Source organism: Pleurodeles waltl, chromosome 6 (genome assembly GCF_031143425.1).
Source record: "Pleurodeles waltl isolate 20211129_DDA chromosome 6, aPleWal1.hap1.20221129, whole genome shotgun sequence".
Lineage (NCBI taxonomy): Eukaryota > Metazoa > Chordata > Amphibia > Caudata > Salamandridae > Pleurodeles > Pleurodeles waltl.
The window spans coordinates 89425132-89569310 of record NC_090445.1 but is presented as its reverse complement, the minus strand read 5'-3'; the positions used below and the strand labels follow the sequence as shown (position 1 = coordinate 89569310).

At 46.9% G+C, this 144179-nt stretch overlaps 1 protein-coding gene and 1 long non-coding RNA gene across 3 annotated transcripts; one reads left to right on the top strand and one right to left on the bottom strand.

Moving 5' to 3' along the window:
* Positions 1–45835: 45835 nt before the first annotated feature.
* Positions 45836–124398, bottom strand: RNF225 (ring finger protein 225). 2 transcript variants are annotated; one of them, XM_069237406.1, is made up of 2 exons: positions 124075–124398; positions 45836–50437 (listed from the first exon to the last, which is right to left on the bottom strand). In XM_069237406.1, exon 2 carries the CDS (start codon positions 50416–50418, stop codon positions 49423–49425), a length of 996 nt encoding a protein of 331 aa, XP_069093507.1. In that variant the 5' UTR covers positions 50419–50437; positions 124075–124398; the 3' UTR covers positions 45836–49422. The 2 variants fall into 2 exon arrangements, with proteins under 2 accessions (XP_069093507.1, XP_069093508.1); XM_069237407.1 differs by lacking the exon at positions 124075–124398 and adding an exon at positions 123337–123682.
* On the top strand, positions 64823–103461 carry LOC138301864 (uncharacterized). Its single transcript, XR_011205129.1, has 3 exons — positions 64823–64907; positions 86724–86872; positions 103060–103461. It is a non-coding gene; the product is annotated as an uncharacterized lncRNA (long non-coding RNA).
* Positions 124399–144179: the final 19781 nt, after the last annotated feature.

Below are 144179 nucleotides of genomic sequence, written 5' to 3'. Positions count from 1 at the left end.
GTTGGGGGTGCAAATTTATTTTAGGCCATTTCTGCCCCCCCCTGGGGGCAGATCGGCCTAGTATTAGGCCGATCTGCCCCCAGGGGGGGCAGAAACCTCTAGGCGCCAGGGCACATTTTTTTTGTGTTTTTTTTTGTTTGTTTGTTTTTTTAGAGATGTGGAGCGACCCATTAGGCAAGGGTCGCTCCCCTGGGGAGCAAATTGTATTTAGACCATTTCTACCCCAGATTTTAGATCAATCTGCCCCCAAGGGGGCAGAAACCACTAGGCACCAGGGATTTTTTGGGGGGCGCCAATGTCACGCAGGGGGAGCCACCCCGTAGGCATGGGTCGCTCCCCCTGCGTGACATTGGTGCCCAAAAAAAAACCACTAGGCACCGGGGATTTGTTTTTTGGTGCCAATGTCACGCAGGGGGAGCGACCCCGTAGGCAAAGGTCGCTCCCGGGGGGGGGGGCAAGTTTATTTTAGGGCATTTCTGCCCCCCAGGGGCAGAAACCTCTAGGCACCTGGGATTTGTTTTTTGGCGCCAATGTTACGCAGGGGGAGCGACCCCGTAGGCAAGGGTCGCTCCCCGGGGGGGGGGGATTTATTTTAGGCCCTTCCTCCCCCCCCAGTGGCAGATCGGCCCCCGGGGGGGCAGAAACCTCTAGGCGCCAGGGCAAATTTTTTTTGTGTGTTTTTTTTTGTTTGTTTGTTTTTTTAGAGATGGGGAGCGACCCATTAGGCAAGGGTCACTCCCCTGGGGGGCAAATTGTATTTAGACCATTTCTGCCCCCTTTGGGGGCAGATTGGCCGATTTTAGGTCAATCTGCCCCCAAGGGGGCAAAAACCACTAGGCACCGGGCGGGGGGGTTTGGGGTGGTGTGGGGTCAAATTTATTTTAGGCCATTTCTGCTCCCCCCGGGGCCGGCTGAACTAGAGGCCAAAATCCACAGGTAGGCACTTTGCAAAAAACACCTCTGTTTTCTGTCAAAAAATGTGTTGTGTCCACGTTGTGTTTTGGGCCATTTCCTTTCGTGGGCGCTAGGCCTACCCACAGAAGTGAGGTACCATTTTTATCGAGAGACTTAGGGGAACGCTGGGTGGAAGGAAATTTGTGGCTCCTCTCAGATTCCAGAACTTTCTGTCACTGAAATGAGAGGAAAAAGTGTTTTTTTGGCCAAATTTTGATGTTTGCAAAGGATTCTGGGTAACAGAACCTGGTCAGAGCCCCGCAAGTCACCCCATCTTGGATTCCCCTAGGTCTCTAGTTTTCAAAAATGTGCTGGTTTGCTAGGTTTCCCTAGGTGCCGGCTGAGCTACAGGCCAAAATCCACAGGTAGGCACTGTTTTCTATGAAAAAATGTGATGTGTCCACGTTGTGTTTTGGGCCATTTCCTTTCGTGGGCGCTAGTCCTACCCACACAAGTGAGGTATCATTTTTATCAGGAGACTTGGGGGGAATGCTGGGTGGAAGGAAATTTGTGGCTCCTCTCTGATTCCAGAACTTTCTGTCACCAAAATGTGAGGAAAATGTGTTTTTTTTAGCCACATTTTGAGGTTTGCAAAGGATTCTGGGTAACAGAACCTGGTCAGGGCCCCACAAGTCACCCCATCTTGGATTCCCCCTAGGTCTCTAGTTTTCAGAAATGCACAGGTTTGGTAGGTTTCCCTAGGTGCTGGCTGATCTAGAGGCCAAAATCTACAGGTAGGCAGTTTGCAAAAAACACCTCTGTTTTCTTTCAAGAAATGTGATTTGTGCATGTTGCGTTTTGGGGCATTTCCTGGCGCGGGCGCTAGGCCTACCCACTCAAGTGAGGTATCATTTTTATCGGGAGACTTGGGGGAACGCTGGGTGGAAGGCAATTTGTGGCTCCTCTCTGATTCCAGAACTTTCTGTCACCAAAATGTGAGGAAAAGGTGTTTTTTAGCCAGATTTTGAGGTTTGCAAAGGATTCTGGGTAAGAAAACCTGGTCAGAGCCCCACAAATCACCCCATCCTGGATTCCCCTAGGTCTCTAGTTTTAAAAAATACATAGGTTTAGTAGGTTTTCCTAGGTGCCGGCTGAGCTAGAGGCCAAAATCTACAGGTAGGCACTTTGCAAAACACACCTCTGTTTTCTTTAAAAAAATGTGATGTGTCCACGTTGCGTTTTGGGCCATTTCCTTTCGTGGGCGCTAGGCCTACCCACACAAGTGAGGTATCATTTTTATTGGGAGACTTGGGGGAACGCTGTGTGGAAGGAAATTTGTGGCTCCTCTCTGATTCCAGAACTTTCTGTCACCAAAATGTGAGGAAAATGTGTTTTTTTAACCAAATTTTGAGGTTTGGAAAGGATTCTGGGTAACAGAACCTGGTCAGAGCCCCGCAAGCCACCCCATCTTGGATTCCCCTAGGTCTCTAGTTTTCAAAAATGCGCTGGTTTGCTAGGTTTCCCTAGGTGCCGGCTGAGTTACAGGCCAAAATCCACAGGTAGGCACTGTTTTCTATGAAAAAATGTGATGTGTCCACGTTGTGTTTTGGGCCATTTCCTTTCGTGGGCGCTAGTCCTACCCACACAAGTGAGGTATCATTTTTATCAGGAGACTTGGGGGGAATGCTGGGTGGAAGGAAATTTGTGGCTCCTCTCTGATTCCAGAACTTTCTGTCACCAAAATGTGAGGAAAATGTGTTTTTTTAGCCAAATTTTGAGGTTTGCAAAGGATTCTGGGTAACAGAACCTGGTGAGAGCCCCACAAGTCACCCCATCCTGGATTCCCCTAGGTCTCTAGTTTTCAAAAATGCATAGGTTTGGTAGGTTTCCCTAGGTGCTGGCTGAGCTAGAGGCCAAAATCTACAGGTAGGCACTTTGCAAAAAACACCTCTGTTTTCTTTCAAAAAATGTGATGTGTCCACGTTGTGTTTTGGGCCATTTCCTTTCGTGGGCGCTTGTCCTACCCACACAAGTGAGGTATCATTTTTATCAGGAGACTTGGGGGGAATGCTGGGTGGAAGGAAATTTGTGGCTCCTCTCTGATTCCAGAACTTTCTGTCACCAAAATGTGAGGAAAATGTGTTTTTTTAGCCAAATTTTGAGGTTTGCAAAGGATTCTGGGTAACAGAACCTGGTGAGAGCCCCACAAGTCACCCCATCCTGGATTCCCCTAGGTCTCTAGTTTTCAAAAATGCATAGGTTTTGTAGGTTTCCCTAGGTGCTGGCTGAGCTAGAGGCCAAAATCTACAGGTAGGCACTTTGCAAAAAACACCTCTGTTTTCTTTCAAAAAATGTGATGTGTCCACGTTGCGTTTTGGGGCATTTCCTGTCGCGGGTGCTAGGCCTACCCACACAAGTGAGGTATCATTTTTATCAGGAGACTTGGGGGAACGCTGGGTGGAAGGAAATTTGTGGCTCCTCTCTGATTCCAGAACTTTCTGTCACCAAAATGTGAGGAAAATTTGTTTTTTTAGCCACATTTTGAGGTTTGCAAAGGATTCTGGGTAACAGAACCTGGTCAGAGCCCCACAAGTCACCCCATTCTGGATTCCCCTAGGTCTCTAGTTTTCAAAAATGCGCTGGTTTGCTAGGTTTCCCTAGGTGCCGGCTGAGTTACAGGCCAAAATCCACAGGTAGGCACTGTTTTCTATGAAAAAATGTGATGTGTCCACGTTGTGTTTTGGGCCATTTCCTTTCGTGGGCGCTAGTCCTACCCACACAAGTGAGGTATCATTTTTATCAGGAGACTTGGGGGGAATGCTGGGTGGAAGGAAATTTGTGGCTCCTCTCTGATTCCAGAACTTTCTGTCACCAAAATGTGAGGAAAATGTGTTTTTTTAGCCAAATTTTGAGGTTTGCAAAGGATTCTGGGTAACAGAACCTGGTGAGAGCCCCACAAGTCACCCCATCCTGGATTCCCCTAGGTCTCTAGTTTTCAAAAAAGCATAGGTTTGGTAGGTTTCCCTAGGTGCTGGCTGAGCTAGAGGCCAAAATCTACAGGTAGGCACTTTGCAAAAAACACCTCTGTTTTCTTTCAAAAAATGTGATGTGTCCACGTTGTGTTTTGGGCCATTTCCTTTCGTGGGCGCTTGTCCTACCCACACAAGTGAGGTATCATTTTTATCAGGAGACTTGGGGGGAATGCTGGGTGGAAGGAAATTTGTGGCTCCTCTCTGATTCCAGAACTTTCTGTCACCAAAATGTGAGGAAAATGTGTTTTTTTAGCCAAATTTTGAGGTTTGCAAAGGATTCTGGGTAACAGAACCTGGTGAGAGCCCCACAAGTCACCCCATCCTGGATTCCCCTAGGTCTCTAGTTTTCAAAAATGCATAGGTTTTGTAGGTTTCCCTAGGTGCTGGCTGAGCTAGAGGCCAAAATCTACAGGTAGGCACTTTGCAAAAAACACCTCTGTTTTCTTTCAAAAAATGTGATGTGTCCACGTTGCGTTTTGGGGCATTTCCTGTCGCGGGTGCTAGGCCTACCCACACAAGTAAGGTATCATTTTTATCAGGAGACTTGGGGGAACGCTGGGTGGAAGGAAATTTGTGGCTCCTCTCTGATTCCAGAACTTTCTGTCACCAAAATGTGAGGAAAATTTGTTTTTTTAGCCACATTTTGAGGTTTGCAAAGGATTCTGGGTAACAGAACCTGGTCAGAGCCCCACAAGTCACCCCATTCTGGATTCCCCTAGGTCTCTAGTTTAAAAAAATGCACAGGTTTGGTAGGTTTCCCTAGGTGCCGGCTGAGCTAGAGGCCAAAATCTACAGGTAGGCACTTTGCAAAAAACACCTCTGTTTTCTTTAAAAAAATGTGATGTGTCCACGTTGCGTTTTGGGGCGTTTCCTGTCGCGGGCGCTAGGCCTACCCACACAAGTGAGGTATCATTTTTATCGGGAGACTTGGGGGAACGCTGGGTGGAAGGAAATTTGTGGCTCCTCTCTGATTCCAGAACTTTCTGTCACCAAAATGTGAGGAAAATGTGTTTTTTTTAGCCACATTTTGAGGTTTGCAAAGGATTCTGGGTAACAGAACCTGGTCAGAGCCCCACAAGTCACCCCATTCTGGATTCCCCTAGGTCTCTAGTTTTAAAAAATGCACAGGTTTGGTAGGTTTCCCTAGGTGCCGGCTGAGCTAGAGGCCAAAATCTACAGGTAGGCACTTTGCAAAAAACACCTCTGTTTTCTTTAAAAAAATGTGATGTGTCCACGTTGCGTTTTGGGGCGTTTCCTGTCGCGGGCGCTAGGCCTACCCACACAAGTGAGGTATCATTTTTATCGGGAGACTTGTGGGAACATAGATTAGCAAAACAAGTGTTATTGCCTCTTGTCTTTCTCTACATTTTTTCCTTCCAAATATAAGAGAGTGTGTAAAAAAGACATCTATTTGAGAAATGCCCTGCAATTCACATGCTAGTATGGTCACCCCGGAATTCAGAGATGTGCAAATAACCACTGCTCCTCCACACCTTATCTTGTGCCCATTTTGGAAATACAAAGGTTTTCTTGATAGCTATTTATGACTTTATATTTCAGCAAATTAATTGCTGTATACCCGTTATAGAATGAAAACGCACTAGAGGGTGCAGCTCATTTAATGGCTGTGGGTACCTTGGGTTCTTGATGAACCTACAAGCCCTATATATCCCCGCAACCAGAGGAGTCCAGCAGACGTAACGGTATATTGCTTTCGAAAATCTGACATTGCAGGAAAAAGTTACAGAGTAAAACATTGAGAAAAATTGCTGTTTTTTTCACCTCAATTTCAATATTTTTCTTTTTCAGTTGTTATTTTCTGTAGGAAACCCTTGTAGGATCTACACAAATGAACCCTTGCTGAATTCAGAAATTTGTCTACTTTTCAGAAATGTTTAGGTTTCTGGGATCCAGCATTGTTTTTACGCCCATTTCTGTCACTGACTGGAAGGAGGCTGAAAGCACAAAAAATTGTAAAAATTGAGTATGTCCCAGTAAAATGCCAAATTTGTGTTGAAAAATTGGGTTTTCCGATTCAAGTCTGCCTGTTCTTGAAAGCTGGGAAGCTGGTGATTTTAGCACTGCAAACCCTATGTTGATGCCATTTTCAGGGAAAAAACCACAAGCTTTCTTCTGCAGCCACTTTTTCCCATTTTTTTTAACAAAACGTAATTTTCACTGTATTTTGGCAAATTTCTTGGCCTCCTTCAGGGAAACCCACAAAGTCTGGATACTTCTAGAATCCCTAGGATGTTGAAATAAATTGACGCAAATTTGGTTTGGCTAGCTTATGTGGACAAAAAGTTATGAGGGCCTAAGCGCAAACTGCCCCAAATAGCCAAAAAAAGGCCTGGCACAGGAGGGGGAAAAGGCCTGGCAGCGAAGGGGTTAAACTGTCATTGACTTTGCTGATGTTTCTAAAAATATAAAACACCTCTGCAAGTAACATTTTATACAAAGGGTCTGCTTTGTTGTGTCCTGAGGGGGGAGTCAGGAAATGCAAAGTACCAACCCTTGATAAAAAGTAATGTTAAATCTCTTTCTAAGAATCCATCTGGCCATGTGTTCAAGTCACTGGTAATGCAATGTTCCCAAAATGGTCTATCCAACAGTAGGCTCAGCATTCTGGGGCTTTGACTAACAAAGAGGCTGGAACACGCTCTTCCCTTGGACTTGTCAGTGGTGAGGTAACTTCTACGAATAAAAAAGGTCACATCCTAAATTAAAGATAGATCAGTTGTATGGCACAATTACAATGACAGATGATGACAAAAAATATTCTAAATTATTTGACCCTCCATTGGTTTTCCATCCTAATTCAGTCGAATGGGACCCCACATACCATATGGGCCAATATGTTATGGCAAAAATAAGGAACTCTTTAGACAAATTGACACACTCTCAATTGTGTTTAGTATATCCTCGCCTTTGTGTCTCAAATAATGTACCAGGAATCCCTTATATTGACCCTAATGTGTTGTTTTTTAGGTACATTTGGAAAAGACCCTGAAAAAGGGGTTGACAGAACCTGGTCAGTTTTCCATGACAAAATACTGAATACTATTGGGCCCTTTACCAGAATTTTGGATATTGCTGAGCAGGCAAGGTTAGGACATTAATCCATTGCTCCAGATGAATTATCCAACTGGGCTCAAAGGCCAATTTGTCTCTTGGGTAACACCAATGCAGCAATTTCTCTTGAGAGATGTAACGTTCCTCTACTCAAGATTGACCCCTAATTATGGGCCATGGCACTTTTTGGGGCAGGCTGTCAAGCCCAATGATTGTTTGATGATGTTTTAAAAGTTCTCAGCAACTATGTCGCCACATTTGTATCTTTTGACAAGGAACAAGCTTTGTTACAAACTCTTTGGGCAACATGCTTTTGCCAGAGGCAGTAGAGGTAAACATTGCAATGCCTGCCAGTAAATTCAACTACTTCGGACATTCCTGCTTCGCATCACAAGAGTATCATCCTCAGTTCTATCCCCAGAGAGGAATATTGGTCAGGAACAGAGTTTATAGAGATCTAAGAACATCTTTCATTGCCACTAAGTGCACATTCTAGCCCTCTCTCCCCAGGAGGGCATCTAGCAAAATTCCTGGCAGCTCGGGAAGCTAACAACCCAGGATCATTGGACTCTTTCCATGGTTCAAGGTTATGGAATAGAGTTGGGGACTAATTATTAGTAACCTTTTTCCCCCACAGCCTCTTGTTTTTGATTAAGAACTAAGACCCATAGTTATGGACTTTGTGGCACAGCCAACGCAGCAAATCACCTTGTTGGGCTGCCCTGTTTCACAGGGAAATGGCAGGAATGCGCTGTATTTATCAAACACAGTGGTATAACAAAGGCCCCCGCAGCTCCTGTGGAGTGGGGGACCCAAGCTCCAGGGAGCCCCCCTCAGCACAGTAACTGGCCTGAGACCTCCAGAGTGATTCTGTAGAGGGGGGGCCCTCAATGTACTGTGCAGGTTTCGTTATGTCACTGATCTTGTATAACACATTCCTCTCCTCTCCCCCTGCACTGGTGCCATTTTGGCAGCCTAGCACCAACACAGGTACCCTTGCACCATGGTACAAGGGTGCTGGTTGTTGCATGTAGGCTTGTTTTTGTGCAGGGAGGGACATCTTTCTGCAAAACAACAATCCTTAGTGGCGCTTTCTTCTGTCTATGTGCGCTGCAAAATGCAGCATACATAGAAAGAGAAAAAAACCAAGGAGAAATAAACATATTTCTCCTTGTTAAGCCTTACTTGGGGAGGCATATCTTTTTGGGACATTTTTTAGTTTACAAGTTTTTTAAAATCTGGGAATGTGTCAATATCCTTGGAAACACCACCCTGGCACAGAGTAATGTAATGCATTGATTTGTACTGCGCTACATTACTAAAGATTTCATAAATCTCACTTGAGGTTTACGTTACTCTTGCACCACAATGCATTGTGCAAAAGTGATGCCAACCAGGCCATAAATATGGCCCTAAATCTTTTGATATCTCATGAAATTCAGTCATTACTCCAGAAAGGAGCTATTCATCCAACTTTTCTAAATCCTTCACTGCTCTTAAGCAACATATTTTAGGTCAAATGAAGAGCAAAGAAATGTTCCCTGTAATAACTGTCAAACAGTTCAAACAATTAGTAGTTTACAAACATTTCAAGATGGAAATAATTTGACATTTGAGAGCTGCCCTTCTCAAAGAAGATTGGACAGTCGGCCTAGACCTACAAGATTCCTCTTTAACAATCCCCACTTATGAGAGCCACAGAACGTGTTTCTAATTCCAGTGGAGCTATCAAACCTATCAGTTCACCTGCCATCCCTTGGTGCTTCACAAAGAGTCTAAAACCAGTGGTTTCTTTCATTAGGGCTCAGAGTATCAAACTCATAATCCATCAAGATTACATTTTATTCATGGCAGTGGCGGTTCCTCTTCAGGAGCGTTTGAACATTGCCCCGCCGCCAGAGACTTGCAACAAAACCTAAGTATCCACATTATTTACCCCATATTTACTTTAGCTGAGGAGTGTGGCCCTCTCCCTTGTGCTGCTTAAGAGAGTGGGGCTGCTGCAAGAAAGTGCACATGTCAGGCTGGGCAAGTATTTGGGCACTGCCAATTAGACATGCGCACGTAGAAGTCTCTGAACAGGCTCTCTATTATAGAGCCAGGTGGACAGTGACAACAGCTCCCATTCTCCGATGGAGCAGAGGTCCCCTGCCCAGCCAATCCCGATCCCCATTCATTGCTGAAAGAACCTCATGCTCTTTATTTTGAAGAGCAGGATCAGGATTGGCTGAGTAGGTGGAAAGCAGAAGTTGCAGACCCTCTGAAGAACAATAAAAACCATTGCAGGTTTGTTTGGCTCATGAACAGTGAATGCGTGGACATAAACACAAAGGGCCTGATTACGACCTTGGCAGATTGGATACTCTGTCACAAAAGTGCCGGATATTCCGCCTGCCGTATTACAAGTTCTATTATATCCTGCGGAACTTGTAAAACTGTAGGCAAGACATCCGTCGCATTTGTGACAGAGTATCCCATCCACTAAGACTGTAATTAGGCCCAAAGTTTAGAAACCCAGCTCTAGGGCCACCGCAGTAAACATATTTTCTCTTAAAAGGCAGGTGAGAGAAAAGTATTTAATTTTCAGTATGATAACATAGTGTTACACCGACTTTGTAACTGGGAAACCAAGCTCAAGTCCCGCCGTCGACTGAACATCCTGTGATTCTGGACAAATCACTTAGGGCCTCATTATGAATTTGGTGGGCGGCAGAGGTCGCCCACCAAACTCTTCCCACCATCAGGCCACCTGAGCGGCCTGAACCCCGCCGGCCCTATTAGGAGTTCACCACAGGGCCGGCAGGCGGAAACAGAGTTTCTGCCCGCTGGCCCTGCTGTGAACAGGGCTTTAACATTGCAGCCGGCTCCTAATGGAGCCGGCTGCAATGTGGCGGTGTGGCGGGTGCAGCAGCACCCGTCGCGCATTTCACTGCCCATAATTCGGGCAGTGGAATGTGCGACAGGGCTATGCATGGGGGCCCCTGCACCGCCCATGCCAAATGCATGGTCAGTGCAGGGATCCCCAGGGCCCCCCCGAGTCCCCTATGACGCCAGCCTTTCCATGGCGGAGTAAGCCGCCATGAACAGGCTGGTGGATGGGTACTCATAATCCCCAAAGCAGCGCTGCTTGCAGGGCTTCCCTGGCGGATTACAGCCACCGGGACCACCAGGCTGCAGGCTGGCCACAGTCGCTTTGGTGGCGGTCCGATCGCGACCTTGATCCTGGCAGTCTGGTGACCGACAGGGTCATAATGAGGCCCTAAATCTTCTCATGCCTAAAAAGAAGGAATCGGACCTTGTGTAATTTAACTGGGGCTCCTGGTCACCACTGGCTGAAACAAAACCAAAATTCATCATCACCTTTCAGTACCGATTGGTCTCCTTTAAGCTTAAGGTTTTATTATCAATTGTTAAAAAATCATCCCTAATTTTACCTTTGACAACAGATTTGTTGGAGCTTTTGGTGAATTAATTTAAATCAATTTTACAGCTCTCTTAATCAGGTGGTAACTATCCAGAAAGAGATTTGTTTGGTTCTACACCTGTTCACGATTTCTCTCAGAATGTTAGCCTGGATAGTAGGTCTGTTTTGATTTTTTAATTCAAGTAGAGTTTTGAGGCCCCTTTGGATATCGAGCTTTACAAAGATTAAGAATTTACCTTTAAAAAGGCCTGTCTTTCACAGACACAATTTCTTTAGATCGGGAGTCTGTCTAAGAACTCCAATGGTTCCTATGGAATCCTGGAACAGGAAAGCTATCTTCCTTTCCACCCCTGATTTTGTATTAGATTCAGATGCAAGTTTGACAGCATGGGATACAAGATGTGATAGAGTGTGGGGCATGGCCTGGCCACGCAGAAGATGGCAGTTTCATTTGTGTGTGCCGCGTACCGGCGGGCCCCGGACGGAGGCAGTGGCGACACCCAATGTGGTGGGTGCCGTTAACTATGCCTGAACCTTCACGACGTACGGGGGCTGTGGCCTGACTGAGTGTGCAGGCCCCTCTTGCTGCCAGCTGCCCCGCCTGCGGTGACTGTAGGGGGAGGGGCCTAGCAGGGCCTGGGATGCCATGGTCTCGGGTTGGAACAGCTGGACCCCCCTGCACCTGGGGCTGGGTTAGCGAGCTGCAGGCCTCCACCGCTGCCCTCCGGCCTGAAGCCTGCTGATAGCGTGAGTCAGCAGAGGCTCCTGCGCGCCATCCTCACCCACCCCCCTTCAGAGACACAGTACCCAAGGGCCCAGAATGCACAACATGGGCGTGGGGGTCAACTGTCACTCGATCCCCAGAGGCTGCCTACATTGAAGAGGCCTAGGGGGGACCCCACAATAAATTAAGTTAGGTTGCGCAAATGCTCAGGGGTGGCGCCTCTAACCCCCATCCTCCTCCTAAACATTACTCTGTGACTTTCTTCACTGCGGCTTCTACACAAGCCAGGAACAACGCTCAGCGACAACTCTCCATGGAGGTGGAGGATCTCCTTGACCTCCCCCTCCCTCAGCTCTACAGCAGAACCGAGGAAACCTCCAAGGCGTGACCACAACCTATTCTACCAGACCCAGCCTAGTGCATCCTGACCCCAAGGACTTCCTTCGCCTGTGGCACTTGTGCGTTCTGGATGGTTCACCTGGCGGTCGGAGGCCCACACAGTGCCTATCCTGAGCACAGAAATGCCCCCCCCCCACAGCAAACTGACTCCTTGAGGTGAGAACGGTCCCCAACACTAACAGTTTCTCTTTTCCTCCCCCCTCACCACAAGAGGACTCACACCAGCTGCCATACTCTCCTACTGCTTCTTTCCAGGCTGCATCCCGGCTCTAGCTGTTGAGTACCCCTAAGGGCTGCAAGGTTCAGCACTCCACCCTGGTCCTCCGTGCAACCCCCCTCCCCAGATCCACCTTCCTCCTGGTGGATACAGACTGTAGGGATCCCTGCACCCACTCCTTGCACCACGTGAAGACTCTCTGCCCGTGGGACACAAACTCGGCCCTTGGAACCCAGACTAGAGACGCCCTCAGGCAAACTCAGTGGAAAGACATACTAAACCTGAGCGTCATCTCCTCTTCTCGGAAGCTGTACAACACCCCCGCCCCACATCCATCATAAAGGAACATAACCTACAGACCAGACCCCTGAGTCAATGGACCGGGCACAGGGCATCACTATGAAGCGTATCCTGCAGGAAGTCACAGCCGTGAGCCATAGGCTGGAAGGGATGGACTAATATTTCTGCGCTGGCGACTGAGACTAAATCCACATGGACATTGCAGGTTTTCAGAACCAAGTGTCTTGTCTGGAACACCGGGTCATGGAGGTAGAGGACCACCTTAAAGGAATGCCAGAGCGTGACCAAGAACTTTTTTTATGCAGTAAGGTAATCGACCTGGACAATGTCCGCTTTTTCGGCTTTCTGGAAAATTCAGAGGGATCGGATGCCAAGTGTTTCCTCAGAAACACTATCCCTGTGATCACCAGCCTCACCTTTGATCCCCCGTTGAAATTCTAAAGGGCACACAGCTTGGATCCGAAGCAGCAGGACGGCTCCCTGCAGCCCCGCCCCATCATCGTCTGCTCTCTGCACCATGAACAGGTTTGAAAGCTCCTCACTGCGTCCCGTTCCCATGGGCCCTACGAGCATGAAGGGCACGATGTCCACATCTCTGCGGACCTCAAAAGAGACCACCGCAAACTGTTCCTATCCCTCTGACCCCACCTCTGCCAACTGGACATAAAGTATGGCCTATTTGAACTGGGTGGATGTGGATCACCAAAGACAGTAAATCAAAATAATTTTTGGACCCTGAAGACTTGCGCTCATTTCTTGATGGCCTCTTGGCTCAAGCTATGGACATCATCCCTGTGCCTCCCTTTCTATCATCCTCCAATGTTCCACCACGGCCTTTGTCCCGGCTGGTCCCCCCAAATGGGAGTGTGCTTGCAGAGGATGGGGTGCCTCAAAGAGGCAGAGATCTTAATAGGGGGCGCGACCCCAGGGCGGCAAAGAACACATGTTCCAGGTAGTGGCACATCACACTCAATATCAGGACAGGGACTGTAGGAAAGCACCCTCTTTTTGGCATGGTTACTTCCACTTTTTGCCTGTTGTCAGTATGCTTTGGCTGTTTTCACTGGGATCCTACTAACCAGGACCCCAGTGATTGTGCTCTCCCTCGTTGCCTAGGACTCTGCACACCCCACAACTGGTGCCCCTGTGTAAGTACCTAGTATATGGTACTCAGGTACCCAGGGCATTAGGGCACCGGGGGTACCCCATGGTCTTCTGCATGTATTGTGCCACCCATGGGAGCCCATGCAAAATGGGTCCTCAGGCCTGCCACTGCAGCCTGTGTGAAAAGGCGCATGCACCCTTTCACTACAGGTCACTCCACCAGGTCACTGTAAGTCACCCCTATGGTAGGCCCTCCTAGCCCAGAGGGCATGATGCAGGTACCTGTGTGTGAGGGCATCCACGCATGAGCAGAGGGGCCTCTACAAAATCCAGCTCTATTGTACTGGACTTCGTAAGTGCGGGAAGACATTTTATCCTGTGTCCAGCTACATAATGGTGACCCCAAACCAGGGCATGCTTAGTATCAAACATGTCGGAGCCATACCCCAATACTATTGCTAGTATTGGTTGTATGATTCCATGCACTCTGGGAGTTCCTTAGAGGACCCCCAGCATTGCTCCTACCAGTCTTTTGGGGTTTTCCAGGCAGCCTGTGCTGCCGCCACCTCTCAGACAGGTTTCTGCCCTCCTGCTGCTTGAACAGCTCAAGCCCCGAAAGGCAGGACAAAGGATTTCCTTTGGGAGAGAGGAGTAACACACTCTCCCTTTGGAAATAGGTGTTGCATGGCTTGGGAGTGGTAGCCTCCTCCTTCTGGTTTTGTTCGGGCACCATGGAAAGATTGCTACTTTTCAGCCCAACGGGTCTCAAACCTTTATACAGCAGATGGCCCCCTCAGACCAATTCGGCCAATCCGCTCCTCCAGGCCAGGCACAAAGCCTGGTTCCGTGCACACCACCTTTTTGGTGTACATTCCTGCCTCCATGCATGAACCCCAATATGGGGCAACAACAGCATAAGAATAGCCTGAGAGGTACTCAACTGGCTGCAATGGCATGCAGCAGGCATCCACAGCCTGGATCAAGTCATGGCTGATGGCGCTCTCAAGTTCTTTGAAGAACTGCGAAGAGAATTCGGCCTTCAGCTGCAGCAGGCGTGGCGGTACCTGCAAATGAAGCACTGCTTGCAATGTTGCCTGGGAGCCCTCTCCTAGACCCTTCAGTCCTCACCTATAGTCTCCTACCTTAGCACCTGGGGCCACTTCAAGGGTGTGATGTTGGGCCTCTACAATGCCTCTTACTTGTCACCTCTTCTCACAACCCCTCCTAGATACTCTCCGTACAAAATGGCAAACCCGCCTTTACACGGAGTTTGGGGAGGACGACTGGACCAAGATCATGAAAGCCCTCAACAGTGGTGCCCGAGAGGCTCCCTTGAAGTTCTGCCTCTTCAAAACACTTCACAAGTGGCACTGGACGCCGACTAAACTAGATAGGACAGGACTCCTGCCTCCTGTGAATTGACTTGTATCCTCTGCGAATGCCCCTCGATAAGACCCTTCTGGAGTGAGGTAGGTTCCAACCTAGGGGGCCTCTATGATGCCTATATCATGCCACAGACACCCCTTTCACCTTTTGTAATCCTCCTACGTGACACAGGAGAGCCCCCAGAGCTGTCCCACCCACAGTACCACCTCCTGCAGATGGCTCTGGTGAAGGCCAAAAACTGCATTCTATGCCACTGGATATTCCCCATCCCTCCCACAGCAGAGAAATGGACTGTGGCGATGATACAGACAGCAGTCAGGAACGCGTCATCTATCACTTGCAAGACTAATTGGCTTTGTTTCTTCAGACCTGGGCACCCTTTCTACGGGACAACTTCCAACTTGGTCGACTGTGCCTCTGTTGTAGAGATGGCGCACAATGTAGATATCCTGGCACCTCCCCTACCCCTTCCTCACCACTCCCCTCCTCCCTCCCCTGCCATTTCTTTCTCCTTATCCCCCCCTTCTCCTTGTCCCCACCCCCCACCTCATTCCTTTCCCCCTCTCTCACATTGGCCTCACCTGGGGACTACCTACCTATCCTGTGCAGCATCTGTCCCATCTTTGCGCTTCCACCCACCCCTCACCCACACTCCAAAGATGACCCCCTCTCTTTGGGCTGGCCGCCCCTGAACTATGACATAATTACGTCTCCCTTCAATGGTTTGCCATTCCCTCTATCCTGCCAATTCTCTCTGCTCCTATTCTGGACCATCAAAGATCTGCCCCTCTAACGTGATCCCCAGAATCAGGGTTACCCCACCTCATACAAGGGCCCTACATATTTTCTCTTCCTATTATGTACCCTTACTTGGGATGCCCTTTGACAATTTATGTGGTGTGTGCCCTAATACCTTTCCCCTTGCACCCCCCTTCCCTCGCCACCCTTTCCCTTTCTCCCTCGCCCCCATTTTTGGGTCCTATTGCTCAGTCGTTACTCTATACTATTTGTTGGGTTCTGTATAACGCAACTGTGTACTACAATATGCAGTATTATGTCTTGAGATGTGAAGCATCCAAAAAGATTTGTGACTTTCCTGTTCTGTTCCTGCAATAAATAATTACAACACAAGATGTGATAGAGTATCGACTGGAGGCACAAGGTCAGATCGGGACTCATCTCTGCACATAGACTGTTTAGAAATGCTTTCAGGTTCTTTTACAATCCATATTTTTGCAAAGAAAAACATAAATTGCACTGACCTCTTAAGAATGGTCAATCTGACAGCTTTCAGATATATTGGTGATTTAAGGGGAACCAAGTCCAAACTTCTCACAGAACTGGCATTCCGAGGCCCCTGGTACTTTCAAAGCTTACCAATGTGCATGGTCAGTATGGATTAGCTGGTGTCTGGCAATGAAAAATCTTGGCCTCAGCCAGCATGTTACTGATCCCACCCCACTCCACCGGAAACCTCTTGGTCATAATTTTCTCCTCTTTTAGCAACATCACAGTCAACAAGCCAGCAACTATAATCTGGGCAAATCATGCCCTTGTCAGTTTCAGCATACTAGTCCCGCACCATCACAGACCTACCACCACCAGAACCACTCACCACAGCTGGAATGCCATCTCTGAGCACTGGCCAGAGCACACCCGCGACTTGCTGAAAGCCATCAATCTCAACAGCTGGATCACCACATGCACAGACACCCTGGCTCCCCTCAAGAACAACCCAACCGCGAGAGCCCAATCACAGGCCAGGTGGTACACAGAGGCACGCAGGCTGAAAAAACTCAATTGCCAGCAATTAGAGTGCAAATAGAGGACAAGCCAAGACAGCGCATATATAAAGACATCTTCAAATCAGCTCTAGGATGCTAGCACAAGCAGATACAGAAAAACAAGCGAACAGCTCTTGCAGATTGCATTGACTCTAGCACTAACAGCAGTAGGTAAATCTTCGCCATCATCAAAGATTTCACTGTGCCTCCTGCTGCCTCCAGCAACATCACTCCCTCACAAAACCTTTGCAGCAAGCTTTTGGAACTCTTCTGTAACAAAATCTTATACAGTAACTTTGTTGTCAACCGGACCCCATCACTGTCACAACTCAACTTCTCATTACTGCGGATGAACAAACCTTGACCTCATGGCCTGCTATCACCACTGTTGAAATTGCTGCTACTATGAAGACCATTCATTTGTGTACCCTATCTGATCCTTGCTACCACCACACCTTCACCAAAGGACTCCTAAAAATAATCGGAGCACTAAAAACCATCTTCAACATCTCCATCAACTCACTTAGAAATATACGACTGTCATCCCCCTGCTCAAGAAACCATCCGCTGACCCAGCCACCTTTTCCAGCTACAGACCAACCTTCCTCCTACCATGTGTGGTCATCCCAGATTTTTCACCTTTTATTGGACCCTATATTTTTGCTGGTTTTAGAACTCTTTGCACTTTACCCTGCTAACCAGTGGTAAAGTGCCTGTATTCTCCCTTTCAACATGGTTGAATTGGCATATTGCTAATTGGTATATTTACCTTATCTCTAAGTCCCTAGTATGTGGTACAAGATTTGTCCAAGGTCTGGAAGATAAATGTCACTAGTGGACTGCAGTACCTATTGTGCTCATCGTCTACAGTGGCTCTGCAAACATGGCTTTAGGCCTACCAGTTTAGCATGACCACAGCAGTGTAAAAACTGGAATTTGAACCGTCAAAATAAACCCTTTTAGCAGGTGAAAACCTCCCTTTTAAATATTAACAAGTAATCCCTCTGTAGGCCTTGTTGCCCACAAGTTAGAGTGCATGATTTTTAAAAATAGGACATGTACACATTTAATGTGAGCTATTGTGGCAGGCATGGCCATCCTCTGTAGAAAACCAGATTATAGTTTAAAATCCTAAAACTGTATCCTAGAATAGGACTAGCTAGAAAAATAATAAAATGGCTATCTTTTATAATTCTAAAAAAATCCAATTAAATCAGGAACTCAGATTGTTATTAAATATCCAGGAAAAGTAACTTTTGGAAAGTTACTTTTTCCCTGCCTGAAGGTATGAAATGACTCCCAGAAAACAATAGGCAGATTTATATGGGCAGAGATGACTCCTCTGATCCCTTTTGACATTACAGTATGAAATCCTGCTTGAATATCAAACCCTGCTTAACAGGTGTGCTGAGTTTGCATGTAACACTTTGGAAAGCAGTTGAAAGGAAGGGAAACAAAATGACAAAACAATACTTGGGTATGTATTGTGTGGTTTCTGGAAAACTCTACTTTTGTTCTACCAGACTTCTGTCTCTGGGCTTTACATATGAAACCGGGGATATGCTTAAAATGAAGAGGAACAGAATGACGTCTCTATCCTCTGTGTGGTTGCTGGAAACCACTATGTTCAAGGCATGTGTGGCTGTACATACACGTTCTTAGCATAGTCCCTTCATTGGGACTAGTGTTAGGCTCGGATGTGTGCAAGTTGTTTTTCTTCTAAGACGTCTTTCGAGTACCAATCTCTTGTTGGTAATGTGCATGGTCATCAGCTCCATTGTTAGTCCATTTTCTTCCGCCGTTGGGCTCGGATGTATGCTCTGCACCCCAATATTGTTGTTTCCGAGCCGGTAGGCCTAACTTCGGTATTATTTCAATCAGAGTCACTAATAAATCCTTTTTTGGCCGTTAGTCACCTTTGGTTTCATCAGGGTGACTCGGCTCGACCGCAGTCCTGATGGGTCTTCACACTTTGGGGAGATTCTTTTACTTCAGCACCCTTCTGTGCTATGTCCGTCTTGTGATGGAATGGATGCCTTTCCATTTCTGCCCTCGATGCCATGCCAAGTTTCCATGCACTGACCTACACCATGTGTGCAACTTATGGCTCTCTCTGCACCATCAGGAAGCCACCTGTGAGACTTTCATGTCCTCTCAGTCCAAGAAGAAGTTGCGTGATCAACAAGCTAAATGACTCAAGATGTCCTGTTGTAGCGCCGAAGACACACCGGACCTTTTTGGATCCAAGGACCCTCAGGGAGAGAACCACGCCAAGATGTTGGCAGCAGGCAAGGGCACCTTTTCACCTGAACACAGCTCAGGCTCTGAGCTGGGGATACAGGACCTCACACTAGGACAAGCTGTAAGTACAATGCCTCCTCCATCCCGGCCCCAACACCCGCAACCCATCCCAAAGAGTCTGGATCGCCCAGTCCCAGCTCGGTGCTGAAAATAAAGCATAAGACCCATGGTCTTGAACCGACTATCACGCCATCGAAGTAGCCGCACATCCGAATCAAGAGGGACGGTGCGGAAACGTCACTCCACCTTGGTGCCGAAACAAACAACATTGGACACAAGACCCTCTGCATCAAAACCCTTTGGCATTGAAAGCTGTGTCGTAGCCGAAGTCTTACTCCTTCACAAAACACACGGCTGGATCCGAGACTGTGGAAACTGTGCTCAAATGGATGCAGAATGAAATAGACTCAAGACAAAAGCACCTGGTCATACACCTGGACAATGGGCATATCCTGGCAAGACCTCCCTGTACTGGTGCACAACCAACCAAGAGACGGCCAACATTTGAGGAGGTTTTGGACATACTTATACCACCAAAGCACAGGAAGAAGGCTGACAAGGCTACTAGTCCAGTGACACCAGCCTACAACCATCACCAGTCACCCCAGCTTCACTTCCTGCACCAGCACCATATTCCCCAGAGGGTTCTATTTATTCTTTTGAGGGGATGGGGATGACAGAGACCAGTACTCTATTACACCACAAGATGACCAGTGGGACACCTAGGAAATAGACCCACATATTGACACAGACCCCAGCCTCAACCTGGCAAAGCCTTCTCCCCCAGATGACATCACTACCTACCATGACACTATATAGGCAGGGCAGGTGCGTATCATAAGGTTCAACTCCACACAGAGTCCCTAGAAGACAACACTCATCTCAGTAATCGCCCATGCTTAAAGGTATGCATAGACACACACCTGACATCTTCAAAGACCCAGTTAAAGCCTGTGTCATTACTCCAAGGGTCGATAAATATAGACACTCTCCAACTGAACCTACATACATTAAAGGTTAACTCCCTTCTGACTTTCTCATGGTCACCACAGAGAGAAAAAAGGCAAATTTGCAAAAATCTGATGAGGTGCCCCTACCAGATAAAGAAAGTAAGGAGATAGATGCAGTAGGGAAAAAGGTGGCTACCCAGTCTGCCAACCACTGGAGACTTGCCAACTCCTTTGACCTCCTGTCCAGCTATGACAGGGTTCACTGGGACGAAATGGAGAGGCTCTTCCAGCATCTCCCAGGTGAATATAAAAAAGGCATATGAGATCACCTCTGAGGGACAACTAATAGCAAGCACCTCCATTTGCTGCACCCTCAATGCAGCCGACACAGCAGCAAGAGGCATCAACTCCAGTATGCTCTGTAGACTTGACGCCTGGCTTAGAGTCTCAGACTTCAAATCTGAAGTGCAACAAAACTTACTCGAACTTCCTTTTGATGGGAAACAACTCTTTGGCCCTCAAGTGGACACTCCACCTGAGAAAATCAAGAAAGAACATGAGACAGCCAAAGCTATGGGAGCTTTGCAAACACATCACAATGCGGCTCCTTTCCCTACTCTCTCTATCGTGGCGGAACAAAATCCACCTCCATAGATTCCTCCACATCCTACCAATGTCCGTAAGTACATAACACTTCACCCAGGGCAGACTACAAAGGCTCCTAGAGGGGCAACAATTCTAAGGGCAGAGGCAAGGCAGGTTTCCCAAAATCCTCTGCCACCGCAACAAAACCTTGACTTACCAACTATTCCCCCGACCAGACAACACATGTCAGGGGACATCTACAAGTGTTTTTCCCCACTTGGCAGAATATAATTTCCATCCAGTGGGTGTTGGATATTATCCAACATGGTTATTGCCTGGAGCTCATTTCCACACCTCCAAACATGCCACCTCGCAGATAGAAACTCTCACTACTACACCTACAATTACTTAAAGAAGAGCTGCAAGTACTTCTCTCAAAAGGTGCCATAGAACCAGTGCCATTACACCAGCACTGCACAGGAGTCTATTCTTTCTACTTCCATTATCCAAAAAAGGATGGGTCTCTAAGATCAGTCTTGGCTCTCAGACCCCTAAACAGATACATTCTTTCAGAGCACTTTCATAAGGTGACTCTACGAGATGTCTTCCCATTGTTAGAACAAGGAGTCTTCATGGCAGCACTGGATCTCAAAGACACTTACTTTCACATTCCCATTCATCCAGTGCATTGGTGATTTCTTAGGTTCCTCATAAACGGACAGCATTTTCAATTCAAAGTGATTCCCTTTGGGGTAACAACTGCCCCAAAGGTCTTTACCAAATGTCTTGAAGTGGTAGCAGCCTAACTACATAGACAAAACATATACATTTGGACCGTTGACTCATCAAAAGCTCAACCCGTCAAAAGTGTTTCAAGTACACACAAGCCACTATAGACCTATTCTATCACGTGGGTTCCACCATAAATGCAGTCAAATCCCACTTCCAGCCCCTCCAAATACAACTGTTCTTGAGAACCATCTTCAACTCACAATTAGAGATAGCTTATCCCAGTTCTGCCTGAATCCAATCTTTTCAGGCACTCATTCCCTAGTTCCAGCCTCACCAGTATCTACCCATAAGGACAGCCATGCGCCTCCTAAGGATAATGGGCTCATACATAGCCATAGTGTTCCATGCCTGACTCAATATGCACCCATTGCAGGAGAGCCTGGCACGCGAATGGTCTCAAGCGGAGCATCAATGGAAAGATCTAGTGTTGGTCGGCTGCTAAGCTTGCCATTCTCTGCAGTGGTGGAATTCCAATAATCTTCTAAAAGGACGGCCTTTCCAGGACTCAGTGCCACAGAGAACCATAACAACAGACACCTCCCTGATGGGTTGGGGAGCGTACTGGCAAGATCTAACTATCCAGGGACCATGGTCACCCAGAGAGAGACATCTCCAAGTCAGTCACCTGGAGTTGCTGGCTGTTAATCTAATGCTCAAAGCCTTTGTCCCACATTAATTGGCAAGGTAGTCCTGATAAAAACAGACATGATTGCCATGTACTACCTTCAGAAGCAGGAGGCACCAGATTCCCGCAGCTCTCTCACTTAGCTCAAACAATTTGGAAATGGGCTCTTCGATACAGCATTCAGCTGTTAGCAGAATATCTCCCATGAGTGGATAACGACTTTACATATCTCCTCAGCAGGAGTTGTCAGCAAGTTCACGAGTGAGAACTCCATGCAGAGGTTCTCCACATCTATTTCCAGCACTGGGGTCAACCACATATAGACCTGTTTGCTACAGTAGAAAATGCAAAATGCCCAAACTTTGCCCACAGGTTCCCAAGGGCAACACGCTATGCATGAGCTGGTCTGGGATATTTGTTTACGCTTTTCAGCCTCTCATACTGCTTCTGTTTGTGGTTAGCGAACTTCGGCAGACATCCCTCACGCTTATCCTAGTAGCTGTCCTTTTCTAGAACTCTCAGTAGCTTCTCACAAGATACTACTGAACAAGCAGGACCTTCTCACACATAATCATGGAGAAATCAGACACCCAGATTCCAGGGCTCTCAACCTTGCCATCTGGCTCCTGAAGTCCTGGAGCTTGGTTATTTAAATCTCCCTTAGCCATGTATGGACATTCTTAAAGAAGCATGCAGGCCCACTACTCGTGCCTGTTATGCTGCTAAATGGAAAAGATTTCTTCACTATTGCAACTACAAAAACATTGATCCTTTAGTCACAAAGCCTCAAGATATTGTATGTTATTTATTTCATTTATATACATTAGGACTAGCCTTTGGGGGTCATTACAACATTGGCGGTAAAAGCTGCTTACCGCCGTGCAGAAGACCGCCAATACACCACCGCGGCCGCGGAATTCCGCCACAGCTATTATGACCCACATCTCGGAATCCGCCTAAATTCAGACACCCACACAAGTCCGCCACACCAAAGGTCAGTGATAAACTGGCGAAAACAAATCCTCCACTGTCACGCCAACAGAAACACGCCCATGCTATTACGACCCACAAATCCATGCGGCGGTCTTTCAACCGCGGTATTCCATTGGCAGTGCACACCGCCGCGCTCAAAATACACACACATCTCCAAAACACCGTCACATTGGACAATTCCAAATACACACACCTGATACACATACAAACACCACTCCCACACACCCAACACAATATAAAACACACACCCACATCACCCATAAACCTCTACGACCAAAAATCAGAGACGAAGGCGACAGAGAGAGCACAGCAATAGACAACCTCACCACACAGAGGCACACAACACCATCACCCACACAACATCCACGCACAAAACACCACACACCACTACACATCACCACACTTATCACCACATACACCACCCCACACATCACCTACACCACCCCATGGCACGCCAAAGACACCCCAGGTTTTCGGAGGAGGAGCTCAGGGTTATGGTGGAGGAAATCGTACGGGTAGAGCCACAGCTATTTGGATCACAGGTGCAGCACACCTCTATAGCTAGGAAGATGGAGCTATGGCGAAGAATCGTCGACAGGGTTAACGCAGTGGGACAACACCCAAGAAATCGGGAGGACATCAGGAAGAGGTGGAACTATCTACGGGGGAAGGTGCGTTCCGTGGTCTCCAGGCACAACATAGCGATTCAGCGGACTGGCGGCGGACCCCCACCTCCTCCCTCACAACTAACAACATGGGAGGAGCAGGTCTTGACCATTATGCATCCAGAGGGCCTCGGAGGAGTCGGTGGAGGAATGGACACTGGTAAGTCAAATCTTAACTATCAGATCCCCCACCCTACCTGCATGCTATCACACACCCCCACCCTCATCCCCTCCCCTATCACTCCAACTGCTCACTAATGTACTAATAACACAAACCACCCATCCCGACACCAAGCCCTGCATGACACAACAAAGCATGGACACCCATCACTAAAGCATGCCCACTGCATATACCCATAACACTCCCTAACCATCATCACACAAGCCCCCACACAGGAATGCTAGCACTGGGGTAGACGGTCACCCACCCATTGCACACCATGAGACACACACATGCAATAAGCATGCTTTTATACCCCTGCAGGACCACTACCTAACATCACCAGACAGGAGGGTCCAGACATCTCTACCCCACCCACAGAAGAGGCCCACAGTGATGACAGCAGCTCTGGCCAACTGGATCCAGATGACCAGCCCGGACCATTGTGGGCCTCAGGACAGTCGGTTCCCCTCACACAGGCACAGCCCAATACTGACCTTCCACCCTCTGGAAACACCAGCAAAGCACCCACCCAGCGGGCCCATACCTCCGTACCCAGGACACGTCAATCAGCTGTGTGTCCACCACTACAGGGAACCCAGGATAACCCACCACCCCAACAACAACAGGGACCTGGGGGCAGTGGTAGTGGGCACACGGTCCAGGGGACGGAGGCACAGGAACACAGGGGAACTGGGAGGGCTGCTGTGCGACAGGGGGTGGACAGGCCTAGGGAACCCACTCTCCACGAGGCCCTCTCCTCCATCATGGGAGCATACCACCACTCCCAGGAGACAATGGTGACGGTCCTGGCCAAGTTTCAGGAGACCCAGCGCATGCAGGACGAACTGTATTTGGGGTTCAGGGAGGAGCTCAGAACCATCAGCTCCGCCCTGGGCACCATCGTAGGGGTGCTGAAGGACATACAGAAGACCATGAGGGACACCGTGGCACTCCAAGGGGCCCCTGACACTAGCCTGGACGATGAACTGCCCACCACCTCCACCGGCGCTAGTGGACAGGACGCCCCACCACAGGACCACCACACCAGCACCCCACCCCCTGCAGATGGAGAACCACCCCGCAAGCGGTCCCTGAGATCCAGGAACAGGACAGAGCAAGATGGCAAGACCCCCACCAGGAAATGAGACCACCCTGATTGTCATCCCACTGTCCCACTTTGTTACCCTGTCCAGATTGGAACTGTTCCAGCTCCACTTCCTATGCCCATATGGGCAGTGCACCTGTGAGACTAATAGACTGGACTCTGCCATGGACAATCCTCCACCATCACCCATCACCATTTTGCCGCCACCCCCTCCAATAATTAGCACTTCAATAAACACCCTTGAACCACATAACAATCTGGAGTCAGTCTGTGATTATGAAAATGTGTATTATCTATGACAATGACAACATCCGTTCGAAAATGTAATGTCAACATACCTATGTCACACATCACAAGCCCATGTAGGATGCAAGCAGATGACACACGTTGGTAACCACACCTGTGAAACCGTAATGGAAATGTACCACTCAGTTAGCAAATACTGCTTAAAATTGACAGACAGGATAGAGGTAGAATTGTGAAAGTAAATGTAATAGTAAAAAAATTGTTCTCACCTGTGTGTCACTGGAAATATTGCTGTATGACAGAGTCCCTGTTATCAATGTCTTCTTCCTCTGCTTCCTCCTCATCACTGTCCACAGGCTCCACAGCTGGCACAACACTGTCATCTGGACCATCCTCCTGCAGAAAAGGCACCTGGCGACGCAAAGCAAGATTGTGAAGCATAGAGCAGGCGATGATGATCTGGCACACCTTCCTTGGTGAGTAGAATAGGGAACCACCTGTCATATGGAGGCACCTGAACCTGGCCTTCAGGAGGGCGAAGGTGCGTTAGATCACCCTCCTAGTCCGCCCATGGGCCTCATTGTAGCGTACCTCTGCCCTGGTCCTGGGATTCCTCACTGGGGTCAATAGCCATGACAGGTTGGGGTAACCAGAGTCCCCTAATAGCCCCACATGGTGCCTCTGGAGTTGACCCATCACATAAGGGATTCAGCAGGATGTAGGCGTCATGCACTGAGCCAGGAAACATAGCATTTACCTGCGAGATGTACTGGTCTGCCAAACACACCATCTGTACATTCATCGAATGATAACTCTTCCAGTTCCTGTACACCTGTTCACTCCTGTGGGGGGGGAACCAAAGCCACATGGGTCCCATCAGTGGCACCGATGATGTTAGGGATATGTCCCAGAGCATAGAAGTCACCTTTAACTGTAGCCAAATCCTCCACCTGAGGGAAAACGATGTAGCTCCTCACATGTGTTTCAGCAGGGCAGACAACACTCTGGACAACACAATGGAAAACATAGGCTGGGACATCCCTGATGCCATGGCCACTGTTGTTTGAAATGACCCACTTGCAAGGAAATGGAGTACTGACAGCACCTGCACTTGAGGGGGGATTCCTGTGGGATTGTGGATTGGTGATATCAGATCTGGCTCCAACTGGGTACACAGTTCCTGGATTGTGGCACGGTCAAACCTGTAGGTGATGATTAAATGTCGCTCCTCCGGGAGGCGTGGCTTTGGGCGTCAAGATGGCGGTCGCACTCTGAGAGTGCTCTGGACCCCTCCGTCATCCGCCCTCAGAAGCCGCCATCGAGAGGTCTGCCATGCTGCCCTGGCCGCCCCCGTGAGCTCCCGGGCCTCGGGGAGGCCTCCGGCGCTGGCGCTGGCTCAGTCCGAGCCGTGAGAGCTGTGAAGGCTGGATGCGACCGGGTCGGTGGGTCTCCTAAGATGGCGACCGGGCTGACGGCGCCGGGATGTGCCTCGGCGTTGGAACCCGCCCGCTGACGGGGCCTCCTCCGGCGCGGGCGCCGTGTGCGGGGCTGGAACGCCTGGGGTGAGCTGAAACCTGGTGCACCCCGGGGAGGGGAGAGCGACGAAGCCGGCGTTCTCCGTTGGTCCTGGGAGGGCCGGACTATGAGGTGCTGGACCCGAGGGCCCGGGGAGAGGCCCGGAGAGAGTGAGCACCGGGAGAGGGGCTCCCCTGCCTGACTCGAGTGGACGTGGTCGGGCCCCTGGACAGGGGCTTGCCCGCTAAGAAGACCGCGCGGAGTGTCCTACGGAGGGCGTCTGGACCGGATTCTGCAGTCCGGAGCCCACAGGCCGGCTTGAGATACCCTGCCTATGCGAGGGGAGAGTAGCGAGGACGACGTGGAGGAGGTGAGCTGTGCGGCTAAGGGGACGTGACTGTGCGGCACGGCCGCTGATCCTGGGCGACCGGGGTGAAGTGGACGCCCACGGCCCCCCTGGTCCGCCCGCGCGGGAGCGCAGTTGCCCCTCACGCCAGAGAGGAGAGGAGGAGGGGAGAAGAGAGATCGGGGCCTCCCTCCCCATAAGTAAGCAGCGTAATGGGAACTCAGTAGGGCGCAGCGGGCCTGAACATTAAGGCTGTGCCCTGCGATTCACAATCCTTAATTTTAAAGAGACTCCCCAAAGGCTTGCCCCTATTCCACAGCCGCAATTTTGATAAAGCACGCCAATAGCCTCGGAGGTGGGAATTTAATTGCGACGCGCTGGGGCTCGCGGATGGTCATCGGGCCCCACGACTTCCCGTCTTTCCAAAACTGTCTGATAGGAGAAGAAACCGGCCACGGGGCAATCCAGCTACACATGATTGAGTGGAAGCCAACAAACTCAAAGGTCCTTGACATACTTTGCTGGCTCACCCTGTTGGGGCCCGACTGCTGTGTCTTCCTTGTAGATGCGCTTAGGGTGCTGAATTTGGACGGAAGAGCTGCATAATTCGATCTGGGTTCTCCATCCCCTCCCTCCGAGATAACATGGGGAAAGACAGAGCAAGTAAACACCCTCCACCCTCTCAACCAAAGATTGATCAATTTGCAACGCCAACAGGTCCGAGAGGGGGCGGAGAGACAACCGCGGGGGACCCAACACCAGACGGAGTGAATGCCATCCTCCTGGCAATCCAGTCTTCGCAATCAGCTGTAGAGACTAAAATCGGAGAGGTGCGTGAGGAGATGGGCCTTATCAGGCAGGACCTCAGAAATGCGGCAAATCGGATCACTAGCGTGGAGGGCAGAGTCTCTTGCAACGAAGACGAACTAGCTGACCTTAGAACCAAGGTGGCCCAGTTACAAACTCGAACAGCAGAATTACATAGCCGGGCAGAAGATGCGGAAAATCGATCGAGACGAAACAACCTACGTTTTGTAGGATTCCCGGAAGGCGCGGAAGAGGATAAAGCCACAGAATTTTTAGAGCAATGGATCAAAAGCTGGATGCCAGACCAATCTCTTTCACCTTGGTTTGCAGTGGAACGTGCGCACAGGGCCCTTGGTCCTCGCCCCCCTCCGGGCGGCCCAAAACGGCCGATGATTGCCCGAATCCTCAACTTTAGAGATCGTGACAATATCCTCAAAGAGGCTCTGAAAATCTTCAGTGGGACAACTACAAAATCTTAGTATTTCCAGACTATACCCGGGAGGTCCAGGTCCGCCGCCGCTCATATGAGCAAGTGAAACAAAAACTTAGGGCGATGCAGCTTTCGTACATGCTCCTTTTTCCTGCGAGACTCAAAGTTAATATGGCAGACAAGGCGTACTTCTTCGATTCCCCGGAAGATGCATGGGACTGGCTGACTGAGGAGGGCGTCGGGGCTCGGAGGGGCCCGGCGGCGCGGAGAGGGGAGCCCTTCCGGGTGGGTCCCCCCCCCGCTGGTGGGCCCTGGAGGGGTCGTAAACGTACTAGGTCTCGAAGAGGAAGACGAGGACACTTGGACACTTCTGTGAACGGAGAGGCGGTGGGAGAGGCTGGCCCACAGATGGGAGGGTTGCCCGTTGAGTCTCCGAAGGGACAGATTCAGGCGCAGGCCGAGGAGGAGGGCCGTCTGAGTCAATCCCCAGCGCTTGGCTGACGTGTTCCATGGGGCCCCGAATGGAGCGCATGGGGAGGTTTGGAGAGTCTGGTCCACCTTGAAGAAACCCGTGATGGGCTACGGCGGGGATACAGGCTCCCCTCAAGTACTGTAAAATATGGCTTGACTTCTAGTGAATAATTGTAAATGATCCGTCTTAATGGAGGGGTCCATCACTCCACTCCTATGGCAGTCCTTATGGCTGTCTTGTTTTGGTTGACGGTTAGGGCGACAGATGCTTCCTGGGTGGGAGTATGGGGTGGGGGCGGTTTTTGGGGGAGGAAGGTTAAGTTAGGGTTAGATAGATGTATTTTGAGTATTGCGTTATTAAGTTTTAATTGGTCATTCCTTTGCCCACTGACTGGCATCCAAAGCTGTAAGACTCCTACGCAACCCACGTCTGGTCCACATTGACACAAATCATTTCTTGGAATGTGAACGGGCTGCTAGATAAGATCAAGAGATCTGCAGTAATTAACACTCTCCGTAGATATTCCCCATTGGTAGCCCTATTGCAGGAAACACACCTCATGGGAACTAAATGCCCTATGTTGGCCCGAGGGGGATTTGATAGGGTCTATCACGCAGGCTTCTCTAGGGGATCAAGAGGGGTAGGTATCCTGCTTCATCGCTCACTGCCCATGGTGGTAACATCTACGAGATCCGATCCGCAAGGCAGATTCATAGTAGTCTCAGGACTACTTCGTGGCGTGGCATTGAATCTTGTATGCGTATATGCCCCCCCAGTGGGATTTGACACCTTCTTATGTTCACTTCGATAGGTGGTGGCGGGACTCCCCCAAGGAATCACAATAGTAGGAGGAGACTTTAATGCGGTTCTAGACCCTAGATTAGATGTGTCAGGAGATGTCACAGCGGGCAGGTCTGCCCGAGCCACAGGCCTTAAGAGTTGGGCAGACAGCCTAGGCCTATGTGAAGTGTGGAGAACTTGGCACCCTATGGAGCGTCAATATACGCACACGTCTGCTGCCCATCAGACACACTCTAGAATTGATCTAATATTTATGCCGGCCATGGACTTCTCCGGTGTCACGGGAGCAGAGATACTGCCCCGTGGGGTGTCGGATCACGCACCGGTGCGAGTCCGACTGGGCGGAGTAGACCTCACCAGGCGCCCGGTATGGCGCCTAAGTGCTTGGCTCTTGCAAGATGAAGATTGTGTCCTCGAGATTAGAGATCGTCTCACGCAGTACTTTGAACTGAATGTGGGAACAGTCCAGTCGTCAGGCACGCTATGGGCTGCCTACAAGGCTACCTTGAGAGGGCAGGCTAGGTGCCTCTTGCGAGCACGTGAGCGCATTCGTGAGTCACGGGAGTCCGAGTTAGAAGCGGTAGCGTTAAAACTGGAACGCCAGCAAGCAGTCTTATCCGAAATCTCCACATTGAGGCAGCTCACCAGGGTCCGAGAGGAAATTAAACACCTAACACTTGAGTCAGCGAAGCATATGTGGAGGGCATCGTCCGCCCGAATTTATGGCTGGGGGGACAAAAATGGGAAGCTCTTACACTGGTTGGCCACTCGACCCTTAGCTAACAGAATCATTCCCGAAATTAGAGATAACACAGGTACCCTTCACAAGACACCCATCGAGATTGCACAGAGTTTTGCTTCCTATTATGCATGCCTATACGCAGAACACCCCCGGCCTACGGTTGAAAAAGCTTCCCCCCTCTTGAAAGACATAACACTCGCCAGAGTGTCTCAGGCGACTAGGGACAGGCTGGACGAAGCACTTGACCTAGCGGAAGTAACGGGTGCGATTGCCAGTCTGGCTTCAAGCAAGACACCAGGTCCAGATAGGTTTCCTGCGGAACTGTACAAGAAATGTAGTGACATTCTGGCCCCACACTTACTTGAGATGTATAGAGAAGCAGAGCAGAAAGGTCACTTCCCCTCAGGGATTGACCTTGCCACAATAGTAGTAATCCCGAAGACCCAGCCCCCTTCGCCAAATTGCTCGGCTTATCGGCCTATTTCCCTCCTCAACACTGAGATCAAGGTGCTAGCCTTGATCCTCGCCAATAGATTAAAAGAGGCAATGCCCGTCTTGGTACACCCTGACCAATGCGGCTTCATGCCTACGCGGAGCACCAGGCACTGTATTAGGCGTCTACATTTAGCCTTAGCACACCGTAAAATCCTGCCACACACCCCTCTAGCGCTGCTCCTACTTGATTTCGAGAAGGCCTTTGATACAGTGGATTGGTCCTATCTTGAACAAGTACTTATAAAAAACGGGCTTGGACCCAAGTTCCGAGGTCTTGTGGGACTGCTCTATTCTAATCCGACGGCTCAGGTCCAAGTAAACGGAGTGGTCTCAGGGGTGTTCCCGATCGGGCGTGGTACCCGACAAGGATGTCCATTATCCCCCTTACTCTTTGCATTAATAATAGAACCCCTGGCGAAGTTATTTCGAGAGGATCCTCTGATGGAAGGCTGGTCTTGGCCAGTGTGTCCAGAAGACCGTGTGGCACTTTATGCGGACGATGTCCTATTATACATAGCTAATCCGGCCAGGAGCGGTCCCCGTATCATGCAAATTCTGGATGTCTTCTCGGAGGCATCGGGTCTCGCCCTAAACCCCCAAAAATCCCTGTTGGTTCCGCTCCATCAATTTAGAGATTGTATAGACTGGCAACAAAGTATTCCAGTGCGAAGAAATAGCTTTAAATACCTGGGGGTGCATGTCGCAATGCTCCCTGAATTAGCATGGGAGCTCAATGTCACACCTTTAACCAGAAGAATCAAAGACGATCTTCAACGTTGGAAGGACCTTCCTCTTAATTTGCTGGGAAGAATCGCACTCTATAAGATGATGGCCCTTCCCAGACTTCTCTACCTCCTTCAAAACTATCCTAACCCTATCCCCATGAAATGGTTTAGAGACATGGACTCGCTAGCACGCCAATTTCTATGGAGTGGTACCCGTCCCTCGGCTAGCGCTTAAAACCTGTCAGAGAGATGTTAATGAAGGGGGCTTGGGAATGTCTAATGTCCATTACTACCACCTGGCGACGCAACTACTAGTGATCAACGACTGGTTTGGGGGGGGTTGGACAGATCCGGCGTACCGTCTGGAACTCCAGACATTGACCTACCCCAAGATCTTTGACGCCTTATATGGTGGTAAGATCACTCGTGAGACCCCTGGGGTGACAGGGGTGGTGCTGCAGGGATGGCGGACGGCTCAAAAGATCTCGGGATGGTGGGGACGCCTTACTCAGCAGACCCCACTGTGGCAGGGGACCTGCTTGGGCGAAGTTGTGGGTCTTGAGGGATTCCAGAAATGGGATATTATAGGCATCTCTACTCTGGGTGATGTATGGGAGGGCACGAGCATGCGCTCCTTTGAGGATCTCCAAGAAATCTTTGCACTAAATAAGACACAGTTCCACAAGTATCTCCAAGTACGACATGCCCTTCTGACGCAGGTCCAGCCAGGGAATAGCATACCCGTAAGCAGTCCTATGGAGAGGAGGGCTCTGATGAGGAATCTGGGCAGGGGAGGCGTCTCCCAGGTGTATCGCACATTAATCTCTACTACGGCCTGCTCCCTGGAGGAACTTCGTCGGAAATGGGAGGGATGGGTGGGCCCTCTTGAAGAGGAGGACTGGACTGAAGCTTTGGCAGCTCCCCACTCCCTGACTATGACGACACGTCTCCGACTAGTACAGACATATTATCTTCATACTGCTTACCTTGCACCCTCCAGATTGCACAGAGCAGGACTCCGGCCTACGGCTGATTGTCCCCGTTGTATGAGCCCTAAAGCTGATTTTTTCCATATGGTGTGGTCATGCTCGGTTATCAGTACATATTGGAAGATGATCTCGCGTGAGGTCTCATTGATTCTGCAAGTAGACGTGGCGCTGACACCATTGACATCCCTATTAGGGGTTATGGGAGAATCGGGACTACGTAGAGTAGAACGTACCTGGCTGGGGGTGGCATGCCTAGTGGCCAAAAGAGACATTGTGGCGGACTGGAAAGCCACTATGGCTCCGGCCCTGACCAAATGGAGGAGGGGAATGGACTGGTGTGCCCAATGTGAAAAGCTCGTATATGAGGTTAGAGGGTGTCCGAGTAAGTATAACAAGATCTGGGGGAAGTGGGACGGAATGACATTTTAACCCCCTGGGATGCGGACCAACACAGTGGAAAGAAGAACCCTCACACACTCCTCCAACTCCTTTGGAGGGAAATGAGACACATAAGTGGCACGTTGGTATTGACATGTACCGTCTATCTACTCAAGGTGCTGTCTGGGGCTTTGGAGCTGACCACTGTTTGGTGCCCATTGGCGCCTTGTTACTTTATTTTTAGTATATAATTGTACTGTTTGTTTTGTATTACTTTATGTTATTCCAAATCAATAAAAATTCGTTATAAAAAAAAAAAAATGTCGCTCCTCCATTGTCAACAGGTCCACCAGCGGTCGGTACACCGGAGGATTCCGCCATCTCCTCACATGTCCCAGCTGACGGTGCCTAGGAAGGCCAACAGCGACCACAGAGTCAAGCAACTCAGAGGTATGTACCCACAGCTACACAGTACACAAAACATAATCCAAAAAGTTGTCTGTAAGTGTGTTGAGTCCAGGCCTGGGTATGTGTGACGCAGTTGTAAATGAAGCCATGTGGGCCCCTGAAATGGCGGCTGCCTGACCTCTAAAGTGGGAAAATGGGATGTGAGGTAACTGCGCTAGCGTTGTACACCGTCGGAGTAGGCGGTCGAAGACCGCAGCGCAATGCTGCATTGTTTAACATTGGACCCTATGGGTCCCAGGAGCCAATGACGAAGTGCGCCGGCGATGATGATACGCACCGCCGCCGACGTGACCGCCATTTTCTATCTGTTCAATCACTCGATACCTGATCTTCGACAGGAGAGGACCTACACTGCAAGTGCTGCTGTGACCTTTGTCTGGAAGAGAATGGCACGTGCGTCAGGGGAAAGGGCCCCTGCCTTCACTGCACAGGAGTTGGAGAAGATCGTGGACGGCGTCCTCCCCCAGGACACGCTACTCTACGGTCCTCCAGACCAACAGGTGAGTACATAGGGTGCAAGTTGTATGGGCTATGCCTGGGTGGAGAGGGCTGGATGTAAGTAGGAAGGGGGCAGAGTTATGCGAGCATGAAGGAGTGTGAATGCATGCGCCACATGGCAAGGGCAGGGATGTGGGCCACTCACTACGACGGTGCAGTTGGTAATGGCTTCTCTTCTTCCCCTGTACATGTCATGTAGGTCAGCGCCCACCAGAAGAAGGATATTTGACGTGCCATCGCCAAGGACGTCCGGACCCTGGGGGTCAACCAGAGACGGAGCACCCACTGCCGTAAAAGAGGGGAGGACATTCGCCGCTGGAGTAAGAAGACGGCGGAGGTTCAGCTGGGGATGGCCTCCCAACGTGGGAGGGGTGCCCGTCGCACCATGACCCCCTGATGTTCCGGATCAAGGCGGTGGCCTACCCTGAGTTGGATGGGCGCATGAGGGCATCACAGCAGACACAAAGGGGTGAGTACACTCACATTCTCATGACTGTGCGCGCAGTGGATGGGTCTGGGTGGGGGAGGAGGGCTGTGGGTTTCCCTAGGCCAGGGCGAGTTCCGTAGGATAGGCCCCTCCGTAATGCAGGCCATGTGCCACTCCACCCCACCTCTGTAGAGTGACAAGTACAGGTATACATGCCCCGCCCCTGTGTCATCTATGTGGGCAGATGACACTCATAGCCATGTAGGCCATATCCCAGGAACTGCATCTGTAGAGGCCAAGAGCACGGCGTAGTGCAGGGGGCTGCTGTGTCTGTATTGTCCGCCAACGGTAGCGGTAAGCCATGCACTCAACCTGTCTTTCTTCTGTTTCCCCACCCCTTTTTGTGCTCTCCCTGTTCATTTGTGCATCAGCATCATCAGGCGGAGGTACAGGGGCACCGGAGCACGAGGGGGCTGCGTCCCACATGGCCATGGAGGGCCACACCACGGACTCGGAATACACCAGCGGGACGGAGGGCGAGGGGAGCTTCACGGCGGTCAGCGGATCAGCAAACAGCGACACGGACTCGTCCTCCAATGGGAGCTCCCTTGTGGTGGCGGCACCATCTGTGCCCCCCACTTCCACAGGTACAGCCGCCACCCCCCCTACCAGCACCGCCCTCCCAGCAGCCCCTCAGCCTTCGCCCCGTGCCCGCTCATCCAGGAGGGTGGGCATCACCTTCGCCCCAGGCACCTCAGCGCCTGCCCCTGTCAACCCTGCTGCCATCAGTGAGGAGGCCATTGACCTCCTCAGATCACTCACTGTTGGGCAGTCTACCATTGTGAATGCCATCGAGGGTGTAGAGAGGGAGTTGCAACACACTAATGCATTCCTGGAGGGCATTCATTCTGGTCAGGCTGCCCATCATCGAACCCTGCAATCTCTGGCCTCAGCACTGATGGCAGCCATTGTCCCTGTGTCTAGCCTCCCCCCTCCAACTTCCTCCACCCAGGCACAATCCCCTGTACCTCTGCCTGTCCCAAGCACACCATCAGACCAGCCTGCACACACGTCAACACACAAGGGCAGCTCAGGCAAACATAGGCACAACACATCCCACAGGCACTCACACAAGCATCACCCACATACAGACACAGCAACATTCACTGCCTCCACTGTGTCCCCCTCCTCGTCGTCTCCCTCCTCCCTCCCAGTGTTGTCTACACTCTCACCTGCATGCACTGCCACTACAGCCACTAGGACTCGCACCAGAACACCCAGCACCACACCCCGCTCACCTGCACTCACCACCCCCACTACCATTTACACGTCCCCTGTGTCCTCTCCCAGTGTGTCTATGACGCCCCCTCCCAAAGTACACAAATGCGGGCACACACACACCAAACATCCATCCACCTCACGACAACCTCCAGAACATGCACCTGCACCCAAAGCATCAAAAGTTACACCTCCTACAACCACCTCCTCTTCCTCCACTCCCAGACCCCCTCCAGCTACCCGTCCCAGTGTTCATCAGAAACTTTTCCTGAGCAATCTTGACTTCTGTCCCATCACCCTCCCCCTCCAATTCATAGGTCCCGTAGTAGCACCTCAGCCAAAAAGATTCCGGTACCAGTGGTGCCTGTTAGAGTTATGTGGAGTGCACTGGGCACCAGGGCAGCCAGTGTGACACGGAGCCAAAGCACTGCCAGTCCACCCCCTGTGAAGCACCAGAAGTTGGACAGTGCCGGACGGGAGAGGGGGAAGACACCTGCCGGCAAAGCCGCCCACAAGGGTCCCAGGGTGAGTGTCGAGTCAGCTGTGACTCCTCCCAAGGTGGTGAAGGGGCAGAAGAAGTCTCCAAAGTCTGGGAAGAGCAGCACGGCGGAGAAGGCCGCCATCCTCCCCGCTGCCCAAGACGCCACCGCCAGCCCCATCGTCACTGGTCAGGACACCACCGCCGGAGTCAGTGCCCAGGAGGGCAGCACTATCGTCACTGGTCAGGAGACCACCGCCGGAGTCAGTGCCCAGGAGGGCAGCACTATCGTCACTGGTCAGGAGACCACCGCCAGAGTCAGTGCCCAGGAGGGCCCCGGCAGCCACAGCCCCGCTGGGCAATGAGGGACCGCCATGGCACACACCGCTGCACAGGTCAGAGACAGCAAAGTCAAGCAGCGCTGAACAGGGCAAGCACCGCTGAACAGGGCATAGACCACCATGGACAGCACCGCTGAACAGGGCAAGCACCGCTGAACAGGGCAAAGACCGCCATGGAAAGCACCGCTGAACAGGGCAAGCACCGCTGAACAGGGCAAGCACCGCCAACTCAAGCATCGTTTGCCCATGAGCGGCAGGGGCAGTGACGGAACTGGGACCGTCACAGGGGAGCGTGATGCACTCTGGGCACCAGTCCCCCTCCAGAACCAGTGGAGACTGTTATCCACTTGAGAGACTGTGGCTTTGCACTCCCCAGGATGGTACAGTGGGCAAACCACTCACTGCAAAGACTTGTGAGACTGTGGCTTTGCACTCCCAGGATGGTACAGTGGGCAAACCACCCACTGCAAAGACTTGTGAGACTGTGGCTTTGCACTCCCCAGGATGGTACAGTGGGCAAACCACCCACTGCAAAGACTTGTGAGACTGGGGCTTTGCACTCCCCAGGATGGTACAGTGGGCAAACCACACACTTCAAAGACTTGTGAGACTGTGGCTTTGCACTCACCAGGATGGAACAGTGGGCAAACCACCCACTGCAAAGACTTGTGAGACTGTGGCTTTGCACTCCCCAGGATACATCAATGGGCATGGAGCCCCGTCGTGGATCTGGCGTGGTGCTGTCATCCGGCTGAGGTGACCCCCCCTTCCCTTCCCCCTGAGGTGCCTGTTGTATTTCTATCTGATGCCCCTGCAGTGTTCTCTCCGTTTCAGGACAGGTATCGTGTGTGGGCCTCGCCCATGCATTTTGGGCCCAGTGGTCCACGGACATTGAAATGTGCATACCTGCACTACTAATCGTGATGTATATATTTGGAATGTGTATATATTTATGTATATATGAGCTTACTGTATTTTGATACATCACAATGGTTGTACTCATTTTGTTTTGTCTTTGCATTCTTCCGGGGGGGTTGGGGATTGTTACTGTGATGTTTGGAAATGCATTGGTGTGTGTGTTGTAGTGGGTGAGGGTCGGGTTGGGGGTGGGGGTGTTGCATGTGTGTGTTCGTGACTTTTGCCTCCCCTCTCCCCTATGTCGTAGGTGCAGGACTCACCGTTGTCTTCGGCGCCGCCGTTGCTGATGTTCGTAGAGGAGCAGGAAGACAAGCGCATGGGGTATTTGGAGTTCCGGCTCCATGGTGCCCTCCTTCCTCGTGGAGTGTGTTAAGGTGAGCGTTTTCCCATTTCAAAAGCTGTTTCCGCTGTGTTTTGTATCCACGGAGTATCCGCCCCGGAAAAGGTGGCGGATTGGCCTGTTGTAATACTTTGGGCGGTACTTTGTCTTCCGCCTGTCTGTTGGCGGTGACCGCCGTGCTGCTTGTCTGTACCGCTGCGGCGGTCGGAGTGTTAAAGTGGCTGTCTATGTTGGCGGTTTCCGCCACGGTCATAATTCCCTTTTTTTTTTTTGCCGGCCTGTTTGCGGTATTACTGCCGCTTTAACACCGTCCGCCAGGGTTGTAATGACCCCCCTGATGTCTATAAGGCTGCACCTAGTAGCAATTGCTGCATATCTCCAAAACAGACAACAGGCTTCTGTTTTCAGAATTCTAGTCATCAAAGCCTTCCTAGAAGGACTATAAAGAGTCATTCCACCCAGGGTGCTGCCCGCTCCCATTGTAGTAACAAGACTAATGGGCCCTCTTTTTGAGCCCTTACACTCCTGCCCACTCCGGTTATTATCCTGGGAGGTTTATTTTCTCATGGCTATTACTTTACTAAGACGTGTCACTGAATTTCAAGCATTATACTTGGATGAAGCTTTCTTCCGATTACATAGAGATAAGGTGGTACTATGGACCAATCCTAAGTATCTACCAAAGGTGGTCTCTCAATTCCAGATTAATCTATTGAGTTTCCCATTTTTTCCCCAACCTGATTCAGTTGCGGAAAGGGCTCTAAATACCTTAGATGTTAAATGAGCCCTTATGTGTTACATTGACATTGGCATTTAGGATTGACATTTAGGAAGACACAACAACTCTTTGCCACTTTCTCAAAACCAAATAAAGGCAGAGCTATATCTAAAGCTGGTATTGCACGTCGGATTGCTAAATGTATACAAACTTGCTATGCTAAAGCAAAGAGATCTCTACTGATTCCTACTAGAGCTCATTCCACTTATAAAAAAGGAGCATCATTGGTTTTTCTAAGCAATATACCTATTGCTGACATACTTAAAGCAGCTATATGGTCTACACCACATATATTTACAAAGCATTATTGTGTAGATGTGCTGGCTCGTCAACAAGCCAGTGTGGGTCAAGCAGTTGTGTGTGCGGTATTTCAAACACCTGAAACACCCATAGGTTAGCCACTGCTTACAGGGGAGGACTGCTTTATAGTCTATGCTAAGCATGTGTATCTACAGCCACCTATGCCTTGAATCCAAAATGTTACTAACCCGGTAAGCATCATGTAGTGCTGTAAATTCACATGTGCCCACCCTCCTTCCTGGCGACCTGTACTTGTTACAGATATTCTTTTATATCATCACAGCTTTTTAGCATGGACATCTTACTATGCTACACTCCACTCCACATTTCATCATCACTCGACTTGCAGGAAAACAATCTAACAATGGAGCTGTTGACCATGCACATTACCAACACAAGGAGGCGTCACCATACCTCATGATTCAAAATGCTTCTTCAAAGATAAACAACTTGCACAGATCCGAGCCCAACACTAGATGGTGGGATTATGCTAATGAAAAGATGCTTACTGGGTAAGTAACATTTTCTTTGGGTTATACTAGACTCCTCTCTCTGGGTTCATTGTGGGTACCGTGGCTGCCCCGAATTGGATGTTTGAGTGTTAGACATGGGTGCAACTTATGATTGCAATAGTACACTCCCCCACACACACACCCAGCCTTCAGAGCTCAGGTTTAGTGTGACCAAAGACTTTTGCCATCTTGAAGATGTCCACAGTGAGTAGAGTTGGTCCTTGGAATGTTAGTCCCATTGGATAGGGCATGACCAGGGGTCCTTCACACCCACTGGCTTATGCCAGGCATAAATGTGGCACCTCCAAACACCAATTGCAGAGCACTCCTGGACCTGAGGAAGAATGGAAGAGGACTGGGCCTGCTCTCTTTGACCTGAGAAGAGCCCAGAAGGACAGGACCTGCTCTCTCTTGCCCCATTGACAAAGAAGTGGACTCCAAAGGTCAGTTGACCTGAAGTTCTGTGTGCCTGCAGTGAAACAACAAGCTATAAGAGGCCTTTACTGCACCTGCTCAGCTGATCAGTGGCAGAAAGGACCTAGACTGGACCTTAAAGTTGGCCTCTGCTTGACCTCTGTCAGTTTCTAAGTGTGTTCCATGTGGTCTCGGGGGGGGGAGTAGGGGGCCTTTAGCTGTGTATGCCTGTGGTCGATTAGGACTTAAAAGACTAAAGTCAGAAGATGAAATCTTTGACTAGGATAAACCTGATTGGTGTATCCGACCTGCGCTCCCTCACCGCTAGCGTCAATTTGCACCTGGGTCCCGATCTATGGCAACCATTGACTATCCTTGGTACGCTATGCTTCTTGGCGCTATTCCTACTTAAAACTTTAAAAATTCATATCTGCAGGTCCCCTAATGGATTTATTTCATTTGGTGTCATTATATTTATTAAATTGTACTCTATTTTTCTAATTCAGTTTGTGATTTTTATTGTTTTACATTTCCTCTTTTGTACTGCTTTGGTGCTGCATAAATACTTTACATTGCCCTAATTTAAGCCTGTCTGCTCTGTGCAATAGCTACCAGGGGGTTGAGCTCAGGTTAATGTAGTGACGTTGAGCTATGCCAAGGGTTGTGATTATCCCTTGTGGTGGTTAATCACTCCCCATCCCCAAATAAAAATATAGTTTCCTACACCCATCCTTTCTTGTTCCATACTCAGGTTTTAATGTACACCTCTAAAGTATATTAAAATAAATAATATATAAATTATATAAATAAATATAACAAAATAAGAAACTACAGTTTATATTAGTAGGGTATATTTGCCCTTAATGGACAATACTTTTCATTGCAGACTTGCAAAAGCTCGATTTTAATTGAATTTCAATAAGAAGCTGTCAGCAAACACAATCAACAAGTTCCCCATTTGGAGCATCAAACCTTGAAACAATTCTACAAGAACAAAACATGCTTGCTGCCCGCATCTGTTGTACCAAGCTCCCACTACAAACATGAGAGCGTTAAGAGACCAACAGTGGTTACAATAGCAAAAAAAGAAAAAGACAGAAGACTCTGCATTGAATTTCTTCAACATTTGTTCAGAAATGCCTTATTGTCCAACAGGAAATAGCATGCAACTTATATTTATGAACCAGAAACATGCCTGTATGTTATTTCACACTCATGTGAAAGCTGACACAAGATGTGTCAGCTTTCACAGCCTGGGAATGGTGACTTAAGCTAACTATCTGATTTTACTTGAGTAGAGCCCGTAAGCAGTGTGCTCAGTTTTGTTCCATTGTTGTCTGATTTAGTGATCCGCGAAGATGCAGGTGGTTCTCAAGTTGAGTGTGGCATGTAACGCATCATTTGAGTTGGGGCAACCTTCTACTCCAAAAGATAGGGGATACTCCACTCCCTTTTCAGGACGGGAAGAGAAACAGACCTCCAGGTTTGGTGGTACTGTAGGGGAAGAGCTTTCTCCATTACCAAAATGTATTTCCCCTGCGGATTAAAGAAAGAAAACAACGTAGTGCCGACGGTAGAGGAGATGCCGTTAGGGTACCCGTTTCCATGACATCATTCACCTTTATCCTAAGGGCTGTGGGTGTGAAAGTTTACCCGATTATCACATCTGGTGCTAGTGTATGCTTGTCTCAGAAGAAGCTGGAATCGATTCATTTTCCATGATGTGTGAATGCGTGATACCTCAAATCTGTTGGGTCCCAGTGTGATATAGGCATTCCTTGGCAGGGCAGTCCAATAAGGATTAATGGCAGGTTGGTATTTGATTTGCTAACAAGCACTGGCAATGTGTTTTAGCAATGTTGTACAACAGCATGGCTGCTCTTAGGCATGGCTGAAAGCTAGTGGCGTAGAGGAGAGTGGTTTGGAGTGTCATAGAGTGGAATGGCGAAGAGTGGAGTAGAGTATTGTATAGTGTTAGTGTGGAGTCACGTGGAGTGGCATGCACTGGAGTGGCATAGAGTAGAGTGGACTGGTGTAGAGTGCATTGGTGTTGAGTGTTGTATAGTGTATGGGATGCATGCAAACATGCTGCCATGGACGAATATTACAGTGCGATGAGAAACTTGAATATACACTGCCTTGGACGATGCAGTTGAATTCCATGGGGGACATGAAAATTCATTGACACTTGCGAATAATACACTTCAATGAGGAACTTGTCTGTGTGCGTCAGGGTGGCTAGAGGTTGAATAGAGCAATGCTTATGTGTATGATGTGTGTGAGCGCAAGGGAGAGGAACGAATAAAGATTGTGTAAGGAAGATCCCTTATATTTGTGGCCTCACCTTCCTTCACTCAGTGACAATAGCCCTGTCTCATTCCTCCCTGTTACTGATGCGATGTGTACACCAGCAGCTGTACTTGTGTGACTGCTGTTTCCATGGTAGCCAGGCAGGCAGTGATGCTACAGGAAGGGCCGAGCAGCAAGTGACTCATTTCCCCGAGCAGCTCTCAGTGCAGCCGTCACCCTTTCACCACCGAGGGGCGCCTTCTCTGCGTGTTGTGGGAGGATTGCCTGGAGGCAGTTGGACTGGCATTCTGCCCAACATGCCAATGTCTTTGAAAGGGCGTTGAGGCACTGCACTGGCTGAGTTATAGACCCTGATTTATACTTTTATTGCAACGCATTATCGTCATTTATTATTAATATACAGTTGTATTTTGTAAGTTTGTGCCGCTTTTCCATCAAGCAATGACGGTAATGCGGCGCAACAAAAGTATGGATCAGGGCCATAGGGCTCACACCTTAGCCTCCAGCATAAGTGCTAAATTCACACCTTACGAATCTACAATGTAACAAAACCTAATAGTATTTATAGTGCCAAGACGCCGGTTAGTCCATTTCCTTTTTTTTTAATTTTTTTTTTTAGTTTTATATAACACAGACTTGACCCAAAGGTAATGGAGTGGTTTACATGAGCACCGGTTGCATTACACAAGGACACATTCATTGTTTGTAGGCACAGGGAGGTGAAGTGATTTGCCCACAATCACAGGATGTTAAGGCGACACGGAGACTCATACCTGTTACCTCATTTCCAAAGTGGGCAGCTCTGGCTGTTACTCCTCATCTTCTTGTTTTGATTTTCACCAGTCTTGACAGGCTCTGGCCATTAGTGGAGAGGTAGAGGACCCGTGTGTCAGTGACATCACGGCAGGCAGTAGCAGCGATGCCATGATCGATGCTCCGGTCTGTCCGACATTATTGGGTGGTGTTCCCTTATTCCACCAATTCCCAGTAGGGCCACTGTGTGTGCCACAGCCTGAGGAGAAGGAGCACAGCTTTAAAAGTACCTGTTTAAACTATCAAAATGATATGATGGAATCGTGTGTCTACTAAACTCACAAACAAAGCAACTCAAGGATTTCCTCAATTCAATTGTCCGTATTCTAAACTAACAAAAAGACCTGAAGGTAGTGAAATCCCTGTCTTAGGCCTTTCTCCACATCTGTAGTGTGAGAATGTATTGCACTGTATTATAATTGCATTTATGTCGCACATTCCTTTTTGCATTGTCTGGATGGATCACTCGAGGGGTATACCTTGGACTTGATATAAAATGTGGACATCCATGCTGATGTAAATTCTGTACAAGGAGGATGCTGAACAGAATCTACTTCTTTTTGTGAATTTATGTAATACATGAACTCAGATAACAGCAACTAAATCTACAAAGACATTGATGTGAAGGAGTGAATTCATTTGCAACAAAAGCAATGTCTTTCAATAGAGACTGGTTCCGCTATTTTGTCTAACAGATGTTTTGCAATTTACCCTTTTGAGATGAATGATTGATGTACTGGCATTAATTGCACATTGATTGGCCACAGTTACAAAAGAGAGGTTGTTGTGGCTCTGAAACTCCTACCAGTCTAACTATTTGTGGTGAATAATAGCAGCTTTCTCTCCTTTCCTGGTTCCTTCATTTTTATAGATGATCTTGTGGGGCTAGGTAAAAGTTAGAACTAGGGGGCAGATCTGAGAGCCCATAGCGCCTCCTTTCACCACATTGCCATCATTTCTTTTTTACGCTAATGTGGCCCAACGAGGCCAAAATCGCAGCGCCAAATTTACAAAGTGGTGAAATGCACGCATTACGCCACCTTGTAACTCTTTGGGCTATATTATGCCTGCGCCACGCATAATGTATGCAAAGTGGGCGTTCTCCCATTAGAGGGGGCTGGTAAAATGGCTATTTGTTTGCATAATTCTTTTCGGTACTTTTAATGCCTGCTCAGAGCAGACGTTAAAAGGAGGCACACTATTGTTTACAATGGGCCTCAAGGGGCTAATCCTGCAAAGCTCTGAAATCTTTTGATGCTAGTTCCCTAACTACCGCCATGGTGTGCCGCATCTTAGATACGGCACACACATGGGCGCATTAGGGGGTGCGCTAAGGGGCACAAGAAAATACTTATCTTAATTTCTGGCTTTAGGTTTCAGTTACACAAAGGAGGGTGAAGATATCCCATTTCAGAAGGTTTGACATTACAAGGATTGTTTGACAGCTGATAGAGAATGGATTCTACTTATTTCATGGAAAGGTAGTTGTATTATGTATGACAGATGTGCGATTGAAGGATGTAGGTGTGTGTGTAACTGTGGATGGTACAATGTAATCGCCCAACTTACAAGAAGATGTCTTTGGAAGAAGGAATTTAGGGTAAATCCGTTACGGCATTCCCTTTTACAACAGGTTCATATTATTGATAGATAGCACTGTAGTTGACAGAGCATTTCCTAAGAAGGAGATTATACTCAAGAACTGTAGTAGCTTGCAATGACTCAATGCCACTATGTAACAGTAGCGAATTATGTCTCAATACCATTATGTAAAAATGCTTACACATTAACTCTGAGGAATTCGATTTTGAATTCATTCATGATCAGTTTCTATGGAAATTATTCGTATTGGCAGTCATCTTCTGTTAGTTGGCTTGCTGTTTTCATTGCTTAGACATGTAGGGACTTAAGAAGGATTTAGGGGACATGTAAATTGATCCAGTAAATAGAGTGTGACAATGTTGGAACCAGAATTACTGGAAAGGCAGGAACAGTACTTAGATATTCAGCAATAGTTCGTCCAGTTAAAGTTTGAATATAAATTTACCTTAACTTGGAAGTGAAACTCAGAAGACTAGCAGCTCTCAGAGTACAGGTGCCACTTTGGGTGGTTGAGTCTTTTCAATATAGATAAAAGACAGGGGAGATACGGCGTCTGCCTTCTGGTTTTAAAAAAAGGAGGGTGAGGGTCTAGTGTTTGTTTCCAATGAAGAGAGACAAATTGTGGTGAACGTGTTGATCATCATGCATTTCACTGCCATACTGCCCCTTACACTTGCTGTAAGGCAGTCGACTTGCATCCCTGCAAGCAGGTGGCACTAAAGAGACACTAAGCAGACACTGAAATTCAAAGTGGGGCCCTCTTACGGGGGCCCCTGCAGTGGCCATGCCATTGGCATGGGCAGTGCAGGGGCCCCCAGGGGCCCCACGACACCCCTCACCGCCATCCTGTTCCTGGCGGTTGGAACCGCCAGGAACAGGATGGCGGTGAGGGGGTCGGAATCCCCCATGGCGGCGCAGCAAGCTGCGCCGCCATGGGGGATTCCTCAGGGCAGCGGAAAACCGGCGGGACACCGCCGGTTTTCCTGTTCTGACCGCGGCCATACCGCCGCGGTCAGAATGCCCTGCGGAGCACCGCCAGCCTGTTGGCGGTGCTCCCGCCGACCCCGGCCCCGGCGGTCCTTGACCGCCGGGGTCGGAATGACCCCCTTAGTCTGTTTTGAGGATCCACACTGGTTTACCTTAGAGCTTCCAAAACGGGACCTGGATCACCTAGTGTTGTATCTTATGTCTGTTGACTGGTCCCTTCTTTCTTCTGTTGTTTGGCCTTGAGCTGGTTCTGTGTGTGATGTCATGTGATTAATCTGGATTCTGTGTGTGTCTGCGGAACCAGAAGACAATACTCCAGGCCAGAAGTGATAACATCTCACTCCTGATGGCCATTGACCTGCATACCTGACTACCTAATCTCTGTACTTGTCTGTTTGATACTAAACCTTCCAATACCTGTACCTACCTGCATTTATTGAGTTGTACTTGTGTGTACTTTATCTTAAAATAAAGGGCCTGATTTATGAAAAGTTAGCGTCACCATTGGCCATTTTTTGACGCAAATCAGCGCAACCTTAAAAAATATAATTATATTTTTCAGAAATCAGGTCCATAATGTCTATATTTTAGACATCTGCTCTAGACCACCTGGCAGTTTTGGACAAAGTACATTTTGGAGAAGTTGTTCTCGGTTCCTTTGAAGACTCCCACCGGACGACCATGGAGACTCCAAACTTGGTCCCTTTGGGGGATCCACAGTGACTCCCTTGGAGGTTTCAGACTAGCTCTCTCTGCATATTCAGGACGAGGTCCCTTTCTAAGGTCTAGACTGGATCACCTTGGAGATTATGGACTTGAATCATCTTTGTTCACTGGTGGTTCTGTAATGGACCCCCTCCCCCACCGAGAGAAACCATGAGGTTCCTTGTAGAAATAATCAGACAGGATGGAGATTGAAATACACTTTATTCACAATAGTTATGCTTTTTCTTAATTTCAAATAGATGTGAACCATTAAATCCTCCCTCCACCCCCAGAAACCCCTCCATAGCTACTCTTATCCATCAACAGATGCACAAGTGCAGAGTACCAGGAGAGGAGTGGGGAGGCATAACAAAGGATAGTTAGAGGGCAACACTGTAAAGAAAGGACAAGCATGTGCAAAATGTACTGTAAATCAAGAAATATCATCTACACCTGAATTAATAATCACCATTCACAGAAGGTGAAGCCTTTACCCTTCAAAACATCCCAAGGAGATAATTATGTTAATCATAGATGATTATTCGTTTACCGCTGGACCACCCCTAAGGACATGGGTCTTGTATTCATAGTAGATGAATCCTTTACTCCTGGAATTCAACCCTTGTGCCTTATACCCCCCCAATAACAAAGTAAGATACAATGGGGCATATGTACGTGCCCCTTGCGCCGCCTTACTGCTGCCTTAGCGTCATTTTTTCACGATACGGCAGCGTTAAGGAGGCCTCCACCATGTGCCTAATTTACAAAGTAACCCCTCGCGACACATTTTACGTGCATCAGGTATAATGTATGCAAGGGGGGCATTCCCCCGCAGAGAGGCCCAAAAAAATGGAGCAGTGAAATTTATAAGATTTCATTGCACCATTTTTTTCCCGTCATTTTTAACACCGGCTCAGGGCAGGCTTTAAAGTGATGCTGCCATTATATCTTATGGGCCTCCCTGACCTTTGCTAGACTAGTGTCAATATTTTTGACGCTAGTCCAGCAAAGCATCACCGTAGCGTCAAAAATGTTGGTGCTATTGTCCTAATGTGTGCCATGATGCGCTGTAAATACAGCGTTACCATAGTGCCGTTAGGGGCGCAGGGCGACGCAAGAAAACTGGCGCATCAGAGCTGATGTGCCACATTCTTGTAAATATGCCCCAATGTTTGTTAGTGGGCTTGCCATGTACTCAAAATACTCATTTTTCAACTGGTAGATATGTCTTCAAACCTAGCAGATGGATAACCTGTATTACCAGGAGATACATATGCTTGAATATAGTGCAGTGGCTAATGTTCTGTCGCTGCCCTGTTTGGAAGGGCACAAATAACCCAATTTACAACTTGTATAGTGCACAGTGTGAACATCTCCAAGCGCTGTGAATTACTGTCTGTAATAGGTGAAAGAGTGAGTGTGCTGGAGGCAGTCACCCATGACAGTACAAGATCCTTACTTCTTCTTGTGTGTCCTGAGTTCCTCTTGCAGGGAGGCATTTGATGGGTAAAGAACAGGTGTCCTATTAGAAGCAAACCCAGATCTGATAAAGTCTGTAACCCAGTGTTTGTACCTGAATGGTGTGCCTTTCCGAAGTTGGCATACCGAGGGGAAATACCTTTACTTCCCCTTGTTACTTCCTCTTTGCATATGGCATGTATGCTGTATTATGCAGCACACGTGTAGAAAGGAATACACCTCTAAGGATAGTTTTTGTGCAGGGGGATACTCCGGCCTGCACAAAAACTATCCTGATGAGAGCGAAGGCAGCCTTGCGCTATGAAACCAGGGTGCCTGCGCTATCGCTAGGCATCCACCAGTGCATTAGTGCTAGGAGAGAGCAGAAGTGTGATTTACCCTAGTTAACATTGCACATTTCTGCCCTCTCCCTTTCAAGCAATGCAATGTAGCAAGTTCCCTTACTGTGTTGCGTTACATGAAAGTTTCTATATCCAGGCCTTTCTGCATATGTGCTCAATCTCTTTACACTGCCTATCTGTTTCAAGTGCCTCATGATGCCAATCCATGCATCCTATGATGCTCAGACTGTCAGTCCTCTATGCAATCTGTCTATCTAGTCCAATTCTCTACACTGTCTGTATTCCCAAGCTCCTTACACTGCCTATTTTTGTGTCAAGCCCTTCACAATGGCTGTGCATGTTCCCTGAGCCTATTGAATCTTGTAGCCATGAAGATCTAGCAACTGTTTCCCAATGACAATGGATAGAGGAGCACCGCCCACTCTGATCCAACATTGGGCATCACTTGGGGCTTGTCCCGTACCCCTGGCAATGTTTTGCTACAGTGGTCTCTGAGTTCATAAGGCTTGTGCGAGGAACAGGAAGTAAACATGATTCTGAAAGCCAGTATTCTGACATTCTGTATTTTCACTCCATGTCTTAGGCCCTCAGCGGCAAACAGGAGGCTACTGGGGGTCGTAGGTCATTGGCGGTGTCAACGGATACATGATGTCTCTTGTGCAGCCCCAGACATTTTAATATAATTAGCATTGTGCTACCCATATTCCCATCCAAAACCATAATTTATACATTGATAAACACTTTGATCCTGAAGGGCTGATTTAGAGTTTGGTGGAGAGAGCACTCTGTTGATGGCCCACTCCATCTCCATTGATGACATACTTCCCCCTGCCTGTACCTAGACTGTCCTAAACCAGACGAGATGCTCTTGATTCAATTATATAACACTTGTAGATATCGGAAGATGTGGCCTATACACCAGGATAGAAATGTTTACATTTCAGAAGATAGGTCCTTCACACCAAAGTATATATTGGTACGCAGTAGAACATGAGTCTTGGCATCTTCATAGAAGTCTTTTCATCTCGAAAAATGAGTCCATTGCACAGTTATATACACAGTCCTTCCTATAATTGAGCAATTTGCACAATTATATTAAACCTTCACATTTCAGAAAATAATCCTTGTCTCCATATACAAGTTGTGCATATGATAAAATACGTTTTTGGCACAGAACTGGACATTGTTCACATATTCTAAAATACGCCCCTGATACTAAAATAGAAATATTTTTCTCTTTGGCTGAATATTATTTGACAAAATACTCGTTGGAGTAAATCATTAATTTTTGTAGAGACCATCATGGTAAGAACTTTTACCAACGTGTCCCTTAGACCTCTTTATATATTAACCCTCAGAATATGAGACCTTTTACCCGAGGCAAAGAAAGCCTCACCACTGAAGTGATGCAAAAAACCCTATAAGACATGTAATGCACTTTTAGGAAGATAAATAATTTGCTTTGAGATGCATCCTTCACAACTCCTAAGAATAGTCTACTGTCCCACCCAGTGAATGATTCACATATCAGCCACCAAATCATTTAGTACCGGATACACATCTTCCTTCCTGAGGTGAATAATCCTTTGTTTTTGAAGATGAATCCCATGACATTTGGAAGATTAAATTTGCTGGTTCTGAGGGGAATTTGTTTTATCTTAAACTATGATTTGTTTATTCTGTAGATGTAGCTCTGACCTATTGGAAGATGACAAACCATTCCTCCTATGGAAGACAAATCTGTCATATGCTGAGGTTAAACTTGTACCGCTGCACGAGTCCTTCATGACTCATAAGGTGAGTCTGTTGTCTCTGGACATTGATGCCATGGCCATAGCTGGACATTGATTCAATGTGCCCTACCGAGCCCAAGCGATGTTGTGAAGTCACACATTTTATGTTTGAGCAGTATCCTGTATTCTCAGCAGTGTCCTTCCTTCCTTTCTGCTCTGGGATGCCCTATGCCTTCCCTTCACCAGGGTCCAGTACCGTTGTTTGGATCTGCCGGTTGTGCAAGGATGCTGTTGTTTGGTGGGGCTGAGATGGGGTTGCTGTTTAGAGGCCAACTGCCAGAGGATGAGGAGTTGGAAGCTGCACTGGAGCTGGTAGGGACGATGAAGAAGATGTAGATGCCCACCATCACCACGGCGATGGTTAGCAGTATGGCAATGGCCACAGTGACGTAGAAAAGCCAGCTTCCACGTCCAAAGTTGGGTGGAACCCGGATTCTGGGTGGTGGACGGCCAACATCCAGGCTGAGGCTGACTGTGCTGAGCTGCAAGGGCTTAGGCAGCGGGCTCTGTGGTGAGGGTGCATTCTTCACATAGAGTATCCCCTTCTTGCGGCTGAAGCGCACTGAACGTGTGGGCCGCAGCTCCTGAGGCAGCTGTTCCAGGATGTCTTGGTTGTTGTCTAGAGCAGGCAGGCCTCGGCGGGCTGGCAGTCGTGTAATGTTGCGACATATAGGGCAGTTGAGTGATGTGACAACTTCAGAGGAGACATTTATACGAGCCAGGCACTCCAGGCAGAATGTGTGTCCGCAACGCAGCAGCTTAGGTAGCTTAAAAATGCCGTCATATGCCGTGAAGCAGATAATGCACTCTTCGCTAGCGCCTGTGCTGTCTGTGTCATCAGCGTGCTGCTGAGGCTGCTCCCCTGACTGTTCACCATTGGCCAATTGATGGTGTTGCTGCCCTGTCTTTTGGTCATCGGGCTGCTGAGAGGGAGGCCTTGTTGTTTGTTCATAAGCAGTCGGCTGCTGATGATGCTGCTCTGCCTGTTGAATTTCGGCCTGCTGATGTTGAAGCTGCTCTGCCTGTTCGTCGTCCGCCTGCTGATGATGGTGCTGGCCTGCCTGCTGCTGATGTGGCTCCTCAGAATGCGACTGATCCCCCTCCTCCGCCTGCTGATGCTGCTCTTCCTCTGCTGTCATGCTGCCTGTTTCTGGACTGGGACATGGAGGCACCATCACTCTTAATCTCCTAACGCTGTGGAAGGAAAGAGATAGAGACAGTCAGGGAGGAATATGGCTCGGACAAACCTACTTTAACATGGACAGCCACACATTTCATAAGTATGTAACATGGGAGCTTGACAGGAGTGGACTTCAGTGGCCTTCTCAGTCCTTGTAATAGAAGGTCTCAAACCCTGGCAGCCCAGGTTTGTAAAAAGGCTTCAGAGTGATCAAGGCAGGGGATGCTTCTCGATCTGGTGTGCTTAATTAAGTGAACCACGAAAGTCAGCATCCTCTTCAACCTTTTCATATAGTTCAGAAACGTTTGAGAGGAACTTTGGGGGGAGTGAAAATCACCTACCATTGATTTTAAGGAGAATATTGATAAATAGTCATAATACACATTAAAGAGATTGTAAGGTAATTCAAATGTTGCTTTCAAATTCCGGGGCCTTCAATTTGCACTGCAGAGTAGGGGTAGGGAATTAATCGGTTCATTGCAGTTTTTAATTGATTGCTTTTTTCAATTTACACGATTATATTCTTATGGCAAACTATGTAACTGCTTCATATTACTTTTGTAATTTGAAAACATAAGAAATGTAATTCCTACTAAATTTACTCCTCAAGATAATTTCCGATTGGGTTCCTTTAATGCTGAGAATCCATGGAACCTTATATTTTCACATTAAAGAAGAATTCATGCATTTGTTCAAGTTAACGCCCCCCTTTGGTGGGAAGTGTATTTATGTGACACTTTGAAAGCATATACAAGGGTTTACTAGCTTCATGATATACTCATGATGTTTTGCAGCCTGTGAAGGGGCCCTGCATGTAGTCTCAGCACAATACACACAAATAATATGAATGTGTAACTGGAGCACTTGCCTCAGCACACATGTGCAAGTGTTGAGAGTCTATGGCAGGTGACGGTAGGGTCCAGTCACCAAAACTAGGGCTTGCCTAATCTTGTGGTGCTGTGTTTTTTGTCTTCGAATAGTGTCAGGTTACGTATCACAGTGTCAGGTCCATGCATCCTCCAGGCATTGGCGAAACATGTGTCAGGCTGTCAGTGCATGGCAGAGATGGGGACATATAACTAACTACAGAGTGGGTCAGTATTCTGTTGTAGCGATCTTACTCTGTGTGATGCAGAGCATTGCTGCATGTCATGCTATTTCCATGTATTAGCACAGGTAGGTGGAGCTTCTAGACAATGTATGAAAAATAAACCAGAATAAAACATAATCTTGCACATCATAAGCAAGGAAATAACAGATAACAAGGAGACTTGCATACTACAAAGCCAGGGGGGCATTTACTAGGGTTTTGCGTGGTGCTCACGTACTGCAAATTGACGCAAAGCAATGCTTCAATTTACTTACCATTGTAGGAACATGCAAGCGCAGAGTAAAATTGTGGGGCGTCAAGCAAGCGCACACAACCCTCCGTAAATAGTCTCCCAACATTTTAGTTTGTTTCCTAATAGACATTTGTTTCCTGCACGAAGGTAAGAGAGTCTGGAGTTCCACAGTCTGGCTGCTGCAATTGAGAATAGTCTGTCCCCATAAGTAGCAGCTCTGGATCTAGCAGTGGTTGGCAAGTTGTGGGTGGAGGAAAGAAGCAAGTGAGAAGGAAGGTGAAAATAAAATTTGTTAGCTAACGTGTTTGGGCAACTGCCTTGTGGGTAGTTACTAGTACCTTAAACCTGGTTTTTGAATGACTAGGTAAACAAACTTAAGCAACTACCTGAGCTGCAGTAATCTGAATCAGTTGAAGGATAACAAATATGCTGGTCGGCTGAGACCAAATACATAGAAGTAGCGTAATCCAACCTAGATTGGATAAGGTCTCTTATTAGAGCAACACCCAGGGTCAACTTGCAGTCAATCATGACATCAAGGTTCTGGACTAACTCGGATGGAGCTCGAGTAGGACCCATGGTACGTCCTCAGCCACCCACCGAGGTGATATGAAAAGAATCACAGCCTCTGATGGATTTTCTTTGGATGGTTTGTGAAAACTGGAGGTATCCACCAGCACATGTTGGAAAGACACTTCAGCATCCCTTAGGAATGCTGGAAGATGGCATTACTTGGAAAAGACCAGGTCAATCAATCAATCAGGAATTTGTAAAGCGCACTACCCATCCGTGAGGGTATCAATGCGCAGGGGAGGGGGGAGGGGGGAGAAAGGAGTGGGTGGATGGTCCTGCTACTGATCGAACAGCCAGGTAAATACAAAGGTCAACTGAGTGTCATTAGCATGCATGTAACCAAGGACTCCAATCTGATCAAGAAGCATTGCCATGCCTCATGTAAAAGTTGAATAAGGGTGATGATAAAACAGAGCCTGGAAGGACATCGCAGCTCAGTTTCTGATCCTCAGACAGGAAAGATGGAATGGTCCCAGCATGAGTCCTGTCATATAGGAAAAGAGATCCATTTAGGGACAGTACCCAAGAAGCAAAGAGTGGTAAGTATCCGATAGTATCAATATCATTGAAGGCTGCCAATAGGTCTCATAAAATTAGGGCACCAAAGCTGCTACCATTGACAAGTCTTCTTATGTCATCAAGGGCAGAAAGTACCACTAATTCTGTACTGACGCCCACAAGAAAACCAGCCTGGTACATGCCCAAGAGATTATTTTCATTTGCATTTTGTTGCAGCTGGCTAAAAGACAATTTCTTCAATAGTTTGCTCAAGAAGGGTAGTAAGAAAACTGGGTGAACATTGTTTGGGTCTTGAGGGCAAGATGCAGGGAACAAAGTGGAGACAGAAATCTGCACACTGTGTGTGGGGTGGGGGGATTAGTGTGTGTGTGTGTGTGTGTGTGTTTTCATGTAGCCCTCCTTCATAGTACAGCTCTTATTCTCTACTACTAATCAGTAGTCAAGTTACCAATCCCAGAAGAATGAAAGTCTGAGTTGGCCTTGCCAGGGTCTGGACTAATGACCCCAGAGTCAAAGAAGGTGTTACCTTCACTGAGCCATATTCATTAACCACATAAATGAAAATAACTCTGACTGTATAAAGCTTACTGTGAGTCAGTGCTGCTCCATGTCACAAACAAAATCAAGGAGGTATTGTGCATTACTGTTCTACTTGAGGCATACCCTTGGGGGCAATTCCCTTTACACACCTGCCCAAGTAAAAGTGCATTCAGTTTACGTTTTTAGGCTATTACATGTTTTATGTATGACCTTCACTGGGTTTCCTCACATCTTTCCAATCAACATTAGTTTGTTCACATGGGAATCTCAAGGTCACACAAGATCCCTATCACCTATGGGGTAACCTAATGTTTTATACTGTCCCCTGTCATGTGCAACCTCTACATGGAGTCCCTAGGTGATCTACTCACAGATAACAATATCAATATGCATCAATATGTTGATGATACACAATTCCACTTCTTCTGCTTCCGATATCCAACACCTCAAAAACTGCCTGCACATCATCCACACTTTGCTATCCACCACCTACCTGATGCTCAACCCAACCAAGACAGAATTGTTATTTGACAAAAACAACAAACAGTAGAAATCAGGCTCAATAATATGAACCTTGATGGTCTTGAAAAACCATCTTTCACTGAATGCCAAGTGACTTGTATTCAGTTTAGATGCCAACCTCATATATTAAAAAAAAAAAAAAGACAGTCTGCTCTCTGTTCTAAAGAAAGTGAAACAGTTTTTCCAGAAAACGACTTGAGAACTGCTTTTCAAGCCCTTATACTCTCACATGTGGATGGTGGTAACACCCTACTCTATGGCCTCCCAGACTGCACACTGGAATTCTCTTAGTGGCATCCTACATACTTCAGCACATCTTACCCAGGCCCTGAAGGTCACACCAGACATCATTTCCATCCTAATGGAACTCCATTGGCTCCCCTTGCCAGCCCGTGCCATCTTCAAAGCCAGCCGCATCACAACAAGCACCCCCGCTTATCTTGCAGACAAACTCACAATCTCTGGTGGTTCCCGGCACACCCGCAGGCAAGACATTATCAGACTGCAGACTAAAAAAAAAACATCGCAGCTCCTCTTTTCCATCTATGCACCCAGGATCTGAAATAACATCCTTGTATCTATAAGGTCTGCCACAGTGCTGCTCCAGTGCAGGAAACAGTTGAAGACTCACATCGTTAAAGAACACTACATCAATCACAGCGCATTAATAGACCACAGCCCAGCGTCCTCCCCAGTCACTCTTTGACTTTATGCTTGTCTTTGACCCGGCCCAGTGCTCTACTGCCTTCTGGGTAGGTCTGCGCTCTTAGAAATACCATATAAATACATACACACACACATACATAGATACATACATACATACATAGGAAATCCACAACAAGGTCTCTAAGAGGTAACAGAAATCTAGATTTCAAGAAGGTTGAGGACTGAATCCAAAGCGAATGTTTTAAGAACTTCCAGCAAGAGGCCTGTGTCCTAGGGTGGGTGCAGTACTGGATAATACATTTAATACGTATCATCTTATGTTAAACCCTCTTCACGTCCAAAAACGAGGGGTTACACAAAAACAATAAATGTTTGAATAAATGCTAAACTAACCAGGGAGTGAAAATATGTTTAAGGCGGCTATTATTTTAATACGCGAGCATGAAGTCCTTTGTAATGGGTACGGAAGCAGCCCAGTTGTGCGGCAAGCATTAATGCAAGCATGAAAAATTAGCTAAATTAAAAAAAAAAAAAGGTACACCAGCAGTGCAATGGCCCCTCAGCTCCTGGTATCCGGTGTCACTACACCTCCTGACTGATGATGGCTACTTCTCTGAACCCACTGGGTTTCCTTGTCTCTATCGCTGTTCACTTCTCCGGATCTCAGGGGCGGCTGCAATTCGCTACTTCGTCTTTAGGGAGCAGCAGAGAACTATGTTAACATTTCCAGACTGTGCTGTTCGAAGTTCAGAATTGTTAAAACAAACAATGAAGTTACATTCTCAGGAGACTAGTGCTCGAACAAGAAAGGAGGAGAACGACGGCACCCACCTAGAGAGACCAACAGAGAAACAGGGGCCGCTGAGGCACTAGAGACAGAGTAAGTAGCACCCCAGCGAATAAAACATCTGCAATCCCAGCACCACAACCACACTCTCTGTCAACTTGCAGCAACGTGAACCGCAACACCCACCTGCGAGGACACTACGGGCAAGCAGTTCCACTGCCCCCAAAACACCAGGAATGCAAAGGAACGGGCAATGTGTAGAGAAGGAAACATAAATAAACCCGAATCACTTCAAAGCTGACTACACCCAGCGATGGGCTTGAGAACAAAAAACAACCCCTGCTGTCCTACACCCAGAACATCGATACCTGGCACATGGCCACCGGTTCGACGCACATGCAGTTCAACCAGAGAGGCATTCATGCAGGCAGGCAACGACATACTGACGATGGAAGACAAAACACAGCTAGTGCTCACAGCAATCATCTACTCGACAGGAGCAACACTAAGCCAGAGCAGCCAAGGCAGCCAGTAGTTTGGAACAAAAGGCCGCATAGAAAATGGGAGAATTCAGAGCCCAGAAGGAAGTGTAAGATGATGATGCGAGTTAATAACACCTGTTCAGAGAGGACAGAAGAGGAGGCGCAAGCACACAAGAGAATAAACCACACCTTTACCACAGCTCTCAAGACACAACTGGATCTAGCAACCGCCGCAAGACTTCAAGGAAACCACAACAACACTGTACAAAACCTAGGAAGAAGCATCGCTGGGAATATGTTCAACCACAAAGCAGAAACCAAGAAATTGAAAGTACGACTGAATGCCTGAACCAAGAGATTACAACACTACAATCAGAGCTAAGGCGAGTAAAAGAAGAACCGTTAAGGAAGGTGCTAGCTAACAAAGCATAAACATTAAGCACCAGCATGCCAGAGAAAAAGCAGAGGTTAGAAAAGATAGGGTAAAATCTTCGAGGTATTCAGAGATACACCAAAAATAGCAACGGTTGTCCCCAAAAATACCTGACACAAAGCAACAGTGACCGAATACTGAAAGTATCGAACTGAAGAAAACTAACTCCAATGTCACAGAAGCAGACAAGGGCCTCAGAGACAGCCTCCCTACAGAAAGCAGGTAACACATGACATTGGATCGAACAAATAAAACCCACCTCAGAACAATGACCAGCTAATAACAACGGAGCATGAACAGGCAAAACTGCAAACTTACTAAGAAAAGACCACCAATGCCACAAAGAACTGCGTCAAAGAAAGCAATACATACAACTGAAACAAGTGGCACAAATCATATTCCTAATAGATGAAGAAAACACACCCACAGAAAAAAAACGCACTGGCTACAATATATATCACAACATTTAAATTGTAAGATTCAGAAACCTAAACGAGTACCATCAAGGAGCAAATGACACAGACAGATAAGGAAGCAACATAAAGACTACTTTAAACACTGTATATGGACTGAAGAACATATGCTGTCGATATCCAACCACACAATTAATCCTCTCCACTCCTCCGTCACCAGGCTATTAAACAAGAAGTAATTGATAATATCAACTGCAGCACCCAGCTCACATCAATGCAGGGCTGATAATGTTTGCTGAACAGAAAAAAGAAAGGTCAATAAACCTTAAATGGACTCATACAGATGCCAGAGAGCAGCAAATGAAAGGAAGCATAGAAAAACATAGACCCTCAACAAACAATCAACTAGAAAGTATGCATAACATGTGACCCACCACTGTACCCTTTCATAAACCAGTCCGTTCCACAAAAAAATGACCAAGTGTATCCTTACATAGAACCAGCAACCTAAAATAAAAGCAAGAGCAATGTAATCAAAACAGAGAAACAACTGACCACAGACGCAGGAAACAGATAGACCAGAACCTCCACCAAATTGTCCACAACAGTGTGAGACCATGTAAATTAAATTTCATGCTCACAAATACAATGAACGTCAGCAAGAGGTTGGTGAAAGAAACAAATATAGTCTTAAAAAAACAATACAAAAAAAAAAAATCAAAAACCCAAACAGGATGGGAAAAAAGCAAGATCCATGACAATCCAGGGGACCAGGCACAAAGACAGCTAGGAGAACATACATCCAGAGCAGATAGGGAACATCATCATTACAGCCAGCACCACAAACAGATCCAAACCAACACAGACAAGAAACTTATCAGGGACGAAATACAAAATACCCAAAAGAACTAACAAACACGGAAGCAAATGCTGTACTCCTGAAGCAGCAAAGTTATGAAACTACTGCAATCTACAGCTAGAGGAGTTGTTCATATATTCTAACTGGAAGCAAATGATTCCTGAAAAGAAGAATCAACGTTTCACAGCAGCTACAGATCTGGAGAATTATATTTGAATGACCCCCTTTACTGTTAATAACCATCCCACATAAGAGCCAAGCCACCTCTTTTGAGGTCAAAATCATTACGGCATACTTTGCCTGAAAACAATCACAATACTGTTACTCTCTATGGGACATGGCATACAGTTGAGGGCTGTATATCCCGGTTGAAAAGTATTTGCAGCTCTCGCCATGGAAAATCCAGAAGTAAAAACGAGGAAAACAATCTGGAGGCATAAAATTCTGCAACAAAATAAAATAGTCGATTTGTTAAAACCAATAAAAAAGGGCCAAGCTCTAAATAGATTGACATTTTCAGAACATTATACCACCAGGCTGATATGTACCTTTGTGAAATGTCACTATCACCCGCTGAATCTGCCTGCTGCAAATACCAGACCTCCGCATCATAAAGTTAAAATGCCACAAGGGATATCAGTCTGATATGTCAAGACCGAAACATGAGACCAGTGGTAGAAACAAACTACATACAAATGGATAAACCCATACTAGGGAATAACACTTTCAACCATACCAACACAATCATGGGAGGAAACTACCATGTCTATACAAAGTATTATGATTGTGGATTTTTCATGGCAAAATAAGTGATAGTTGATATGAAGCTCCAAATAAGGGAAAAAGTGATAGAATATGAGACTACCAACATTCCAACAAACAGCAGGACATTCATTGTAAGTTCATAGAGAACTAAAACCAAATGACTACAATGACTACAAATGGGCAGGGCAAAGATAAACTGCCTGTCTCATACAGATGATCCTACTCCTTTTGTGCAAAACAAGCCAAGAACTACAAGAGAGTTCACAAAATCAAAATCACTCTCAGCGGGGATCCTTAGGCCCTAAGATTTACTGTGTGGTAAAATCGACTGGGATAGATGTGTTGCTTTACTTTGCGGTTTTCCAAATTAATGAGTATCTGAGGTCAGGATGAGGAATCATATGTGGATGTGGTTTTACCATGCATGAAATCACCATATATATATGTGTTGTGATACATAGTGGAGTGCAGCGATTTCACATTTTTCATCATTTGGATTTTGAGCGAGAGTTCTAATTGGCTGCGCCACGGAGGATAAGAGTCTAAAAACTAGGGGCCATATTTATGACCCGGGTCGCATTGCTCTAGCACAACGCAATGTGGTACAAGAGTGCCGCAATCCGTAAGTGAGATTTATGGAGCCACGCAAGGCCACCTTGCCTGGCCTTCCGTGGCTTCCTAAATCTCGAGTAATGTAACACAGCACAAATCACCTGCATTACATTAATCTGTGCCAGGGAGGCGTTTCCCTGGATGCTGCCGGGGTGTTCCCACACAAAGTCCATGGATTTTGAAGCATTCCTAGATTTACAAGAACTTGTAACCTCCAAATGCACCAAGAAGATAAGCCTCCCCACGAGAGCGTAACAAGGAATCTTTCTTTCTCCTTGTTTTTCCTCTTTCTATGTGTGCTGCATTCTGCAACACACTCAGGAGCACACATAGAAAGAGGAAAATGCTTTTTAGGATGGATTGTTTTTGTGGAGGAAGGTGCCCCTTCCTGCACAAAAACAATCCTGCATACAACACAGGCACCCTTGCTCCATGGTGCAAGGGTGCCCGCGTTGGCACTCAGCAGCCAAAAGGGCACCAGGACAGGAGTGTGGAGTATTCATTTAAATAGCCCACATTCCTGCCCTTACCCTGTGACCCAGATTAGCGCACCAAGATGACTTACTGCCCTGTGACACGCAGCCAATAAATATGGGCCTTGATCTTCCATACAAATCGAGAACCAACAACTATTGGTTTAAGATAAACTGACAAAATATCAGATTGAACTAAATGCGTATCAAGTTTAGAAATTTCGTTACCATTGGCTCTAAACTCACCCTCGCAAAGAAATGCGTCCTAGAAAACACCACGTTTGTTTTATGCCACGAATGCTAATGTACAGTTTGCGGAACAAACATACATACATAATTTTTTTAATACAACTTTCCAAACATTGCATACGTTCAAGACTTGTGGGGTCTTAGCCCAACAGAAAACATTCACTTACAAATCTGTAAACAAGATATGGAGCATCAGAGGAAGGCAGGTCAAGTAGAACTGGAAAGATAACCACACTGCTCAGCTCAGTAAAATGGGCTACAAAATTCTAGATACACCTAAACAAAATCAATAATAAATTGATCCCATTCAAAGTTCTTCAAACTTTACAGAATGAAACAGCAAAACTTGTGTATGAGAGGCAGTCCACTTACAGAAACAAGAGGGCACAAAAACCACATCAGCAGAATGATTGACAAACAAAGCTGAGGAACAATGTACAGCCTTTGGGAATAACAGATGCAAAAGTACAATGAAATCCTACAAAATAATAACTTCATGTACACTGGTTGGCCTGGTGGTATGTCTAGAGAAATATGAGGAAAAAACACATTGGTCTATTGCATTTTTCCTCATATTCTTACCATGTCTAAGTGGCGCTAGAAAGACGGTGAAATGAACCCTTAAAATGTGGAGACTGTGAGGAGAAAGTGTGGTTCCTTACATAGCTGTTTCCCCAAATGTTTTTCATTTTCCCGCCTATTCATAGAAAGTCATGGGGCATATTTCCAAGAAAGTGGTGCATCAGCTCACGTCACCATGGTAGCACCGTATTTACAATATGGCGCACCATATGCTATTGTGGTGCATTGGTCGACTAGTACCAAAAATTATGGCAACAGTCCAGCCATACGTGGGGAGGCCTATTGGAAAGAATGGGAGCGTCACTTTAACACATTGGCAGACATTAAAATTGATGGGAAAAATGGCGCAGTGAAATCTCGTAAATTTCACTGCGCCATTTTTCTGGGCCTCTTAACGGGGGAATGACCCCTGGCATACATTATGCCTGGCACATGCATAATGTGGTGCACGACGGGGTTGCAAAGTGGTACAATGCTTGCATTGCGCCACTTTGTAAATCTGGCACGGGGCAAAGGCCTCCTTGACTCCGCCCTAGTGTAAAAATAAATGATGCTAGTATGGTGCAAGTAGCCTCAAGGGGTTTGTAAATATGCCACCAAGGGGCATATTTATACTCTGTTTGCGCCGAATGTGCGTCAAACATTTTGACGCACATTCAGTGCAAACCGTGCACCATATTTAAACTTTGATGCCTGAGCCCACGGACGTCAAAATTGCCCCGTGTGCGTAATGTTTTGGATGCGGGAAACTGCATTGCGTTAATGACATGCAAGGTATGCGTTCCCATCCAAAAAATTACTTTAAGGCCTGTGCGCCTTATTTACACTCCCGCGTCATTTTGACGCACAGGAGGGGGCGGGCCTTAAAAAACAGCGCACAGCCTGATGTGCGCCGTTTTTTAACGCCTGGGTGAGCGCAGGCGTTAAGGGACCTGTGGGCTCACTTCCATGGTCTCTGACCATGGAAGGAGTCCAGAGGTGCCCTTCCCTGTCCCCAGGGACACCCTCTGCCAGCCTCGCCCACCCCTGGAGGACACCCATGGATGGGAGGGACCCATCCAGGTAAGTACAGGTAAGTTGAGGTAAGTATTATTATTTTTTTAAGTGGCATAGGGGGGCTAATTTGGGCCCCCCTACATGCGACTGTGCCCAATGACCATGCCCAGGGGACAGTAGTCCCCTGGGCATGTCCATTGGGAAAGGGGCTTGACTCCTGTCTTTGCTAAGACAGGAGTCATTTCAATATGAGTTGTGCGTGAAAAAATGGCGCAAGTCTGGTTTGAGGCATGATTTTTGCCTCAAACCCGACTTGCACCATTTTTTGACGCACAACCCCCATTTTCCCCTATGCCGGCGCTGCCTGGTTTGAGTCATTTTTTTTTACTCTGACCAGTCCGCAGCGCCGGCTAACGCCATTGCTTAAATAAGGCACCTGCATGGCGTGTAGGAATGGCGTTAGCCGGTGGTAACATTTTTGACGCAAACCAGCGCCGGCACTGGTTTGCATCAAAAAGTATAAATATGGGCCCAAGTGTCTTCCATATAGCTCTACTTTTAGTTGGAGGTTTATAATGGAAACATTGTGTTGATCAGTCATCAAGGTGAACTACAGCAGCCTTTGAATCAAACATTTGACGGATGAATAAAACTTTCTGTGAGCACAATCCGTTCAAGTGATCTATCTGTGCTCAGTAGCTAAAAGCTCCAACATAGAACATGTTAACACTGCTGAGATTTTATCAAATTGCCAACAATAACATGAACACAAATGTTGCAAACCCTTCACAACCAAAGAGCGGCAACTGTAACCCCCCTACAAGCTTTCTGTATTGTTTTTAAAAAGAGCTTACAATTTGGGATCTCAGAATGGACTGGGTATCGAACACACATTTATCTTCTAATCAGTGTTTTAAATGGAAATGTATACGTGCTGGTACTCACTATTTAAAGTGCCTGTTTGCTTCTCATAAGTGCCAGTACTCTTAGATTGAATGTATTGCAGCACTGTTGAGAAGTGCAGGTACTCTCCCATTAAATGTATTGTAGCAGTGCTGAGAATTGCCTGTACTCTCATTACATGTGTTACAGCAGTTCTGAGGAGTGCAGGGACCCTCCCATTAAATTGTATTGTAGCAGTATTGAGAAGTGTCTGTACTCCCATTAAATATATTGCAGCAGTGCTGAGAAGTGCCTGTACTCCAATTAAATGTGTTGCAGCAGTGCTGAGAACTGCCTGTACACTCCCAATAAATGTATTGCAGCAGTGCTGACAAGTGCTGGTATTCTTCCAGTAAATGTATTGAAGTAGTTCTGAAGAGTACATGTACTCTCCCATCAAATAGATTGCATCTATGCTGAGAAGTGCAAGTATTCTTCCATTAAATGTATTGCAGCAGTGCTGAGAAGTGCCTGTAGTATCCCATTAAATGTATTGCAGCAGTGCTGAGAACTGCCGGTATTCTTCCCTTAAATTAATTGCAGCAGTGCGGAGAAGTCCTGTTACTCTCTCATTAAATGTGTTGCAGTAGGGCTGAGGTGTGGCGGTAGTCTCCCAAGAAATGTATTGCTACAGTACTAAGAAGTGCTATACTCTCCCATTAAATGTATTGCCACAGTGCTGAGAAGTGGCTGTACTCCCCTTAAATGTACTGCAGCAGTGCTGACAAATGCTGGTTCTCTCCCACTAAATGTGTTGCAGCAGTGCTGAGAAGTGCTGGTACTCTCCCATTAAATGTTTTGCAGCAGTACTGAGAAGTGCCGGTACTCTCCCAATAAAATGTATTGCTACAGTACTAAGAAGTGCTATACTCTCCCATTAAATGTATTGCCACAGTGCTGAGAAATGCTGGTACTCTCCCATTAAATGTGTTGCAGAAGTGCTGAGAAGTGCTGGTACTCTCCCATTAAATGTTTTGCAGCAGTACTGAGAAGTGCCAGTACTCTCCCACTAAATGTATTGCAGCAGTGCTCAGAAGTGCCAGTTCTCTCCCATTAAATGTATTGCAGCAGTGCTCGAAAGTGCCAGTATCCTCCCATCAAATGTTTTGCTGCAGTGCTCAGAAGTGCCAGTACTTTTCCATTAAATGTACTGCAGCAGTGCTGAGAAATGCTGGTTCTCTCCCACTAAATGTGTTGCAGCAGTGCTGAGAAGTGTTAGTACTCTCCCATTAAATATATTGCAGCAGTGCTGAGAAGTGCTGGTACTCTCCTACTAAATGTATTGCAGCAGTGCTGAGAAGATTGGTACTCTCCCATTAAATGTATTGCAGCAGTGCTCAGAAGTGCAGGTACTCTCCTATTAAATGTATTGCAGCAGTGCTCAGAAGTGCCAGTTCTCTCCCATTAAATGTATTGCAGCAGTGCTCGAAAGTGCCAGTATCCTCCCATCAAATGTTTTGCTACAGTGCTCAGAAGTGCCAGTACTCTTCCATTAAATGTACTGCAGCAGTGCTGTGAAGTGCAATTCCTAGTACTCTTCCATTAAATGTATCGCAGCAGTGCTCAAAAGTGCTGGTACTCTCGCATTAAATGTGTCGCAGCAGTGCTCAGAAGTGCCTGTACACTCCCATTAAATGTATTGCTGCATTGCTGAGAAGTGCAGGTACTTGTCCATTAAATATATTGCTGCAATGTTGAAAAGTGCAGACAATCTCCTATTAAATGTTTTGTAGCAATGCTGAGAAGTGCTGATACTCTCCCGTTAGATGTATTGCAGCAGTGATGAGAAGTGCAGGTACTCTATCATTAAATATATTGCTGCAGTGCTGAGGAGTTCTAGCACTCTTCCATTAAATGTTTTGTAGCAGTGTTGAGAAGTGTTGTTACTCTCCTATTAGATGTATTGACACAGTGTTGAGAAGCACTGATACTCTCCCATTAAATGTTTTGCAGCAGTGCTCAGAAGCGCAGGTACTCTCCCATTAAATATTTTGCAGCAGTGCTCAGAAGTGCAGGTACTCTCCCATTAAATGTACTGCAGCAGTGATCAGAAGTGCCGGTACTCTTCCATTAAATTACAGCAGTGCTGAGAAGTGCCTGTACCATCCAATTAAACTTATTGCCGCAGTGCTCAAAAGTGCCAGTACTCTCCCATTATATGTACTGCAGCAGTGCTGAGAAGGGCAGGTACTTTTCCATTAAAAGTATTGCAGCAGTGTTGAGGAGTACAGGTACTCTCCCATTAAATGTGTTGCAGCAGTGCTGAGAAGTGTTGGTAGTCTCCCATTAAATGTGTTGCAGCAGTGCTCAAAGGTGCTGGTACTCTCCCGTTAAATTTAGCACAGCTCAGGAGTGCAGGCCCTCTCCCTTTCAAATTAAAGACTTGCAGGTACTCACTACACAGACAGTCCATGCCCACTTAAATTGCTGGCTTTGATAACAATGTGCGTACATACCGAGCTATTTCTCTACTTGGCAGTATGATTATAACAGTAATAATTAAACTTGTAAGGCCGAGTGCCACTTCAAATATGCGTACAATGTATTAAGTAAATAATGTTTCGTGCGCCCCTCAGGGAAGAAAGAAGCGAAGGTGCACTTCCTCATTCTGCGCGCGCGGGTCACAGCACGAGCATGCGCAGACACAGGCCTGTGCTTTCTGCACCGTGGGTGACTGGAGGACCGTGCGGCTGCTGCAGCTGGCAGAAACTCGCATCTACTGAAAAAGGTTAGGTTTTCTATAAATAATGCGCAACTACATTATCCGCTCACGATGAAAGGGAAATGCCGCATGAGTGGGAAATTGCGAAGAACAAGTGGATCAGCAGAGCGTGTATAAATGAAGGCCTAAATAGTAGTTATACTAGCACAATATTTAACCAGAGTGAGGAATACCAAACACAAGCAGACGTGGAAAGCAGGCGCAGACTGGATATGTCAACAGTGCAACCTGGTGAAGAACGTGCTTCCCTCCTCATATCAGTTTACAACGCCAGGAGAGGCTCATTACCTATAAAGGGCTTGCTGCAGGAGCTGTGGTACGCAATAAAGCGCATTGTATTGTGAATTGCAGGCGATATAAAGGGGTGGGTTCGGTTTTGCTGGTGACAAGCGAAAGGTGAATGGCATCGAATGACTGTCACTGGATTCTGCTGATACAAGGAGGCAGAGAGATGGAGAGAACGAGATGGACTGCTAGAAGGAGTTAGGCCTCGATTTCCTAACGTTGCGCAACGAAGCAGTCACATTTTCAGCGCTGCGTTGTGCAAGAGGAAATATACAGAGCAGAGGCGTACCTAGTAAGGTTCACCTGCTGCACTTAGCCCCTGTGCTGGAGCTCACAGAAGAGTGACATGCATATGGGCGTCAGCAGAATTTTTTAGTGGGGTTTGGGGCGGTGACGTCCCTGACTGTTTTTCGCAGGGGCTGCGGCCGTACTAGTGCAGGCAGCATAACACTACGGTGGTCATAGTGTTACGCTGCACACCCGGCTGTACCCAAATTCAGGGAGGGGCAAGCACCGCCCCTTACGCCCACCTTCCCCTTGGACACCCATGGATGTGCATCACTCATGGCCTTGTATCGTGGTGCAGAGGTGAGTGTGCACTGTCTCGCATATGATTTTTACTGGAAGCATACCTTTCCAGTCAGTGCCGGCTTTAGCGCTGATGGCACCCTGTGTGGCGGTCTTTTTTGGCGCCCCCCACCCCATGACCACCTCCTCGTAATCACTCACTATCACCTGGCAAATGTGCCCCTCATCTCTCCATAGCTCCCCTTTCACATACATTCATTTGTTTTAAAATGCCTGCAAAGGCTGGCTTTACTAATCCACTCAGCTATCCACTGGACACACAAGAAACGTTTCAGCAGGTGCTTTTAAATTGCAAGTTTCGTAAGTCATTGCTAAACATAGCACTCCCCGTAGGTCAGCACCCTCCTTTCCAGGTCAGCACCCGGTGCGGCCGCACCCCTCGCACCGCCCTAAAGCCGGCCCTGTTTACAGTACAAACTGCAAAAAGTCCCACACATGGAATGGGTGTTATACACTGCAGTTCACAAAAAATGCCTTGGTTTTTTGAGAAGCTAACACATTTCCTCTTGTTAACACTTATACAAGTAGGCAATAGTTAAGACTCAAAGCCCAGTCCGGCTTTCTTAGCAGATTAGCTTTTTTGTCAAAACGTATGGATGTTTGCACTGATCCACTCCCTCTTGATGCAATGCTCGCTGCTTGCACGAGCAAAGAATATCATAAGAAATATAAAAATATTCACTGAAAAACACTTTAAAGAGGAAATTGTGGCTCTTTATTTGATGGAGAAAAATACAGTTTTCTTTAAAAAACAATTCAAATTCCCCTGGGATAATGTCATTTTAAGAGTTTGATGGTTGTGATGGAAACCTGAAATTCGCCTCTTATTACGAGCTACACAGTCATAACTTCCCACCTATGTACTGCTCATGACCTCACATGATGTCATACATGACATCACAAATATTTTCATTAACCACAAATCAAGGTAATATAGTGGAAATGGACTCCTCCCACGGCGGGGCGAAAACCCAGACCCTGTACGCAGAATGTGTTGGGCTTAGGCAGAGAACGAGTATACAGAACAGTGGGGAAGGGAAATATAGTACAGGGATTCAGTGCATGTCATGCATCCAGAGTTCACTAGGTACTGTTGAAGGTGGACAGACTATTCAAAGGGGCGGTTCAAAGGCCATGTACTGCACCTAGAGCTCACTGGACACTATTGAAGGTAAAAAGAGGGGTCTTAATTCAAGGGCCAGTCTAAAGGTCAGGACCTGCACCCAGAACTCCGTAGGCCCGTTGGACGCAGAAGGAGAGTCCTACCTGAAAAGTAGGTCTAGAGGCGAAGCACTGTACCCAGAGTTCGCTAGATACTACCAAAAGTAGAAGGAGGGTCCTAAACCAAAGACCAGGCCCAGCTCTCAAAGACCAGGCCCAGCTCTCAAAATGCGCCGGGTATGGTTGAAAGCAGAATGACTGGTCCAACTTGAAAAGTCAGTCCAAAGGCCAGGCCTAGCAGCCAGAAACCATTGGGCATGGTCAAATGCAGCAGGAAGGGACCTTCTAGAAGGACTGGGCCAAAGGCCAGCTCCTACATCCTGAAACCACCAGACACTGTTGACGTCCACGTGCAGCTAGTGTTAGGACTCATGTGAGACTTGTACCCACAACACACATGCTTAGTGGTCTCTGTGGCTAAGGTTGCTGAGGAGTCCCTCTGCAGCCCTTAGAAAATGAGACAACAAACCTCATGAGGGAGATGCAGGCTTCCCATAGAGAACAAGAAAAGCATTCCATCAGTAATGTGAAATCTGGGTTCAGTACATTTTCACAGATAACTTAAAATTCACACGAGGTCAGTCCCTGCTACTGAAGTAGAAGATGAATGGTGATGTGACCTGTGAGCCACCTTACTCTCGTGACATTGATGATATTACCTGCGTTGTCTTGTTCAACATCATGTATGATGTCAATAACAATGTATTGGAGGGGGTATTATGGCTGCTTTGCTCTGTATCTTTTTATGCTCCTACTCATGATCATAAGGCCTTCAACTGAAGTTTATAAAGTATATTCCCCTGAGTGTGTTTTTACAGCAAAGGCTATTTATTCTTCTGGCTAAAGACCTATAATGAAACATTTTCAGTTAATATAGGAACATATTTCCTGAAGGCAGCAGGAGGTGGCATGGTCCCACATCCTACATGTAGCAGACACTTGCCAGCTGTCATATAGTAGAGTGGGCTATATTGGGGCACGGGGCATTCAGGACATGAAGCAATCATAACTACCAAATTTCACTGATTTGGGGGTTTTGGATTGTAACTGTGATGTCACTTCAGTTGGTGTATCTTCATGATACTGCATCCAGGTCGGTGGCAGCATTCCCTCTCTTTGGTAAACATTCTAAGTGTGTGTTCTAAAAGTTTGTTTAGTGAGTTAAAATGTTTATGCCACGTTTGGGTATGTGGGAGGGGGCAAGAGCTAAAGAGAGGAAGTCACATTAACTGATAGTGCCCACACACATGACATCACAAATGGCTTCAGTGTGACATCATCAATCAAATCACGAGGCAGCAGATCTGAGAGGCAAAAATATAGAGCATGACTGCGGGCTGTGCCTCATGTGTGCTTTGCACAGGGTTGGCAACTGTCAATGTATCGTGTGTGTTAAGCACACAGCACAGCTACAACAAAAAACACAGAAATTGTTAAAGGGCAATACATTTTAAATGATAATAAATAGAGACGTGAAAAGGAAAAAAGAACTTTAGTTGGAATTAGATTCAATTAATTACAATTTCACGTACACAAAAAAGTCTACTTTATGCTCACAATTGAATACATTTTAGTAGAAGGGCTGCTGGTGTAAAACCCAAAAGCCAAGAGCATTAGCAGTCGTTGGCAAAGCTCCGACACCTTTGGCACATACACAGACACATCGCTCTTCCTTGAAACTTTATGAAACAGAATCAAATAAAATGTCCACAGACCATTTTAGAAAATTAGATTTCCAGAACTAAAAGAATCCAAAAGAACTTCAGGGACATACAAATGGTAGAAATGTGCTCTACAAAAGCCACATGACACAGCATAGGTCCACAGAGCAGCTAAGAATAGCCCGGCATATCTCCCTCCAGCAGGAGCCAGGTCAGCCCTGCATAGTAATGCACTCTGTTTTTCCCATAACCTGAAGTTACACCCTGGTGTTGACTACAACTAGAAGATGACTCAAATCTGAAGGCCTGAGTTTGACTCATTAAGGAAGTTTCCAAATACTTACCTAGAAATGCAGTGGCCTGAGCCCAGAGTCGAACGCCTGCGTAAATGAGAGTATGGAATGCAGCACGGCAACTTTGAAAACAGGCTGTGTGAGTGGAGGAATATTGCCAACAGCACTTTAAAATGTCATTTGTAAGTATTCTCTACATGGAGATTTAGAGTAACACGCAAAGACTTACAAATGACAGAAGTCTGTAAAGAGGCAATCATAAAATTACACACTTACCATATACATTACGGCAGAGGTGGTATTTTCAACTGAACCACAATTTTAGACGTCTGGTTTCCAGGAGCAGGGGTCAATATATTGTGTTTCGTTGACAACTGCAGGAATGGGTCCATCAGTATCCACCAAGATCACCTCCATGAGATCCAGCGGAGATCACCTCTATGAGATCCAGCAGAGCTTTCCTCTCTGAGAGCAAGAAAAGATCGCTTCTGTGAGAACCACCCAACCTCGCCTTTGTGTGATATCCATTAGAGATCACCGCTCTGTGAGAACTAGCAAAAGCTGCTCCGTGAGATCAAGGAGAGACTGCTGCTCTCTGAGATCCTTGAGAGATCATCCGTCTGTGAGAACTAGCAAAGACTGCCTTTGTGAGCAGGGATCTCCTTTGTGAGTACAAGCAGAGATCCCCTTTCTTTGATATCCACCAGAGAGCACCTCTGTGCAATCCAGCAGAAATCACCTTTGTGAGAACAAGCAGAGATCACTTCAGTGAGATCCAGCAAAGATGATTCTGTGGGAGCCAGGAGACATTGCCTCTCTGTGATATCCTGCAGTGATCACCTCTCTCTGTGATCCAGCAGGGATCGCTTTTTTACAGTTTTCTTGCTGAAGAACAGGGGAGTAGCTTAGTCAGTGAGATTTGGTGTGTGAATTTAAAATTTCCCAACCAAACAGCAGTGGGCTGCAGGGTGGAGGGGAGAGATTACCCAGGTTGGGGTGAACCGTTTGCATGAGGAACAGGATCATTACTGATTTGCATTAGGTGGGCCTCTGCCTAGAGCAGCACAGTGTGCAAAAATGATGGGTTGGAATGCTACCCTGAAATAATTGCCAATGGTTAAACTATTTGTAAAACATTCATCCCAGAACATACGGGTGTTTGCCAGTACTGTGCCTGGAAACTTGAGACTGTTTTGGCTTTCCAAGCCTGCGAATGTTTGTGAATTCCAAAAAGTAGTAAATTTGCAGCCATTCAAGGAGTACTTCTATGGGCGCAGTTTTACACGTTTTTACTATGTATAATTGATATCCAGAACCAAAAAATTAACAGGCTAATTAATACCTCTTAGTGAAATTAAAATGGTGGGAAAAAATGGCACAGACATAAATCCAACTCAGGTCCCGCAGACCTAACTACCAACCCAAAAATGCATTTGAGGAGTATCACACCCCAAACATCCATGCAGAAGCTGCACCCTTGCCAGTCCCACCTGGGCCTAGTAGCTCTCCCTGGGAATTCATGACTACAGTCATATACAACACAAAAGCCTGGAGTCCCTGCCCTGGGATCACTTATTTTAAATTAATTTTCAATGCATACACTCTTCTTTGTCTACTTCTACAAGAAGACTTGATAGCAGACTTGTCAACTTGATGCATGTAGGTAGGACTCCCTGTTTCTAGCCCTCGCCTTTAACAAATAGCTTTATGAAGTGACTGACAGTCCTGTGTACTAAGCCTGAGCTGCAAATAAAGGAGGTTGCACAGGCAGATTAATAGGAAGAGTCAAGCCATGGGTCTGGCTAAGCTCAAAGAGTCCATGCAAAAGCCGACCTAAGAAATTAGTTGGCATGTATATTCAGCAACAAAGATAATGCAAATTCAGGATACAATCTCTTCAAAATTTAAAAAAGTGTATTTTTAATCATGTAGAATTGTTTCACTTTAGTACATCAGATTATACCACTGTATAGAAAGACATTTATTAAAAGTGATAGCTTTTAGAAACATTCACGGCCCAACTATAATGCCATTAGTGAACTAAGAAGCAAGTTAGTAGTTATGTAAACCCTAAACGTGGCCTAAATTCCTATTATAGATCGAGCAACATTATAGTCTGTTAAATCAGACATAAGAGGTGCTTGTACAGCACACATCCTGAACTCAAGTATTTAAAAGTGTGCTCATATGTTATAATAAAGAAAAAGGAGGCTCTATGAAATTATATATTTGCCTAGGATCACACATTTTGGCCAAGCAGGTTATCTGTTTCATATTCTGAAATTCAGTCACAAAATGGGTATTGTTATCTCTTGTTCTCTCTCTCTTCCCTGTTTATATCAAAGATCGCTGTTTTGTCTTTCATTCTTGGCGCACAATGAGAAGATACGTCACTGAGATAGCATACTCGACTCAGGGCCCCAGGCCCAACTACCACATGAAAAATACATCTATTTAGGGGGTGTTACACCCCAAACACCTCCCCGGAAGCTATGCCCCTGCTGAAGGACTATATAGATGTATGCACTCTATACAATAAGTGGACTCAAATAATGCTCCTCCAAGACAGCAGGCCTCACCCACGATTGACTTTCATGGCCACACCTCATGTGAGCTTTCTAAGTTCTACCAGAATTGTTATCTGTCCAGATATCTGTGGTCAGTCAGTAAATAGAGACTCATCATAGAGGCGACCGGATTCAAATGGCATGGAGGCAGATTCCTTCAGGCGCAGGCTACCATGCTCATCTGAAACAGTCTTTGTTGAGTTCCTTCACCGGTTCAAGATCTGCCTCTTCGGTATGGCCTATCGCTAGGTGGCACCCCAGCATTCTTTGGTGGCCATTTTCCTGCTACAGCGGTGCATCAATAACCTCTGACTGTGACATGAACACTGCTACCCAGTCAAATGTCTAACACTAGCCAGTGTCTTTAGACAAACTTATCATCGCTTCACTGAAATATATGGCTCTCTGCGCCAGGGTTTTACGATTTTGATGCCCCATAGATGCTTCCCTCTTCTACCCTTCCATTATTCTATTCAATCCAACTAACAGACTTGCATGCCCACCACTCAAATTAACTCATATTTACCTATATTAATAATAATATTTCCCAATGCTAATCCACCACTAATCCTTTGGGTTCCGAAATAGCATGCTACTCGTCGAAAAGTGCTTTGATCCGTTGTCAGGGGTAGTAAGCGCTATATAACCACAATTACAACTGCAATTTAAGGGAGCCTTGTTGAGGATCCTACCCGCTCAGGGTTGCCCCTTAGCAAGGGAGAGCTGGGCCTAGGCCCAGGGCACCAGTCTTGTGAGGGGCGCATGGAGCTGTATGCATTAAGATTATACCAAAAGCAGCGCCCTTCTCAACCTGCTCCAGCCCTGTCCTTGTCCCTGCCTGTTCATTTCTGTCTGATTTGTCAATGTAAAATGGTTTTAGTCCTTCATTATCATACCCTGGGCGAAGTTTTTAACACGCTCGTTAGCCCGCTTCCTGCCCCTCCCTTCACCCTTTGACCCCTGCTGACACACATCAAAAACCATCATCTGGGTAAAGCAGCTAAACTATGGGTGATTTAGACGAGCTGGGGGAGGTCTGGAGATGTTTGTGCTCGGGGACAAGTCCCTGCTCATCCAAGTACTGACCAGTGAACACAGAAGGGACCCCTGCTGCCTCATGTAATTCACTTCCATCAGCAAGGGCGCCAGAGATCTCTTCCCACACCCAGGGTGCTATATTAACAAAGGCCGGCTCTGCGCCCGCTCTACCTCGGCCATCAGTTTCACTCTCACAGCCTTTTCTAGTTCAGCTGTGGATCTGGAGCCGAGACACCCAGGGCACGAGCATCACTGCTACACCAGCTGTTCCCCTATATAACTTATTCCCTTTCCAGCACCGACCCCTCAAACCGCTCTTAGGCGACTAGCGGGTCTGGGACACGCTCCGCCCCAAAAAAAACCAAAAAACTCTATAATAAAAAATTGTAAACAATAAATCGCGTTGTTGACGTGTATTGGTCCCTCGAGCGCTCGAGTGTCACACAGCCCCTCTCGGGCCCCCACCTGCCCGTCACGCTGCAGGCGCACAGGTGATACAGCGCTTATCACCGATAATCACCTATCAGGGCACACCGAGGCCGGGCACAAAGGAGGCACAGACCACACCTGTCCCCGTTCCAGGACTGAACAGGAGCCGAGCCCAGATTAGCGTTACACAACCCGGGTCCGATATGGAAGCCTAGGCGTGGTTCTGTCAGGCAACCTAATTCTGCCTCGTGGCCGCAACGCTATGAAATGCTGAGGCCACGCACAGCTCCCGTGTGCACGTCAAGCATGGCACACACGTAGGGTAACCAGGCGTCCCGGATTTGCTAGAACAGTCCCGTTTTTTTCACCAGCTGTTCCGGCAGATTTCGGGAAATTTAGTTCATTTCACGGTTTTTAGAGGAGGTCTCCTGAAAACGGTAGGATGTGATGTTTTCGTTTTCTAAAGCAGAGGTAGTCACCTTAAGTACACGGCGCCCTTTCTGCCCTAGCACTTTGACGCACACACAACTATATTGATGCACCTCAATCCTGCCTTCAGCTCCCTTGCTGTCAATTACCAGGCACGCACTCGCACCTACACACTGCTGTTTTAATGAAACGGCCCAGTCGATCCATCTCACCAGTGCACTGCACTCTCAGTTATTCTAGTGCCAAGGACTATCAATGCACTTTTATGCTGCCCGCCTGCTATTCCTGTTCAGCGAGCCAAACAATACTCTGAAACTGCACCTCTGTCCTGGCCTACGGAAACATCTTCTATAACAGTACTGGGACCATCTCACAGGTCGTTAATGTAACACGCGGATGACAGATTTTGATTTTACGAAGTTGGTTACTGTTTTAATCCAGAGATCCTTTTGTTATGTACAGTTTATAAATTGTATTCCTTCTAACATAGCACAGTGAGCTGTGCAGGACATGTGACTCCTATGCCATGTAACCCCAATGTCTTATGGAACACATCCGGCACATTGATTTACACAGATATGATTTATTGTCAATGTATAAGGTATACATGTGATGTAAAACACACTGACACCCTGCATTGGGATGAGTAGTGCTTTAAAAGAAATAAAATACTGGTATTTAAATAGTTATTTGCGTAAATACTGGGACAGACCAACAGATCTGACATTTTTACAGTGCATGCAGATCACTTTTCTACAGGTACTTAACAAAGTCAAAACCATGGTTTCTTAAGTAGTTGTGAAGTGATAATTTGTGTGCCTTTGTTTCCCCTCTACTGTATTTGCAGGTGTGAGGCTCCATATAGCTCCCAGCCAGAATACTGGAACAAAAGGAGGCCTGGTGGCCCCTGAACTTCGGCCTTTGTTTAGGGCCTAGCTAGAATTTAAAATAAAAAAGCTCCCTCGCCACAGGCACATGCTGCAGCTCAGAAAGAAAGCAGACAACATGCAGGCGCTGCTGAATGTGTCCTGGTGTCTGAAAATTGCACTGGGACAAGTTCAGCACATCTCAGTGGGTCCACTTTAAAATAGTGTGTGGACCCCGCCTACATGTGTGTACCCCTGACTTGTGCCCTGTTTAGTACAGAGAGCTACACAGCTCTGCAATGGATGTCATGACCTTGCAGCCCCTTTATTATTCTAAGAATATCACCCAAACCAGTGCTGAAACACACACAGCACTGCCAATACACCTTAGCCCAGGACGGGGACATGCACAGGTTCTCTTGAGGCACTTCAGCCCTGACCTGCAGCTTGTTTGGATATTCCAGTACTGAAACCCATACACCACTCTGCCAGTACACCCCTGCCCTGGACTGGGACTGGCACCTATTCTCCTGAGGCACCACGACCCTGATCTGTTTATTCCCAGGGCTGGACAGGCCTTTTATCCCCTTGGGAATTTCCAAAGGGGGCTGGAGCCCATGGAGGCCAGAAGTCTAGGGCTGCTCCTAGTGCCTCTCACACGTTCACCTGCTCCCCCCCCTTCCCCCCACCCCAAGGCAGGCAAAAGAAGACTTCAAGAGGGAGGGAGGGAGAAGACAGAGGGAAAGCGATCAGAGAGGGAGAAGAGTGAGGAGAGAATGGCTTTTCGTTCACCTGTTGGGCTTCGGTTATTCCAATACTGTAAACCATACACAGCTCTGTCAATACACCTCAGTCCAGGATTGAGACACACAATTGGCTCTCCTGGGGCACCACAATGCTGAATCACAGCACACCTGGCTTGCCCAGTACTGAGACCCACACACAGCTCTTCTAATACACATCAGTCCATACCTGCGGCCTGATCTGCACCTGCAGTGTCGTCTTCTCCCAGGTGGGCCGAGGTGTAGTTGGGGCAGTGACACCGACACCCCCAGAGTCTCACCTCCTGTGGTCCTGCACACTGTGGCACTTACCCCAGTCTGGCAGTGCGCAGAGGCGACTCCGCCTCAAGGTACCTCTGCAATTTACTTAACTCAGTTTACCTGCCATTAAAGGAGGGGGTGGAGGCACCACAGGTGAGGAAAGGCAAACAGGTGAGCAAAGGAGGTGCCAGAATAGCAGCATACAACCTACACATGATGACATCATCAGACAGCCATAGTCACACAGACAACAAAAAACACAGACCGCTGACAGAGCTATAACCAGTGATGCTGAAACAATTTTCAGCGTGGGGGTGCTGCCAAACCGAAGCACCACATAAGGAGCAAAGGTAGAAAATATGTCACCATGCTCAACAGAAGAGTGATGAGGATGTAGTATGTACCTGGTGGTGCTTTTTGGAGCACACTGTCACAACTATATTGTAAGCATGGCGTGGTAGTACACTGTTATTTACGGCCAACCTATTTTCCAATGAAATGGCCATTAAATTTGCATGATGTGGAGTTGTACTGATAAAACTATACAGCACACGATCAGTAATAGATGGAAATCAGGTTTTTAATGATTATCATCATTTGCACATCACCAAGTAAAGTGTCTTGATTTGTTCTAATGTTATAAATATCTTTCTGGCCAGTAAACTTCAGAATTACACCCAAATGTGCTTCATTTCTGCCTTCCTGCAGCTGATATATTTTGAAATATATGAACAGTTCATTTACAGGCAATAACGTTTTGTTGTGTGTTAGAAAAGAATTGACATCCTGTAGTCCTTCTTTTCACGGCACCAGCACCCCAGCAAGATTGTCACTAGTTCCTTTACTAATTCCTCTGAATTTGAAGTCAGAGAAAGAAAAGTAAACCCCCAAATCCCTGTTAAAGGAAGGAGCAGAGATTTGTCAGAATGCAGAGCCCGTCATTTGACCTCTGGGACAAGATAAAACCATTATTTTAAGGGGTACCTACTGCTCATTCACCTTCTAGCTCTAGCACGGTTATTTTGGGGGTGCTTTGGGGGTGCTGCAGCACCCCCCATCCCAACTTCAGCACCTAAACCTCCAACTAAATATTGACTAAATGAGGACGCAAATGTCACACAGTACGAGCAAAACACAGAAAGAAAAAGAAAACCACACTGCATTATCTTAATAGTCAGACAAAATATGGGCAAAGCAACCGTGCAACATTGACAGCACATAGTGAAACATAAAGCAAATGATATCAAACACCTTTGGACAAATTATGGCGATAAATCTACAGAATGACAGAACAAAACAGACATTCCAAACAGTAATAGGACTATCAAACATTGAGAGCCACATCGAAAAGTCGACAGAACAAGAATTAACTAATAAGAGAAACACCAAGACTTTAATAGTACAACACCGAAAGATGGAGCACCACATCATAACATCAGTGGAACATCAAAGAAACATTAAGAACGATACTCAAACAGTGAAACAGCAATCAATCATTTAGAGCGACATCAAAGCATGGAAGGAACACTAAAACACAGACAGCAACATAGAAAGGGAGACAGAACAGCAATGGAACATCAGGAGTGGCATCGAAACATCAACAGAACAGTGAAACAGTAAGAAACGTCAAAACATAGAAAAACAACATTGAAACAGCGACAAAAGAAGAATGGAACATTTAAAGCAACATACAGAATCTAGTAATACAAAACCGATACATGAGAGTTGCATCAAAACATCAATGAGGCAACAAAGAACCGCTGAGAGTGACATCACAATGGAGACAACAATAAAATATTGAACAAATCAAAACATCGACAGAATAATGAATTATTGTGAGAGACACAGACAGAACAACAGGTGTGGGACCGCAGCGAGACCGGTCATATCTCAACCAGACATACAATTACTCATACTTCATATGGCAGATTATAGAAGAAGAACCCCATGCAAGCTGGTTTTCTTGCGTTAGAGAATATAACATTCTCCGGCCGTATTTATTACAATTCACAAACACAACAAATGTTTTGTTTTCCACATAAATACGACGGTAAGTAAAGTACAGCATAGTGGCCACATGGCCATATCTAATACATAAATTCTCCTACCAAATATTCCATAACTAATACATGAATACATTAATTTACATCAAATTAATTTACATCAAATTAGGGAGTCATGCTTGACCACCCTCAGGCCCCTTGTGGTGTTGACTGATTCAATTGACTTGACTTAATTGACTTGAACCCAGGGCAAGACCCTGCCGTTCTCTCCATAAGTTGTCTTCTACAAGGCGAACTCACTTGCCCCCTCAAGACAGAGGGAGCTTGGGCCAGCATAACAGCTGTACCCCCAAACAACCATGCCAGAGCTACCCAATACAGGGATTCCCCCTGGCACCCATTGGGAGGTGGGGCTTGGTCCAACTGGGGCCATACCTTGGTCCCGATACCAGCCCACCATCCCCCGTATCCCCAGGGCCGTGTGATGGAGTACCCCAGCTGGCTATGGACAATCGCGGTAGCGGGCATCCCCAGCCTTCCAGTAGTGACCCCAGTACTTCTGCCCCGGATTGAGCTAAATGCTTAAACAATCCAATTCCATACCAAATTCGCCTACACATATTCTTGATGCCACTGTTGTCTACCAGTTTTTTAGTGGCCAAACATGACTCCTCCTCCTCCAAACAATGATTGAACATTCCCACATAGGGCTAAACACAGGGATGGGAGGGTGGGGAAAACGGGAGGGTGAGCACTCTGTTGCTCGAAAATACCCCAAAAAACAGGTGGGCGGTGGCAGCAATCGTCTAAGGGCGGGGGCCCAGGCAGCAATGTGTAGCCTGGGCCAGCTTGATACTTAACCTGCTGTGCCCCCTGACGATCGCCTGGGTGACCCCGCCACTGATGTGAGCAACCAATGGTTGCTCACCGTAAGAAATTCAAAAAGTGGCCACTGTTGACCCCGGCCTCTGACCGGTCCGATCCGGCCCCCACCTGTCTTCGGTGCCTGTGACCTGGCGCCTTGGCCCCTTGTCCATGAAACACTGAGAGCAACACAGAAACATACACCAAACACCAATGAAACATTGAGAGCAATATAGAAACAAACACAGAACAACAATGAAATATTGAAATCAACATAGAAACAAAGAAACATTGAAAACAACATAGAAACAGATACAGAACAATGAAACATTGATAGCAACAGAAACATTAATCACAAAATGACCAAGTGACAATTGCACTTTCACCTGGACATTCATCCGTGATGTCACTTTGATGTCCACTTATATTAAAATTAGTTGTGCCACAAAAGCATTTACGGTGCCACCTCGACTTGTTTAGTGCCACATCAGCCTTTGCCAACTATATCACTCACTGGGCCACACAGACATTTCTAATGACACAGCCACTTTAATAATGTCACCTTGATGTCCACTGTGTCACATTAATAGCCATTGTGCCACAAGACTATCCACAGTGCCAGCTCGAGAGGTTTGGCCAACATCAGCTTCCATAAATGTCCTCCACGCCACATCAACATCTCTAACACCACATAGGCAATCCTTGAGGCCACATCTACATGAATGGTGTCACCCCAACATCATTGGTACCACATTCAAATCCACTGCACCACCTAAACATATTTTGTACCACATCAGAATTCATGGTGCCTCATCAACATGCACGGTGCCACCACAATATCCATGTGCTACTGGAGGCCATTAGAGTGAGACCACAGGGAAGAGGTTCTCAGTATTACTATAAAACCTTTTGTTACATCCTTCTTACCTGGTGTACGCACCAAGCTTATAGCTCAAGGGGTGGAGCACTGCCAGTGCAGGATCCCAAATTCGGGAATGCACTGAACCTGAGTTGGGGTAGAAGTTAGCAGACTCTGCTGCTGCAGTCTACACCAGAGAACTGTTTGGACCTACCTTCGATTGAGGCCCTTGATTAAAGCCACAGTGGAAAAGGCTTCATAATAATGTTCCTGTAGGACCATAACAAAGCAATTGGATGGTTCCCCCCACCCACAGTACAGCAGTAAGGCGCCTTCAGGACCATCCAACAAAGCACAATATTCAGAGCAAAGGTCAAAATATTGAAGGTCTAATGGTCATCATGGCCAGTGATTGAAGAATGAGGGATGGGATTCTCCTCTCATCCTGCCCAACTCTGCTGAATATATTTTACCTTTCGCGTTCTGAATGTATTTATGTATATGTCTATAGAGATCTTTGTATAAGGTGAACCTAGGCCCATATTTTTACTTTTTTAGCGCCGCATTTGTGTCTTTTTTTGACGCAAAAGCAGCGCAAACCTACAAAATACAATTGTATTTTGTAAGTTTGCACCGATTTTGCGTAAAAAAACTACGCAAATGCGGCGCTAAAAAAGTAAAATATGGGCCTAGTTGTATACTCCAGTGCTATGAAGTTATCAAAGATTACACCCACAGCTTTACAAAATACTGATATAAATAAATGGTCTCTAAACTCAACAGAGGTTCATACAACCAGGATCATACTACTGTGGCAAAAATAGACACCCATCTCACACGTCTGATCATAGATGTACACAATCTTTTTCTATACTCTAGAGCAGTATGTGTCCCTATGGTGTATGTACATGCAGTGGAGATTAACTCATTGCCGTGTATTTAGCATGGCTTTGGTATTGCTTTTTCAGTGGTGGAGGTTCCCTGGTGAAAGTGACCATCCCAAAACCTTCCTGAAACAGATTCTAAGGACCATCCCTCCGAAGGTAGAGAAGGACATTTTCTATTGTTTCTGCTAACAGCAGCCTATTGGAGCATACATCTATGTATCTTGATTCTTTCCTATTTCCATATATTTTGGATCTCCCTTCTTACTGCAGGGACAGCACATACTTTATAACAAAGATAGGGGGGCTCCTCTTGCACTCCAGCTATTGGCTGGTAACCATTGATGTGGTCCCTCTGTATACCTACTTTGAACACAATTTGGGGGTGCAAACATGTAAGCACTTTTTCAGGAACAAATCAATCTACTTGTATAAGCACTCTATGATGTTGATTGACCTGTTGTTGATCTGCTTGGAAAATAACTTTTTTCTATTTGAGGATAAATGGTTCAGACAGTTCGTCCGGACTGCAATGAACATTTGCTTTGCACCAACTTACACAGGGATCTTCATGGGCTGGTGGGAGGTGCAGCATGCGTTGACGGAGGATAGTGAACATATGACTAGACACATTATTTGGACGAGGTACATTGACGATTTGTTTGTGATTTGGGAGAACCCTAGGTAGGAAATTGGTGGCTTTCTGACACACATATCACACAATCACCTCAACCTTCTCTTCACTCACAGGAAACATCAAACAGAGATGGATTTTTTAGACGTAGGTGTCAAAATTGTGAATGGAGTAGTAGTGACTATTAGGGAATAGTGTCCTGCATGCTAATAACCCCCATCCACAGAGTCTTAAGTGGAGTATTCAGTTTGGACAAATCTTGATAGCCAAGCGCAACTGCAGCATGCAACAATCTTTTGAGGAGGAGGAAAAGAGAATGACTGGTAGATTTAAGGCCAGGGGTTATCCCGCAAGGGTATGTAGGACATCTGTTGCCAAAGCAGCTAAACTCCCCAAGGAAAGTCTTTTAATTAAGAAGCAGAAGGGTGAAGGTGAGAGGAAGAAAGTTAGAATGATTACCACTTTCAATAATGAGTCTCCCGCCATTTGACATATGCTTGACAAGCATTGGTGCCTGGTGAAAAAAGATTCGCTTATTGGGGAACAATTAACCCCTGATCCTCAGGTGACTTATCGTAAGTTGAGATCCCCGGAAAATATACTGGCGAAAAGCTACTTGGGCAAACCTAAATAAGGAGGTTGGCTATAGGAATATCAGGGTTTTTATAAATGTGGGCACCATAAGGCCTGCAAAGCGAGCAAAAATGTGAGAACATACACATTACCTATGGGGAAGAATGGTCAGATCCGTAAATTCATCACGTGTAACACAGATTATTGTGTGTATGTCCTGGTATGTCCCTGTGGTCGCCGGTATGCAGGAAGTACCATTTTTCCAGTAGAAAAGAGAATCTTAGAACACTTGAGGGCCATCAGGAATAGTGACCCTAATTATCCCATCGCAAGACATTGGGGTACAGATCATGAGAAGAATCCTGACACTTTGTCTTGCTTTGGTATTGACAGGATTGTATTGACCCCCAGGGGAGGTGCCAGAGAGCGAAAGCTGAGGATCACATTAGTCGGAGTACATTATTCTCTTTGACAGCAAATATCCAAGGGTTCTGAACGAGGGTGAAGAACTGTGGTGCACATTGGATGAGTAATAGTTTAGGACTATGCCTTATTTTTGGAATTCACCCCCATGTTTCAGTTTTTTTCATTTGATATGTTTTTCATAGTTTTATCAATTTGGTCTGACTTATTTCCCCTCTTCCTGGCCTGTCTGAATTTCCCATTGGAAACCTATGAGATAATTTGTTTTATCCATCTTTCCACTCTCCTGCTGTTACCTCACAACTGACCTCTCTGTTTTTAGAACCCCTTCCAGTTAACACTTGCATGGTGTTCCAGTTTTATATTTTTTTACATGTGTTATTTTTTGATGGACAGGTGGGTGCAGTACACTTTGGGAATAAATTTTTTTGACAGCGGATTTATGGGCAGATGCATGTTATTGTTCCTGTTTCCAGATGTAGGGATGGTTTGGTTTGATTGCATTTGATAAAATTGATTGCATTACATTTGTAACATGTACGTATGGATCTGATATAGTATGATGCCAATGTTTATTTGCTATTGGTCACATGACTGCATCACTTTTTGTTGTTGCACATTATTGAGCTACATGTATGGTCACTAGAACTAGAATTAAGAGCTACCTGCCAGGACAACTTGTTTATCCTTAGGTAACTACTGAATATGATGCACAGCATGATTTGTTGCACATTTTGATATAATTTTTTGGAGGCATATATATCTTCTGGATTTATTATTTGATTTATGCTTAGAATTTGAGAAATATCACTTGTTTTATGACATACAGCTATTTAAATTGATTTGATTAATGTTTACATTGTTATATATTTGTTTATGCAAGTCTTTCTTTCAAAATTGTTTTTGGAAGTCTGTTTTCACTGTCCTAAAGTGCACCGGCATGAGTTGTCCCTCTTCTATATTTCCTTACTTTTCTCTGCACTTAAAGGTGGTGATGTACATGAGGAATTCGGGCTGTGATAAAGACCGAAGAGTCAAAATGCGTTGCCTGTTAATAAAGCGTTACTTTAACAAGCTTCATCCTCGAGTGTGAGCATTTTTGTGTTTTGAACCTGAGACTCAACTCTCCTTTTGATTTTAAATGAGCTCTCGCACCCGCAATTCGCACCGGCTCCGTTTGGTGGAAGTGACCGGCTGCCTGGAAGAACTGTCTTTGCGCATATACAAAAACCTTTCAGGATTAGAGTAATTAATAAATTATGCAAAAAAGGAAAGAGAACTCTGGGTAGTTCCCAAGTTTAGGTGGAGAGCAGCTCCAGTAAGGAGCACCCTGCAACGCCAGCGACACTCTAGATTTGCTCACCTCAAATATCTGCTTATCTAACAACGTTTTTAAGCATAGGATTTGTACAGTGCTATCCACACCAAGTTAGATAGGGACAAAGTATTTTGCCAGGGCATGGTGAGGGCACAAGTTATAGTTACTTGAAATGTCACTAACTGTAATTGCTGAATTTCTTTGGCTTTGTGCGAAAAAATTTAGAACCTAACTATAGCATCCCTGTAACCTTTGTTTTGCTCAGTGAATTTCTATGTTTTTTAATGTAAAGTAATTTTCATTACTAAACATTAATCCAACTACTGACAACCCCCATAACAACCCAGCCCTGCACGTTGCATGGCTTTTGGCTGTGCACAGTGGGAGTTGGCCACAGAGCCTGTCTCTCTGGGTGTGAGAATAGGTGAGTTGGTCTGTTAGTGGGTGCATGAGTGTCTAAGTGGGCCTGTGAGTGAGTGAGTGAGTGCGTGAGTCTCTGAGTGCATCTGTGAATGGGTGCATAAGTGTCTGAGTGGGTCTGTGAGTGTGTGCATGAGTCTCTGAGTGGGCACTTGACCCTGAGTGCTTGAATGAGTGCATTAATTTCTGAGTGGGTCTGTGAATGGGTGCGTGAATGTCTGAGTGGATCTGTGAGGAGAGTGTGAGTCACTGAGTGGGTCTGTGAGTGGGAGCATGAGTGTCTGAGTGAGTATCCGAGTGCATCTGTGATTGGGTGGGTGAGTGTCTGTGTGGGTGTGTCAGTAGCTGTGTGAGTGACTCAGCCACAATGGAACCTCACCTGCCCTTTTATTCAACAAAAGTCCACAGTTTTGCACAAAATATCTACCCAAGTGGAGTTCTTTCTGCCACCTTGAGTAAATGTCCAGTATGTATTCTACACTACAGCTGTGAAATGGAGCACAAGGAAATGTCACCATTGACCTTGTGTACGTTTTGGCAACATGATTGTTCCTGTTGCCTCTTGCTCTAGAATTCTGTGATAACATGAATCCTCCTATAGAAAGTCCAGCAAGACTACAAATATGTAAATCTCCACCCAAGCAGGAACCTTCCTTGTAGCTATATGACTTAAGTGCTTCTTTGTTTGGTGAGGATGTCCTCATATTTCAATAACGGGCCCCTAAAATCGTCAGGAAACACACTGGGGAGCCGTTTGGTAAGCTGTCCATTATCCTGGTAAAATGCAGGCAGACCTTTGCAACCTACTAGGGTGCACAGTGCGTAGCCAAGTGGGCGCAGCCTACAAATGCCTTGCACATTTGTATACTCATAGCAATTTTAAGGGATAACCATGGACTCTAGGGAAGAGGGGCAACTTGGCCTCCTTCCCTGGGCTGATTTCAGCTCTGGGGACCCCATCCCTGGGGCCTGACCATGAATATATGGAGGAGGGGGTCCACGCTGCCCCTCTCCCCAGGCCAATTTTGGCCCTGGGGACCCCATCCCCCAGGGCCCGGCCATTTCTCCTTGGTGCCCCCCAGGTGGCGGTCCCTGGGGTTGTGGGGGAGGCCATTAGAAATTATTGTTTTGCCCCTGGGAGGTGGTGGTCCCCAGGGACGGTGTGGCCATGCACCCACCACCTGTATATCTCAATATCATCGCCCTGGGAAGGTGGTGGCTCCATGGCTAACTCAAGCCCTAGGAGGGGAGCCCCGTGCGCCCCCTCCTTTTTAAGCCCACAATGCCCCTGGGACCTGGCCGAACCAGGGGTTGACCTTTTAAAAAAAAAAAAAATCTCACACAAATACGTGGATCCGGATCTGTGGATTTTTCCGAGATATTAAAAAAAAGCTTTTTAGCCCTGGCGGAGTCCGTGAAGGACACTAGACAAAGGCTAGAGGCTGAGGGTGACCCTGCCCTGACTCCTTTTCTTTACACATTTTTTGTGGGACTAGGCTGAAGCTGAGTCCCAAAATGGCTGCCAACACTAGCTATCTATATTTTTTAAACTCAGATACCTCAAAAACTACTGGATGGATTTGCACCAAATTACATAAAGCACGCTTTTTGAACCAAGAGCTAGCTTTCGGCCAAATTTGGTGTAGTTCCGTTCAGCGGTTCTGGCTGTAGTTGTGTTAAAAAATGCATGGGGAAAACGCATTTGCGACCCTGCCTTTTTCTTGGCCCCCACTTGACGGATCACCCCAAAACCTTCGAGACAGCACCTTGACCTACTGAAATATACGTTTTTGAAAGTATTGTGAAGATTTGTCAGTCTTTGCCAAAAACGTTGTTCCAATGGAAAGTGGAAACTAGGTCCTAACTATAACTACCTACTGGCGCCTGCCAGTAGGTTATATCTATCTATCTATCTATCTATCTATCTATCTATCTATCTATCTATCTATCTATCTATCTATCTATCTATCTATCTATCTATCTATCTAAATATTCTCCTACATAATATTGTGGCAGCTGATATTCTGGATATAATATTAGTACATTCTGACATACAACCGCGTTTTTTATGTTATTTCCACTTGTTGAGTGCAATCTTACAACTTGAAAGTATAAAGGAGCTATTAGAAAAGAAAGAAACTAAATTCAAGGCTATACCTTACCAACCTGTAGATATCAGGTGGTGGCACAAAGCTGGGCAGGCAGGCGTATTCCACAAGTGAGCCACCTGAACACAAAAAGAACAGGCACCCAGTTGGGTGCAGCTAAATGAGGATATTTTCAGCAACAGGTAGAATGAGGATCCAAACTTTCTAAGTATGTGATATTTCACAAAGCTGTCCCTAAAGAAGGTTGTGTCAGACCGTTGGAAGACTTTCTGAGCACTGGAAAGAGATGTATGTGTAATACTCAAGTAGCCTGGAAGCCAATAGATCTGGCATAAAGCTGAAGCATAGCAATCTGTACAATCTGTTCTTTTCAGATTCAACAATAGATGGGCTGCAGCTCTGCACATCGTGAAGCCTCTGTAATGCAAAACCTGGAAGCAGCAGGTTGCCAAAATTTAATCAGGCAATGATGATAATCAGTGACAGCCCTTTGCAAAAACCACACAAGGTAAAGGACCTATTTGTTGTGATAGGTAGGATAGCTGGTTTGTGGACTGTTTCTGCAGCATGATGTAAAGTTCTTTCAAGAGTTGTGTCTCCGGCTCTTTCATAAATTGAAGCAGAGGTCGGGCAGTCCTGATGGATACAGGATATCATTCAGAATCCTAGATGTAAATACTCACATTCCTACATACTGTGCAGAATGAGGGCATTTTATTGAGGCCAAAGACCCACTGAATGCCCAGGATTCTAACCAGCAAGGTTGATGAAGGTGTCACTTGTTCTAACTGGAATCCTAGTCCTCCATACAGTCCACAACAAAAGCAGTAGAGTGTGGTCTGTTGGAATGCTGCAACCAGTGGTGCACCATAAGTCCATGTGATATAGGGGTGCATGTAGGAGGCTGGCTCTCTATATAGTGTACGAAAAAGATGTGCACTGTGCAGAGAGTCCAGGCATCCCCACTTTAGTATCGAGAGGTAAAAAGCAGACAACCTAACGCTCTGTTTTTGTGGTAGTGTGGGTGAGCAGTTAGGCTTAACTTGGAGATGTGCTAAGCATTTGTTGTACTCGCAGTATCAATAAATGTGGATACACACTGGGAAGAATAACTTGAGATCCTTCAGATTTTTATAAAAATTTTAAGACCAAGATCATCAATATACGGTAAGTCCTTTTTTAGTCATAATTTTTCAAAGTTCTGAAAATATATGCTTGTTATGCATAATAACGCACCATAGGAATGAAATAGAAAATCTTTAAAAATGCATATAAAATGAGGCATTGTTCTCACAAGTGCCACCTTCTATTTTTAGGTCGAGGTCGTCAAGCTGTTCTGTGGGCCAACCGGAGAAGTTTGGCGGTTCCCGGTTCAAGCAGGAGCAGCTGCTGAAAGTTTTGGAGCTGGTGCACAAAGGAGAGCTGGACCACTTGGAAACACATTGCACAGAAGCACTTAAGTCCGGTGGGTCCCCTTGGAGGGTAGAGGTCGCAAGGGGTTAGGGACCCCTAGAGCACAGCTGGTTTGGCATTGCAGGGGCCGGGGAGGCTGGGTGCATTGCAGATAGGTCAGCTGAGAGTCATGCGTCAAGGGGTCCTTGGAGCCAGGAGCAGGTCACTTAGAGGGTAGATTACAGGTCAGCAGGCCCACTCTAGGGGGTGTTTTTTGGGTTTCCCGAAGTCCCTCAACTGGTGGTTGCTTCTGGGCTTTTAAGAGTCTGAATTGGACTTTCCTTTTTGGCGTCAAACATTGGGGGTCCAGTAACCCGTGCAATGGTACGTCTCAGGCCCTGAAAGTCGCAGTGCCACCAAACTTGGCACACTGGTAGGTTTTGTCCTTTGGGTCTGTGGGGTGGATTTTGGTCAGGCTGCTGTCTCCAGTTAGCAGCTGGTCAGTGAACTGGACTTCACTGGTTCCTTGCTTGCAGGTTGCAGGAAAGTGAGACCTTTGCTCTAAGGGAGGCTCTTGGCAATTTCCAGAAGACTGGAGGTGCTCTGGGGTTTTGTAGAGTCCTTCAGGTTTGCAGGCGGCACCTCAGCAGTAGTTGTCGAGTCCTAGACGCAGCAGGCAGGGTTTGGTGCCTTTTTCTTTGTGCAGCAGGACTTCTGTTCTTGTGCCTCGTGTCTTCTTTGCTCCTGGTCTCAATGTGTCCGATGAATATGACTTGTTGGTCCAGAGATGCCCACTAAATACTGCATTTAGTGGACGTTAGAGGGAGTACCTGGTAGTGGCCAATGGGCCACCTACCTTTGGGTAGCTACATCCACTAAGTCAGAGGTCTTCAAACTTTTTGATGCCGGGACCCCCTCTCAAAGATTTTTAGGTCTCAGGACCCCCTCCTGACAAAAATTTCTAGAACCTGGTACTCCTCATAATCATCAATAATAAATGTCCCCATTTCCCACAGCAAATCATTTTTACAGTGAGGAAATAATATTAATATTAAACAGTGTTTAGCAAACCAAAGGTCAGTGAGTGTGGGTGCGTGGCCAAAGGTATGGCTAAAAATAAAGGTCCTCATTTATGAGGATTTGGTATAGGACAGTGCCACAAGACTTCTTGCTATACTGCCCTACACCAATACAAAAGGGCAGGAATGGACCGTATTTATGAAATACACTGCATTTCCGTCCTTTCCTCCTGCGCTGGCGCACAAATTGCTGCCTAGCACCAACGTAGCCAGGATTGTTTTTGTGCCGGAAGGGGCACCTTGCTGCACAAAAACAATCCAGAGAGGCATTGTACATCTTTCTATATGTGGGGCAGATAGCAACACACATAGAAAGAGGAAAAACAAGGAGACATTTCTCCTCATTATGCCTGCTCTGGGGAGGCCTAAGGTTTTGGCACTGATCCAGTTTATGTCATTTTGTAAATCTGAGGCAGCGTCAAAATCCATGGGTGTTGCATGGGAACACCCACCACAAAGCCCATGGAACCTCTCCTTGACGCAAAGTAAGGCAATGCAGTGTCTTGCACTGCTTTGCCTTACTCCATATCTATGAGGCCATTCAAAGCCACGTAGGGTGGCTTTGTGTCACCTCATGCGTATGATTAAGAGACCTGTGCCGCTGGAACGTCAAAAAAGTGATGCTCCAGCAGCTAAAGCCTCTCATAAATAAACCCCAAAATATTCTAAGTTGTTTTTAAGTCTTTCAAATTTTAAAAAGCTGTTACTTATTGGGAAATGCACTGTAGTGCATTAGGAAACTTCTATTAGTTAATGCACACGCAGTATAAGATAGGCCACTACAAAGAGGTTTAAGATAAAACTGTGCTTCCTAAATGTAGATTTAAATAATACCAGAGCATATGCTATACCTTTTTTTTTTTAATAGCTGTCTCTTCAACACCTCCAGGTGAAGTAAGCGCTGTGTAACTACAATTAAAAGCACACACAATTCTTAACTCTTGCACTACGCCTAGAAAAAAGAATAAATGTTTGTCATCACAAAGCTGTGAGTGATTTGATCAGCTCGCCAGCATCCTTTACAGTTGCAGATTACCCTTTACATTTGCAGATCAGCTCGTAGAGCACATTTGCATTTCATTCAGGAAGCAGGTGCCCTGGTGTGAAGGCCTCCTTAGCTGTCTGTGGCTTTCACAGCACAGGAGACTCAATACATCAAAGTTCACCTGAGGTACTTTAACAATCAGTTGGGGGAATGCAGGACCCCCTTTCCAGGACTCCACGCCCCCCCTGGGGGTCGCGACCCCCAGTTTGAAGACCTCTGCACTAAGTGAACACTTCCTGTGGAAAGGGGTCACATCCCTAACCCCGATTGGCTATTTTCCTACCATCCAAGATGGAGGAAAATTTAATGGAGTGGTCACCTCGCCTGTCACACCTGAGGGGTAGTGCAGGCTGAGGGGGGACACTCCTCCTACTCTGGCTAAGTTTTCCTGCCAGTTTTCCCGCTCAAAGTGGGGGAAAAGCCATTGGGCTGCCATCTGCTGCTAGTAGCAGAGGTAAGGGTCAGATTTCAAAGGCAGTAAAGCCTTTGAAGCCGACTGCTGGTGCAGGGTGCCTGCCTGGGGTAGGAGGTGTAACACCTCCACCCAGGAAAGGCTTTGTGTTCTAGCTCTTGAGAGCCGAGGCTCTCACCCCAGGAGTCCAGACTTCTGTCTGGTGGTGGCAGGCTGACTAAGACCAGGCAGCAACCATGCCAGAGCTGTTCGGTTTAGCAGAGGGCACCTCTAAGGTGCCGTCTGGGTACATTTTATAATAAATTCAACACTGGCAACATTGTGGGTTTATTATTCTGAGTTGTTTGATACCTAACCCAGTAATCAGAGAGGCTATCATGTAGCTGGGGAACTCATAACGACCAGTGTCCAGCACTTGCGTTTGCTATGGCTTCCCTGTACAGTTACTATGTCTTAAGGTTTTTACAAAGACACAGACATATTTGCTCATGCACACATATACCCTCACATGCATTATAGTGCACCCTGCCTTAGGGCTGTAAGGCCTGCCAGAGGGGTGACTTACCTATATTGCATGCAGTTAGTGGACATGTCACTCTTAGTGAGTGCCATGTCGAGTTTTAAACTTTTAAATACACCTTGTCATTCACTTGCAATGGCAGTCTGCATGAGGCTGGTGTGGGGCCTCTCATAGTGGCACAATTGGTGCTGCATCTCTGGGGGGCTTCTTCAGTACCCATGCCCTTGGTACCAATGGTACCATTTACTATGGACTTACAAAGGTGACTGAAGTGCCAAACATAGTACAGTTTTGAGGAAAGATATCTGGCCCTGGGAACCCGTTTGGCAGGGGCCCAGGGCACTTAAAGTTTGAAACCACATACTTTTCCAGGCAAAAAGTGGGGGGGGCTACCATGTCAAAAGATCCCCTTTCCCACAGTGCACATACTGTTTTTAGGGTATACCCTGATTAGAATATGGATTTTGTATATCTGACAGATGGTAGCATCTCTGGGACCCTTGTCTTATTTTGCAGTGGTGCCCTCTTTTGCCAAGTGGAGTAGTTGTGGCAGCGCAAATGATGAGCTCCAAGATCTCCAAACCGACTGATGCAAGTTGGATTATCTTAGTGATAGCAACTCATAGCAGGCATCAGGAAGATGCAAGGGGTGATGAACTGACATCTGTGATACGTAAAGTCAGGTTACTGTGGCATTGTAGATGTCATTAAGAGTGTCAGAGTGATAGAAGTAGGCGAGATGAGATGGAGTGAGCTTCATGCAACATCTGTTCTCCATACCTAGTCGGAAAAGGGTAGCATAGTGGGCATGCAACTCATTTGTTTCTTTCAATGTATTTGTGTGGAGAACTGAAAAGGAATTGGAATGAGATGCGAAGAGGGAGACTGTGGCAGGGAAAGGATGCAATGGCAGGACGTAGGGAGACCCAGGACACTGACAGGGAAGTGGCAGAAAAGGGGAGATGGTACCGGGTGTCACCCAATGCTCTTTTCCAAGAGTGATGGCGAGCAGTTATTACAAAAGTTGTTGAGACTGGATTTAAAATAGCAATGTCTACAGTCCCAGAATAATATGGGTAGTGCCATTTGTGCACAATCATCATCTCTGCTGTGTTGGAGTACCGGCTTGGAGTTGAATTCAAACAGAAAGAGTAGAACTTTATGTTGTGATCAATAGACGATGTTGTCAAATCTATACTGATATGCTCATGCTCCCTTGTTCCCAACGCCGGGCGTGCGTCCTGAATATTGAAACTGGAATATCGATGCCATACAGTATTGAGGACAAAATATCAAAAATGAAATATCAACAGGTAAGTATAGATTTTCTTTATCTAGGTCCACATATATGTACCCTGGTGTTACATATATATATTTAATGTACGTATATGTGGCGTCTGGAATACTAAAACTGTGCTTCCCATTATGCATTTACCTTTCAATATTTCATCCCTTGATATTCTGCCCTCAATATTCTTGTACCACAATATTCTATGGGTGGATATCCAGTGGCACAACCCGCACCCAAGCTAGGTCAAGCGTCCACATAAAAAGTACTCTAAGTAGCAGCTGTCAATTCATATAACTGCTGGCTAGGTCAGCCGTCTGGTTTGAGTGCATGTCTGAAATACCGTTTCTCAGCGGCTGTTAAGGTGTTGCCTCCGAGAGGCAATAAATAAAATGGCTATAAACATCAAGCTAATTACAGGTAACTGCAAATCACACCAAGTGAGCGGTAGTGACCTGGAAACCACAGCAAACAGGAGAAGTTAAATCATAGGTGCAATACATGTATAAAATGATGTCAATTTTCCTGCCCATCAATTTATGCAAATCTGTAAATTTGTGTAAATCTTCTGGAAGATATGATTTTGAAAAATCATTCCAAAGTCTGTATAATTAGAAGCGGTTCTCTAGCTCAACAAGGATCTGCGGTTGTGTCATTGCTAAATAAAGCTTTCTTGGAACATTCCCACCGTTGTAATTACAGCTCTCTCGCTGTCCTCCCATTTATAACTAATATTATGAAGGAGGTTACAGTGATTGTGACATAAGGTAGAGGTACATTCCCTCCAGCGTCCTCCACATTCCACATACTTTCTGCATCACTGTTGCAATTCATCTCTTTGTTGGATGACATTCTGGAAACGGCATGACTAAGGCATCCTCATTTTTAGGTCTGGCAACAGACAGCTGTCAGAAATACCTCATGTTATCAATTCTTCAAAAACGTACAATATAAAATAGAGAGAGTGGGTTTTGAGTCAACTTCCTTCAGCCATAGGCTTTCATTTTTTTCCATGGTTTGCAATTGCTTGGATGGTCCTGCCATCAAGCTAATGGTATTTCATGGATGGTTATATTGTCCTATTTGGGTTCAGATTTTGGTGATGGGACTCAAATTGCCCTTTTATCGGACTTGCCTGTGCTTCAGTGTATTTACTTTACTGACACAGTTGCATTTTAATTACTGGTTTATGGCATTTTTGTTAAGTCAGTATTTACTGTATGAATGCTTTAACATTTCGTATACACACTATGCCAAAGACTACTTGAGACTTCGTTTATTCTACTTTCCTTTGATGGAAACATGTTGAAGTTACAGATTTTTTTGTTCCAAATATAAATTTACACACACATATAGACTTTCTTAAAGGGTGCAACAAATATACAATTTGTCAAAAGCATCTACTATACAATATTTTGCTGTGTTTGACATTTAAGTCCATCACTGACAATGCAAACTTTATCTTCTGATTCCTTTTTATAACCTCCTTGTTTGAGGGTACAGTTTAACTCCTTATTCAAACTTTTGTAACCCATTATGTTGCTTCATAGTGGGATTATTTTTCTAGGGCAGCTGGGGGGCAACAATAACCAAGTTACCTATCACCAAATACTTCACCCAACAAAAAGCAAGACCTGTTGGCGTTGGCAATGCTTGTTCTGGAGCTCTCAGACACGAGTCGGTTCATGCTCCAACACTGAATTGCAGTGGCTAGGGCTAAAGTGGGCAGTCTTGGTTCAATTCAATGGAGTATTAGGTGTAGGGATGGTACTCAGAGAAGCATTTTAAGCTGATCTCTGCTCTCTCCTGTTTAATATAGGTTTAAATCTGCACATAGATTTGCCTCATTTCCAATGCCTCTCCTTCTATCCAAACACACACAAAAAAAAATAGTGATATCAACATGCTTTGGTGGAGCAGAATCAATACTCTTATCATTTGATGAAAATGAATGGAGTGAAAACTGAAATCCAGGAGTTTGAGTTCAAGACATCGCCTAGTTACAAAAAGTGAAATGTAATCACCTCCCGCTTTATGAGGGTAATGTTTCTTATTTAAATGTAATGGAAAACGTTGAAGTACTTTCGGCTATGATCGCTGGGTTAATGCTTGAGTAAGTGCAGTTGACAAGCCTTTCCTTCATCAAATTAAATTTCTCCGTTAGAGTAGGACATGTCTTCATGCAACCGATGATGCAATGTTGAGTTCCCTTTTGTACCCTGTACATCCATCAAAAACTATCATAAAAGAATAAAAGTCCAAGATCACCTTATAACATTTACCTAAACATTCGGATGCAAAGGAGTAAGAGGGTTGAAAATGTTGGCACTGGTGTTAGGAGGAATTTCATTGATTTAATGAATTATTTGCAAAAACTGAAAAGATCCTTGCAATAAAATAAAACTATAATCTCCAAGATACAGAACAATGTTAGCTCCGAAAAATACAAAATGTCTAGCTTCATTTGACAGAATTTGTGAAAATAAGTCAAGAATGATGTTTTCATAAGCTCAAGGAGCGAGAAAACCTTCAGAATTAGTAAACTGTTATTTCTGAAGTGCCAAGACTGTACCTGGAAACAGTAGTGCCGCACACTAGGCAACTGTGTTGAAGTAATGGCAGAGCACTAAGAAGGCTGTCTTCACTGCTTTGGTCTTTTCTCAGTGCCCTAGTCTCTTCTTCATGAAGATCCAACATGTTCTACCAAAGGTTTAATGGCACAGGCAGGAAAGGAAAAAGGCTGAGACTGTCTTGTGCACCAACCCATCGGACCTACTGGACAAGACTTCAAACCAGGAGCCTGGACTATGTAAAGTGTTGGCCATGGAAGACACACTACCTGTCAATAGGAACCGTCCTGTCCCCACTGTATCTCCACTGCTTTCATGATTCATTTCATAGATGTGGTTCAAAAGCCCCAACAAATTTGGTGAGGTTACAGTACTTCACCGGTCCAACTGCACTACCTTTCAACAAGGTTATGCTTTGAAAATTACCAATATGCAGCTTTCAGTGCTACTTTCAAAGTTCTGTTCTCTGTCCTCCCATCATTACCAGAGCCAACTTCTTTTGCGGGTGCAAAAAGGGGCGAGCCACCTGATATTCAGACTAAGGTCTCTCTGCATGTGCTTATTTTGTGCTGGCGATTTCAGATGGGTGGCACCAGCACTCATTTTTGGGGACCAGGACCTTATTATCCATCATAGGGCTATGTCCATTGTTGGACTGGTCCATAGGGAAATCTGGCAGTGCCAGAAGGGCTGGTCTGGGAGGCCAGCGTTTGGGCTGCTTTTTGCCTGTTTGTAGGCCTGTTTTGTGCACTGGTGGGCTAGTTTTTCCTGTTGATTTCCCAGATATTGCCACCAACATTGCCTGCAGCAAGCACACATTTGTGCAGTCACCCAAACCTTGCAAAATGCCTATACAATATGTCTCTGCATTTTCAAAACTGCCTTGCTTTGCAAATGAAGGCTACTGTTTAGCTGTTTGATTCACTAATGGGATTCACTTTTATGTTGCATTCTGTCCTGGCTTATTTTCTGCCCGAGTCTTATGCTGGCTTATTAGAGAGCAGGAGAGGAAGACAGATAAGGGAAAAAGAAAGAAACTGATAGAAATATAGTAAAACAGAGTGAAAGGGAGAAATCGGGGATGAAAAAAAGAACCAGCAAGAGTGAGAAACGCGAAAAGTGCGGGGTTTTGGAATTAGGATATATTAGGTGGAGCCAAAACTAGGCAGCCTTGATATTCACTAAACCTGGCATTTAGCAGCAGAAACCACAAAGATAAACTCTAGACGGCGGCACTTATCTTTTTTTAACAAATCACACACGGCCCTTGAGCTCCTTTCTCGGGAGGATATGCTGGTTCCAAACCTACTTTTGTGTAATTCCTTTCCAGGAGTTTTTTTCAAGCTTTGAAATGTTGCTAAGTCTTCCGTGCTTGCGACATTTTGCAAAAAAAAACCACTTTAAGTCTGCGGGAGAAAACCCTGCGACAAATGTGCCTATTGTTCTACACAAGAAAAGAAACCAGTTTCCCAGCGACGTGGCTCACCCTCAACTATGAAAATTCACATATTTATGAAACGGGCTTCCGCCATTGTGCGATGGCTTAATCATCAGCTGCCAGGCGGGGACGAAATCGATGTTGGCAAAGAAAGGACGAATGGAAAGTCAGAAGCTGTATATCGGGGAAGTGGAAAAAATCCCAGGCAGAGATTGCGATCAGCAAAGAAAACCTGGACGCGGTGGTGCATCACGCTGCGGACGTGAGCACGGCGGAAGCTGAACCAGAGCTCCTTGCAAGGAGCCGAATGCCTACTACGCGTGTCCGTCTGAAAACGCACAAGTCGTCATCGTACGTGGCTGCTTTTATTTGCACAAAAAGTGGAAATGGGTTTCCTTCCGTGCAGCGTGAAAAGGCGTGAGCTAGAGTGTGGCAAAGGCTAAGGGAGTTTAGTTTCCATGCCCTTGCTATCGTTGGCCTCTCCACTGAGACTTTCAACCCACCGGAGGCTCCTATTATGCTTCTCAGACTTGCTTTATTTCAGTGAGCAGCAGTCAAGGAACAACTACAATTCCCATGAGGCAAAGGGAACCAGAGCCAATGGGAAGTAAAAAGGGGAGGGAGGAGGGGTCAAAAAATGGTGCAAAGCTTACTTTTTAACGCCTGTTTCAGGGCATGCGTTAGGGGACCTGTGGGCCTATTTCCATGATGGAACACCATGGAATAAGCCCACAGGGGCCCTCCCCAGGCCTCAGGGACACGCCCATCTACGCAGGAGGATGGCGGACCCCATCCCAGGTAAGTATAGGTAAGTACAGGTAAGTTTTTTTTTTTAAGTGCCGTTGGGGGCCCTGAAATGGGCCTTCCTACATGGCACTGGGTGCAATGGCCATGCCCAGGGGACCCTGGTCCCCTGTGCTGGCCACTGGGGTGGTGGGCATGACTCCTATCTTTTGTAAGACAAGATTCATGTGGTATGGATGGTTCTGCATCAGTAAATGACTCTAGGCAGGTTTGAGTCTTTTTTTTAACTCTAATCTGCCTAATGTCATTTTTTGGTGCAAATGCCCCTTCTTCCTTACCGCCAGACCCACCGGACTGCCGTCATTTTTTTACGCTAGCCTACACTTTTCACCGGCTTGCACCATTCTATAAATATGGTGCCCCGCTGGTGCACAGAAATGGTGCAAGCCGGTGCTAAACCTTTTGGTGAAAAACTGCATTAGTGCAGATTTGCACCAAATAGTATAAATCAGGGCCAAGGTATCTTCTTTCAGGCTTTAAAAATTGATGTTGTGAGATTTCCAGGTGCAAAATATTACCATGAGGTACAAAATATCACCATTACAAGGTTTTCTGACATAAAATATCACCACTCTGAGGTTTTCAGGTACAAAGTATCAACATTACGCAGTACAGAGCGTCACCAGTGTGGGGTTTTAAGGCCCAAAATATCACCATTGTTTGGATTTCAGACTTAACTGTCACAATTCTGAAGCTATGAAGTACAAAATATCATACCTGCGGAGTTTTAAAGAGCAAAATATTATCATTATGAGTTTTTAAGACAAAACCTATCTCCATTGTGAAGTTTCCAGGAACAGACTTTGCTACTGTGAACATTTCGGCTCAACATCCTCTGATTCTGAGCAAATCACTTCATGTCCCAGTGCCAATAAACACAAAAATGAGGTGTCCTTGTGTAATATAACTGGTGCTCACGTAAAGAAACCCAATACCTTTGGGTCAGAATTGCGCTATATAAAAATTGCAAAAACAAAACATCCATACAATCTCCCTGTGAATTTTTTTCAAGCCCAAAACAAGTGCTTGGTATCTGCGTATGGGTGCAAGTGGTGAGCAGAGCACTGTGTTTGCAGGAACTGGGACTTGTTAATCATCAGACTGTTCCCAGGAGCAAGGCAAAGAGAAAGGATAATTAAGGCTGGAGAGAATGTGCATGGAAACAGGTACATAGGGAGAAAGCAGAGTACAGGAAGCTTAGGCTGCTGGAAGAAAGAGGCATGAGGTGGTAAGACTAGGTAGCCTTGCTATTCGACAACTCCGCCATTCGGTAGCACCACCTGTAGGCAACTAAAAAAAACTCTGCCCCACTGCATTCATTTTTGTATGCACTGCTCTAAACCACCTCATTGACAGATTAGTATGTACAAGCATTCTTACGGTAAAGTTTCCAGCCACAAAATATTGCAGGAAGATTTTAAGGTGCAAAATTACCCCATTACAATTCTTCGGGTCTTTGTGCTATTTTCAGCGATTTTGGAATTTTGAGCCACAAAACATTTCCATTTTAAGGACATCCACGGAGTAAAAATAACCAATGAAAGTTTTTAAGGCATACACTATATAATGTGTGAGGCATACAAGTGCAAAATATGCATAGCACCAGGACCCGATGCTCAAAGTTACTCCTTTTTGAGGATTCCGGGCACTCAGTTTTCACCACATTGTAATTTTCAAGAATAGCATTTGAACTTCTTTGGGTGGCTTTTGAAAACGTGCCCTATAAATTAGTAAATTGAATTTATTCCTCCCTTTAAATCAAGTTTCGTCTCGATTCTGCATCAAGAATATTTGCGTTCCTAAAATGCATTAAAAAATCAACATGCCATAACACAGAACATCACCACTGTTACATTTTCGAAGACAAAATAGTACAATTAATGTACTTATCTGCAATAACACATAAATGTTACAGCAGCATCACGTGCAACGCTTGGGCTGCACAAGTCTGAAAAAATTATGACAACACACAAGAAACCTGGCTTTTGCGGGAGGGCTTAACAGTCAGACATTATCGGATAATGTAGATTTTCCTAGTTTTCTATGACGGAAAGTCTTAATTTTAGTAAAGACACGGAGGCAAGTATTATGCTTCTCAGACTTGCTTTATTTCAGTGAGCAGCAGTCAAGGAACAACTACAATTCCCATGAGGCAAAGGGAACCAGAGCCAATGGGAAGTAAAAACGTATTTGAATATGAACCAATGGGAACAGGAGACCTAATATAAACACTATACTTGACTGCAACCAGCCCTCTTTCTTGCTGCTGCAGGCAAGGATAAGTGTTCACTTTCTTATACAGTTTATTTCAAATGTTGTTAATTACTGTTTAATTCAATTGTCTTACATACTGTAATTTCTTTTACTGTTTATTCGCCGCCGAATGAGCCAGTTTTTTCCACTTGCTGCCCGCTTTGCTGCGTTCCCGCCAACCAGCGTCTCTCCTGCGCCTCTCCTCACGGCGTGCGAGCGCTCACGGCGTTACCTCACCTTCTTTTTTCTTTAGCGGCCGTTTCTGGCTCCTCATTGTTGCACGAGTTCTTCTGTCAACTCGCAGCATTAATATTGTCGCGGAGACGCTCAATCTGCTCCTTTGCCTGCAACCTCTCTTGCCGGTCTTACTCTGCCTTATCCGGACGTCGATTTCTCCGACTCTCTGCCTCGGTAACGCCCTGTTGGGCGTGTTTTACCTCTCTCTTCAGCACAACAATTTTTCTTAACCCTTTCCTTACCAAACTGTTTTTTCCTCAGTTAAAATGAATAATGATAACTTCCCTGAACACTCCAACAATCAGGATGATATATTTGGTCAAGATTTTGGAAATCTTATTAATGAGGCAGTAGCAAAGGCCATTTCAGTTTCTATGGGCAAAATGACGAGAAACCTTGAGTCTTCTGTTAAAACTATGGTTTCAAAATCCTTACTGGCCCATTCTGCGGGGTAAAGCAGAAAATGTGGAATTAAGGATTTGACTGCGCCAAAAGCCCAATTTGACGTCAACCCTAATGGCGCTATACTGACTGGTGAAGTCTCTTCACCCCAGATTGAGGACGAGTCTCCTCCCAGGCCTCCTTTAAAGGAGGGGAAACTAAACACCTCCCATAAAAAATGTACTGCCAAAACCAAACATATTTCCAGTGCGCCAAAGAAAATCGTAATATGCCACATTTCCAACACTGATGAGGATAAGGGTGACATGGATGACCTGGACAACGATCCAGATATTTGGGGCTCCCTCTCTCAGTCCTCTCCTTCCCTTAAAAAAACAAAAATTTGACCATTCCAATCCTTTCACAGCCAAATTAATCCTAGACTCTGATGGTAATCCCATGTTTGACCCTTCCCTTCTCCACCATCCCAATTCTACCGATTGGCTTCCCTCCTCCCACGTAGGGGATTACATAGCTTCCCGTCTGAGACTACGTTTGGATAAGCCCTCTAGAGCCAAATTGAGATCTGAATGCCCCAGACCATCACTTTGTTCCAATATTACATCCACTCCCTCTATTGACCAACCCCTCCTTACTTTCTTTTCTAAGTTTGGCAAAGATCCCCGTAAGGGAGTCGACAAGGCCTGGTCGAACTGCCAGGACAAACTCTTGCACTTGGTGGGGCCGTTGGCCAGTATTTTTGATATGGCAGAAACGGCAAAGATGGACAACTCTGATATTGACCCTTCTGAACTTTCATTATGGATCCAGAGAGACTTTTGCCTTTTAGGCAATGCAAACGCTGCTATTACGCATGAGAGGAGGAAAGGCCTGTTACTAAAACTAGATCCAAAACTGCTAACCTCGCGTCTATTGACCCAGGCATTAAAGCAGACGGACTCCTTTTTGGCGAGTCGTTCATCAAAGACTTGGGAAAATTTGTCTCTACCTTTGCCTCCATAGCGAAGGCACAACAAGCCATCAAAAAGGTCTTCAACCAACGGGTTTTTACAAAGGCCCGTACAGGCAGGGGCCGCTTTACCGACCGTTCCTTTCGATCTCAAGGATCCAGAGGCTCCTTCAACTCCTCCTACGAGACACAATCCTACAAACCCCAGTTCTACCCCCAGCTTAGCAGAAGCTATTGCGGCCGTGCACAACGTGGTTCCAGACATAACTACCAACAAGGTAAGCCACAATTCTGGCCTTCCTCCTGTGGGAGGTCGTCTTCGCTTGTTTGCAGCGAAATGGCACACTATCACAAATGATCCATGGGTTCACAACACAGTTCAAGGTTATTCAATAGAACTTTACTCAACCCCTCAACAAACTTTTCACCCCGCCTCTTCATCTTTCTTCAGAGATGTCCTCTCTCATCTCGGAAGAGATTCAGTCACTTCTTTCCAAACAAGCCATACAAGTTTCCTGTCTGGATCCTTCAGGCTTTCTAAGCACTCTCTTTTTAGTCCAGAAAAAGAACAAGAAATTAAGACCAGTTATCAATCTCAGAGATTTCAATCGCTTCGTCGTATACAGACATTTCAAGATGGAAACTATCGTCCACCTAAGAGATATTCTCGTTCCCTGCAACTATATGGTTCATCTAGACCTTCAGGACGCGTACCTATCTGTCCTGATCCACGTGGACCACAGAAAATATCTCCAATTTCAGTGGCAGAACCAAACCTACCAATTTTCGTTCCTTCCATTCGGCCTTTCATCAGCACCCTGGTGCTTCACAAAAATAATGAAACCAGTGACAGCCCATCTCAGATCCTTGGGCATCAGATTACTAATCTACCCCGACAACATCCTTCTAATGCACCAGAACCGCCTTTCCCTTCAATCCCATCCCCAGACCACATGCTCCCTTCTCTCTCATTTAGGTTTCTTCATCAACAAGGACAAATCCATCATTACCCCTTCTCAGAAAATAGAGTTCCTGGGATTCATAATCGACTCCTCTTCCGCTATGCTGCATCTTCCTCAGCAAAAAGTAAAATCCATAAAATCAGAAATTCTGAAAGTACTACACAGTTCCCAAATTTCTCTCAGATCCCTAGCCAGAATCGTTGGCCTTCTCGCTTCTTCAATTCAGGCCATATTTCCCGGTCCCCTTCATTACCGGGCTCTTCAAAGACTAAAAATTTGTCATCTCTGAAAAGGGCTTTCATACTCGGAGACAATTTATCTGGACCAGGAGTCCCGATCAGAGCTTCAATGGTGGATAGACCATTTAGATGCCTGGAACGGCAAAACTATCTTTGCATCAGCCCCAGATCTTGTGTTAGAATCAGATGCAAGCCTGATGGGCTCGGGCGCCTGCTGTGGCTCAATCTTGACTGGAGGTTCCTGGTCTTTAGAGGAGTCCAAATTGCATATCAATTATTTAGAGATGCTTGTGGGCTCCTTTGCAATCAAAAGCCTTGCAAAAATCAGGGTTCAGTGTACCATCCTCCTCCGTATGGACAATGTCTCAGCTGTTCGCTACATAAACCATTTAGGGGGCACCAGGTCAAAACTTCTAGCAGATCTGGCAAAAAGCCTTTGGGAATATTGTCTCCACAACGAAATCTCACTCTCCACAGAATACCTACCAGGTTCCCTCAACGAGATTGCGGATTGTCATTGTCGCTTCCTCAAAGATTCCAGCGACTGGAAACTCCATCTCTCGGTTTTCCAGTCTCTTCTACAGAAATGGGGCCCCTTCAAGATAGATCTTTTTGCCTCTCGTCTCAACACACAACTTCCACTGTTCTTCAGCTGGCGTCCGGATCCTTCAGCTCAAGCCTCCGATGCTTTTCTCCGGGATTGGTCTTCTCTCAATTACGCATTTCCTCCATTCATAATGATTACTAGAGTATTCGCTCAAGTCAGGTGCCAAAAGGCAACCCTAATAATTGTTGCCCCCCTTTGGCATGCGCAAGTCTGGTTCCCTCCCCTCCTCGAGTTCACAACAGACTTTCCAGTCCTTCTACCGATCTTTCCATCCCTTCTACGGAAATCCCTAGGTTATCCACATCCCCTTATCCTCAGCAACACTCTCACACTTTTGGCCTGGAAGGTATCGGGACTTCCCAATCTTTCATTCCTATTTCGGCAGAAGCTTCGGACTTCATTAATAAAGCCGGGGCCCCCGGCACCAGGAAAGCCTACTGTCTCGCCTGGTCTCTTTGGACAAGCTGATGTGTGGTAAGGGACCTCGATCCCTTTTCAGCCGATATAATTTACATAATTAATTTCCTAGCTGCCCAAGCTAGCGCAGGTAAGTCTTACAAAACTATCAATTTGTACAGATCAGCTATTTCTTTACAGCATACCTATAGCAACGGAAAACCTATTGGAGAACATCCTCTACTCTGTCGTCTACTCAAGGGACTAAAGTTTTCTTTCCCTCCTTTACCCAAGTATTCAAAACTTTAGGACGTTAATGTTGTTTTAAACCTGTTTCTTTCCTGGCAGGATAATTCTGACCTATCCTTAAAAATGCTTTCCACTAAACTTATTATGTTACTCTGTCTGGTTTCTATCAAACGTGTATCAGATGTGAGAGCATTAGATATTTCCTCTCGTCAATTCTCCCCTACAGGTGTTATTTTTTCCATCAATAGGCGCACCAAAACCAATATCCATTCAGTGTTTTACCCTTATTTCCCCAACCAACCTAAATTATGTTTAGGTCAATGCCTTAAGGTATATGAAGATCGCACAGCCAATCTCAGAACGTCCTCGTGTTCCCAGCTCCTTATTTCTTTTCGCAAACCTCACAGGCCAGTTTCCTCAGCTACCCTAGCTAGATGGGTTAGTTGGGTCATGTCCTTAGCGGGTATCGACACCTCAGTTTTTGGCGCTCACTCTTCCAGAGGAGCTATGGCTTCCAAAGCTTTTTGGGTGGGTTCCAGAAGAGAGGACATTCTGAGATCGGCTGATTGGTCTAATGACAATGTCTTTGAAACTTTCTATTGTAAACCAGTTCATACAGCAACTTCTGTCATTATTAACATGCTTTAAACAAGCATAATAGGAGCCTCCGGTCTTGCCATAAAATGTAGATTTTCCTAGTTTTCTAAGACGGAAAGTCTTAATTTTATTAAAGACACTGAGGCGAGTATTATCCCTCCTCAGAGTCTCTTTAACATTTGTTTTTTCTTGACTGTTTTTCCCTCCCCACAGTATCGTCTAATCAACCACAGAATTCAACCTGAACGTCAAGCAATATCCTCAGCAACATCATCCTCGTCCTACCATCCTCCTCGCTGTCAACTTCATCCTCTTCCTGCGCCTTGGATCTCCCAGCGCTTCCAATACTGGATGGACTTTTTTCAAAATCTTTGTTCTCTTATTGGCAGCTTCTATTGTTTTTGCTATTTTTCCTCTGTCCGCTCACACAGACTAGCCTTCTCGCATCAAGAAAGAGGGCTTGGTCGCAGTCAAGTATAGTGTTTATATTAGGTCTCCTGTTCCCATTGGTTCATATTCAAATACGTTTTTACTTCCCATTGGCTCTGGTTCCCTTTGCCTCATGGGAATTGTAGTTGTTCCTTGACTGCTGCTCACTGAAATAAAGCAAGTCTGAGAAGCATAATACTTGCCTCCGTGTCTTTACTAAAATTAAGACTTTCCGTCATAGAAAACTAGGAAAATCTACATTATCCGATAATGTCTGACTGTTAAGCCCTCCCGCAAAAGCCAGGTTTCTTGTGTGTTGTCATATTTTTTCAGACTTGTGCAGCCCAAGCGTTGCACGTGATGCTGCTGTAACATTTATGTGTTATTGCAGATAAGTACATTAATTGTACTATTTTGTCTTCGAAAATGTAACAGTGGTGATGTTCTGTGTTATGGCATGTTGATTTTTTAATGCATTTTAGGAACGCAAATATTCTTGATGCAGAATCGAGACGAAACTTGATTTAAAGGGAGGAATAAATTCAATTTACTAATTTATAGGGCACGTTTTCAAAAGCCACCCAAAGAAGTTCAAATGCTATTCTTGAAAATTACAATGTGGTGAAAACTGAGTGCCCGGAATCCTCAAAAAGGAGTAACTTTGAGCATCGGGTCCTGGTGCTATGCATATTTTGCACTTGTATGCCTCACACATTATATAGTGTATGCCTTAAAAACTTTCATTGGTTATTTTTACTCCGTGGATGTCCTTAAAATGGAAATGTTTTGTGGCTCAAAATTCCAAAATCGCTGAAAATAGCACAAAGACCCGAAGAATTGTAATGGGGTAATTTTGCACCTTAAAATCTTCCTGCAATATTTTGTGGCTGGAAACTTTACCGTAAGAATGCTTGTACATACTAATCTGTCAATGAGGTGGTTTAGAGCAGTGCATACAAAAATGAATGCAGTGGGGCAGAGTTTTTTTTAGTTGCCTACAGGTGGTGCTACCGAATGGCGGAGTTGTCGAATAGCAAGGCTACCTAGTCTTACCACCTTATGCCTCTTTCTTCCAGCAGCCTAAGCTTCCTGTACTCTGCTTTCTCCCTATGTACCTGTTTCCATGCACATTCTCTCCAGCCTTAATTATCCTTTCTCTTTGCCTTGCTCCTGGGAACAGTCTGATGATTAACAAGTCCCAGTTCCTGCAAACACAGTGCTCTGCTCACCACTTGCACCCATACGCAGATACCAAGCACTTGTTTTGGGCTTGAAAAAAATTCACAGGGAGATTGTATGGATGTTTTGTTTTTGCAATTTTTATATAGCGCAATTCTGACCCAAAGGTATTGGGTTTCTTTACGTGAGCACCAGTTATATTACACAAGGACACCTCATTTTTGTGTTTATTGGCACTGGGACGTGAAGTGATTTGCTCAGAATCAGAGGATGTTGAGCCGAAATGTTCACAGTAGCAAAGTCTGTTCCTGGAAACTTCACAATGGAGATAGGTTTTGTCTTAAAAACTCATAATGATAATATTTTGCTCTTTAAAACTCCGCAGGTATGATATTTTGTACTTCATAGCTTCAGAATTGTGACAGTTAAGTCTGAAATCCAAACAATGGTGATATTTTGGGCCTTAAAACCCCACACTGGTGACGCTCTGTACTGCGTAATGTTGATACTTTGTACCTGAAAACCTCAGAGTGGTGATATTTTATGTCAGAAAACCTTGTAATGGTGATATTTTGTACCTCATGGTAATATTTTGCACCTGGAAATCTCACAACATCAATTTTTAAAGCCTGAAAGAAGATACCTTGGCCCTGATTTATACTATTTGGTGCAAATCTGCACTAATGCAGTTTTTCACCAAAAGGTTTAGCACCGGCTTGCACCATTTCTGTGCACCAGCGGGGCACCATATTTATAGAATGGTGCAAGCCGGTGAAAAGTGTAGGCTAGCGTAAAAAAATGACGGCAGTCCGGTGGGTCTGGCGGTAAGGAAGAAGGGGGATTTGCACCAAAAAATGACATTAGGCAGATTAGAGTTAAAAAAAAGACTCAAACCTGCCTAGAGTCATTTACTGATGCAGAACCATCCATACCACATGAATCTTGTCTTACAAAAGATAGGAGTCATGCCCACCACCCCAGTGGCCAGCACAGGGGACCAGGGTCCCCTGGGCATGGCCATTGCACCCAGTGCCATGTAGGAAGGCCCATTTCAGGGCCCCCAACGGCACTTAAAAAAAAAAACTTACCTGTACTTACCTATACTTACCTGGGATGGGGTCCGCCATCCTCCTGCGTAGATGGGCGTGTCCCTGAGGCCTGGGGAGGGCCCCTGTGGGCTTATTCCATGGTGTTCCATCATGGAAATAGGCCCACAGGTCCCCTAACGCATGCCCTGAAACAGGCGTTAAAAAGTAAGCTTTGCACCATTTTTTGACCCCTCCTCCCTCCCGTGCATGATTGTAGCGCGGGTAATAAATATGGCGCTAAGGCCCTAGAGTCATTTTTTGCGCGGGAACACCTACTTTGCATCTCATTGACGCAAAGTAGGTTTCCACGTCCAAAAAATTACTTTAACTCCATAAATATGGCGCTAGATGGGTCTAGCGCCAAAGTATAAATATGGAGTTAGTTTTGCACCGAATTTGCGTAAAAAAATGACGCAAATTTGGTGCAAAACAAGTATAAATATGCCCCTTTGTGTCTCAAACCTCACCGTCGTGATGGGTTCCTTTGAAACCTCAAAAGTGGTGATATTGTGTACCCGATGGAGATATTTTGTGGCTGGAAATGCCATAATAGTGATATTTGGAGTCTGATAACTGCACAATGATCACATTTTGTACCCAAGAGCCTCAAACATTAATATTATGTGGCTGGTAACTTCAAAAGTGTTAGAAATGGGGTCTTTGGTTGGCAGTCAGGTTACCCCCTGTCCAAGCAAGAACCCTCACTCAAGTCAGAGTAAAAGAGAATCACCCTCAGCTAACCCCCGCTCACCCTCTTGGTAGCTTGGCACAAGCAGGCAGGCTTAACTTCAGAGTGCCAGGTGTAAAGTACTTGTACCAACATACACTTAGTGGGTCATTACAACCCTGGCGTTACAAGATCGCCAGGGCTGTTATGATGGAAGCACCGCCAACAGGCTGGCGGTGCTTCACAGGTCATTACGACCGCGGCAGAAGCTCTGCCCAGGGGATTACGAGTCCCCCTACCGCCAGCCTTTCCCTGGCGGTTTAAACCGCCAGGAAAAGGATGGCGGTATGGGGAGTCGCGGGGCCCCCTGACAGGGCCCTGTGCAGCTTTTCACTGTCTGCTATGCAGACAGTGAAAAGCGCGACGGGTGCAACTGCACCCGTCGCACGGCCGCAACACCGTCGGCTCCATTTGGAGCCGGCTCCTGTGTTGCGGGCGAGATCCCCGCCGGCCCAGCGGGGATCTCCAAATGGCCGCGGCGGGGGTGCGGCTGCATTGGCAGCTGCCCAGCGGTCCGAAGCCGCCTCCCGCCAAGGTCGTAATGAGGGCCTAACTAACTTTATGAAAACACTACAAAATGACACAACACAGGTTTATAAAAATAGAAAATATTTATCTAAACAAAACAAGACCAAAACTACAAAAATCCACAATGCATAAGTCAAGCAAAAAGAGTCTTTGTGTGATTTTAAACACGACGCTAACGCTGTTAGCGTGGCAATGTACCTTGGCGCGTCAAAAATAACCCCACATGGGCGAGTGTGCATCAAAAGGGGCTTGTGATGCGTCGATATCACTCACGAGCGAGACCGTGTGTCGTTTCTCCTTCGGTCGAGTCGGCGTGCGTCGTTTCTTCTCTCCGCAGGAGAGCTATGCGTTGATCTAAAGAGCACTCTCGGGTCTGGGCAGGCCTTCCATCGTTTTTACACGCCCATCGATGTTTGCATTGGAAATCCTGCTGCACGATGATCCGAATATCAAGCAGCGTGGGTTGCGATCTCACCAGCATCAGCCTCCGTGATGCTGGGTGCCGTTTCACCAGCCGCGTGCGTTGATCTTCCAGCCACGCTGCAGGCGAGCGTCGATTTCAGCCATAAAGCCAGTAGCGTGTCGATTTTTCAGACGCATCTCGGAGTTGCGTTTATCTTTTCCCCGCACAGCGGTGTGTTTGTGGATTTCTTACTCTTGTTCTGCCAGCTTCTCCTTTTCAGGGTCCCAGGAACTGGATGGGCACAACTTGGCAGAGAGAATTCTTTGCTGTCCCTGATACTTCAACAACAGGAGGCAAGCTCTATTTCAAGCCCTTGGAGAGTTCTTCACAAGCAGGAAGGCACACATAGTCCAGTATTTGTCCTCTTGCTCAGGCAGAAGCAGCAACTGCAGGATAGCTCCACAAAGCACAGTCACAGGCAGGGCAGCTCTTCTTCCTCAACTCTTCAGCTCTTCTCCAGGCAGAAGTCCTCTTGGTTTCCAGAAGTGATCTAAAGTCTGTGGTTTTGGGTGCCCTTTTTATACCCATTTTGCCCTTGGAAGTAGGCTTACTTCAAAGAAAAGTCTCTCTTGTTTGTGAAATCCTGCCTTGCCCAGGCCAGGCCCCAGACACACACCGGGGGTTGGAGACTGCATTGTGTGAGGGCAGGCACAGCCCTTTCAGGTGTTAGTGACCACTCCTCCCCTCCCTCCTATCACTGATGGCTCATCAGGATATGCAGGCTACACGCCAGCTCCCTTTGTGTCACTGTCTAGAGAGAGGCCCAACTGTCAAACTGACCCAGACAGGGAATCCACAAACAGACAGAGTCACAGAATGGTTTAAGCAAAAAAATGCTAACTTTCTAAAAGTGGCATTTTCAATCTTAAAATCGGCTTTACTAAAAGATGTATTTTTAAACTTTGAGCTCAGAGACCCCAAACTCCACATGTCTACCCGCTCCCAAAGGGAATCTACACTTTAATCATATTTAAAGGCAGCCCCCATGTTAACCCATGAGAGGGATAGGCCTTGCAGCAGTGAAAATCGAATTTAGCAGTATTTCACTGTTTAGGAACAGATTAGAATATGTCCTACCTTAAACTTACACTGCACCCTGCCCATGGGGCTACCAAGGGCCTACCTTACGGGTGTCTTAGATGTAAGAAAAGGGAAGGTTTAGGCCTGGCAAGTGGGTACGCTTGCCAAGTTGAATTGGCAGTTTAAAACTGCACACACAGACACTGCAGTGGCAGGTCTGAGCCATGCTTACAGAGCTACTAATGTGGGTGGCACAACCAGTGCTGCAGGCCCACTAGTAACATTTGATTTACAGGCCCTGGGCACCTCTAGTGCACTGTACTAGGGACTTACCTGTAAATCAAATCCGATGATGGAGCCTGACCATTCAGGCCGCCGCGCCAAGAAGAAGAAGGCCTTCTGGGAGGGGGGGTGCTTTTAAGCCCCCCACTGGCTCGCGGCAGCCTAAACCGGTCCGGCTCCATCGTCGGACCAACATTTTCTCCCAGGCGCCACTTCCGCCCCCCACGCCTCGCGAGGCGTGTAGGCGGAAGTAGCTGGCCAGCCCACGCACAACTAGTGCGATGGTCCGGCCCCCGGTGTCCCCGAGCCTTAAGGGGCCGCGCTCCCCCCATGTTGGGGGGGGGGCGGGGTGCATTTCCAATATGCCAAATCATGGATGAACCAATTACATACACATTTTGTATAGGAGCACTTGCACTTTAGCACTGGTTAGCAATGGTAAAGTGCTCAGAGTAACAAAAACAGCAAAAACGGAGTCCAGCACCCATCAACCACCTGGGAAACAGAGGCAAAAAATTAAGGGAGACCATGCCAAGGATGAAAAGTCTAACAAAAAGGAACATTCTCTGAGATGGAAGTCTCACACTGGTCACCTTTTGTAACTGATAAAGCCACAACTGTGATATTTGGAGTCCGAAAACGACACCCGGGTGATGTCCTGTTACTGATGGCAATGTTTTGTATCTGCAAACATCACAAAAACAATATTTCGTACCTTAAAGCCCCTCACAGTTATGATACTCAGAAACTCACAATATATTTCACCATCAATATGGATGTCCTTGAACTACACCCCAACCCCAGAGCTGCAGAGAGAAGAGCCCTTAATTTGAACGCCCACATCCCTTGGAGGGCAGTCTCCTGACTCCAGCATGAGACTGTAGGTCTAGCAGGAATGTCATGGGCCATAAAGCAAGAAAGGTAAATGCTCCCCCCCTTTTCTCCTTGGATAGTTCTAAAAGATGCTCATAATTACTGTAGAGGTCCCTTTGTGAGCGTGGTGCGGGTGGGGTGTGAATGCACCTGCTGGGCCAATGATAGTTCCACACCATCCTTCTCTCATCTCCTCCCTGCCTTCCAGTTTCTTACAAACCCACCCACCTCCACTCTCTTTTTTCCCTTTCTGTGGCTTCTTTGTCCTTATGTCTTGCACCTCTTTTACTGCCCTCTCCCTTCTTCTTTTTGCCCTCCCATTTTTCCTCCACTTTCCCACACCTCCACCCTCATCCTCCTCGCTCACTTCTATACAACTTTCTTCTCAGTATCCCTCTCCTTTTGATCTTCTTCCTCCCTTTCTCTACTACATTAATAGCTTGACTTCTTTGTCCTCCTCCCTATATTTTTTGCTTCTTTCTCTCTCGCTTTTATCTCCTCTGCCCTTTCTCCTTTTCATCTACTGGCCACATTTCAGCCTCTCCTTTCCGCCTGTCCTCTCGCCTCGATTTCTTCCTCATTCTTTCCTGCATTTTTCTTCACCCCATTCTCTCGCCTCCACAGCTCCCGTATTTTCTTCCTCTCTGTCCACTCTGCCCTCTTTATCTCCTTTCTCATGTCTTCTTTCCTTTTCTTTACCTCTCCTTCTCTCTATACCCATTGCTCTTCTGCCTTCCTCCGTGCAACGTTTCTGTTAATCTTTTTTGTTCTTCCTATCATTTCTCCGTTACTTTCCTCTTCATCCCTTCTCATTCTTTACATTATGTCTGTCCTTGTTTTCTATTTTCTCTCCTCTCCCATATTGTTTTTTTATTTTTCCCTCTGCCGTCCCAGTTTCTACCCTCCATTTCTCTCTCCACATTCAAATATTCCCTCTCCCTTGCTCCTTCTCACATATATCTTTCCTCTCTCAACTCAGCCCATCTGTCTCACTGTTTTAGTCCTTCCTATTTAGTTTTCTTCCTCCTCCTGCCTCTTTTATTTCTAGGCTCCGTCACCATATATGTTTCCCTTTTCTTTTTCCCTTCTCTCTCTTTTTCTAGTCTATATTTTCTATCTCTTCAGTTCTATTTCTCTACCTATCTCTGCTCTCTTATCTTTCTCCTTCATCCTCCCCAGGTCTGATTTCACACCCTCCGCTATGACTTCCCTTCTTTTTCCTCTCTCCTGTAGGCCACCTCCCTCCTTCCTCCACCGCCCCCATAGCGGCTCTGGTCTCTTACCACCTCCTGACTGCTTTCCCTATGCCTCTGTTGCCTTCATCCCATCCTGCTATCCTAATTTTCGTCACCTCCACTGCCTTCTTTCTCTTTTCCCTTCTCTAACTCATTCATCCTGTTTTCACTCTTCACTTTTCATTCCCCTCAAAAGTCTTTCTCTTTAGAAGCCCTGTGTAAAGACTCCAAATGTCCGGCTGCACCGCACCCCTGTAACGATCTTTCTGGGTTTGCTAGAGCCAATGCTTAGCTTATAAAATTCAATAAACATATAAATACTGGTGCCAGCATTATTTTAGGTGTGGGCTGCCATCAGCCACTGCTGGAGCTGCCCACATCTACCCATGGCACTGCCCACTGAATCTAGAGGGCTGTCCACAGAGTGGGCACTAACAGCAAAGCTGCTTGCAATCCTCAACACTTGTCGAACTTTTAAAATGGCGGAGTATAAACAACTACCTCCAACAGGACTGAGAAAGCCTGATTTTTCACCCTAATGTAGGATTCAGGAGATTCTCCTCCAGAGAAACTTTTGAGAAAAACAGTGACAAATACTGAGGGTTACAGCTCAATTTTCATATAAATGCAGTAGAAATCCCGAGGTTCTGAAGGGGCACTAATGAAAACTCCAATATATTTGGCTTGTTTGTAAAAATAAATAAATAATTGCAAGGGACCAACATTTTTTCTTACTAGGGCACCCCTCACTGCCAGGAAAATCCACATCAGCCACTGGTGCCGCCCACTGCCATGACTTACTCCCATAAAAGTGCATTATTATAACGTTTGGCAACAGTTTGAGAAATAAATCACACAGATTGCTTGCATGGCCTGAGACCTGGGACATCCTGGTAGCAGTGGCAGGCACCGCTTGCTGTAATAGCTTCCCCAGAACACAGCAATGAATGCCCAAGACACCCTGTTCCTGGAAGCAACCTATAGGAAACCAGAACACTTCATGTTTCATGGCAACACACAGTTCCAGCTCTACAACTCTTCAACTCTTCAAACACAAAGCACTCGAGACAGGCAGGACTTCACATAAGCACTGGTGGTGATGGGAAAACAATTTAGAGCTAGGGACCCCCACCCACCCCCAATCAGTGGTGCAGCCAGTTCAGTGGCACCGGGGCCCATAGGTGAGAGAGGGACCCAGTGTGCTCTACATCAGTTGCTGTCTGCCTGCTGGGCTACCCTTGCCTCCTCCTAGTGCGATTTATAGTGCCTTGGGGCCTGGCCCTGGGCTGAAAATTTCCTCAAGTACTTTGAGAAAAAAGTGTCAGGGAGAGACAGAGAAAGAGAGGCTGTAGATGGGCACGAGGCACCACGGGCTAAGCAGGGGCGGGACATGCGCAGTGTACAGGCCCGTGCCTGCCTAGGTTCCTTCTCAACCCTGCCCCCAATTCATGCCGAACTCAAGACTGTATGCTGCTGCTGCCGGACTGAACCCCGCGCTGTTTGAATCTGTGCCCCCCCCCCCCACCCCCCCCCGGGTGGAGATTTCCGAAAATCGATCAGGAACAGAAAATAGGATTGGGAACGCAAATAAAAGTTGCCCCCATTAGTGAATTAGATAGATAAAAAAAATACGTATGTTTGCATATCAGTGCAGTATTGAACCTGTAAAAGCCGGCCTTTGCTAACACAGCGCCCTGGGCGAGTGTAGAGAGAATTTTGGCACCCTTGCTGATGGTAGTGAATTACATGAAGCAGCGGGGGTCTCTTTTGTGTTCACTGGTCCCTTCCGGGATAAGCAGCAACTGGCACCTGAACAGAAACACCCCTGGACCTCCCCCACTCATCTAAATCACCGATAGCTTAGCCGCCTCATCAGAGGATGGTTTTGTGTGTGTGTCAGCAGGGGACAGAGGGTGAAGAGAGGGCAAGGAATGGGGCTAAAGAGGTGTTAAAACATCACTGTGTTATGATAACGAAGGGCTAAAACCACTTTAAACTGGCCAATCATGGACAAGGACAAGGCTGGAGCAGGATGAGAAGGGTGCTGCTGTTGGCACAACCTTAACCTACACAGCTCTGTGCGCCCCTCCGAATATTGGCGCCCTGGGGCCAGCTCGTCCATGCTAAATAAAGGCCGGCCCTGCTGTGAAGCCACACTGTGTAAGCTTTTTTTCAATATATGAAAGACTGCGTGAATTTGAGCTTTCTGAGGGGACTGTTTGTGGCAGAATCAGCAGTTAAAACAGACCACCAATAAGCAACCAAAAAACACCACCACACTGTCATATCAGCCCCTCGGGCACTGCCGGATGGCCCTATAGGCCAGAACGACGACCTTGCGTTCAGCCTGTGGTAACCAATGAGCAGCTTGCAAAGGTGGCAAAGATGAGAAAGGCGTGCGCGTGCGTGGAGCTACCTGCCCTGTAAGCCCTCACTCACTCCCAGAGTGAGGCCTGCCTAAACATTGCCATCTTGAGAACTCATAATGTCCTGGGTACTTGAGTCAAAGTCCGGATGACTACGAGGCAGAACTCTTTTATAACAGTTTCAAACTCAAGAAGTTTAAATATATTGTTTCAGAAATAGACGTTTAGGAATTGTGAGGCTTCCAAGCATTTGATACCAGTAACATGATGAAAGTCGTGATTTAGACAGACAATTTATTAGCGAGGGCGTGTTCATAGATTTAAAGCGTTTAGCCTTGTGCAGGCCCGAATTTCTTACTAATTATTGCCTATGGCTATTTGTGGTATAACTCTGTTCGGCTGTGGCGGCCTGTATGAAAACCAGAATTACGAACCAGTATTGGTTCAACGTCCCCACAATAGATGCCACTGGGCGCAGCTACCTGGAAACCATTAGCTGGGCGGCTGTTATTTCACATCATACTCATGCAGTTAAAATGTTCCTCAAGTATCTGCCTTTTCGAGAGGCAACCTGCACCGTTTAAACCATTCACTCCGAAAGATTACCCAGGCACTCTATGCACATTGGAGCGAATTGTGACCCCAATCTGGGGCACAACGCCCGAAATAAATACTACTGTAGACAGTACAAAACATCCATGTTTATCTGTTATCCACCAATAGACTACAAAACACCCATGTGTACAGGGAGTGCAGAATTATTAGGCAAATTAGTATTTTGACCACATCATCCTCTTTATGCATGTCGTCTTACTCCAAGCTGTATAGGCTCGAAAGCCTACTACCAATTAAGCATATTAGGTGATGTGCATCTCTGTAATGAGAAGGGGTGTGGTCTAATGACATCAACACCCTATATCAGGTGTGCATAATTATTAGGCAACTTCCTTTCCTTTGGCAAAATGGGTCAAAAGAAGGACTTGACAGGCTCAGAAAAGTCAAAAATAGTGAGATATCTTGCAGAGGGATGCAGCACTCTTAAAATTGCAAAGCTTCTGAAGCGTGATCATCGAACAATCAAGCGTTTCTTTCAAAATAGTCAACAGGGTCGCAAGAAGCGTGTGGAAAAACCAAGGCGCAAAATTACTGCCCATGAACTGAGAAAAGTCAAGCGTGCAGCTGCCACGATGCCACTTGCCACCAGTTTGGCCATATTTCAGAGCTGCAACATCACTGGAGTGCCCAAAAGCACAAGGTGTGCAATACTCAGAGACATGGCCAAGGTAAGAAAGGCTGAAAGATGACCACCACTGAACAAGACACACAAGCTGAAACGTCAAGACTGGGCCAAGAAATATCTCAAGACTGATTTTTCTAAGGTTTTATGGACTGATGAAATGAGAGTGAGTCTTGATGGGCCAGATGGATGGGCCCGTGGCTGGATTGGTAAAGGGCAGAGAGCTCCAGTCCGACTCAGACGCCAGCAAGGTGGAGGTGGAGTACTGGTTTGGGCTGGTATCATCAAAGATGAGCTTGTGGGGCCTTTTCGGGTTGAGGATGGAGTCAAGCTCAACTCCCAGTCCTACTGCCAGTTCCTGGAAGACACCTTCTTCAAGCAGTGGTACAGGAAGAAGTCTGCATCCTTCAAGAAAAACATGATTTTCATGCAGGACAATGCTCCATCACACGCGTCCAAGTACTCCACAGCGTGGCTGGCAAGAAAGGGTATAAAAGAAGGAAATCTAATGACATGGCCTCCTTGTTCACCTGATCTGAACCCCATTGAGAACCTGTGGTCCATCATCAAATGTGAGATTTACAAGGAGGGAAAACAGTACACCTCTCTGAACAGTGTCAGGGAGGCTGTGGTTGCTGCTGCACGCAATGTTGATGGTGAACAGATCAAAACACTGACAGAATCCATGGATGGCAGGCTTTTGAGTGTCCTTGCAAAGAAAGGTGGCTATATTGGTCACTGATTTGTTTTTGTTTTGTTTTTGAATGTCAGAAATGTATATTTGTGAATGTCGAGATGTTATATTGGTTTCACTGGTAATAATAAATAATTGAAATGGGTATATATTTGTTTTTTGTTAAGTTGCCTAATAATTATGCACAGTAATAGTCACCTGCACACACAGATATCCCCCTAACATAGCTAAAACTAAAAACAAACTAAAAACTACTTACACAAATATTCAGCTTTGATATTAATGAGTTTTTTGGGTACATTGAGAACATGGTTGTTGTTCAATAATAAACTTAATCCTCAAAAATACGACTTGCCTAATAATTCTGCACTCCCTGTATCTTTATCCATGTAAGTGTAAATTTGGAGCACTTAGTAAAATCTGCCCTGCTTTCCGCCGCCACAGTGTACTAATAAAGCACTGTTCATATCCCCTTTGCACGTGTGTATGGCAGTGATAACACTGAGGTTAGGTGAGGCACATGGTCTCTTGTTTTTAAGATAACTATTTTGCGTCTCAATTTCTAACTGTGTTTAAATAAGTTTGCTCAGCCCTCCCCAGTATGCAGCATAGGCAGTAAGCTGTATACAGATGTGGGCATTTCACCCTGTATGCTGTCAGTGTTGCAGGACAGAGGTGAGGATCATAAAGGTTTTGTCCTTGGTTAATCCAATGATTTATATAGCCTCCCAGATTGCATTAGTACAAAAGTTCCATTCTTTATTTAGAGTGCAAGCTTGTGAATTCCTTAGATATTCCAAAAATGTGCTTCACTACTTTTGAACATATAGCCAACATGCGTTTTGCCCCGTAGTGACCAACCTGGGGCTTTTCCAAGGCTATTTATACATCATAGTTAAAGCACCAATAAAAAAAATATATATAATAAGAATATTTTCCTTTATGGCTGCATATCCTTACCCACCACAATGGCGCCTTTCAGATGAGGATTTAATGTGGCTTGCCCGTCCCTGTGAAGAATTAAAGGTCCTTACCTGAGACTGCACTCATTTGGAATCTCTTTGACATCACCAGCCCATGGTGGTATAATTATGTTGCAGCACAACCACTAATTTTGGGCTACTTTGGGTTCTATATGCTTAGAGTCTATGATTCCTAATTTATGGGAAAATGATGTGCTTTCCCCCTTCTTTTATTCCATGCTTGTTATGTGGAATCTGACCGGTATCCCCTGCGGTGAACATTTGGACTTGTAATAACATCTGGTCTTGGGTCTCTATATTGGTAATGTATGACATTGGATTATAACTATGATTGATTACAGTTCTTATCTGTAATGCTTTTAAGTAATCAAACAATAAATTCATTAATTCACTATGCTTAATTTTGCTATATCACCATTAAAATGAATATCATTTTGAATATGGGACATCACATTTTCTGCGATTTTGCAATTCTGCAATTTTTTGATATTTTCAACTCCAATGGGGTACATTGGTTTTAATTGTATGATGTTATATATTGGTATTGATGTATTTACTTTCCCTATATTTATTCTTATCTTTATTTTTTCACTTCCTCTCTGTTTTTTCTGTTTTCCTTTCCTCATTGACGTTTATGGTGTTTATCGTTTGAATAGTGTCCTGCGTTAGGTTTCCTGCACCTTTATCACTGTGTGATTTATGTATGATTGCTAAAAACAGTCTTCTATTGATGCTTTTACTATGATGTATAATTAACCTTGAAAAAGCCCTCGGCTTGCTAGCCACCAGGGAGTGAAACACGTGCTGGCCGCTTGATCAAAAGTAGTGAAGTACACTTTGAGAATATCTAAGGAATTCACAAGCTTGCAGTCTAAATAAAGAATGGAATTTGTATACTAATCGAATCTGGGTGTCTGTATCAATCATTGGATTATCCAAGGACGAAATCTTTATGGTCCTCAGCTCTGCCCTACAACACTGGAAGTGTAGTTACCTGAATGGATTAGGCGTACACCGTCCTTCAGGACAGCTGATTTTTCAAATTACCCATTCATTTAGTGTGGGCCATGCCAACGACTTTCACCCCTGTGTCTTTCAGATTCACCCTGTATACAGTACTGCCTGGGAAGTGTGCACAGATCTGCCCGGTCACTTGTATGTGTTCAGGGACATATTCAGAAGATTTTATCTACCACAGAAGCCAGTTCTTATTTGTGCATGTTTTCAGCAGTGCCCAGTAGGATCCAGCGCTAATCACTCATTTTACTATTGATTTGATCAGAAGTGTCCACAGCCCACTATTCCTACCAACACTTCCAAAATGGATTAATTTACACTTAATATTTGAGTGCAGGCTAAGGTAATAATAATGCTTATTGTATTCTACAGTTCAATAGTACCTGTTTTTCATCCCCCACAGGATAAAAAACTGTGAATTTGCTTGCTGGGTTCTGAATTTGTGACTTGCTGGTTACACAGAGATCGCCACAGCTGAAGCTCAGACCACTGAATTATATTGCTGATATCAAGAAAACATGCATCACTTTTTATTCAGTGAACGTAAAATATTTCTGCCTTTACTAAGCGATGTGCCAACCATTCTCCTTCCATGGTGTGTGATAGTCCTTCCAGATCTCCTCACCTGAGTGTGTCCCTCCACACGGCAACATACTTTTCACTGTTTCACAATTTTTTATTTTCTTCCATCCTTCTTCAGAGTGAACTCATATACCCAGGTAGCATCACTGATCATATAATGCTTACTGCTATGTTTTACTTCAGTGCTGCAATGAAAATGTGAGTTCCCTGGGGTGAAAGGAAGGGGAAGTAAGCCAAACCTTGCACTTGGCCAATGTTTGTGCCTCATGGTCCATGGATCAGTCTGACGCACAGCTTCGCTCTGACTTGATATGTCATCTGTACAGTTCTTTAAAACACACATAAAGTGGGATTTGGCTACACCTTATGACTTATTACTTGCTCACCGCATGCTGCTGGACGTTTGGTGCATTGTTCTGCCTTCTCTGGAGTGCTTGCATTGCAATGCGTGAGGGACTATTTTATATCTCAAAAGTACACTAATCCATATCACACATTCAGATATTCATCCCATAAGTACAATGGTTTTGTCTTTTTTTGCTGCTGCAGGTTTTTCCTTAAGGTTTTAGTCCGAAACCAAAATGTCAGTCAGATCTATTGGATTTGCTAGTGCTTGTTCTGTTTGGGAACGCTAGTCAGACCTATTGCACAATATGAGCCGGGAATAACGTGAGAAATGTCGATGCACCGGGTAAAGTAGCATACTGCCACCGAAACGCTCCTGCCACCTGTTGGGATATTCAATGGGTGGTTCAAAAATACAAATGTCCACATCTTTGACGAGTTAATAGTCAGTACTGACCTAGAGTGACATTGGTTCGATTTCCCAACCGAGAGTAACCTTTGATGGCCCTGTGTGCTTTGGATAGGTGTTCCGACATCCAATAATTGACTGTGCTACTAGCCTACATGTCTTGTACAGGCCAAGAAGTCAAGAGGTGGGCTCTTGCCGCCAACCCTATGGGCCTGCACTATCTCTACAACTCTTTAATGGCCTAGACTAGGATGTCAGCAGAGAGTGAGTCAGAGATCCCCAGAAAGCTGCATAGCCGCGAAATGGCTTCGCGAGTTAAACACTCGCCTCTGAAATAGGCAGTGATCTGCAATTTAAGAGTGTGGCTACTGGCAAATGTGGTTAGGCCATTAAACATTAGGTAATAGTGCAACCGGTTGTGTTGGTTATAGGCAGACATGAAACGGTGCATAAAAACACATCATTATCATTGGTACAGCAGGTTCAGTGGTACCGCGACTGAGTGAGCCTTAGGGAGGGCTGCCTTTTGCTACCCAAACAGGATCGAAATGTTGAAATGGGCCGATGGCGCTAGAGTGCTGCATGGAAGGCCTCCCAGAGGGTGCGGCTGCCACCCGGTAAAGGGCTCGTTAAAGGTGACCTTTCCCTCAGACCTCTCTGACGTGCTACCACTCTGCGTCACTCAGGCGCATGCAAAGAGTGAGGGGGGTGGGAAGGGGAGTTTGTGTGTGTGTGTGTGTGCGCGCGCGTGTGAGTGCGCGCGCTTGCTTTTTTGTGTTCTGTAAGACAACTCATCTGAAGGAGCGCCCCAGCCTGGCGAGAAACGCCGGACTACCAAATCGATCCGAGAAGAACTGGGATTTGAGGTGCGCCCCAAACTGTTTACACGGGGGGCGGGAAGAGGGGCCTTTGTAGTGTTTTTATGCAGGGTCACGCGGTGCCTGGCTGAGTGGAACCCACAGGTACGACAATGAGGGTTCGCAATGCGACGCTAAGGTCCATTTGGACTTTTTTGTCTACACAGTAGAATACTTTACCTATGGAATAACAACTTCCATTGTCCCCACTCAAATGTGACGATGTTATTTCCTAGCCCGACCCTAAAAACGTTTGAGGTTTTACTCCGGTCACTGTGGCCTGATTAAATCTCAATTGATAGGGCGGTAAATAACTTAGAGAGCTTACAAAAGCCCAGGAACGTGCAGGTTCTCAAGGGCATACCACTTTTGTAGGTGAACCCAACCTAGAGAGCCCATGGCCACACCTGGAAAGTCCACCCCCATGACAATATTTCCCAGTGAGTTAATTCAATTTTCGAGGGCTGAACACCAGCGATTCTGTGAATCAGGAATAGTTCCTGGCCTTGTAAATTAATTTTTTCTACAACTAATATGAAGGTAAGTTTGAAAAAGCGTTATGACTCAAGTTCATTAGCCCACTGGACTATGACATCTTCGTTAGAATCGCTACACATCTCCTACAAAGACTTCAGACCATACAGTGGTCCACGTACATTAACCACCGCCTGAACGTCCAACCATTGAGAAGACTACTCTCTGCCTCCCTTTCACTAGCCCTTACTCCCCGCATCTACTGAAGCAGAAGTGAAGGACCTTCCTTCTACACATTCCAGCAAAAACCTGGAACAGCCTCCTGTCACACCTCTGGACCATCACCTCACTTCTGGAATTCCGAAGGGCCCTCAAGACCTGGTTGTTCAAATAAGCCTCCGGGTCCTGCAAGTGCCTGGATACCTTACTGGGTGATTGGCCACACTTTATAAATCCTGATTGATTAATTAATTCATAGTCCCCACACCTGCAGCCCAACGCTTTGATGTTGGTGCTGGGAGAGCCTTGTACAAAATACCCTTCAATCTCCAGCAATTTGAGGGGTTACTTGTGGGGTATTAGATATGAGCGAGCCTTAAGTCGGCCTTAACCTCGGGGGTATTGTACAGTCACAGTTGGCCTGTGTCCCCTGATGTCATGGGCGGAAGTCCCCTGCAAACAGGTAGCGTGTCTGCATGTTTTCACAGGGGTCTCTATTACAGAGAGCTCTCTAGGAGTTGGCACCTAGCCAGGGGTTTGGCCGACCCTGATCATGCCAGGGGTCACCCAGCTGGCGGCAGCCAGGTTTAAGGGGTCGAACGCAGGTTGTGCTCCAGATCTACCAAGTCTGTTTGAGGGGTCAGCTCCAGGTTTGTACCTTGCCAGGCACCCACAGCAAATAGTAGTAGGGTGCCAAAAGTCACTTCACGGGCAGGAGCCAAGGAGGGAGTAATTTGCCCATTTCGCCAACATGGAGGGTCACCCACATTTAGGCCATTGTGAGGCGAGGGAACAGCCTCTTTCTCTCTTCACTGCGCACCATGAACCATATACTGCATCACCTACCCACCTGGGGAGGAAGGCGGAATTGGCGGATTTCATGCAGCAGAAAAAGGGGGCTCCCCAAAAATTTTGGTCTGAACTTACACCTTGGAGGGGTGTTTCTTTGTGTGGACGCTGGGCAGGCAGGAGGGGGACTAACCTGCCGGTGGTCCTGGACCTTTCTGCCCTACACTGGGATGCCTGGAGTTGAACATTTTTGGGATTTTGCCTGGTGACAGGTACCCCGGCAGGGCCTGAGTGCTATGCGGTGTCCTGGATATGTCTTGGTATGGAACTGCAGATATTGCCCATCCCTTCGTGTGATGGAGGAAAAGACACTACTAAATCATGCCCTGGATGCCCTTGGATGAGGACGGGATCGATGGATGAGGAAAGGGGCCTTCACACTTTTTGCATCCTGACATGTTGCTCTTTAATGGAAGGTGGAGACTACTGTGGTATTGCTTGCACAATATTGCTGTTTTTGATGATCTTATGTTCTCTATTATGGTCTGTGTTCTCATAGCAATAATGTCTGCCTAACTATGAATATAATATATTTCTGATACTATGGGGGTCATTCCTACTTTGGCGGGCGGCGGAGGCCGCCCGCCAAAGTACCCCCGCCAGAACACCGCTGCGCGGTCAAAAGACCGCTGCGGTGATTCTGGCTTTCCCGCTGGGCTGGCGGGCGACCGCCAGAAGGCCGCCCGCCAGCCCAGCGGGAAAGCGCCTTCAACGAGGAAGCTGGCTCCGACTGGAGCCGGCGGAGTTGAAGGCGTGCGACGGGTGCAGTAGCACCTGTCGCGATTTTCAGTGTGGGGCCCTCTTACGGGGCCCCCTGCAGTGCCCTTGCCATTGGCATGGGCACGGCAGGGGCCCCCAGGGGCCCCACAACACCCCATACCGCCATCCTGTTCCTGGCGGCCAAAACCGCCAGGAACAGGATGGTGGTATGGGGGTCGGAATCCCCATGGCGGCGCAGCTGGGCAGCGGAAAACCGGCGGTACACCGCCGGTTTTCCGTTTCTGACCGCGGCTGTACCGCCACGGTCAGAATTGCCCTGGATGCACCGCCAGCCTGTTGGCGGTGCATCCGCGGTACCCTACCCTGGCGGTCTCGGACCGCCAGGGTAGGAATGACCCCCTATGTGACTATATGAATAAAAGGCTACAACATGGTCAAACCACCTTAATGGCAATGGTCTGTCTCCTGGGGAACTGTTTCAGTGGGGGGCAGCGACTTACACATTGTGAGCGCACTGTACGATGTGGCAGACTCTGTTTCCGAGAGACGCCAGCCATACAACAGAGGCTGAAACATTGAATCGTCCACTTTGTGACAGGCTGGTGCCAGGGGTAGGAGCTTCAGACTGTGTGGCCACCAGCTAGTAGCAGGCCAGTGTCAGGAGGTGTCAGGCTAAAGAGAGGTGACAGGATTCCTGGGTATTGCCAGAGCCCACTGTGCCAATGCGACAATTGAATCGGAGATTGTTTTCAGAGGATAGCAGGCTGTACGCCAACGGTCTGGCCATGCGTTGTGCCAAGGCGGTACAAGATCGGTAGCAAGAAAAGGCACTCGAAATTGTTACCAACAGGCGGGTGCCAGGGTCGCAATCCCAGCATGTGCGGAGGGGTTATCAGCCCAGTGCTAGAGGAGTAACACGGATTGTGTCCCTCTGGTGGCAAGCTGTACCGATGGCCGCGACCTATCCTTGTGCCCAGGACACACCAGGCTGGTCCCAGATCCTTGTGTGCTGCAGGTGCCAGGTCAGTGGAAGGGTTGCAAGGCTGATTTCCGTCAAGGAAGTATCAGTTTAGTTTAAAGGGCTGGGCTCCTCGGCGATGCCCACCTGGTACCAGTCCAGTGAGAGGGTTTGAGGCCGGTGGGTGTTTTTATGAACGTTTCTTCATATGTCTCGTCCTCCTTGACAGGTCCATCAGCTAAAATTACATATAATCAGGACCACTAGAATTATGAAGTAGCGTTGATTAAACTATGTGGTTAGAAAAGGCGAATTATGCGGCGTAATGAGGCACGTTTCGAGATAGTATTACCACTTTATTTTGTCATGTTATTTACACAGCTTAACACAACGACGGGTTCGCCTCTCAGTACCAGTTTAACACCCAAATACAGCAGTAAGCAAATGCAAGGGGATCAGTCAACATTTGGAAAGGACCGTCCACTGTACGGAAACACGTGTGACCGCGTTTTTAGCAACTTTTTTTTGTGTGAGCTAGAAAAAAAATTGTATGTTCAGCTCGGAAAATTATGCTTCAATTGATGGATCATGTTACAAATCCAGCAAATCCGTAATCATGCGGAAAACGCTGCAGCCGCAAAATCGTCTAATCCCAGTGGCCATGCTTATAGTGAGCAGGTGGTGGGAAGCCGGCGATATGGTCCAACGTGTACGGCAATATGACGTTGAAAACGACTACTGCAATCGGTCCACAATCTCACTGCCTCCCCAGCCACCCGCCCACCCTTCATCGGGTTGTCAGTCTCTCACCACATTCCTCCATCCAGAGATCTACCCATTCAACTGTTTCTCTTGCCATCTATTCATCCACCTTCCACCTATCTCTTGAACTGTCTCTCGAGACATCTCTCCTCCCAGCCCTCTTCCAAACTCTGTCGCCATCTCTCCACACGTACCTGCCGTCATCTCTTCAGTCAACAATCTTCTGATCTTTCGCTCCATCCATCTTCAAAACGTCTGTCGAGTCAGTGCGCGTGTATCTCTCCCCCATCTCTCTGCCTGTCCGTCCAACTTTCTTCCTAGCTGTCTCTGTTCCCATACGTCCACCCTACTCTCTTCATACATGTCTCGGGCCATCTCCCATTTCTCTGTGTTAATATTCCATTTCTACCCCTCCGCCCGTCTCTCTCTCTCCACCGTCTCGCTGCTTCACTCACCCCAACTGCTCTTTCAGTCTCCGTTCTCGCTCGCACTCTCTCCAATCAATCCTTCTCTCTTTTTGCATCCCTTTCTCGATGTCTCTTTTTGTTTCCCGCCCCATTTACTTTTCTCTTTCCATCTGTTTTTCTGTGTCTTTCTACCCCTCTCTTCCACTCGCTTTATTCGCCTAGACATTCTCTCTCGCCCAGTTACTCTCATTTCAGTTACTCTCTCGCGTTCTCTCTCTTTTCTTTTCCTCTTACCCCCCTCTCTATACACCTGCACTCCTTTCCCATTGTCCTTAAATCTTCACATCAGCCTCTCATTCCATCTCTTTTCTTCCCCTCATGTCCACCCTCTGCCCCCGTTTCGTCTTACTCTCTGCCCCCTCCCTTTCTTACCCTCTCCCTCTCCGCCCGTCTGTCTCTCCTCCCTCTACGGGCAAAGCCCCCCGCCCCACTATTTGGCAGTTCAATTACAGGTTTGTCTCTCACCTTTCGTCCTCCCATCGCCTGTCTCCGAGGGTCTCCTCTCACGTCCAGCGGCTCCGTCCCATGTCCGGTGGTCCTTTTTTCGGCTAAGACTGTCTGGATGCACCCCCCTCCTCAGGTGCGCTCTCTCCTCGTCCAGAGTGCCCTCTCCGTCCACCTGCTGTCGCACCACCCCCTCCAGGCCCCGAGCTCTCTCCTGACCTCTCCTGCCCCAGGTGTCCGCTCTGTGCGGCTCCTCTGCCCTCTCCCGCTTCTCGCCAGCTTCTGCCCCGGCGGCGGTTTGAAGATTTTTATCTGCCTCCTTGGCGGCCGTCCCTCGACCCAGCATGCCGTGCGCCGGGCCTGCCAGCCCTACCTGTCAGGTGAGGCCGAGCGCCTGCAGCCCGGGTAGGAATCCCAACCGACCGGCCCGACGGGTTCGGAGAGGAGGCTGGTGCTGGCCTGGCACCGGGCCGTTCGCTGCCGCCGCTGCAGCGGGCCGGGGGTGAAGCGTCAGGCGCAGATGGGCGAAGGGTCAGGGGCAGGTGTACATGAAGCGTCGGATGCAGGTTGGCGAAGAGGCAGGTGTATATCAGGTCCAGGAGTGACAGGTGCAAGGGAAGAGTTAGGGGCAGGTGTACCTGAAGAGGCAGGCGCAGGTGGATGAAGTGTCAGGGGCAGGTGTATATCAGGTCCAGGAGTGACAGGTGCAAGTGAAGAGTCAGGGGCAGGTGTACCTGAAGCGTCAGGGGCAGGAGGCGAAGTGTCAGGGTCAGGTGTATCTCAGGCCCAGGAGTGACAGGTGCAGGTGAAGAGTCAGGGGCAGGTGTACCTGAAGAGGCAGACGCAGGTGGGTGAAGTGTCAGGGGCAGGTGTACCTGAAGCATCAGTCCCAGGGGTGACAGGTGTAGGTGAAGAGCCAGGGCATGTGGGTGAATTTTCAGGTGCAGGTGTACCTGAAGAGTCAAGCGCCTGTATAGGTGAAGATAGAAGCACAGGTACAGGTGAGGAGTTAAGTGCAGGTGTATGTGAATAATCACACAGGTATGTGAGGTACTAGGCACAGGCGTAGATGAAGAGTCAGGCACAAGTGTACCCGAAGAGTCAAACACAGGTTGGCGAAGACCTAGGCACAGGCGTAGGTGAAGAGTCAAGTGCAGGTGGATCTGAAGAGTCAGGTGCAGGTCTAAGTGAAGAGGCAGGCATTGGTGTAGGCGAGGAGTCAGGCAGAGGTGTAGATGAAGATTGAGGCCCAGGTATATGTGAGGAGTCACACACAGGTGTAGGTGAAGAGTCAGTCACATGAGTACCTGAATTGTTAGGCGCAGGTGTAGGTGAAGAGTCAGGAATAGATTGGTGAAGGCTGAGGAACAGGTGTAGATAAAGAGGCAAGCACAGGTGAGTGAAGAACTAGGCATAGGTGTATGTGAAGAGTCAGGTGCAGGTGTAGCTGAAGAGTCAGGCCCAGGTGTGTCTAATTATCAGGTGCAGATGTACCTGAAGAGTCAGACACAAGAGTACCTGAAGAATCAGGCACATATGTACCTGAAGAGTCTCACACAGGTGAGTGAAGAACTAGGAGGTGAGTGAAGAACTATGCTCAGGTGTAGGTGAAGAGTCAGGCACAGATGGACCTGAAGAGGCAGACACGTTTAGGTGATGTCAGGTGGGCGTGTACTTGAAAAGTCAGATGAAGGTGTAGTTGAAGAATCAGGCACAGGTGTACCTGAAGAATAAGGAGCAGGTGTGGGTAAAGAGTGGCAGAAGTGAGTGGAGAGTAGGTGAAGAGTTAGGCATTGCCACAGGTGGGGGACGAAGTAGGAACACATGTAGGTGAGAAATCAGGCAAACATGTACCAGAAGAGTTAGGCACAGTTGTATTTGAGGAGTATGGTGTAGATGTATCTGTGGAATCAGGCACAGGTGTATCTGAATAGGCAAAGAGCCAGGCACAGGTGTACCTAAAGAGTCGGGCACAGGTAGGTGGGTCAAGAGCTAGGCACTGATGTATGCACAGGTGTATCTGAAGAGTCAGACACAGGTATAAGTAAAGTGTGAGGCTTAGATGGTTGAAGAAATAGGCATAGGTGAAAGTGAAGAGTTAGGCATAGGTGTACAGTCAGGCACAAATGTGTGAAGAAATAAGCACAGGTGTAGGTGAAGAATCAGGCACGCATGTAGGTGATCAGACAGGTGCAGGTACCCCTGAAGTGTCAGGCCCAGGTGCAGGTGACCAGTTAGGCATAGGCGTAAGTGAAGAGTCAGACACAGGTGGGCAAAGAAATAGGCACTGGTATATGTGAAGTCAGACGCAGGTGTAGTTGAAGAGTCACACACAGGTTGGTGAAGAACTAGGTACAGGTGTGGGTGAAAAGCCAGGCATAGGTGAAGGTGAAGAGCCTGGCACAGGTATACTTGAAGAGCCAGGTGCCGATGTAGGTGAAAATTCTGATGGATACACCTACCTGTGGATTCCTCACCAAAAGAATTCTCCCCTCGCACCAGCCTCGACGGAAATTTCTTCTAGCTCTGCACGTCGACGATGACGTTACAAACGCCCGACTCCACGCGACGCCACATGACGTCATCCAGGCAATAAGAAGCCCTCGTCGACGTGCAGACGTCAGTTCCCTTTTTTCCGTGCCCGAATAACGGTTGTTTCTTCGAGGCTCACAGGGAGCTACTGTTACCAACTGACGGTTACGATGTCACAGCCCAGAAAATCCATCTTTAAACCTTGTAACCAATGCGGGGGTCGGATGTCGGTTACCAACCCCCACGATAACTGCCTCTGGTGCCTTAGTTCAGATCATGAGGTCGAGGCGTGCGGTTCGTGCCAGCGCATGAACCCTAAGGTGCTCAAAGAAAAAGAGGCGAAGTTATTCTTGGCTCGGTCCAAGAAGAAGAAAGAGAGGCGTCATAGGAGGGAGTCTTCGTCGAGATCCTCGAGGTCTCGCCACCATCATAGTGGCTCTCGGCGCCGTCATGGATCTCGGCGCCGATCGAGCAAGGGTCGGTCCAGGTCTAGATCGGCTTCTCCGTCGGCTCGGCGTCGTCCGACGTGGGAGATAAGCCCGAGCGTCACCCCTCCTCATCCGACGACCCCGACGTCACCCGGGTCGGTCTTTGAGGTCGAACCTCTCCAGAGGCCTGAAGGTTCTCCTGGCCAGGAGTTACCCGGACCCTCTTCGGCAGCTTTGCTGGCGCCGGTGCAGCAACAACAGTACCCGGCTTTCCCGACTCCGGGATCGGATCCTGCAGCGTTTTTGAACGCTATGTTTAACATCTTTGCTTCCATGGCGCCGGGTGGAAGTCACGCAGGTCCGTCTGGTCCTTTGGCCTACGATTTGGGTGTTCCGGCGTCTTTCAAGTCGGCGCCGTTCACCCCGTTTATGTCTACTGCGTCTGAAGCGGCGCCAATGGCTACACCTGTTTCGGCGCCGGTGGATTCGCCTCGGATCCCATCGACGTCTAGGATCGCTGTGGAGATGGAGCCTCTGGCTTCGGACGGATCCGAGGCTCGGTGCCGACGGAGGTCTTCGGCGTCGGCTGACGCCTTGTCGACTCCAGGCTTGGAGTCCAGACTTAGATCAAGGCGTCTGGCCCTCCGTCTCTTGGAAGAAGAAGAGTACACAAGGCAACACCTGGAGGAAGGAGAAGTTGTTGAGCCCTCAGGTGATTTCCAGGGTCTAGACTCAGCTAGCGGCCTGGACACTACCCCGGAGTGGGATCTAGCTTCTCCTGGAGAGATCACAGAGGAGGCAGCTACGTTCCATAAGGTCATTTGTAAAGCTGCAGACATTTTGGATATTACTCTTCCCACCGCGGAGGTTAAGAGAAATTTGCTGACTGAGGTCCTCCATCCAACATCTGCTTCTGCTGAGCCTCTTCATCCATTCAATGAGGCTCTGCTGGACCCTATAAAGGATATTTGGATGAAGCCTGTATCCACCGCTGCAGTCAACAGGGCGGTGGCTCGGCGTTACAGGACGGCGCCTGGGGATCCGGTGTTTCTCTCCAGGCAACCAACTCCGGAGAGCCTTGTAGTCCAAGCATCATGTTCCTCCAGATCCTCTCCTGGCTCGTTTCCTGGGGTTCCTGCTGATAGAGAGTCGAAAAAGATGGACCATGCTGCTAAAAAGACTTTTTCATCGTGCAGTATGGCCCTGAAATCTTCTAACGCCACATGTATACTAGGACGTTACATACATGCCCTTATGGAAGAGGCAAAGGGCCATCCTAATGTATCACAGGAGATGCTGCAACTCTTTTCGGATGCTCAAGCGGCTGCGATGCAAGTCATCCAGTCTGGTTTGGACACTTCGGACTCGGTGGCTAGGGCTATGGGCACGACAATAGTCTCTAGAAGGCAGTCTTGGCTCAGATCATCTGGCTTCTCAACGGACGTGCAGGCTACGCTCCTGGATCTCCCGTTTGAGGGGGAAAGGCTCTTCGGTTTTAAGGCTGACTCTGCCTTAGAACGCTTTAAAGAGAGCAGAGCAACAGCTAGATCCTTGGGACTCCAGACGTCGGCCTCATCCACCTTTAGAGGCTTTCGCAGATTTAAAGGTTTTGGTCATGGTTCCTTTCGAGGAAGACTGCAAGGACCACAACAAACTGCTTCTACCCTGCCTTACAGATCCTTCAGGGGCAGGGGCAGAGTCCGTACGAGAGGAGTCACCTTGCAGCACTCTGCCTCTTCCTCGGGAGGGGTGCAGCAAGGAAAGCAGCCGTAGTCCTCCACCATTCCCTGTCCATTTGTCTCCAGTAGGGGGGAGACTTTCCCTTTTTCTTCCAATGTGGGAGGTCATAACATCAGACTCCTGGGTCATCGACATTGTGAAGAAGGGGTACACTCTTCCCTTTCGAGAATTTCCTCCCACCCTCCCTCCCCGCCCATCCTTCTGTTCAGAAGATCATCTTCTCCTGTTACAGCAGGAGGTATTATCCCTATTACAAAAAGGTGCAATAGAGTTGGTTCCCGAGCAAGAGAGGGGCCAGGGGTGCTATTCAAGATACTTTCTGATTCCCAAAAAGGATGGTCGGCTAAGACCGATTTTAGACTTGAGGATTTTGAATTGGTTCCTCAAACAGGAAAAGTTCAAAATGCTGACCCTCTCACAGGTTCTTTTGACATTGAACGAAGGGGACTGGATGGTGTCGGTCGATTTGCAGGACGCGTATTTTCATATTCCGATCCTCAGATCTCACAGGAAGTATCTCCGTTTTGTGGTGGGATCGCAACATTATCAGTTTGCGGTCCTCCCGTTCTGGTCTTACTTCAGCACCTCAAGTCTTCACGAAGGTGATGGCGGTGGTAGCGGCAGAGCTCAGAAGAAAGGGGATCGCTGTGTTTCCCTATCTGGACGATTGGTTGATCAAAGCCAATACTCCAGAGCTCGTGCGGTGCCATCTCCAGTCGACGACTCAATTGTTGTACGACCTGGGGTTTTCAGTCAATGTACCCAAGTCTCACCTGGAGCCCTCTCAACGCCTCCTGTTCATAGGGGCAGTATTGGACACGACATTGAATCGGGCCTTTCCTCCGCCACAGCGGGTTCAGGACATACAGGCTTTGATTCCAATGTTTCGAAATGGAGCGGTAGTTCCAATCCTCAAAGTCCTTTGTCTGCTCGGTCTGTTTGCTTTTTGCATACTGTTGGTCACTCATGCACGCTGGCACATGAGGGCTCTCCAGTGGTGCGTCCGCAGGCAGTGGTTTCAGCACAAAGGGGATCTCGAGGACTCGATAAAGATCTCCAGAGACACTGCAGTGGATCTTCAATGGTGGGCAGCGGTCGACAACCTGTCTCAAGGAAGGCTGTTCTCGCTACCCCCACCAGTGGCCTCAGTGGTAATGGATGCTTCCACTCTAGGGTGGGGAGCTCATCTGGGGGACCTGGAGATCAAAGGCCTTTGGTCTCCAGTAGAACAGAAATTACACATCAATCTGTTGGAATTGCGGGCAGTACGGCTGGCACTCAAAGCCTTCCTCCCTTCCATTCGCGGTCAGTCAGTCCAGGTTCTAACGGACAACACGACCGCGATGTGGTATATAAACAAACAGGGAGGAGTGGGGTCGTATCTTCTCTGCAGAGAAGCTCTTCTGCTCTGGTCCTGGCTTCAGGACCACAGGATCTGCTTGATTGCACATCATTTGGCCGGAGTCCTGAATGTGCGTGCAGACATTCTCAGTCGACGCAGCTCGGTCGACTACGAGTGGCGTCTTCATCCAGATCTAGTTCTGTATATCTTTCGGATGTGGGGATATCCACAAATAGATCTGTTTGCAACTCAAGAGAATGCGCAGTGCCCGCTATTTTGCAGCCTCCAGTATCCAGTGCAAGGAGCTTTGGGGGACGCGTTTCAGATGTCCTGGAAGGGTCAGTTGCTTTACGCGTTTCCCCCCATACCCTTGATTCCTCGAGTTCTCAGGAAAATCCGCCAAGATCGAGCTCAAGTCATCTTAATAGCTCCGGATTGCCCGAGAAGGGTGTGGTATTCGGACCTACTCCAACTCTCTCAGTGCCCTCCGCTCCGTCTCCCTTGCAGGGTGGACCTCCTCTCGCAGTCGCAGGGGCAGATTCTACACCCCCACCTCCAGAGCCTGAATCTTCATGCCTGGAGATTGAACGGGGCAATCTGAGTTCCTTTTCTCTCCATCCAGATGTGGTGGAAGTTATTCTATCGGCCAGGCGACACTCCACCAAGTCAATCTATGCGAATCGTTGGGCTAAGTTTACAAGCTGGTGTGGAGATAATAGTTTAGATCCTTTAAAAGCTGGTTTATCTGACATTTTGTCATTTGCACTCTATTTAGCACAGAAAGGTTTTTCAGTTGCCACTGTTAAGGGTTATCTGTCTGCACTATCTGCTTTTCTGTGCCTTCCTGATCAACCATCCTTCTTTAAGTCACCAATTGTTTTAAAGTTTCTAAAGGGACTCACTAATAAGTATCCGCCCACGCCATTCGTTATGCCTCAGTGGGACCTTAATTTGGTTTTAACTTTTCTTATGGGAGCCCCGTTTGAACCCATGCACCCTTGTTCTTTACGGTTCCTAGTATTTAAAACTGTTTTCCTAGTGGCAATAACATCTGCCAGAAGGGTTAGTGAGCTTCAGGCTCTAACTGTAGAAACCCCATTCCTTTCCTTCTTCACGGACAAAGTGGTGTTGAGGACCAAGGCGGCTTTCCTACCGAAGGTTGTTACACCCTTTCACCTGGGGCAGTCAATTACTCTCTCTTCCTTCTACCCTCCACCTCACCCATCCAAGGAGGAGGAGAGGCTCCATCGGCTGGATCCGCGAAGAGCACTGAGCTTCTACGTCGCCAGGACGAAGGAGTTCAGACAGGATGAACAGCTCTTCGTTGGATACATGGGGAAGAGGAAAGGTAGAGCGGTCCACAAGAGAACGCTATCCAGGTGGGTCATTCTATGTATTAAGATCTGCTATTCTTTGGCGAAGAGAGATCCACCTGTGGGGCTTCGTGCCCATTCCACCAGGGCCAAGGCAGCTTCATCAGCTTTGGCTAGAGGTGTTCCTGTGGCTGACATCTGCAGGGCAGCGACCTGGGCATCCCTCCATACTTTTGCCAGGCATTACTGTTTGGACTCTGAGGTCAGGAGGGATGGCTATTTTGCTCGCTCGGTGCTGCAGGATTTCTTGGTTTGACCATTCAGGCACCCACCACCGGAGGTTATACTGCTTGGGGACTCAATTCTTTTGGTGAGGAATCCACAGGTAGGTGTATCCATCAGAAGAATAAGTTACTTACCTTCGGTAACCCTTTTTCTGGTGGATACAGTTACTACCTGTGGATTCCTCACGGTCCCACCCACCTCCCCGTTGCCTGACTGGTCAAGCCAAGATCTCTTTGGGTGCGCATCCTTGGACTTGTATACATATGTATATAGCTTTCACATGCTTATGGCTGTTTTCATTGTATATACTTTTCCTTTGCAATTTAAAATAGTGAAAAGGACATTTTGGACTGGAATTGTACATATAGATATTTATTTATTTCTGTCTTGGATTGAGCATTCGAAACTGTGATTTTTATTGAGTTTTATATTAAATGTTTTTATTTTCATCTTTTCTGGATGAGTGTGTACTCTTCAGGTTTAACCTGTTCGCCTCTATGGCACGTAAAAAATGGTGATAACTGACGTCTGCACGTCGACGAGGGCTTCTTATTGCCTGGATGACGTCATGTGGCGTCGCGTGGAGTCGGGCGTTTGTGACGTCATCGTCGACGTGCAGAGCTAGAAGAAATTTCCGTCGAGGCTGGCGCGAGGGGAGAATTCTTTTGGTGAGGAATCCACAGGTAGTAACTGTATCCACCAGAAAAAGCATTACCGAAGGTAAGTAACTTATTCGTCAGGAAGAGATCAGAGACGAATCAGGCACAGGTGTTGAAGAGTCAATCACAGGTAGATGAAGAACTGGGCACATATGTAGGTGAAGAGACAGGTACAGGTGTAGGTGAAAAGTGAGGCACAATATTATGTGAAGAGCCAGGCACAGGTATTTCTGTAGACTAAGTCGCGGGTATAGGTGAAGAGTCCTGTGGAGATGGGGAAAGGGCTAGGCACAGGTTCTGCCAGCCTTCACATCAGAGACCAAGAAATGGAAATGCAGAGTCACACAGGGATCGTCCCTCAGCCCCACCCTTTTCAACATATACACGATACTGCTCGCCAACATCATCCAATCACAAGACATCATGTTGTCTTCTATGCCTATGATACCCAATTCATCCTCTAGCTTACAGACAAGACCACCACCACAAGAATCAACTTCACCAATTGCCTGACTATGGTAGCAGACGGGATGCAAACCAACTGTCTGAAGCTCAGCTCTGACAAGATACAAGTACTGGTCTTCAGCATGGGACTCCATGTGGTGGCCGTCAGAGCTAGGAACCTCACCCACAGACCACCCAAAATATCTAGAGATAATCCTGGATGACAAGCTCAACATGAAGGCTTGTAGTTGAAGCACAAGGCACAGATGTAGGTGAAGAATCAATCACAGGTACACATGAAAAGTCAGACACAGTGGAGGGAAGAACTAGGGACTTGTGTATTTGAAGTCAGGTACAGGTGTAGGTGAACAGTCAGGCGCAGGTGTATCTGATGAGCCAGATGCAGGTGGTTGAAGCACAAGGCACAGATGTAGGTGAAGAGTCAAGCACAGGTATATGTGAAGAGTCAGGCATAGGTAGGAAAGGATTAGTGAATTGTGTAGGTGAAGTAAGGCACAGGTGTAGGTGAAGAGTCAGGTACAGGTGTATCTGAAGAATCAGATGTCTGTGGTTGAAGCACATAGCACAGATGTAGGTAAAGAGCCAAGCACAGGTATACGTGAGGAGTCAAGCACAGATTGGGGAAGAACTAGGGACTTGTGTAGGTGAAGTCATGCACAGATGTAGGTGAAGAGTCAGGTGAAGTGGACCTGATGAGTCAGATGCAGGTGATTGAATCACAAGGCACAGATGTAGGTAAAGAGTCAAGCACAGGTATACGTGAAGAGTCAGGCACAGATAGGGGAAGAACTAGGGACTTGTGTAGGTATCAAAGTGGCCAAATTCTTGGGATAAGCACGAAGACCCTTTAGGGCCCACCTCTAGGCAGCTCCAACTCAGGATTGCTATTGAAGCACTGAAGATTAGTGTGGCCAGGCAAGGAGAAGGGGTGTGGGAAAGGAACAGCAGGAAAGGAGACCTGGAAAGAAAAAATGCTAAAATACACAGACAAACATAAAAGTATAAAAGGATCCTCCCAAATGATCCTGTTTGCTGAGGAAGTTCTCTCGTGGAGTGAGCTTAATCTTGGTAGATGCTGCTATCTATATATGCATATATGAACAATGATTCAGACTCAGACACCCAGTTCACACTGAAAAAAACCAACTTATTCCGTCATCCAATTGCCAGTAAAGTAGTTTACGTTCGACTACTAAATGCTTGCTTAAACGTAAAATAAACTTGGCTGTTGAACCTGGCCCTTTTACAGGGTCGTTCCCCAGCCTTTTTGCCTTTTGCTTCCTTATTTTTCTGACCTTTGTTGGCTGATGTTATGACTCTGAGCACTTTTTCACTGCTAACCAGTGCTAAAGTGCATGTGCTCTCCCTTGTAAAATTGGTATGATTGGCTTATCCCTAATTGACATACTTAATTTACCTATAAGTCCCTTGTAAAGTGGTATCCCTACATCCAGGGCCTTTAAATTAAATGCTACTAGTGGGCCTGCAGCGCTGCTTGCGCCACCCACTGAAGTAGCCTCTGAAACCCATCCCAGGCCTGCTAGCGCAGGGCCTGTGTGCACACTTTTCTGCCACAGGGACCTGGCATCTAAATTTACTTGCCAGACCCAAAACTCCCCTTTTACTACATGTAAGTCACCCCTAAGGTACGCCGTAACTAGCCCTATGGGCAGGGTGCATGTATGTAGAAGGCAGGACATGTGCCAGGTAGCGTGGCCTGTCCTGGTAGTGACAAACAGCCTAACTTGGTGTCTCACTGCTGTGAATGCTGCCTTCTCATAGGATTGCATTAGAAATGCCCTGCCTTAAGTATAAAGGGTATTGTCTGATTTATGAGGGGTAGCGTAGGCATGTTTGGTATGGTTGTGATAGTGATAAGAAATGCTGCTTATTGGTGTAGGTGTATTTTTTATTACTATTACAGAAATGCCACTTTTAGAAAGTGCACATTTATCTGTGCTTATGACTTTGGTGTTTTTGCAGCTTGCCTCCAATCCACGTCTGGGCAGAGTAACAGTTGGGGCTTTGTGCATACTTTTCTAGAAAGTGCGCATTTATCTGTGCTTATGACTCTGGTGTTTTTGCAGCTTGCCTCCAATCCACGTCTGGGCAGAGTAACAGTTGGGGCTTTGTGTATACTTTTCAGACTGCCTGTACACAAGGATGGTGGAGGTGTCACAGAGGTGCATCTACATATTGTATACTCTTCCTGGGCTGAGAGGAGGGAGAGACGGGGCACACCTGCATTTGTAAAGGCTGTGCCCTGGCCTCGCACAATAGGGTTGTTTACCCCCCACTGATGTTTGAAGCCTGTACTTGAGGAGAGAAAGGGCACTCCCAGAACCAGTTGTAACGGGTTGGAACCCCCTCTCCTCCTCATTGTAAGAGACACTGCAAACTAAGTATAAGTACAGGGGAATTTTCCCCACAATTTAGACATTCTTGGGACTCCAGAAACTTACCTGGAACTGGACACGGGACGCTGCTGAATGGACTCACCAGGAACCACCTTGGACTGCTGCTGTTGTGCTGACCTGTGACCTGCCTGGTCACTAGGAGGAACTGCCATCACCTGCACCCCTTGTGCTGGCCTGTTGTTGGGCCTGCAGGCCTGTGCTTCCCCTCCCCCTCTCTTGTCTCCAGGGGCAGGGTGCTGTTGTCCCTGACCCCTGCACAAACTCAGGCGAAGGAGGACTGCTTTTCCTTACCTAGCGCCGGGTGAGTGCTACTCCTTTGTGCTCCCCCGCACCTCTAGGCCCGTTGGCCCTAAAATAAGCTTCACAGCCGCAACCCAGGCTCCCAGAAGTGGCCCCCAGCACTAGTAAGTGCTTTTCCACAAGTCAAAATCACTGCCACGGCCCAAGCGCCCGTATGGAGCGAAGGGCATCTGAAGTGCACTGAGATCAGTACCCCCAGGGTGCAAGAGAGCTGCTGGTGGTGCCCCCCGGGCACAGGAAGGAGCGCGGGGAATCCGCACTTCACCGCCGCGGCCCGCGACAATAGGGCACTCGCGACCAGGTCAGGTGCTGTTGAGGGCCAGTGCATGAGGAAGACAGGCCCTGGGGCCAAGAAGCCCAGAACCCCAGAGCCCTCACCCTGCAAAAAGGAAGCGCGACTCCCCAGGAGGACGTCCGGGGGCCGCGCAGTCAGAGTGCCTTGCCGGACGGAGGAAGCCTCATCGGAGGCCCCGCCCGGATAAGGCAGAATGACAACGGGACAGCCCCCGCCTGAGGAGTGGGGCCGACTGTCCATAGTGTAGCCCAGTGATACTCAAAGTACAGCCCGGGGGCCGCATGCAGCCCTCCTGACATTGACATGCGGCTCCCAGGTCAACAGCAGCACTGTGCTGCTGTTTATTCGACTTGACACCAGCACTAACAAATGTTAAATAAAGGGGCAAGTATTTAATTGGAGCCTAATTGAAAAGGGAGTAACTAGGGTGTCCTGGAACTCAACTTTAGTTCTGACATCAATGCGGCCCTCGGTCACCTCACTGACCAAACAGTGCGGCCCCAGGGAAAATGTTTGTGAGTACCCATGGTGTAGCCTCTCCCAGCGAGGGGCATGAGCAGCGGGACGCAGGGGGAAGACAGGAGTGCCTCTTCCCCGGCTATTGCAAAAGGAGCGCCCCCCTTTTTGGCTTCTAGGCCCGGGGAGTGCCTTCTCACCAGATACTAGTTTTTGACATACTCTTTCTTAAGTTTCAGGTATGGACTTAGGGAAGAAATGTGGTAACCTGCTTATTGGTGGGATGCTGAATGTATGTTCTGATGTTCTGGTCACTGCCCCCGACTTGTCATAGGTTTTATAATGGTCTTACTAGAGGCATTTACTCATCTGGTTATGACAACGGCATTTATCTCTTTACTGTGATTCCTGACTACTTCTTATGTTACAGAATCCTGAGTACTTACGTGTTCTGTTGTGACAACTGCTTATCCCTGCAGAGTATTAGTAACTTGTGTAACGTTCTGACAACTGCTAAGGTAGCAGGATATTACTGACCTGTAATGCTTGGTCTAATTACGTCCTGTGCAATACAGTTTATTTTTACATAGCTCAGTGTTGTGTTCACTTTGTGGTGTACATCTTGCACCACGTGTGTTGTGTGTGTGGTGCAAACGCTTTACAAATTGCCTCCGGGTTAGGCCTGACTGCTCGTGCCAAGCTACCAAGGGGCTGAACAGGGGTTATCTTGGACGTGTAACTCTCTTGCCCTGACTAGAGTGGGTAGGTTCTGCCTGGCTGAGGTGCATACCCTAGCCAACCAGAAACCCCTTTCTAACACTGGCACAGCGGGGGAAACAAAAGGGCACATGTATAGTTTAAGAGTCATTCACAGGTGGTTGAAGAACTAGGCACAAAAAGAGTCAGACACATTTGTAGTTGAAGAGCCAAGCATAGGTGTGTAAAAAAAGCTAGGTACAGGCATAAGTGAAGAGTTAGACATAGATGTAAGCAAATAGCCAGACACAGGTGGGTGAAGAACTACGCACAGGTGTACCTGAAGAGTCAGGCACATCTGTAGTCGTAGAATCAGGCACAGATGGGTGAAGAAATAGGCACAGTGTACCTAGAGGCATATTTGTATTTGAAGAGCCAGGCATAGGTGGGTGAAACATGAGGCACAGTGTACCTAAACACATATTTGTATTTGAGGAGTCAGGCATATGTGGGCGAAGAATTAGCACAGGTTGGTGGAGAACCAGTCACAGATGTATGTGAAGAGTCAGGAAGAGACAGGTAGGAATCCACCGCAAGTGTACCTGCATAATCAGACAAAACTAGGTCAGGTCATGAGTGAATAGTTAGGTATGGCTTATGAATTCTCCCAGTGTGCCAGCATTCAACTGAAAATGTTCTTTACAGCTCTCCACTGTCGCCAGTTTCACCCATTTTTTACTTGCCTTTGAGGCGAACAGGTGAAACCCAACCTCACAATAGCACAAATGAATACACACATAAAACCATATTGATGTAACATAATTACAATAATCATTTATATATAAAATTATCAAAACATATATACACTTGTAACTCAGAAGTCTTGGTATGACCAGACAGGCAACGGGGAGGCGAGTGGGACTGTGAGAAATCCACAGGTAGCTAGTGTATCCACCAGAAAGAGCATTACCGAAGATAAGTAACTTGTTTTTCTGATGGATACAACTACCTGTGGATTCCTCACCTTATGAATCGAGTCCCAAAGCAGGACCACACTCGGAAGTGGGTGCCTGACCGGTCAAACCAAGAAATCCTGCAACATAGAACGTGAAAAATGGCCGTCCCTAATGCTTTGCCAAAAGTGTGGAGGGACGCCCAAGTTGCTGCCTTGCAAATATCCACCACCGGAACCCCTCTAGCCAGGGCCGAAGTGGCAGACTTAGCCCTGGTCGAATGGGCTCTAATACCCTCAGGAGGAACCTTCTTTGCCAACGAGTAACAGATCTTAATTCAAAGAATGACCCACCTGGATATAGTTCTTTTATGGACTGCTCTTCCCTTCCTCTTTCCTACATAGCCAACGAAGAGCTGGTCCTTCAACCGAAAGTCCTTTGTTCTCTCTGTATAAAATCTGAGAGCCCTTCTGGGGTCCAAACGATGGAGTCTCTCTTCCTCCTTTGAAGGATGAGGAGGAGGGTAGAAAGATGGAAGGGTAATGGACTGCCCCATATGGAAAGGAGTGACAACTTTAGGGAGAAAAGCTGCTCTAGTTTTCAGCACCACTTTGCCAGCAAAGAATAAAGTAAAGGGAGGTTTAACACTAAGGGCCTGAAGCTCACCCACATGCCTAGCAGACGTAATAGCTATCTTGAAAACCGACTTATGAAGTAAAAATCATGGGACTTTGACAAGACTTTATCTGGTGGACAAATCTGTTCTACACAAACCCTATGGCACGGGTGCGTACAGGTCTGACAGTTCCAGAGCCATATCTGATTAGCAGGGGCAATAGACAGGGCTGTCCCCTGTCGCCTCTGCTGTTTGCGATCGCAGTGGAGCCACTTGCACATGCTGCGAGATTGGGCAACCACTTTACAGGGCTCAATGTTGAGGTGCAGGACCACCACATATCGCTTTACGCGGACGATATGCTGCTGTTTCTGGGAGACATAGAAGCCGATCTGCTTGGAGCGATGGCCCTGTTGGAAAGGTTCGGAGACTCATCAGGACTACGCATTAATTGGCGGAAATCTCACATCTTCCCCCTAAGGGAAGGAGCTCCTAAGGTTGGAAACACACTGGGGCTTGAATGGACGCCCTCCACATTTTGAAACATAGGGGAAAATATTTATCATAAACCCATAGATCTATTGGAGGGCAATGTACACCGGGCGATTAGGAAGCTGCCATCTGCCATACTATTTTGGAAAACACTTCCACTGTCGGTAACAGGGAGAGTGGCACTGATAAAAATGGTAGCATTACCCAGACTGATGTACTCTTTTTCCACCCTTCCATTAGTTATTCCCCAGTCATTATTCCGGGACATTAATACCACGATAACCGGTTTTATTTGGGGCTCGGGCAGACATAGATTGGCAATAAGTACACTTCAAAGACCCACAGCGGAGGGAGGATTGGCAGCACCAGATGTGGAAGTCTACTATCTGGCCTGTCAGATGCAGTGGTTGGCGAGATCACTGCACACTGAGCGTGAAGAGCCGGTGGCACAGCAAGGTACAAGGCAACCACCGTATCTAGAGACGATTGCTTCAAATTAATTAACCTTTACATCTATCACAGGGCATACCTTACCCTCTATAAAATAGCAAAATGTTTTGCATCTCGGTGCAATAGGTGTCCCCATTGCTCCAAGCCGGAGGCAGGGCTAGATCATATGCTGTAGAGCTGCTCCAAGATTGGGCCCTACTGGGAGGGAGTATTCCAGAATCTGACTGCAGTCACGGATAGAAGACTCTTGCTGTCTCCCCTGGTAGCATTACTGGGGAATTTTCCCAGACCAATCGCCAAAAACACTACTAATAGATATATAGACCTGGCACTAATACTGGCTAAAAGAGAGATTACGACACACTGGAAGGATCCTAGGGGCCCCCACTTACAAAGATGGCAGAATGCCTTAATAAAGTGGGCTGACGCAGAGGGAAGAATACTACACCGGGAGTCGGCGGGGGGTTGCCGACCTAAGGACATGGCAGTGGGACTCTTTACTTGATTGCCTCAAAAATCCGAACGACACAATGTCGGATCAATCACACTCTGCCGCTGGAACAGATGTTGATGAAGACCTGTGAGAAAGTAGCCTCTTTCTAGCCTCGTTACCCCCACTTTTGGCCTGTTTGTGAGTATTTGTCAGGGTGTTTTCACTGTCTCACTGGGATCCTGCTTGCCAGGGCCCAGTGCTCATAGTGAAAACCCTATGTTTTCAGTATGTTTGTTATGTGTCACTGGGACCCTGCTAGCCAGGACCCCAGTGCTCATAAGTTTGTGACCTATATGTATGTGTTCCCTGTGTGATGCCTAACTGTCTCACTGAGGCTCTGCTAACCAGAACCTCAGTGGTTATGCTCTCTCTACCTTACAAATTGTCACTAACAGGCTAGTGACCAATTTTACCAATTCACATTGGCAAACGAGAACACCCTTATAATTCCCTCGTATATGGTACTGAGGTACCCAGGGTATTGGGGTTCCAGGAGATCCCTATGAGCTGCAGCATTTCTTTTGCCACCCATAGGGAGCTCTGACAATTCTTACACAGGCCTGCCACTGCAGCCTGAGTGAAATAATGGCCACATTATTTCACAGCCATTTTACACTGCACATAAGTAACTTATAAGTCACCTATATGTCTAACCTTCACCTGGTGAAGGTTGGGTGCAAAGTTACTTAGTGTGTGGGCACCCTGGCACTAGCCAAGGTGTCCCCACATCGTTCAGGGCAAATTCCCCGGACTTTGTGAGTGCGGGGACAGCATTTCACACGTGCACTACACATAGGTCACTACCTATGTATAGCGTCACAATGGTAACTCCGAACATGGCCATGTAACATGTCTAAGATCATGGAATTGTCACCCCAATGCCATTCTGGCATTGGGGGGACAATTCCGTGATCCCCGGGTCTCTAGCACAGAACCCGGGTACTGCCAAACTGCCTTTCCCGGGGTTTCACTGCAGCTGCTGCTGCTGCCAACCCCTCAGACAGGTTTCTGCCCTCCTGGGGTCCAGCCAGGCCTGGCCCAGGAAGGCAGAACAAAGAACTTCCTCAGAGAGAGGGTGTTACACCCTCTCCCTTTGGAAAAAGGTGTCAGGGCTGGGAAGGAGTAGCCTCCCCCAGCCTCTGGAAATGCTTTGATGGGCACAGATGGTGCCCATCTCTGCATAAGCCAGTCTACACCGGTTCAGGGATCCCCCAGCCCTGCTCTGGCACGAAACTGGACAAAGGAAAGGGGAGTGACCACTCCCCTGACCTGCACCTCCCAGGGGAGGTGCCCAGAGCTCCTCCAGTGTGTTCCAGACCTCTGCCATCTTGGAAACAGAGGTGTTGCTGGCACACTGGACTGCTCTGAGTGGCCAGTGCCATCAGGTGACGTCAGAGACTCCTTCTGATAGGCTCTTACCTGTGTTACTAGCCTATCCTCCTTCCTAGGTAGCCAAACCACCTTTTCTGGCTATTTAGGGTCTCTGCTTTGGGGAATTCTTCAGATAACGAATGCAAGAGCTCACCAGAGTTCCTCTGCATCTATCTCTTCACCTTCTGCCAAAGGATCGACCGCTGACTGCTCAGGACGCCTGCAAAACCGCAACAAAGTAGCAAAGACGACTACTGCAACCTTGTATCGCTTATCCTGCCGCCTTCTTGCCTGTTTCCTGGTGGTGCATGCTCTGGGGGTAGCCTGCCTCCTTCTTGCACCAGGAGCTCTGAAGAAATCTCCTGTGGGTCGACGGAATCTTCCCCCTGCAACCGCAGGCAACAAAAGACTGCATCACCGGTCCTCTGGGTCCCCTCTCAGCACGACGAGCGTGGTCCCTGGAACTCAGCAACTCTGTCCAAGTGACTCCCACAGTCCAGTGGCTCTTCAGTCCAAGTTTGGTGGAGGTAAGTCTTTGCCTCCCCACGCTAGACTGCATTGCTGGGTACTGCGTGATTTGCAGCTGCTCCGGCTCCTGTGCACTCTTCCAGGATTTCCTTTGTGAACAGCCAAGCCTGGGTCCCTGACACTCTAACCTGCAGTGCACAACCTTCTGAGTTGTCGTCCGGCGTCGTGGGACTCCCTTTTGTGTCTTGGGGTGGACTCCGGTTCACTCCTCTTCCAAGTGCCTGTTCCGGTACTTCTGCGGGTGCTGCCTGCTTCTGTGAGGGCTCCCTGACTTGCTGGGCGCCCCCTCTGTCTCCTCATCCAAGTGGCGACATCCTGGTCCCTCCTGGGCCACAGCAGCATCCAAAAACCCTAACTGCAACCCTTGCAGCTTGCAAGGCTTGTTTGCGGTCTTTCTGCGTGGGAACACCTCTGCAAGCTTCTTCACGACGTGGGACATCCATCCTCCAAAGGGGAAGTTTCTAGCCCTCTTCGTTCTTGCAGAATCCACAGCTTCTATCATCCAGTGGCAGCTTCTTTGCACCCTCAGCTGGCATTTCCTGGGCATCTGCCCTCTCTCGACATTGTCGCGACTCTTGGACTTGGTCCCCTTGTTCCACAGGTATTCAGGTCTGGAAATCCACTGTTGTTGCTTTGCTGGTGTTGGTCTTGCTTGCAGAAACCCCCTATCACGACTTCTGTGCTCTCTGGGGGTTATAGGTGCTCTTTACACCTACTTTTCAGGGTCTTGGGGTGGGCTATTTTTCTAACCCTCACTGTTTTCTTACAGTCCCAACGACCCTCTACAAGCTCACATAGGTTTGGGGTCCATTCGTGGTTCGCATTCCACTTTTGGAGTATATGGTTTGTGTTGCCCCTATACCTATGTGCTCCTATTGCAATCTACTATAACTTTACACTGCTTGCATTACTTCCTTTTGCTATTACTGCATATTTTTGGTATTGTGTACATATACCTTGTGTATATTTGGCATCCTCATACTGAGGGTACTCACTGAGATACTTTTGGCATATTGTCATAAAAATAAAGTACCTTTATTTTTAGTACATCTGTGTATTGTGTTTTCTTATGATATTGTGCATATGACACCAGTGGTATAGTAGGAACTTTGCATGTCTCCTAGTTCAGCCTAAGCTGCTCTGCAATAGCTACCTTCTATCAGCCTAAGCTGCTAGAAACACCTCTTCTACACTAATAAGGGATAACTGGACCTGGTACAGAGTGTAAGTACCCCTTGGTACCCACTGCAAGCCAGGCCAGCCTCCTACAAGACCTTAATCCATAACTCTACACAAAACCTAGACTTAGTTCAGGTTTACTAATAGGATGGACTATGTAGGACAAGGAGTGCCTAATTGTTTGCTGGGAGGTGACATGGGGGAGGGCACCGGGGAAAGGGTAGTTTAAACTTACTACTGAGTGAATATGTATTTGTTACCTGCAAAACTAATAAAATATATTTAAAAAAAAAAAAACTAAAAATCTTAACGGACAAGAATGCATGGGTTCAAACGGCCAACTCATTAAAAAAGTCAAAACCAGATTTAAGTCCCACTGAGGCATAAAAACGGAGTGGGAGGAAATTTATTTGTCAAACCTTTTAGGAACCTAATAACAATAGGCGATTTAAACAAGGAGAACATCAGACAAATGGGCTCTCAAGGGATCAATTTGTTTCTCTACACACCAAGCCCAAATTTAGCCCACCTGCCGGCATAAACAGTCTTAGGTGGTCATTATGAACATGGCGGGAAAGACTGCCGACTGCCGTGTCGGCGGTGAACAGAATTCCGCCGTTTGCGGTGAATGGAAACCCGCAATATAATGAACGAAAAACCCAACCCTACCAAAAATTCCCAGACCACCACTCCCCGCCAGGACTCTGTCAGCGGGAATCCCTGACCACCCCACCCCGCCACCGCCAAGCGCACCCCATATCCCACCCTCCAAATAATGATGCACAAATCACCTTGGCGGACAGTGGAGGCCGGACGACCATTGGTGGCTGCGACCGCGGCGGCGGCAAGTGGACTCAACAGCAACAAGTGCACACATTGGTTAGGCGCATCACCCACACACCTGACACACATCCAGAACCCCATAAAACACCCCCAGACATACCCCACATTCCCTTGCAACGAAAGTAGGCCAAGAAGACTGAGAGCACCAGAGCCAGACAGCGAACGGCAACATACAGGAGACGAACATCGACCCGCAGAGGAGCACCCTTACCCCGTCCCCAGTCCCGACACCATCCACCACACTCACCATGTCTCCCCCCAAAAATCTACGCT

Excerpts from the sequence above, each read along its gene's own strand:
- RNF225 (XM_069237406.1), bottom strand. The coding sequence starts at position 50,418 with ATGGTGCCTCCATGTCCCAGTCCAGAAACAGGCAGCATGACAGCAGAG.